The sequence below is a fragment of the Pistacia vera genome, unplaced genomic scaffold, assembly GCF_008641045.1.
Source record: "Pistacia vera cultivar Batoury unplaced genomic scaffold, PisVer_v2 Contig430, whole genome shotgun sequence".
Taxonomy (NCBI): domain Eukaryota; kingdom Viridiplantae; phylum Streptophyta; class Magnoliopsida; order Sapindales; family Anacardiaceae; genus Pistacia; species Pistacia vera.
In genome coordinates, this window is record NW_022196258.1 from 2,531,871 (window position 1) to 2,672,826 (window position 140,956).

A 140,956-nucleotide genomic window follows, 5' to 3' on the forward strand; every position below is an offset into this window, starting at 1 on the left:
GTATTTAGTGAAATTAATAACCTTATGGGGTTAAAATGTAATTAAAAAAAATAGGGTAATATTTTGAGAATATTGTACCAAACGCGATTTGAAAAATAGGATCCAGAATAGGGATAAAAATATTAAACCAAACGCATACTATATGACTTACTGAGTTAGGTACCGTATCGTGTTGTGGTTTAGACACAATTAAGTTTCATACTATCATATCAATACGTGATATTGTTTTACCAACTGAAACAAATATATATAGAGTTTTATGGGTTCTGTGAATAGTTTTCTTTTAAGTCTTAGAGACAGGCTTGCATCCAGATAGAAAATCAACAATGTCATACAACTTTGCCCATGTTGTCATGCTGGGTATATGTTTTTTTTTTTTTTTTGTGATCAAGGATGGCCGAGCCAGTTTTCGTGCACCTCAATTAATCCTTAGAGACTCTGAAGTTAATGATCGGATAAACCCTTAAGTGATTACCTCTATTAATAATCGAGAGATAATTGAACTCAAGACCTATTAAGTTATAGGTCCAAGAGTATCTATTGGCCCACCTAGCTACCCAAGGGTGTTTATGTTTTTCTATTTTGTGAAAGACTTTTGGGCTTCGTTTGGTTCACATATTGGGAAAACTTTTATAGTTTTCCCAAAAAAGTTAACTTTATTTCACCTATTTTGAAAATAGTTTTCTAAATTATTCAACTTCCGTTAATCGCCAATGTAGCATTTTCCGGTCAGATCCACATTGGATCTGGCAGGAAAAGGCCAGATCTATGGCCAAAGATTTGGCTGTCAACGGCCAGATCTTTGGCCTTAGACAATTGTCAACAACGGCCAAGATATGGTCGTCGTTGACCATCAATGACGGCCGTATCTTTGACCATCGTTGACCACCAAATGCGGCCAGATCTGGCAGTTAATGGCCAGATCTAGTCGCAGATCTGGCTTTTTACGGCTAGATCCAAGGTGGATCTGGTCGGAAAAGGCCATATCAGCGTACGACCGGTAATATCGTGTCGGTTATAAGCCAATACGGCAACTCCAGCCATCCTCTGACGGTGGTGGTCGACTGTCTGTGTTCTTGGGGGTGGATTGTTAATTTTGAACATTTTATTTAGGGCTGTTTAGTAAATATATAAATATAGGGAATATTTAGATTAATTTTTAAAATTCTACATTATAATACCTATCAAATTTAACTTTTTTCAAAAGATTATTCTAAAACTACCCAAACCAAACGTAGCCTTGACCCTTCTACCATTGTATTTGCCTATAAATAAAGCGCAATCCTCCTCAGTTTCTGAGGAGGAAATTTGCCCAAAAGTAATAATAGCATTGGTCAATTTGGACGGTGGAGACAATGACGGTAATTGGACCGTTAGGATTAGGTCGGTGGAGAATCACAGAATTGGGCCAATTAACAGTGCCGGTTTGGATGAGCAACATTGATGGGCCTAGAATATTGGGCCCAGGCTAAAAAAAGAGCTGAAGGCTCCAAAGTTCGTAACAGGGTTCAGGCCTTCAGGGTTGGTCACAATTTTAAATCCACAGGAAGTACCTGGCGCGATTTTACACTCTTTCACTCTCTCAAACCGCTATTCAAAATCCCTAACTAACATCTGATCAATCACAAACCATTACGAGATTTTAATGAGGCGCGTAGTGTGCCCAGAAAATGAAGGGTTGGCGAGTTACATGTTTCAGAAGTGGCAAGAAATGGCGGAGAAGCCGAAAGGATTATCCGAGAATATGGATATGACTCTGTTTAAGGCGTATAACAATGTGTGCAATGCAAAGAATCACATCAAGACTCTTAAGGACTTGTCTCAACTCAAGTATGCGTTCTTTTGATTTTTTTTTTTTTTTTTTTTTTTTTTTAAATGTTCAACTGAAGCGTACTATTAGCTATGTTTTAGTTACAAGTAGCAATGCTCAATTGAAGGGGAAAATATAAAATGCTCAATTGAAGTCTCAAAGACTTGAATCAAGTACTTTTGCGTCCAAAATTGTTTCTGTTTGTGTTGGTTGATATACGTGAGAATGAAGATTGGGGAGATAAGACTATGCGGGTTAGGATTTACTGTAGAATGTTGTGATCTTGTTATTGTGTGGTAATGTATTATTCTGATTGGTTTCCTTAAAAGCGTGGGAAATGGAGAGATGCTGAAGTTGAGTTGAGTTTTGACTTGTTTATGTGTCGAAATAATCTGGAGTTTTTATATTAACTTCTGCTTGAATTATTTGTGGTATAGGGGTGTGGGAAAGTGGATTCTGAAGCTTGTGCAAGGATTCTTTGATGCTGGTTCTGTTAGTTCTGAACCAGAAGAGTTGACTGAAAAGGGTAAGCTACTATGTCTTTTGCTATAGTTATTCTTATGGAGTTTTACATGTTGATCTTCTTATTCAATTCTCATTTTGATCATTTAGGTAAAACAAGTAAAGCAACTAAGAATAAAGGAACCAAACGTTATGTGCCGCAAAGGAATTCTGTGGCATATGCATTGTTGATTACCTTACACAGGTGAACTGCATATCGTTTTCCTTTGTTGCACGCTTTTTGCCCAACTGGGATGAACTGTGTACTGAAATAATTTTTTTGTAAGGGGTACTGCAAATGGGAATGAATTTATGCGTAAACAGGATCTTATTGATGCAGCTGAAGCAAGTGGTCTTTCTCGGGTGCCAATTATGTATGTTAATTCATTTGATTTCTTAGTTTGATCCTCCATTGGTCAAAGTGGATATGGAGGTAAATTGATATTCGTGAAACTGCATTTATATGTACTTAGGCCAGAGAAGGGAAAGGGGATTCCTGGGCAATTTGGAAGTTCTCCGAGGGACTGGTATAGTGGATGGAGTTGCATGAAAACCTTGATAACCAAAGGACTAGTTGTGAAATCGAGTTGCCCAGCAAAGTAAGTCTTCTTCATCTTCACTGTGTCACTTTTATTGAGATTGTTAAACTTGAATTAGTAGAGTTTCAGTGTTTGGGTATTCAAAGAAAATAATGAAAGAATTCAGTCTTTATAGTGATTTTAGTAACAGATGACATCAGCCTTGGGTGTATTTGTTTGGGTTTGTTGTAATTCCTTTAAAGTGAGAAGAAATAACATGTTAATTGGGTTGATAGAGCAATTTGGTTAATGGAATTATTGATTGGCAATTGGATTTCAGAAAATCATTATAATTCTTTTTTGACTATATCCAACCAATTCAAATAACTCATTTTCTATTGTTTGAATGGGTTTCCTGCCGACCTTATTTATGATTGAATCTTAAGGTTACCATTTTGCATATTTTTGGTAATATGGAAATTACTTTCATGATAGTTTCCTGGCTGTTATCACTAGATGTGTGAGTCATTCTCTACTTACGTGAAGTTCAAATGTTTTTAAGCTAGAAAGTTGACGTTTAAATTTGATTATAGTCTTGAGTGTATTATAGTCTTGAGAGTGGAGTTGGTTTATTTGGTTAAAGTTGAATGCTTGAAAAATTGTAGTCGATGTCTTCCATATGAAAGAATGAGCCTCTGTGTTTCTTTAGGTACATGCTGACTCAGGAAGGGCATGATGCAGCACGTGAATGTCTCACGAGATCTGGTTTGACAGATTCCACGGATATCTTGCTAGTTGAACGGGATTCTCATCTGGATGCATGCAAGGCACCAGATCTGGAGTTTGCTCACTCAGATTCTTCTGAAGAGGTGACATTGCAATCTGTCAGTTTGAGTTGGCTGAACAAATCAGTAGATGTTCCACATGCATCTCTTGAGAGGGTTTGTTTCCAACTAGTTCTTATAATTATAACATGTTCTGCCAACCCATCTCTTGAGAGGGTTTTTTTCCAACTAGTTCTTATAATTATAACATGGTCTGCCAACCCACATTTTTTCAGTCTGGGCACCAACTTAGATTAGTTTGTTTTTCATTTGCAGCATCATAATTTTTGTTCACTGATGAAAAATTTATAGCTCATGATGCCTAGGTGTCATTTCTGTCCAATCTTGGTATTATGTTTCATGGATGTAACAGTTGTCCCCTTTTCTTCCTCTTTCTTATGTTGAAGTTTGTCTGATTTAGATTTCTCTCTGGGCAGTTTACACGCATGGGGTATTCCAAGGAACAAGTGCTTCATGCTTTTGATGAAGAACACAAAACTTCCCCACTCAAGGAAATCTCATCACTCTGGCCTGCAGTTTTATGTCGTCTGCGAGAAGATCAAGTGCATGGTTTGCATCCGAATCCTCAGAATTTAAGAGAAGATCGCCATGTAGCATCAACAACTTGTGCATTCACAAACAGTAATGGGCTTAATATGTTGAATGTTAATGAAATTGAAGTTATCCATTTGCTCTTGTTAGAAATCTGAACATTTTCCTCTAAATGAACTCTTTTTCATGCCAGGTCGAGAAGATGTTGTTAGAAGTCAAAGTACTCAGATTGATTCTGCTTGTGATGGTGGAAATATGCACAATTTATCTGCTGAATCTGCGCCAAAAATCTTTACCTTGAAAGCTTGCTCCTCTTTTGTATGTGTGCATATTGGTGACTTCAATGAGTACTACATTGTGCATTGTGAAAATCTTGCATATATGTCGCAGGAATATATGATGGTTATTTAAGCATTGTGATTGGACACATGGCATGGTATAATTAGAGGACGATCTTCTTTCATGAGCAATGTTTGCATGTATTCTTTTTGCAATATTGTTGATATTTTTTTTAAGAAATGGTCAAAATATTTTGAACTCCAAGCAGTTGGAATTGATGTTTTGTTGAGCTCAGTTGAGTCCAGGGAAATAGTTTGATCATTTGTTTGTATGAATAAATTTATGAATTATCTATAGCAGTGTTGATTATTCAACTGAATTTATTAGGATTATTGCGGGCAGAATTCTCAGATAGATGGTCTGCAAACAAATATGAACGTTTTAAGTATGCCACCTCTGAGTTTTGGGGAAAGATTTGAGGATGCATATGAAGTAATCTTAATCTTAGATGATCGAGAGCAATTTGCCACTCAAGGGTTAGTAACTTCTTACTTCAGCTCTTCCTACACAACTTTTTGAGAAGGCAGTGGAGGATATCTGCTGTGCTGTTGAATACAATTCTTGCTTTGCAAGAACTAATTACTTATTCTTGGGTTGCAAGAATTCATTTTTCTTTTATTAATAGTTTATTTTTTGTGATTATCTCTTAAGACTGGAATTGAGTATTTATCAATTTATTAATGGATAGATTGTAGAAATAATAAATTTGAAAAATCCTTTTCTTAATTATAACTCAAAGCTATTTTACATGATTTTATGTTCAAATAATAAAATAAGGAAGTTTAAGTAGTCAAAATTGATTACAGAAGTTTATGGAGGAGATGTTATCATGCTCCTGCAATATGTAGGAAATTGCACTTTTAGTTATTTCTTGCTGATGTTTGCCACAAATTACAATTTTGATCAATGAATATACTTTCTGGTTTATAGGTCTCGTTCCACAAGAATAATTGAAAATATTTGCTCTCAATTCAAGATCCGAATAGAGGTAAGGTCTTATGAGTCTTCTGTGTATTGTTTATCCTGAAAACTTTATTGCATCATGATGGATAATGTAGGGTGCATTCTTTTATAAACTTNTGGTCTGCCAACCCACATTTTTTCAGTCTGGGCACCAACTTAGATTAGTTTGTTTTTCATTTGCAGCATCATAATTTTTGTTCACTGATGAAAAATTTATAGCTCATGATGCCTAGGTGTCATTTCTGTCCAATCTTGGTACTATGTTTCATGGATGTAACAGTTGTCCCCTTTTCTTCCTCTTTCTTATGTTGAAGTTTGTCTGATTTAGATTTCTCTCTGGGCAGTTTACACGCATGGGGTATTCCAAGGAACAAGTGCTTCATGCTTTTGATGAAGAACACAAAACTTCCCCACTCAAGGAAATCTCATCACTATGGCCTGCAGTTTTATGTCGTCTGCGAGAAGATCAAGTGTATGGTTTGCATCCGAATCCTCAGAATTTAAGAGAAGATCGCCATGTAGCATCAACAACTTGTGCATTCACAAACAGTAATGGGCTTAATATGTTGAATGTTAATGAAATTGAAGTTATCCATTTGCTCTTGTTAGAAATCTGAACATTTTCCTCTAAATGAACTCTTTTTCATGCCAGGTCGAGAAGATGTTGTTAGAAGTCAAAGTACTCAGATTGATTCTGCTTGTGATGGTGGAAATATGCACAATTTATCTGCTGAATCTGCGCCAAAAATGTTTACCTTGAAAGCTTGCTCCTCTTTTGTATGTGTGCATATTGGTGACTTCAATGAGTACTACATTGTGCATTGTGAAAATCTTGCATATATGTCACAGGAATATATGATGGTTATTTAAGCATTGTGATTGGACACATGGCATGGTATAATTAGAGGATGATCTTCTTTCATGAGCAATGTTTGCATGTATTCTTTTTGCAATATTGTTGATATTTTTTTTAAGAAATGGTCAAAATATTTTGAACTCCAAGCAGTTGGAATTGATGTTTTGTTGAGCTCAGTTGAGTCCAGGGAAATAGTTTGATCATTTGTTTGTATGAATAAATTTATGAATTATCTATAGCAGTGTTGATTATTCAACTGAATTTATTAGGATTATTGCGGGCAGAATTCTCAGATAGATGGTCTGCTAACAAATATGAACGTTTTAAGTATGCCACCTCTGAGTTTTGGGGAAAGATTTGAGGATGCATATGAAGTAATCTTAATCTTAGATGATCGAGAGCAATTTGCCACTCAAGGGTTAGTAACTTCTTACTTCAGCTCTTCCTACACAACTTTTTGAGAAGGCAGTGGAGGATATCTGCTGTGCTGTTGAATACAATTCTTGCTTTGCTAGAACTAATTACTTATTCTTGGGTTGCAAGAATTCATTTTTCTTTTATTAATAGTTTATTTTTTGTGATTATCTCTTAAGACTGGAATTGAGTATTTATCAATTTATTAATGGATAGATTGTAGAAATAATAAATTTGAAAAATCCTTTTCTTAATTTATAACTCAAAGCTATTTTACATGATTTTATGTTCAAATAATAAAATAAGGAAGTTTAAGTAGTGAAAATTGATTACAGAAGTTTATGGAGGAGATGTTATCATGCTCCTGCAATATGTAGGAAATTGCACTTTTAGTTATTTCTTGCTGATGTTTGCCACAAATTACAATTTTGATCAATGAATATACTTTCTGGTTTATAGGTCTCGTTCCACAAGAATAATTGAAAATATTTGCTCTCAATTCAAGATCCGAATAGAGGTAAGGTCTTATGAGTCTTCTGTGTATTGTTTATCCTGAAAACTTTATTGCATCATGATGGATAATGTAGGGTGCATTCTTTTATAAACTTTATGTTTATGTTTTTTGTATTTTTGAGAATATTGAAAATGATGGGAAAATGCGAAAAGTGAAAACGCGTTCGGTATGTCTGTTTGTATTTGAAAACGTGAAAAATAAAAACACGTTCTGCATGTTTGTCTGAAAACGCAAAAAAAGAAATGAAAAATATGAAAGTTATCACCTATACAACCGATTAAAACCCCTTCAAAGTACCACTTTATTCTGTTCGTCTCAAAGAGCTCGTCTCAAATATGTCAATCTTTTATTTCCATTTTGCAATTGCTTGATAAAAATATTGATTTGAAGCAAAGTTTTTCTTTTATGAGAGAGGCGAGAGAATATAAAAAGAATTTTTTATTACTTTATTTGGAAGAGATGCTTCCCATTCAATCTGCAACCCCTGTTTTCTCTCTTGTTTTCAATTTGAGGTTGTGGAAAATTGTAAATGATAAAAAATCTTACATTTTTCAAGGCATGAAAAATGAAAATAATTTGCATAGTTTATAAATGAACACTGCTGTACTTTTTGGAAGCTTAATGTCTAGAGATTGATTGGTTTGGGCCGCACTTTGGTACCAATGTCATTGTTGTATGTATTTGGCTTATTCTTATAGTAGGCCTCATTATATCATAGCCCGGTTTTTTCTTGATCTTTGTTTAATAATCAGTTAGGTGGAATTCTGAATGTTCTGTCATCTTCTGGTATCCACATGATATAATCAATGTTATTTTACATGATTACTATTCAGGTTAGGCGGCTACCAGTAGGTGACGGAATCTGGATTGCTCGTCATAAACAATTTGACACTGAGTATGTTCTGGATTTTATTGTTGAGAGGAAGAAAGTTGATGATTTGTGCTCTTCAATCAGGGATAATCGCTATAGGGATCAGAAACTGAGGCTCCTGGTACTGATTCTTATTCAAATAACTCAATCATTTCTTTCGTTGTTTCTAATTTCTGGAGTTATTATATGTCCTTTGTCATTTTAATCAGAGCATCAAGCCATATTGTCATCTTATAGGAATTATTAGCTAAATCTATACTAATGTTGCAATTATTTTGTCATAATTCATCTTCTACTTATTAATTCTTTGTACTGTATTATGTAATCATGATGTTTCATTTTTGTGTGTTAAATTGCATGTAAGAGATGTGGACTTAATAAGCTGATATACCTTGTGGAAGGTGACCCAAATTTTTCTGAAGCCTCTGAAAGCATCAAAACAGCGTAAGTTTCTTTTGATAATTTTTTTGTTGTTGTCTATAGTGAGTTGAAATATTACATTATGTGTGCAATTGTTGTTTATGGTATTTTTGATAGATTCCCCTGCAATACTTTTGGAAGGTGTAGTAACGCTATTGAATGTAATTTTTCTAGATGATAATGACCTACAGAAGCCTTTTGGAATCTTGTTTCTCTCCATCTTCCCTGCATGTAGATATCAGCTGATGTTAATTTGTTTAGTCGCTGGGATGCAACAAATATCAAGAAAAATGTATCGTATTTTATTTAAAGACAGCTTTCAATTTGCAATGCTTTTACATTGGCTTGCATCTTACTGAGCTACTAATAGTTCCAAAATCTGCAGTTATGTACTTTTTGGTTACTAGCTGGAAGTTGTTAATTGTGTACGCTTGTCTTTGATTGTTATGTTTAAGCTGTTGTCAATGCTTTTCAATCTAGAGTCTTGGGATTTTTTAAAGCCCATTTTTCAATATCACTGTTTATTTTGGCTGCCATATTTTTTAAATTGAACATCATCCAACTTTAATAGTATTCATATCATATGAGATGCAGTTGTTTTACGACAGAGATCTTGGAAGGATTTGATGTTCAGAGAACTAGTGGTTTAGCTGATACACTGAGGAAGTATGGATATCTTACGCAATCAATAACTCAATTTTATAAATTAGAGCTACCTGATGACCAGCTTAAGTGCGCTGGGATCTGTCCTACTTTCAATGAATTTATCAAAAGATGCCAAGACCTGGATAAAATGACAGTCAGTGATGTATTTGCCACTCAGCTTATGCAGGTAATGACTGTTCTTGTAAGAAGGGTAGACTCATGCCTATTCTATTGCAGTGTTAAAACTTATGAAGTTGAATTAACCATTTGTTATGGCCCTCTTATTTAACAAAGGAGCTCGGACTTAATGAGAACTTTTGTCCTCATGCTTATAAAACAAGCATTGAGCTTGAATTGTCCACTTATGGCTGCATACAAGCAAGGGAAAAACTTTTTCACTTTTAACTCTAGAATTATTATTAATTGTTACTGTCCTTGCATTCTAATCTACTCTGAATTTGTTCTTTTCTTTGTTACCGGGCTTACTAGTATATTATTGGTTTCAAAAGTACAAGATTTGAATTTATTGGTGAATATGTCGTTTTACACCCTGGATGCAGACTTCGGTTGACGTATCCACGACCCTGGATTATTATAATCATGGTATTCTTTTGACAATTGGTACAAAAATTCGCATGCTAACTTTTGAAAATAATGAGTGTAGGTTCCACAAGTAACGGAGGATATTGCCATAGCTGCTCTGGATTTGTACCCAACTCTACTATCTCTCGCTCGTGCTTACTCTCTTCTTGTGAGTCCTTATTTCCTTATCAGAAACCACCTTTTTTTTCTCTGTCTTGATATTCTTATTCTTATATACATACTCCGGTCAATTATTTGCATCATCCCAAAAGGAAGGTGATGTTCGCGCACAAGAGGAGATGCTTATGCAGAAGAGTAACAATGTGGTCAGTGCAGCTGCCAGTAGGAATATTTTCCAGTTGGTTTGGGGCAATTGACTACTGTGGGTCTCCTACGGCCAAAAAACCAAGTTGCAGGTCATGAAGCTCGATTTTTGCAGGAGCAAAAGCCATCTGCATCTTTGTTATGGATGCTTGACGTTCAGTGGCAAGAAGATGGATAGCTTTGTATATGTACTTTTGCAGAGCATTTGACGTGGAGCAGCAATTTTTGTATGTATTCCACTAGTTCAAAACTGGCCATGTTTTACAAAAAATGTGCATATGGTAATTACAGCAATCGATATAACTTATTTTAACTGTATAATTGAGTTCAACCCTTTTACTTGGATTCGCGTCTTTAATATTGTATGTTGAGTGAACGACATTTTCCCACCTAAGGTTTGGCTGAATTACACTTTTCCATTCGAAAAGTTTCAAAATGATATTTTCCCACTCATCGTTAAGATCTGTTAGTAAAATCGGTTAACTGACATAGTATAAACACTTAAAGACAAAAATACCCTTCTCTATTCTTCTTCTCTTCCGACACCTCTCTGCTCCTCTTTTCTTCTTCTTCACTTTTCTTATTTCTTCTCCTCTCTTTTTCTCCTCCTCTTTCTCTCCTCCTCCAACACCAACGCCACCACTAATAACACCCAGATCTGATACGATTGGCTTGATATGGTTGGAATCGCACTCGGCCAGGTGCAATTCGGATCGGGTCGCACTTACACACTAAAATCTGCAGAGCCAGATGCCGCATTTAAAGCACATTATTATCCAGGCAACATCTCCACATTGTGCTTTTATGTCCTTCAAATGTACCAACCCAATCCCCAGTCTCCCCATTTCTCAACATTGGACTAGAATCTAATTTAAAAGAACATCATTATAAGTCAAAAACTAGTTACCAAACAATCTTACAAACTGCAAAAACCATTCATAATCCTCTATAGCATCATTTCTCATAAACAAATTCACTTAAGTAACAGCACAATCTTGAACCATCACTTATAAATTTCTAATTAAAAAAAAATTAAAAACAAACAAAAATTCAAAGCAAACCCAAATCAGAACAAGTCGAGACTAAACAATGACAATTCAAACGAGGTGGCGAAGGAGAAAGAAGAAAAGAGAAGAAGAGAGAAGCGTATTTTTATCTTTACACTATTTATACTATGTCAGTTAACAAATTTTATTAACAGATCTTAACGATAGGTGAAAAAGTGTCGTTTTTGAAACTTTTCAGTGTCGTTTGGCCAAACCTTGGATGGGAAATTGTCGTTTACTCTTGTATGTTATTACTAATTTTATATAATCATTTTATGGTACAGATATTTTGAATTTTGTAATGTGCGAATTAAAGGTTGGTGACTAGTAGTTGGTTCAACAAAATGCAAGAAGCAAACCCAGCGATTAGTCAGTAACCCTTTTTCCGTATGCTAAAAATTTTAGGATTCATAAATTTTTAATCCTCCAAGGTCTGACATAAAATTTGCATTATAATTTATTGAGTATTAACAGAGAGATTACATGATGTCTATGGATGGAGTTCCTGTAAATCCCATCTCTTCCACTTTTTATCTGTATATTCATCTATCTATTTAATTTATCTCTTAATAATTCGGAAACTATCTCCAACTTTTCTTGTTTCTGCATCTACAAACTGCAACAGTGAAGAAAATCAGTAGGGTGAAGTCAAATAAGAGGAAAATCTTAGAAATAACAGTTATCAGTACAGACCTCTAATTTCATCTCTTCCTTTGTAGCATGACCTCTTAGGTACCCGAATTTCGATATCCTTGACAAACTCCAGATCTCCTGTCAATGAACATATAAAATAACAAGATCACCTTTATCAATAAAAGGAGCTAAAATTTCATATATGATGAATGTATGGGAAATGGGAATGGGAGTGGGAAGAAAGAAATGTAATTACATTGTTTGTGAACTTGTCCAATTTGAAGCCTGCCATGCCAATTACAGCTTGTACTGGTGCTTTGTAATTACTATGATCGTATGTGTCTGTCCCGTTTGCATCTTTTGTAGGCATGGCGAGGCAAATACTTTGAAAAACTGAGCAGGTTCTCTCATAATTATGAACATGGCCGAAGAGCACCAGATCAACCTGTTTCATTTTACCAAATAATACTATCAGCAATCAAACAAAGCAAATATTTGATGAAAGTAAAATACTGCTGGATATAAAAAGCTGACCTTGCTTTGAAGAAGTAATGGTTCCACCTCATGAACAAAGAACTTATCCACATTCAGCAGTCCACCAGAAGAAGAATACATTGGCCTGTGCCTGCATTTTGCAAATGTTTCACTTAACTACTGTTCATTGAAAACTAAAATCAGCTGTGTAATGTAAAATCCGACCTACTTACCCTGTAAAAATTAACCAGGGGGTTTTTGATCGATCGACCGAAGCCATATCCTTTTTCATCCATTGATACTGAAGCAATATGGTGTTGCACTTCCATGAATGAGTGTAAAAACTCAATAATAATAGATGAGAGAAGTAGTGATTGTGTATATTAAATTTGAGTACCTGTTCAGAATTGAGTGACCAATCATGCTCAGTTGATATCACTGTGAAGTGAACAGGACCTTGTTCAATGGAATACCATGGCTTATCCTTTTCTGGAGTTGGCATTGGAAAATATGTCTCATAAGGAACTCCACATTCTCCGCCTGAATCAGGAGTAATGTACACTGATCCTGAGTCTATGTAATCCCTGAAAAATGTTTGGGACAACAAAGATCATAATTTAAGGAATTTGCAAATTGAATATTCTTCAGTAATAGAACAATTAAAGATACCTCTCATGGTTTCCAATTGCAGTCATGTAAGGAACTCTTGAAGCCACAGGGCTTATGAGATGGAGGAAATAGTCCCATTCCACCAAGAAGCCTGTTGCATAGCTTATGTCTCCAATGTGGAAGATCGAGTCTACATTGCCATTATCTATTTCTTCAGCCATGGCTTTTATCACTGAGAGAGATCCTGGCTATATGTGCATTTCATCTAATTAAAATTTCTCGGATAAAGACCTTAAGTCCGGACTGAAAATGCGGATTAACAGAACTTTTAACTACTGCCAACAACCAACTCTAAAACCAACTCTAAAACCAACCTGTATGTAGTGTTCAGTAGAAGCATCACGAGGAGCTTTTCCCATATCACCATATGCAAGAAACTTGAGTTCATTTGATCCTCCAGCAGGTGGAGTCCGGAACTTGATTTGCTTACTCCAACCAACTGATTTACTGCATCATCAACAAACGGATCATTGCTCCATTCATGAGCTCTAGAATTAATTAATAATATTCAGAATATGTATTACCTTCCATATCTGTAGGAGAAGGTAGATGAAGGCTGAAGCCCTGTCATGACTGCTGAATGAATAAATCCAGGATCATGCCACCCAAAATCCTTGGCTGGACTTGGCAAAACGGAGCCTATATATCAATTTCACAACAACCACATTCTCTTTAATTGGCAAAATGGATTGGTGGCTAGTAATGAGTTCATAAATAAAGAATGCATACATTTCTCTATGATGAGGCAGGCAAAACTTTGAATCAAGTTATGGAAAAATAGTAGAAAACAGTGGCAATATTATATGGCAAGACTAATCGAGGAACTCACTACACATATTATCTTGTGTAAATGTAGAAACTTGTGATGTCAGTGTTTTTCCATCTCCGTATTCTACTTGTTGAGGTTCTTTATCCCCACTAACCCATCTTAATTTTATCTGCAGATTTTGAAAACAGTCATCCATGATAGTACATAGCTTTTTCAGCATTTTCACTATAAATTGATAGATTGTATGTTAAATATATAAATCAGTACGTCCGCATGTGAGAAGTTTTTAAGAATATTAACACAAATACAGTATAAATGCGTGGCTGCTTACCGACGTTCCGGTGGAATCAATGGTGGAGAGATGTCCATGTAAAGGGGCTTTAGGATCAGCGAAACTGAGAGGAGAAGTTCTACTCAAAATGCAAGGTATATCGAAGCCACCGGCAAACAACACAAATTCAATGTCAGTTCTGATGTTAATGACATGAAATGTTATTGCACCACTGCAACCACTAATCTCACATGTCCCTTCATTGTTATATTTCATGCATTCCTTCTTCTTGCAACTTAGATAATCTGGATCATTGCTCATCCACTGTGCCTGCATATATCCAAACTCATATTAATTTTTTTACCACTTTTTCTATTCCTTTTAACTATAACATTCATGGAACATAGATATATCATATATATGAGGTGACATGTCGTTTCACCATTTTTGGATACTCCTCCTATTATGTAATATATTACTGATACGTTCAGCTAACATACATTCATAAACAGTAATAAACATGTGGAATGAAGGCTTGGTGGGCTAACAAAATTCCATCAATCAATCTGTTACATTTAACATGTTGTGTATACTCTAAATGAAACCTACATTTACACGTCAAATAAAACATAAAAGTAGACTAAAGATAATGTTCCTCCATAATATTCTACTAGCCAGCATAAATTTATGAATATTAGGCACAGCGTATGGGCAATGTCACTTCCATCTTAAATCATATATACATAGGACAGCGTCCTTGGAAATCATAAGCAGTTTGGGTTAATACCATGAATAACCACGGTAGAATTCTTCAAAGAATACAACTCCTAATAGAGTTTGAGTTAATACCATGAATAACCGCTGTAGAATTCTTTAAAGAATACAACTCCTAATAGAGTTTGGCTTAAGAATAGGAATCCTAGTAGTTTAAGGTTTCTCTTCATAGACTTAGTATATAAATAAATTCATTGTAATGAGAGAAGTGAAGAAACATTACAATAATATTGATTTTACAGGACACAGACGTAACCCCATCTGCGTCCGGTTTATAATTTATTTTCTTCCAAACTCTCTTTAGTTATTTCATTAAAGTCACCTAATTTCTCTTCCACAAAACGTTGCTCTCTTTCTGTCTAATCAATTTCTATGAACATTAACGTAATTTTCACATGCTTAAACTGTTTTAAATTAATTTCTTAATCAATATCATGCAATAAAGGAAATGTACTGCATGCAAAACAGTGAATGTGTTTCTTTAATGATATCAAGTTTAATTGCATTACCTTAACGGGATAATGGCATAGAAGAGGAAGATTGCTAAGATCACCAGTTTGTGCATAAAGAAAACCATTCAAGAGACATCCTGCAACACTGCAACAAATCAAACTAATGAAATTAGAAAAAAGCTTGTTTGATAGTTTGTATGTTCCTCTGTCCAATCACGTCGTTGTGTATCATCTTAATTGTTGCAGATTATATACCGAAAACTTTTCATAAAATACGATTCTTACTCAGAATGAGAAGGTGAGATCATGGCAACCCAGTGACCCTTGGACGGACGCAAAACGCCACTAACAGTTACTGTGACAAATTCTTCATCAGAAAGCATATTGGAACCTGAACTAACATTAATACGGAGAAAAGGGTTCTTGACAGGACAATCCAATAAAGCTCTTCTATTCACTACTCTAAACTTTGATATTGCTGTGTAATTCCGGTGTTGAATTGTTGAGTTGACGATCAAAGAATCCAGCGGCAGTGACCAAGAACAACCAAAAAAGAAAAAAATAAAAACAAACAAAAGGAAAGAGAATTTCAAAGGCTTCATTGGAGGGAAGAAGGAACAAAGGCTAATTCTTCCACACATGTCCAGGATACAGACAAAACAAAGTTGAGAGATTGGTGGGTCGTCGGTTTTGATTGTGTTGCGGCTTAAGATTTGTTTGGTTTATGTATAGAGATTAATGAGATTATGTTTGAGAAAATTTCGGCATTAAAGAAGTAAATAATTATAGCAATATCTTCTCCAAACCATGTGTTTTTGATTTCATATTTATGGCTTATCTCCATGCCCAAGTCCATTTCATTACGTGGGGGATTATGGTTTCTTGGCGTATTGCTAAAGAGTGGTTCCTAACTGAATAACTGTCTGCCACTTTCTTTTTCTTTACGTTTCCATTAAAGAAATATTATCCACTGTACATGATATAAAAAATTGAAATTTATATCTCTTTTGTTCTTTTCATAAACACTGCATATACAAGAGAGATTATGATTAATTCAGTCTGTCATTTTAAATATCTGTTTTGCTTCCTGGTGATGCGGAAGCTGTCTTCAACTTTACTGGTATCCGAATTCACAAACTGCAAAAAATCAAACATTAATAAGAATAACATACACATTAACATTGTTTATTATATTGTGCTATATTGAAAATAATTGTGAATTGAGTAGACTGTGTGCACCAGCCGACTGACCTCTAATTTCATTTCTTCCTTCGTTGCATGTCCTCTTAAGTACCCAAATTTGGAAATTCTTGACAGACTCCAGCTATCAGCCTGTTAATGGATAACAGAATGACAAAATCCATAAAGAAAAATAGCAAAATAAATATGTATATGGAAAAGTCTTTAATGGGTCAGATGCATATGTACTATCCAATGAATGAATTGAGTGTTAGAGTTGTGGACCATTTCAGCATTAATGGGTCACGCAGGTGCATTTAAAGGTCCTGTTAAATATGAATACTTGTAATATTAGATTTTAGTCTTTTAAACTTAGTATATAAATATATTTTTTTCTTGTAATAAGTGATAGTAAATAATAGAGCAAATTCATTCATTATAAACGAAAGAGGTGAGGCAGTATTGCAATAATATTGACTTAGTTGGATGTAACCTGTTAATTGGGTCAATCAGGGTAAATCGCATGTATTTCTTCTTTCTCTTTACTGTTTGTGATTTGTGTGTTTACTGTTATCTTGGTTTCGTATTAGTCTCTATTTCGTTCATAGGTTAGGTCTCGTTTTATCTAGGAATTTCTACTATGAATAGATATATGATATATTTAACACTTACAGTGTCAGGGAACTTGTCCAAGCTGAACCCAGCCATGCCAATAACAGCTTGAACTGGTGCACTGTAGTTGCTGTGATCGTATGTGTCTATCCCCTCATCTTTTGTAGGCATTGCCAGGCATTTACTTTGATAAACTGAGCAGGTTCTCTCATAGTTATGAACATGGCCAAACAGAACCAAATCGACCTAGTTCATATTCACATTTCCCTCATTAATTAATGCTAGTCATGGAATTTTTTAAGAGCAAGAAAACAGAGCCTTATTTGATCTCAGTATTCAAGCCACAGAGGCTCACCTTGTTATCCAGCAGTAATGGCTCCACAGCATCAAGAAAGTTCTTATCAACGCCAGATCCTGTAGAACTATACATTGGCCTGTGCCTGCATTTCACAAATTTGTACTTAACTGTATTCAGTAACACCTAAAGCAAATTGGCTGGTCTTTAAGCATTACTGGCATAAAGCTGTTAATGAAACTAATTGTTAAGTAGACCTCAGTTAACTTACCCAGTAAAAATTAACCAGGGGGTTTTCGATCGATCAACCGAAGCCATATCTTTTTTCATCCAATCATACTGGTTAAACCATTGTGAAATCAGCAAGGTTCTAGATTATAGAAAAACCTTCCATTGTAAATCAGAATAACAAATTAGATTACCTGTTCAGAATTTTGTGACCAATCATGCTCAGTAGATATTACTGTGAAGTGAACACTTGCTTGTTCTATGGAATACCATGGCTTGTCCTTGGCTGCGGTTGGCATCTGAAAATAAGTTTCATAAGGAATTCCACATTCTCCACCGGAGTCTGGAGTAACATACACTGACCCTGTCCCCGTGTAATCCCTGAACAAGAGAATCAAAATCATGCATAAAAACCTTTTTTGTTCATTTGTTGATACTGTGTAGCGAGAACAAGAAAATTACCTTTCATGGTTTCCAATTGCAGTCATGTAAGAAACCCGAGCAGCCAAGGGGCTTATAAGGTTGAGGAAGAAATCCCATTCAACTAAGAAGCCTGTTGCATAGCTTATATCACCAATGTGGAAGATGGAATCTACATTGCCATCCTCTACTTCACTGGCCATGGCTTTGATCACCGACAGTGATCCTGGCTATACTTGTCATAGAATTCAAATTACTGGGTTACCTCAAATAATCACTGAGTTTGAATTTAGTATAATCGAATTTATGGTACCTGAATGTAGTGTTCTACAGAAGCATCACGAGGAGCCTTTCCCATGTCACCAAATGCAAGAAATTTGAGTTCATCAGATCCTCCGGCAGGGGGAGTCTGGAATTGGATTCTATCACTCCAACCAACTGAATCACTGAATTAAATTGAAAACTTTGAGTAAAAAGCTTTCTAATCAACACGGGTGCATTTCTTGCAAACTCAGAGCAAGCCAACAGATTTACTAGTCAGAGAAAAGAAACTAACTATGATCAAATGTCGCAAGTTCTGCTACTTATTGTCAGGCTACTATACATTGTATGATTCACTATTTTAATTATCTAATTCTTCCATAGTTGAAATTGGGTCTCTTGGGTCCGAATTCATCTTTTGAGAAATGGAAGCATTTGGGCCATTAACATTCCCCAAAATTGTACATGGTCTTGGAGACACATCCTCAAAAATAGGGAAATGGCTAGAAAGAATATTAAGTATGTCATTGGCAATGGTAACACTACTTCTCTTTGGTTTGATAAATGGCACCTAAAGGGCTCCCTTGTTTGCACCTAAGGGGATAGGATTATTTATGATACAGGGATTACTAAGGATGCTAAGGTGAGTGTTGTGATTGATATGTGTAATTGGAAGTGGCCAATTAGAGGAAGAAAAGCAAATTCTTGGACGCTTATTGACATGAGAAACTCTGCGAATTTCACACCTTCTAGTGTTGAGGACAAGCTTTGTTGGCAACCTTTACCTTTGGGGGATTTCTCTAGCAAATCGGCTTGGGAGGAGATTAGAGGAAGAAGAGAAAAAGTTGATTGGTGAAACTTGGTGTGGTTCTCAAAGGCTATTCCAAGGTACTCTATGATATCATGGATGGCTATTAAGGAGAGATTACCTACAAAGGACAAGTTGATGAGGTATAGTGCTATTACTAATGCTCATTGTTGTTTTTGTAACTCGGATATGGAATCTCTTGACCACCTTTTTTTTGCATGCCCCTTTTCTAAATCTATTTGGAGTAAAATCCTTATGCTTGCTGACCTCGACTATGTGATTAGACCTTTGCATGATTACATCCCCCATTTGGCTAGGAAATGGAAAGGTAAGAGTCTAAAAGTCACCTTGGGTAGGCTTTGTCTAAGGGCTACGGTGTATTGGGTTTGGAGGGAGCGAAATTGTAGGATCTTTGGGGGAGAGTGCAAGGATTCTGGCACTATTATCGATACTATCAAAAGTGTGGTGAGAGACAAAGTCATGGAACTTAGCAATAATCTTCCTATAAAAATAGAAAGCTGGCTGATACATGGGGACTTCCTAGAACCATCTTCAAAAACACCCATTCCACTCCCACTGTTATTGGAGACCATGTGATCGGGTGAGATGTTGTTCTTTCGATGAGAGACTTACTAAGTTGCTCGTTGTTTTGTGAAGTTTTTTCTGCGGTGCATCCTCACTCTCTTTGTTTCTCTGCTTTGAGTCTTCTTTGTGTTTCATTGTATGTGTTTTGGAGCCAAACCCAGGGGATTGTCCTGAGGATGGTGTCTTGTTGTTGATTTCTTAGCTAGATTCTTTCTCTTGGGTCTTATCTCCCATGTTGGTTTAGATAGGCTCCCAAGAGAATTATGTAGTGTCAAGCTTAGGCTTTTATTTATTTTTGCACCCTACATGAGGGATGTCCCGATGTAGGTTGGCCACCTTTTTTGTAGGCCTTTGTAAATCCTTTTTCTTTTAATACAATTTACTTAGCAAAAAAAAAAAAATTGGAAGATTCATAGAGATGAAACATGAAATGCCATACCTTCCATAACTATAGGAAAAGGTTTTTGAAGGCTCAAGTCCTGTCATGACTGCTGTATGAATGTAACCAGGGTCATGCCACCCAAAGTCCTTGGCTGGGCTTACTAAAGTTGAACCTATCCAATTCACAGTCACACGATAGTAATAACTAGTAAGGTATGGAGCACCACAGAAAAAAGAAAAAGACTTCAGGTAAATCAATGAACCAAGCTCAACCCGAACAGATATTTTGAGACTCTATCTTTGATATTTATTTGTGGAAAGGATTGAAATTTAAATGGAACTCACTGCACATATCATCTTGTGAAAAGGTAGAAACTTGTGATGTCTCTGATTTTCCATCTCCATATTGAACTTTCTGAGGTTCCTTATCTCCACTTACCCAAGTTAATCTCATCTGCTCCAATATATATAAAATTTTCAGCATGAACTCAGGAAACTTGTAGAGATTCTTGGGTAATGAACCAAATTAATAAGTTAAACTTTTGGTTACCGACGTTCCAGTAGAGTCTGTGCTTGAGATATGTCCATATAAAGGCTTATTTGCATTCGCAAAATTGATAGGTTTCGATCGACTCAAAATGCAAGGTGTCTCAAATCCAGCAGCAAAGAACACGAATTCAATGTCAGTTCTGATGTTAATGACATGAAAAGTTATTGAACCACTACATGTAGTCACCACACATTCGCCATTGTTATATTTCTTGCATTCCTGCTTCTTGCAACTCAGATAATCTGGATCCTTGCTCATAAACTGTGCCTGCAATTTTAAAAGCTCTCATTTAAGACAGTCTTTTTAGTTCTTCACCAACTGAAAGTCGAAAAGAATCAGGATCTTATGACATATATTTATTAGACTAAATTTAATTTTTATTATTAATTTTCAATTTTATATTTGTATTTACTCAAGTAAAATTAAAATTCGATATATTAGAATTGGATTAGACACCCACCCATAGGTGGCTTGACGGTAAGGGTGAACCAAGGGGCCATTGCATAGTTTTAACCTATAGTCTCAGGTTCGATTATTCGTTAGGTGAAAATTTAATACTTTCTTCCATGATTTAGTTTTTTATATATAAATAAGGTTCACGTCCGATAATAACTTGACATTAAGTTAGTATTAATTTCTCATTCATCTTGCTTAAATTAAAGATAGACAACCTTATTCTATCTATTCGTATGATACAATATAATTTTCCCTTGGCTAGCTATGCCACAGCTGCATCTGCATGGTCACTGTCAGATGTGTTGAATCATTGTTGCTTCGTGGCTGAATTCATTACTTAGGGTGTGATTGGTTAGGGCTTTGGAAAGATAACTTTGGTAATCTATCTTTAATTCCGGACATTCCTTTGTTTGGTTGTTAAGTAATAAAAGATTTCGGTAATTTTTTAATACCAATAGTGATTACTTTGGGTTAAATATGGGATAATCAGATTACCTACAAAGGGGGTGGTTTTTAAAGATTATTGGGGTAATCTTAATTTTATACCATTTTGCCCTTAATTAAATATCATTCTAGACACAATTGCCCTTAAATGTCTACCAAATAACAATAAACCTAGATCCTCTACATTTTAGAATTTAGCTAAAACACTCCAGCCACAAAAAGTTTAAAAGTTAACAAAATAACCCCAACCACCAAAGACCACTGCTGGCCGCCAGCCACCACCGTCGGCCACCAGAAATAGTTGCCATATTGACGCACGATCGACGAGATCTGGCCAACCGTGCGCCAATCTGGTTGTTTATGACCAGATCAAAGGCCGAAAACGGTCAGATTGTCGTGGATTTGCTTGGAAACAGCCAGAATAAATCGACCATTTGTGGCCGTTTTCGACCAGATCCATGATGATCTGGTTGTTTTCAGCCTTCGATCTGATCGAAAAAAGCCAAATCAGCATGAATTTGGCTGGAAACAGCCAGATCCACTGTGATCTAGTTGTTTTTAGCCTTCAATTTGGTCGAAAACAGCCAAAATGGCGCAAGACTAACATGATCTCACCTGTCGTGCTTCGTTTTGGTGACTGACGCCGGTGGCCAGTGGTCAGCAGTGGTTTTGGGTGACTGAGGGTATTTTGTTAAAATTTAAACTTTATTGTTGGGGGTGTTTTGGTTAAATTCTCAAATATAGTGGGTTAAAGGAATTTATTTAAATAATTATTATTATTATTATTATTATTATTTTTTATAATGATATTAAAAAGAAAAGGCAATTCAGTAAAAGCCTCTGTCGATAATATTTTATTTTATACTCACTAATCTAACAAAACATATTGGTGTAACATTTTCCCGTAATCTTCAAGGTAATCTATCACTGAGATAATCCTATCTTTTGAGCAATAAAACATTCCCTAGACCAAATGCATATCTATATTCATGCTCATATTAAACTCCTCTTTTATATCCAAATTTGACAGAAAATTTTGTTACCTTCACAGGATAATGGCAGAGAAGAGGAAGGCTACTTATGTCACCAGTCTGCAAGTAGAAAGCCTCGCTTAAAGGACAACTTGACACACTGATAAAATCAGCAATTAATTTAGATTAATCCAAAAATAATTAACCAAACACAGGATATAATTTAATAATAATTAATATGTTAATTTCTTACTCAGCATTAGAAGGGGAGATCATGGCAACCCAATCACTTTCTGCAGGAAGCAAAACTCCACTGACCGTCACCGTCACAAACTCTTCATCAGAGAGGTCAGAGCTTTTGCTAACATTAACCTGGAGATAAGGGTTGGGATCAGGACACTCCGTCAAAACTCTTCTGTTCAGCACACGAAACGCAGATATGGCGGTGTGGTTACGGTGTTCATAAACCGAGTTGGCAACAAAAGGATGCAACAACGATGAACAAAAACCAGGAAAGAACAAAACCAAGAAGAAACACAACAGTTTCAGAAAAACCCTGTTGGAAGAAACAATGGAGGGTGCCATTGCATGCAGTGATTCGGAATCAAGAGACATAATTGTGACAAATTTATTTATACATATATATAATAAGAATAAGATTACAAAAACATTGTAACACACATCAGGGCGAATATTACGTGGTTGATTATAACTGTCACTTTTGTCTCCTGTGTATAAATGATTTGCATGATCATTGGTTAACAAATAATTAATTGAATTCCTTCCTTAATTAACTTGAAAAAAGATGAGTTCAGAGAGAGCTGTCATGGCTACGTATGCGGTGATCAGTTTTCTTCCTGTCAATTTCGTTTGATTTAACTGGTTTATTTCTTCCAAACATGATGAATAGAGGCAGAAAAGCAATCTTATTGTCGTATAGATATATACATGATGAGTCGTTTTAAGGAGTTAATTAGTGCCACTTTTGGTGATGATCTGCAGTGCCGTGTTTTAGAAGTCCAGAATACATGTCAAATAAGTGAAGTTTGAACGTACGTAACCTCGGCTTTTCTAGTTGCCGTTCCCATTTGGCAGCTCCTACAGGTTTAGTGTCAATAATTTCCCAATTAGTCAGTTCATATTATTTCTGAAAATCATGCAGTAATTTACACCAACCAGAGCTATGTGGGTAATCTAGACGGATCGACAATGAAGCACGGTTGAAAGAAGTGATATGTCTTTACAAGAGTTTTTAATACGGTTTCTATTACCTATTTTTGTCGTCCCCCAAAAATAGATTATAATAAAGTTTATATAGTGAAAATTACATAGCTGAGTTAGAGATAAACTCGAATTCAATGAAACAAGAAAGAGAATGATCTTTGGCTTTGAATGATGGAACCCATATGGCAAGGTATCTTCATACCAAAAAAGGATTTATCCATTCAGGATTTCCCACATAACAATATGCATACCCAATCGAATATTCTATAATCTATTCCATTTAAGTTTATGTTTAATTTATTTTTGTTGGCTAAAAGTTAAAAATGCAGCCTTACTAGCAAAGTTAACGCCCAGCTATTTTGAGAGTGACAATAAGAATAATACGTCCAACTGCTGATGAATAAAATAACTTCATAAGGCGTGGGCCATTTAGATAAGAGCCCTGGTCCAATTCAAGTGGTACAAGAATCAAGAATTTGGCCCACTAATCCCAAAGCAAAACAAAGATTTTGGCCCAAACCTTGGTTAAAAGTGATACTTCTACGTGTTCTTATCTTTTTTTAACATATTAGTTGTGTTTTTTTTTTGTTTTTTACGAGGTGTTCGAACTAGTTTATACACATCTTAACTAATACTCGAGACTCATTAAGCACTTTACAAGTCTAATATTTTAAGTAAGCCACAAATGTATGTGATATATGACCCTAAGATGGGTCGAAACTAGAAAGTCAATGAAAAGAACAAACTTTCTTGATGGTCAAACCGATCCTTGAGGTTAGAGGTGGACAAAGTTGGACCCAAGTAATCCTGGGCCCGAGCCCTCAAGGATTGGTCCCAAGCCCAAGCCTAGCTTATATAAGACTGTCCTATGCAAGCCTAGTAAATATCCATTTACCCTCCTAAATTATTATATATTTTGGGTAATAATAATTATGTAAGAGGGCTTCTGTAATTTATCAAAGGCTAATTTGTAATGTTTTAATACATTTCATATATTATAAGAGGTTTTAGTTATTTGGTAAGAGGGTTTTGGTTATTTGGTAAAGGGTATTCTGAAATTAACTAGGCCCGGTCCCAAGACGTGGGATCGGCCTGCGCCCGGTCACCCCTCCCCAGGGCCCGGGCTTTTTGCCCAGCTCTACGGCTGAGGTTTCAGTTGTGGCTTTTAATAGCAGTTAAGAGCCCATAAAAAGGGTTTGGGCAACAGTAAGCTTTATGACAAGTTAATGGGCATGCTGCAAATGGGAATTTGAGTGTGCAATTACTTGAAGACATTAAAATTAGTGCTCTAAATGGGCACCCACCTTCCTTAAACTTAGATCTTCTTGAATACTGAGTTTATAGAGTTTAAACTTGTGTCTCTGACACTTGCATGCCCGTGACTGAAGCCCCACCCACCATCAACCTGAGATTAAACAAACACTAGATCTTGTCTCTTTCATTAATTTCTCTTCTCTTGTCTAAACTAAAATTATTTCAGCTTGGAAGAAGTTACTAAATTTGCCAGTTTAATTAATCTCACATACATCCATATTAGTGGTCCTTTATCCCCTTTTGTTTTTTTACCTCATCTTCCAACACAATCTGCCAAAGTTTTTAGCTGAATTTTAGAGGAATTTTCCCACTTATCTTATTGAGTTTTGAGAATCACCATTTACAATGCCCCGCCCCACATACTTACAAAAACTTCCATCTCTTGAAAACTCCCCCCTTTAAACATTGTTAGAATCGATAGAACCGCTTTAAGACAATCTCATATAATATGCCAATTCATTTGTTTTGTCTTTCTAATAATATAGGTCACAATCTAGTCTAACCTAAACAAACCAAATGCAATCTATCCGTTCTTTTAAATTAAGCCCTTACCTAGGAAAAATCTACTATTTGCAGGTACATCTTCTTTGTACTTATTGAGCTTTTGTAGATTCCTTCTCAGCTACCTCCAAAGTCCAAACCACCCCACCTACAAAATCTTCTTCACTTTGAGGTTTGATTTAGAATTTATACTGATAAATCTCACATTTTCAGCAGCTGGCCTTAAAACTAGCTACTAGTTGGTGTGATTGGCATATTTTTGATCGCCCTATAAATGGAGACGAAATTTTACATGGATAACATCATATATATGAACAAGTGGGGTTCTGTATTTGCATGCTGGGGATGTTGATCAGCTAAAACAATGACAGATTCTTTGTGTTGTCCTATCATACTTGGCTTATATATACATTATTGTCGGACGCAACTGATGAGTCTCTGCAGGATGTTTTGCAGTAACAGGATGCATATTAGCCTTAGGGTTAGAATATGCCTTCTGCACCACCCAAATTTCATCTATTGTAGAGAATCTTCGATGTAACAGAGCATATGTATTCAACTAATCATGAAGTACTCGATATAAAAAAGCGATAACATGTTTATCTCAACCATTGAAATATTCTAGTTACATATTCTGCAAATTGGAAGGCAACATTTAGCCAAGGAATAGTATCTGTGATTGTGCATATCTTGAAAGGAGCCAATGTAGGAAAGTGCTGGCCACTGATACTACCACCACAACCAAAACTTTGAAAAAATTAAAGAAAGATAAAAAAGAAAGAGAGAGAAAAGCAGAAAGAAGGAAACAAACATATAGCTTAGTGGCATCATATATATTCCCACTAGCATTTAGCAGATTCAGCTTATCAAAATGGATGATGTGGTTTATCACTAATCCTAGATTTTGGCATGATCTTTTTGAAATGAAAATGGGATTATGATTTTATATTGTCAAAACAAAAAGCCATTGAAGTTTAGATACTCCCAAGTACTCCCAACCAGGACTCTCCACCCCTAAAGTTAAAATGTTCTATCTACTTTTGGCTTTTCCTAAAATCTTCTTGTTTTTTTGTCTTTAATATAAGAAGAAAGTACCTAGTGCATAGTCTTTGGGTTTTTGAAAAGAAAACATATAATGGATTTGGAGGCACCTGTAAAACGCTCCCTTGCAATCCCCACTATCACCCACTAGGCAACAAGAAAGGCTGTTGTTTTGTTTTGGTAGAGCATGTTTGGATTGGAGCATAACACCAAAGTTTGGCCAGCTCTTATTCCCATCCATGTCGCATAATGACAAAGAAAAATCAACAGAGAGAGAGAGAGAGAGAGAGAGAGAGGGAAACACGCTTCATTTTTTTAGAGGGAGAGAAAGTAACAAACGGAGAAAGAAAGTAAAAAGAGTAAGTGCACTCTTGTATTGTATTTCAAGAAATTCCATATTCGTCTGACCCCCCCAAAGGACAACAAAACAATGAAGACAAAAACAACCTCTTGTGTTGTCGCCAAAGCAGCCATGGAAAAGTCCTTCAAGACAAGAGCTTTAATTCCAATTCGCTCACTTTGCAACAAATCCCTAGCCCACAAACCCAACCTAATTCCTCTTAACCCACTTTGGTGGATTAAGAGAGTTTCCTCAACCTAACTTCAACTGTTTTTGAGGGTCTTTATGGGTTTTTGCTGAATTTTGTAACCCACCTGGGAGTTTTAACCTACTGCTCTGTTTCATAAGTAAATCTCAGGAGCAGCTACTGTGCTTTCTCTGGTGAGTTCTTGTGGCCGATTATTGATTTTGACTGCTTAATTTTGGGGAATTCTTGAAAATCTATGCATGCCCGCTTGAGCTTGCTCTCTGTTTTTAGTTAAGAAACATAAATTTGCTTTTGTTTCCGGTATACTGTATATTTTGGTTGCTGAAAAAATGTCTGTAAAGAGTAGTGATAACAATTCTGAAGCCAAAAATGCTGAATTTTTCACTTAACCGAGCCCCGTACAACTGTTTTTGGTTAGTCATGTTTAGTATTAATATGCTTTTGGAGATAGTACAAAAAGTAAACGTAAGAAACATGATCTTGTTTTCCATTTTCTCTATTGAAATTATGTTAGTATGTCGCAGTTAAATGGTTCGTTTAACAAGTCATCTTATATTCTACTGAAAATTCGAAGAGGGAACCAGCATCTTGTATTCTTAAAATAAGAATAATCACATGCTGAATAGTGTTATTTGCTCACTTAAAAGAGGACATGGACGATGAGGAGAAACCAACTATGTTTTGTTTCTACAAAAAGTTTTTTCATATAACAGATTTAAAATGTTTTTTTTCTTTCTAATCATCTTCAGATTTTTTTTGGCAACCTGATGATCTCATTCTGGCTATCTTTGGTCTCAGCTTCCATTTAAGGCACGGAGTTTGTTATTATTGTTAATGGCAGGAATGGTTCAAGAGGAGGGATCATCATCTGTAACTTCTTCACCCCTTCAGTTCTTCTCCTGGATGTCACTGTCTCCTGGGTTTGGATCACAGTATCCATGGCTTAGGGAGCTAAAATCTGAAGAGAGGGGTTTGTGCCTGATCCATCTCCTTGTTGCTTGTGCAAACCATGTTGCTGCAGGTAGTGTTGAGAATGCAAATATCAGTCTTGAGCATATTTCCCACCTTGCTTCTCCGGACGGCGATACCATGCAGCGAATTGCTGCATATTTCACTGAGGCACTAGCTGATCGAATGCTTAAAGCTTGGCCTGGTCTCCACAAAGCCCTCAATTCCACGAAGATATCATCAGTAACTGAAGAAATACTTGCCCAGAAGTTATTCTTTGATCTCTGCCCCTTCTTGAAACTTTCGTATGTGATCACAAATCAGGCAATTATAGAAGCCATGGAAGGAGAGAAGATGGTGCATATTATTGATCTTCATTCTTTTGAGCCTGCCCAATGGATCAACCTTCTTCAGACGTTAAGTGCACGCCCAGAAGGCCCACCCCATTTGAGGATTACTGGTATACATGAGCGGAAAGAGGTACTGGAACAAATGGCTCTTCGGTTGACCGATGAGGCTGAAAAATTGGACATCCCGTTCCAATTTAACCCAATAGTAAGCAAATTGGAGAATCTTGATGTTGAAAGTTTACGTGTAAAGACTGGAGAAGCTCTTGCAGTCAGCTCTGTTCTTCAGTTGCACTCGCTTTTGGCCATGGATGATGAGATGCCCAAGAGGAACTCACCAACAGCATCAAAAACTCAAAACTCTAGTCACTTGCAAAGAGTCTTGCAGATGAACCAACGGACACTAGGAGAGTGGCTTGAGAAAGATTCTGTTCATTTGTACAGCCCAAGTCCTGATTCTGCATCAGTGTCAACCCCACTGTCTTTAGCTGCTTCCCCAAAGATGGGTAGCTTTTTGAATGCCCTTTGGGGTCTTTCACCAAAGTTGATGGTAGTAACCGAGCAGGAATCCAATCATAATGGTTCTACTTTAATGGAGAGGGTCATGGATGCATTGAACTTTTATGCGGCATTGTTTGATTGCTTGGAGTCCACCTTACCCAGAGGATCGATAGGGCGGCAGAAGGTGGAGAAGATGCTTTTTGGAGAAGAAATAAAGAACATCATAGCATGCGAGGGGACTGAGAGGAAGGAAAGGCATGAGAAGCTTGAGAAATGGATTCTGCGACTTGAATTAGCTGGGTTCGGGAGGGTGCCTTTAAGCTACCATGGTATTTTGCAGGCTAAGAGGTTGTTGCAGAACTATGGCTATGACGGGTATAGGATCAAAGAAGAGAATGGATGTCTGGTTATTTGCTGGCAAGATAGAACCCTCTTTTCTGTTTCTGCCTGGAGGTTTAGGAGGTATGACTGAAATCATTGACCATGCAGGAAATTTGTGTGTCTGTGTGTTTTATTTTTTCCCTTCTTTTTTTTTTTTTTTTTTTTCCTACTCTGTATAAAGGAACCTAAGTTTTACTTTATCTGAAATTGCATAGTGTTTCCACAAAAAGGTTTGAACAACTTCATCCTCTGATCCATTTTTTTTTTTGTGTTTTAGTTCTCTAAGGTTGCCTCTGACAAACTCCAGTAATATTTCTTTATGACTACTTACAGGAAGTAACTGTACGGTTTCTTTCTGGGACTTTAAGAACAGGAAATTTGCTTCAAGGTTTTCACTTACAATACCATCTGGAAACTAAAGAAGTTAATTACAAAACTTTTGATTAGCTGTATAGTAAATTAACCATTTATTGCATCTGTTTTCAAGACAGATTGAATTCGATACATCAACTGATATTTATGCATTTGAGAGGTGTATCCTCAATTGGCTGACTATAAGTTTTGAGGATATTGATTACACACATACCGTTTTCATCACATAAACTGTTATGATTGCTTACTTTAAATAAATGGAAATTTACTAAGATAATTCTCAAGCAGCTTTATAAAGATCTGCTAAGAAACTGATAAATTATCCCAGAAGGCTACAAGTAATCCACCAAATAAATAAAAATGAACAGCTGTTTATGCTAAGCCTAACATGAATTAGCTCACCTCATTAGTGGTTACATACACGTTGTACTCAACAGTGGCATCTCCAGTTTTGCTATCAAACCAAATTGTATGTGCCAGTGCATATCCAGAAGCGAACCTAAACAGTCCACTGCCTCCAACAATCGGCATCTCTCTCACATCGTTCAAAACAGGATTTCTCCCAAGAATGCTGATGCTACTTCCATTATATTCACCTTCCATGAAAGCAAAGTTCACTACCATGAGCAGTGAAACATCTTCCTGTGCAGCTATGGCATAAAGTCCTTGAGCTCTTCCTACAAGCTTCGAGGTACGTTCAGGTCCTTCCGTTAAGGCATCATCCATCATCAATGTACTGCCAAAGCCATAACCAGTACTGTTAAGTGGTCCTGCAATTTTCACAGCGGTTGGGTTCTTGCCACCAACAATGTCATGAAAGTAGAAATGGAGGTGGCTCGTTTTCTCTGTGCGTTTTATCGCTATGCCTTCTGTGAGTTCCTCATAGAAAAATCCATTGCTAGTAACGAAAAAGATCGATAAGAAGACAAAGAAATAGGCAGTGAAGACAGAGTAACTGATGGAAGAAACCATATTGGAAATTTTCTGAGGAACTGTTTCAAGTGTGTTATAATGGCTTACAGTAAGCAGAGTTAAAAGTGTGAATGAATTATCAAGTGTTGTTACTCAATTTAAAGACTGGACAAAGGGGAAAGTTTGATGCTTTGCAAAGTTTTAGTGTTTGATTATTCTTCCGCATGCAAAGGTGTGCTTATGCTTGACGATAAAGCTTTGGCTCCTTTTTGACAAAAGAATGATTATGCCTCCACTGTTGACGTACCCATGTTCTGTAATTGGACAATATCTAGCTTATTGCTTACTCTCTGTTTATTTTTTCTTTCTTGAAACAAAAGAATGAATTAAATCTAAAATTAATAATGTTGAAGATAAATTATCCCTTGTTAATTAATAAGTGCATTCATGAAGATCTGTAATGTTGTTGGCTGGCTACTTTACACTGTGTAATCAAATTTCTATGTATTATCTTCCCTTCTTAATTGATAAGAGCTGCATACAGAAGTTGATTCCAAGTGTCTGGAAGGCCAGCCACACACCAGTGGCTGCAGTCCATGCGGTTTAAGCCATTGTAAGAGCTAGGATGTGCATCTTTTCTTAGTTGTGAAAGTGTGGTTATGTTAAGCAGATGAACTGGTTTCTTGATTCTACTTAGCACATCTTGTAGCACGTATGATGCTGCTGGCAAACCACTTGGATAAGTTGTTCCCATTATTGGTTGCTTCTCCATTGAGCAGTTTTTTACTCCTGGTTCGTTCCAGTTCTTGCCACTGATCATCAAGCATACATCATGAAGTCAATAAAACATCTACGTTTGTTTTAGTATTTAAGATAGTATTTTTGATATTTTTAGAGTTGGGTGGAAATAACGAGGTAGGATTTAAAAATTAACAAAAATATCTTCTTAGGTTTGGTAATTTACTAAACACCCATGTAATAAAAACATTAAAAATTACAAAAACAACCTCACCCATTCATTAAATACCGACAGCAGACCACCGCCATCGGAGGGTGGTCAGAGTCACCGTATCAGCGTACAACCGGTTGCACGACAGGTTGGATCTAGCCTGTCATGCGCTGAGATGGCCTTTTTCAGCCAGATCCATTGTGGATTTGGCCAGAAAAGGCTAGATCTACGACTAGATCTACCCGTGTTTGGTCATCAGCGACGATCAAAGATATGGCTATCGTTGAAGACTAGCTATGGCAAAGATGGCCAGATCTTTGACCATAGATCTGACCTTTTTTGACCAGATCTACCGTGGATCTAGCCTGTAAATGATAGATCGACGCACTATTGGCCAAAGCCAGCTAGTAGTGCGTCATTATACCAGATTTCGACCACCTACCGGTGGTGGTGGCCGAAATCTGACAAATGTGGGTGGGTGGATGGGGTATTTTTGTTAATTTTTAAACTTTTTTTGAGAAAGTATTTAGTTAAATTAATAAACTTAGGGGGTTTAAAATAGTTAAATAAAATATAATAGTATTTTCACTTTTTCAAAATAGGAAACAAAAAGTATATTTTGGAAATAGTATTAATAGGATAGGAAAAAATATTAAACCAAACTCACAAAAATTAGAAAGAGAAACACAGTAAGGTGTCTAACCTGTAATGATTAGGCGAAATTCCTTGAAAAATGACTCTAGTTTTAGTGGTATCTACATCTGAATCAACCCATTTGGCCCAAGTAGTCAATGCTTCCCGAAAAGCAACCATATGATCCATGTCCTTGAGAATCTTGTTACCAGTTTGAATATAATCCCATCTGGGTTCAATAGGCACACATACCACAAACTCGTTGAAATTTTGGGTCACATATTTTTACTAATTAGCTTGAGTTAATAGAGCTCTTACGGTTGTTTAGCTACATTGCGAATCCACCAATGCCAGGAGTTAAAAACCAAAATATCAACATTCTTCCAGACATTGCCATTCTTTATAGAATCAAGTTTCAGAACTCGACCAATTTTCTCCACTTCTGTATCCACCAAGTATTCTGAATGAAACAGCATCACTGAAACATCATAGTCCTGCAAAATTAAATCACTTTTTAGTAACTTCAAATATATTTCCAGTTTACAGAAATATAGAATATAAATGGAACCTGGAAAATCACAGTGGAGATCGAGTCATTATTGTGTCTGATAATATTGGTATGTGGAACAGCGGTTTGAAGTAAGCATAACAGTGACTGCATTTGGTTGAGACTCAACGAGTCCCCTATGAACATAATTTTCTTGCCTTTAAATCTGTTTAGAAAATCTTCACCATCAAACCTGCAATGAGATTTTATGGTATAATTAATACATGTAAGACAAAGATATGTTGATTTATTTTCTCTATATATATATATATATACCTTGGCAAGGTGCAGTCATTGGGTTGCCATCTGTATTTAAGGTAGAGATGATCAGGTCGACCATACTTCTGGCAATCGAATTCCCTTCGGAGGTTTGGACACGCAGATGAATCATAGAGAGGATACGACTTGTCGTACACCCATCTCCCTTCATATACATTACACTTCTCTTTTCTTACACTTTTCTGTAACATATTCTCTGAACTTGACAAACTAAAACATGACAAAATAACAAAGATGGCAAGAGAACAATATCTCAAAATCCCAGAAGCCATTTTCTTTGAACCTTTTATTTTTATTTTTAAACTTTTTTCTAACAGGTTTATATACTTTCCATTCCATCCATTGTGTCTAATCAAGCTTTTCTTGCAACTGCAGTTGTGTATGAAACAATTAATATGATCCTTGTACTTAACAAAAAGTTAGCAACAAACGACGTGAGTTTTTGGCATGTAGGAAAGATCAAAGAGGTGTTGATCCTATAATGAATCTTGTAATTAATTATTATAAGTTTGTAATCAAGGAGAGATTTTGTGGCGGTGAATTTGAAGTGAAGTTAGGCAATGGTTTGAATCAAATCAAATAAAGTATAATATCTCAGATTTTCCAAACAAATTTATATAACGTAAATTTTTATTTTATTTTTTGGAAATAAAACAAGTTTCGAATAATTAAAGTAAGCCCTGGAAAGGGTTATGTTGTGAAAGATTGGTTATGTTTAGCAGATGAACTGGTTTCTTGATTCTACTTATCACATCTTGTACTACGAATGATGCTTCTGGCAAGCCGCCCTGATATGTTGTTCAAATTCTTGGTTGCTTCCCCATTGCGCAGTTTCTTACTCCTGTTTCAGTCCACTCCTTACCACTGATCAACAAAATCGTTAATGGAAGACTTAATTCTTGAGGGCAAGGTGACTTGACTTAAAACAAGAGGGAGAAACTCCTTGAAAAATGACTCTAGTTTTTGTGGAATCTACTTCTGAATCAACCCATTTGGCCCATGTTGTTAAATCTTTTCTAAAAGCAACTATACAATCCATGTCCTTGTGAATCTTGTTACCAGATGGAATATAGTTTAAGTTGTAGCTATTACTAATGTAATGTATTTCAGTTTACAGTAATCTGGATTATGAATAGAACCTGGAATATCACTGTGGAGATGGAGTCATTGTTCTGTCTGATAATACTGGGTGTGTGGCACAGCGGCTTGAAGTAAGCATAATAGTGACCGCATTTGGTTGCCATCTGTATTTAAGGTAGAGGTGATCAGGTCAACCATACTTCTGGCAATCTAATTCCCTGCGAAAAGTTTGGGCAGGATGATGAATTATAGAGAGGATACGACTTGTCTTACACCCAACTCCCTTCATATATTGTTTATGCGGAAAATTGCATTAACAAGAGGTACGTGATTGACAATACTAGAACAACATAGGATATACGTGTAATCCTAATAAATCAGTAATGGAATAATACGGTGATGAATGTATAGTAAGAGTCATAAAATAACAAAGAATCAAAAAAAACTTTTTAAAGTGGTTCGGCTGCTTGAGTGTACTACTGAACTGAGTTACAAAAAGTTATTCTGAATTATAAAGAGTTATCTCAGCAAGTTTCCCGTCTTGAGTTCCCGTTTTTCTAAGTCTCTATCTCAAATTATCATTGGGTTTATATAGTACTTGTTACAAGATTGAATTGGAAATAAACTCAAACAGGAAATAGCGAGATCTTCGACTTTGATCGTGGAGTCCATATTGCAAGATATTTTCTAACCAAAACAGGAATTATCCACTCCGGATTTCCCACACAACATATATGTTACACTTTTTGTTCTTCTGCTGTTTTCTCCCTTCACGGTCTGTAACATGTTCTCTGAATTCGCCAGACAAAAACATAACAAAATGACAAAGATGGCAAGACAGAAAGACCAAGATCTCGGAATCCCAGAAGCCATGTTCAGTATTTAATTCTTGATGGTTACTGAGGTAACTGCTTGTTTTAAGAAGCATGGTCCATGAAAGGATCATTTTGGAAGTCAATATACTGTGGTGAATTTCTCAAATTTTCAAATGCTAACACATGGCAAACAACTCACTTAAGGAAGATCTCTCAATTTCTTAATATTCTCATTCTTGCATTTGTGGATGAAACAATTAATTATTTATTTATTTATTTAAATATTGAATTAGTACAAAGCTGTCTTCTTGTGATTAACAAGAAGTTGAAGCAAGATGAAGGGACGTGCCGTCTGTCATATCATGAATCTTCTAATTAATAATTATAAGTTTGTAATCAAGGAAAGATTTGGTTCTTAAAAGAGAATCTTCAATGTTATTAACATTAAATACCTGTAATTTAAATTTTTGTTTTATGTTTGCTTGCAGCAAATCAAAACTCCATAGCTGTTTCTTTAATTTCTATTCATATTATATAATATATTGTACTACATAAAAACAGTATTAACCTTACACTATGCTCTTGACACGAAAGAATGGATTGGCTCTGACTGGCTAATTTATACTGTGTAATCAATTTTTTATGTATTATTATCCTCCCATTCTAATTGATGAGAGCTGTATACAGAAGTTGATTCCATGTGTCAGGAAGGCCAGCAATACACCAGTGAGTGCAGTCCATGCCCTTGAAGGCATTGTAAGAGCTAGGATGTGCATCTTTTCTTAGCTCTGAAAGAGTGGTTATATTAAGCAGATGAACTGGTTTCTTGATTCTACTTAGCACATCTTGTAGCACGTATGATGCTGCTGGCAAACCACTCGGATAAGTTGTTCCCATTATTGGTTGCTTCTCCATTGAGCAGTTTTTTACTCCTGGTTCGTTCCAGTTCTTGCCACTGATCATCAAGCAGACATCATGAAGTCAATAAAACATTTACGTTTGTTTTAGTATTTAGATAGTATTTTGGATATTTTTAGAGTTGGGTGGGAATAACGAGGTAGGATTTAAAAATTAATAAAAATACCCTCCTAAGTTTGGTAATTTACTAAACACCCCTATAATAAAAACATTAAAAATTACAAAAACAACTCCACCCACCCATTAAATACGGGCAGCCGACCATCGCCGCCAGAGGGTGGCCGAAGTCATCGTATCAGCGCATGACCGGTTGGATCTAGCCTGTCATGCGCTGAGATGACATTTTTTAGCCAGATCTATTGTGGATTTGGTCAGAAAATGCTAGATCTACGCCTATATCTGGCCATGTTTGGTCATCAGCGACGACCAAAGATATGGTTGTCGTTGAAGACCAGCTACGGCAAAGATGGCCAGATCTTTGGCTATAGATCTGACATTTTTCGGTCAGACCCACCATGGATCTAACCGGTAAATGATAGATCGGTACACTATTGGCCAAAGCCAGCTAGTAGTGCGCCATTATACCATATTTCGACCATCTACCGATGATGGTGGTCGAAATCTGGCAAATGTGGATGGGTGGGTGAGGTGTTTTTATTAATTTTTAAATTTTGTTTGGGAGAGTGTTTAGTTAAATTAATAAACTTAGGGGGTTTAAAATAGTTAAATAAAATATAATAGTATTTTCACTTTTTCATAATAGAAAACAAACATATATTTTGAAAATAGTATTAATAGCATAGGAAAAAATATTAAACCAAACGCACAAAAATTAGAAAAAGAAACACAGTAAGGTGTCTAACCTGTAATGATTAGGCGAAATTCCTTGAAAAATGACTCTAGTTTTAGTGGTATCTACATCTGAATCAACCCATTTGGCCCAAGTTGTCAGTGCTTCCCGAAAAGCAACCATGTGATCCATGTCCTTGAGAATCTTGTTACCAGTTTGAATATAATCCCATCTGGGTTCAATAGGCACACATACCACAAACTCGTTGAAATTTTGGGTCACATATTTTTACTAATTCGATGAGTTAATAGAGCTCTTACGGTGTTTAGCTACATTGCGAATCACCAATGCCAGGGTTAAAAACCAAAATATCAACATTCTTCCAGACATTGCCATTCTTATAGAATCAAGTTTCAGAATCGACCAATTTTCTCCACTTCTGTATCCACCAAGTATTCTGATGAAACAGCATCACTGAACATCATAGCTCTGCAAAATTAAACACTTTTGTACTAAAATATATTCCAGTTTACAGAAATTAGAATATAAATGAACCTGGAAATCACAGTGGAGATCGAGTCATTATTGTGTCTGATAATATTGGTATGTGGAACAGCGGTTTGAAGTAAGCATAACAGTGACTGCATTTGGGAGACTCAACGAGTCCCCTATGAACATAATTTTCTGTGCCTTTAAATCTGTTTAGAAAATCTTCACCATCAAACCTGCAATGAGATTTTATGGTATAATTATACATGTAAGACAAAATATGTTTATTTTCTTTTATATATATACCTTGGCAAGTCGCAGTCATTGGGTTGCCATCTGTTAAGGTAGAGATGTCAGGTCGACCATACTTCTGGCAATCGAATTCCCTTCGAGGTTTGGACACGCAGATGAATCTAGAGAGGATACGACTTGTCGTACACCCATCTCCCTTCATATACATTACACTTTCTTTTCTTACACTTTTCTGTCAATTTCTCTGAACTTGACAAACAAAACATGACAAAATAACAAAGATGGCAAGAGAACAATCATCAAAATCCAGAAGCCATTTTCTTTGAATTTATTTTTATTTTATTACTTTTTTTTCTAACAGGTTATATACTTCCATCTCCATGTGTGTAATCAAGCTTTTCTTGCAACTGCAGTTGTGTATGAACAATTAATATGATCCTTGTACTAACAAAAAGTTAGCAACAAACGACGTGGTTTTTGGCATGTAGGAAAGATCAAAGAGGTGTGATCCTATAATGAATCTTGTAATTATTATAAGTTTGTAATCAAGGAGAGATTTTGTGGCGGTGAATTTGAAGTGAAGTTAGCATGGTTTGAATAAATCAAATAAAGTATAATATCTCAGATTTCCAAACAAATTTATATAACGTAAATTTTATTTTTTTTTGGAAATAAACAAGTTTCGAATAACTAAGTAAGCCCTGGAAAGGGTTATGTGTGAAGATGTATGTAGAGATGAACGGTTTCTTGATTCTACTTACACACTTGTACTAAGATGATGCTTCTGGCAAGCCCGATATGTGTTCAATTCTTGGTTGCTTCCCCATTGCGCAGTTTTTACTCCTGTTTCAGTCCATCCTTACCACTGATCAACAAAATCGTTAATGGAAGAATTAATTCTTGAGGGCAAGGTGACTGACTTAAAACAAGAGGAGAACTCCTTGAAAAATGACTCTAGTTTTTGTGGAATCTACTTCTGAATCACCATTTGGCCCATGTTGTTAAACTTTTCAAAAAGCAACATACAATCCATGTCCTGGAATCTTGTTACCAGATGGAATATAGTTTAAGTTGTAGCTATTACTAATGAATGTATTTCAGTTTACATAATCTGGATTGAATAGAACCTGGAATATCACTGTGGAGAGAGTCATTGTTCTGTCTATAATACTGGGGGTGTGGCACAGCGGCTTGAAGTAAGATATAATAGTGACCCGCATTGGTTTGCCATCTGATTTAAGGTAGAGGTGATCAGGTCCAACCATACTTCTGGCAATCTAATTCCCTGCGAAAGTTTGGGCAGGTGATGAATTAAGAGAGGATACGACTTGTCTTACACCCAACTCCCTTCAATATTGTTTATGCGGAAAATTGCATTAACGAGAGATACGTGATTGAATACTAGAACAACATAGATATACGTGTAATCCTAATGAATCAGTAAGAATAATACTGATGAACTGTATAGTAAGCATAAAATAACAAAGAACAAAAAAACTTTTTAAAGTGTGGTGTAGTATACGATGAGTTACAAAGTTATTCTGAATTAAAAGAGTTATTAGCAAGTTTCCGTCTTAGATTCCCTTTTTCTAGTCTCTTCTAGATTATATTGGGTTTATATGTACTTGTACAAGATTGAATTGGAAAAAACTCAAACAGGAAATAGCGAGATCTTCGACTTGATCGGGGTCATATTGCAAGATATTTTAGCCAAAACAGGAATTATCCCTCGGATTTCCCACAACATATTTACACTTTTTCTCTGCTGTTTCTCCCTTCACGTCTGTAAACATGTTCTCTGAATTCGCCAGACAAAAACATAACAAAATGACAAAGATGGCAAGACAGAAAGACAAGATCTCGGAATCAGAAGCCCTGTTCATATTTAATTCTTGATGGTTACTGAGGTAATGCTTGTTTTAGAAGATGGTCCATGAAAGGTCATTTTGGAAGTCAATATACGTGTGAATTTCTCAAATTTTCAAAGCTAACACATGGCAAACAACTCACTTAAGGAAGATCTCTCAATTTCTTAATATCTCATCTTGCATTTGGGATGAAACAATTAATTATTTATTTATTTAAATATTGAATTAGTACAAAGCTGTCTTCTTTGATTAACAAGAAGTTGAAGCCAGATGAGGGAAGTGCCGTCTGTATATCATGAATCTTCTAATTAATAATTATAAGTTTGTAATCAAGGAAAGATTTGGTTCTAAAAGAGAATCTTCAATGTTATTAACATTAAATAGCTGTAATTAATTTTGCTTTATGTTTGCTTGCAGCAAATCAAAACTCCATAGCGTTTCTTAATTTCTATTCATATTATATAATATATTGTACTCATAAACAGTATTAACCTTACACTATGCTCTGTACGAAAGAATGGATTGGCTCTGACTGGCTATTTAATATGTGTAATCATTTTTTAGTATTATTATCCTCCCATTCTAATTGATGAGAGCTGTTAACAGAAGTTGATTCCATGTGCGGAAGGCCAGCATACACCAGTGGTGCAGTCCATGCCCTTGAAGGCATTGTAGAGCTAGGATGTGCATCTTTTCTAGCTCTGAAAGAGTGGTTATATTAAGCAGATGACTGGTTTCGATACTCTTAACACTCTGTACATATGATGCGCTGGCAAACCACTGGATAAGTTGTTCCCATTATTGGTTGCGTCTCCATTGAGCAGTTTTCACTCGTTTCATTCCAGTCCTCGCCGCTGATCAAGCAGGAGATGTAGTCAATAAAATATTCAATAACTTGAAAATTCTATGGTGCGGATTTAAATAAAACAAAGCAAGGTGATAACTTGTAATGAGAAGGAGAAATTCTTGAAAATGACTCTGGTTTGTGGGGATCTACTTCTGAATCAACCCATTTGGCCCATGTTGTTAAAGCTTTCCAAAGCAACCTACGATCCATGTCCTTGAGAATTTGTACACAGATGAATATAATCCCATCTGGGTGGTTCAAGAGGCACAACACCATTAGCTCATGTTAAAGTCAGGTCTTATATTTATCTAATTAGCTTGAGTTAATAAAGCTCTTACGGTTGTTTAGCTCCACTGCGGTACCACCAAAGCATGTGTTGAAAACCAAAGCATCAACATTCTTCCATACACTGCCATTCTTAATGGAGTCAAGTTCAGAACTCGACCGATTTTCTCCACTTCGTGTCCACCAAGTAGCTGAATGAAACAGCATCACTGAAACATCATAGTCCTGCAAAATTATACAAGTAATTCGACTTGTTACTTGTAGTTATTTTAATAAATTCCCAGTTTACAGTAGTCTAGATATAAATAGAACCGGAAAAACACGTGAGATTGAGTCATTGGTCTGACTGGTGATATTGGCATGTGGAACAGAGGTTTGGAGTAAGCATAAAGTGACTGCATTTGGTTGAGGCTTACTGAGTCCCTACGAAATAATTTCTTCCCTTTAAATCTGTTCAGAAAATCTTCAGCATCAAACCTGCAATGTGATTTTACAGTATGTTAAATACATGCAAGCTAATAGTTTAGGAGTCGGCATGGAGTATCTAAAAGCTTAGGCCATATTTTGAAGCAAAATACAGCAAGGGGAAGTAGAAACGACAAGTCACTTGCATTTTAAAGCAAAACTTGACAGGTCAATTTTTTTGTGTTGGAGATGTAGGAAAACGCCAAGTCATTTAAAAAATGTATACGACTTATCATTTGGTTGTTACAGAGTTGAACGACGACAAATCGCTTTTGTCTTCTATAAACTAGAAAGTGACTAGTCGGTTAGATTAAACATAAAGGAGAGAAAGAGAACCGTAAAATTACCGGATAATTAAATGACAAGTCGGTTTTTCCTTTTACTAGAAAGTGACAAGTCGGTTACATTTCATATAAATTGTGACTACTCGTATTATACAACTACCTTCTGTCAGCTTTCTGTGCTTTTGTAAAGACCAAAAAAAGTTCTGTACTGTGCAAAATACAAGCATAATTTACACAAAACACAGCAATTGCAAACTGGCACTTAGCCAGGCTGCTGCTATGGTGAAATAATTCCAGGGACTGATGCTAAAGAAAGATATACATCTTGAAGATGATGCATATTTCAAATCCCAAATGCAATCACTTTTGTTCCTTTTATATTCATCATCATGTGCCAGCCTTGCTTTTATATTTCTATATATTGCTGAGCCTCTGTTTGGTGGGCTCTAAAGAATTTGTTTAATTCAAGATGTTCAGACGAGAGAATGATAATATGTAAGCGGAAAAGGAGGAATACATGAAGGTTTTTATACCTTGGCAAGTCACAGTCATTGGGCTGCCATCTGTATTTAAGGTAGAGATGATCGGGGCGACCGTACTTCTGGCAATCGAATTCCCGGCGGATGTGTGGGCAGGCTGATGAATTATAAAGCGGATACGACTCGTCGTACACCCATCTCCCTTCATATACATTACAACTCTCCTGCTGTCTTCTTCTCCATTTCCCAGTCTGCAACATGTTGTTCTCCGAATTGGCCAGACAAAAACATGAGAAAACAACGAAGATGGCAACACAGAAAGAAGAAGATTTCCGAATCCCGGAAGCCATTTTCATTGTTTAATTCTGGAGACAGAGAGAGATTAAAAGAGAGAGGGGCAACAGACAGGGTAGGAGGGAGAGAGTTTGATTTGAAGCTTTTCTAGTAAAACTGTGACTATACAGTTATATATATATATAAAGGCATATAGCCATCAATTATACGTAATTAATTGTATTGTTTTATTGGGAACAACTTTTACATACCCAAAGTTTGCTGGATAGATAAAATGGTACTCAAAAGGTTTGAAAATGACAAACACCTACTTTCTGTCATGTTTTGTTAGGAATTTCTATCTGTTAAAAGACAAAAATGATAAAAAGACTGAAATACCCACCAATCTCCATTCCCAATGCGCGCCAATAAGGGTCAGTGCCACTGTTTATCACAAAACTTCACAGAAAAATACTAAATCCGATCAAAAAATCGATCAATGACGTAAGAGGGTTGTGTAAACGGGCTTGGGGTGAGAATAAATATAGAGAAAAAGATTTAAAATTTAAAAATTTTGTGACTGTATGAAATTACTATACTGTCTTTTAGCAGACAGAAATCTCTAAGAGAATATGACATAAAGTATTTATTTGTTATTTTCAAAACCTTTTGAGTATCAACCTATCTTTATGCCTAACTTTGGGTATGCCTAACTTTGGGTATGTGGAAGCCGTTAGCCTTTTTTTTTTTTTTTTCTTTTTTTGGTGTGTAAACCAGATTCTGATTTAATAATATTTTCCAAATTCTGTAATAAATTAAAGAGATTTGAACTTACAAATTCGGCATTAAATTCAAGACATACCTTTTCTTTTACTTTTTGGACAGCTGCATTTCCTCAAGCATTCCATGAGAAATATATTGTTATTAATTAATATTAAAGACTCTATTGAGAGGATATTGGTACAGAAATTTAATGTGTACACGTCACATTTATATTCCATCTAATGAATATTTGTAGATAAATAAAACATTGACTTATGGGCATGATACATTTTAGTTTTTTTCTTGGTTAAAATAAGTTATTTTTTCAAAAATAAAAAAAAAATAAAAAAATTAGTGTATAGTGGGTTGTTGGTTCAATAATAATTCCATCATGTGGACAATGAAAAAAACAAAATGAAGTGACTAAAATGGACTAGATAAATATTCAAGTGATGAATGGAATCATTAACCAACACCCTTTGATTACGTAAGTATATAATGTGGGTGACATGATAAATATGTCACACCTCAACTTATTTTTAGATAAATTGGATAATATCTTACCTTTTTTTTTTAAGAAACAGGGTATCCAATGATCAATGGCGGATCCAAGATTTTGATCAAAGGAGGCCTCCACAGCTCCATCATTGTTTACTAAAGTAAACAATTAGTAAAAACTTTAAAAAATATCAAACCTTAAAGCAAATAAAATAATACAATATCAAAAACTTGAAAGCAAAAAAAGCAATAATGCAATATTTTCCTACTTAAATAAAAGTGTTAAGTTAAACCTTGAGCAAAACTTACTTGTAATTTTAGTTTTTTTTTTTTTTTTCCAAAGATTATAATATTAATTTAATGACTTTAACCAAACCTAACTTAAGTTATGGTTAACCAAAACTTAAATCAAGTTAACATTGTATTGACTTTAATATGAATTAATAAAAAAAAAAAATTGATATAAACATAGATAGTAACTCAAATTTCTTTAATTATTTTGAGTAGCAAAACGGTGACGTTTGAAATGTAGGAAAGCGGTTGGTGAAGGGTGAAGAATAACGTCCTTTAAAATATAGTTAAGGTTTTAATTTGGGAAAACAAGTTCATTTTTAGACACAAAACACAAAATAAACTCATAAGATTTATATATTTTTCCCTCAAATTAAAATAAAAAACCTCCACCAAAAAAAAAAAAAAAAATGATTCAACCATAAAATAAACTAAATTGAAATGAATAATACACATACCTAAAACTACTAAAACAGAAAACAAAGTTAATTGTGACATCTTGAATAATGAAAGCTTCAACAATTTCAATCTTCAAAAGTTTTAAAATCGAATAGCACGAGGAAGAGAAAAAGAGAATGAGAGAGTAAAGAATTTTGAGGATAAAATCGTAGAAAATAGGTGAAGCCATGGAGAAGAAAAGTGGAGCGAGTATTAAACTTTAATATAATGTGAACTTGAAATATCTATATTAATAGCAAGTTTTTTGTGGGCCTAGATATATGTATAATAATTCTCATTTTTAAAAAATCAGAGGGTAAGCATGAATATATATTAATAGCAATTTTTGTGGTTACCCACCCAAAAGGGGTTGGATCTGCCCCTACCGATGATGATCTGCTTAAATTTTGAAATCCAACCAAAGAGGTTCATACGTGAGATTCTGAACCTTAACCACACATCCTAACACTCGTCTTACCATTTAAACTGTCTATAGATGAATCTCTTAAAAATATCCACCTCTTATATACTAAATAAATCACATAAATAAAATTAGAAATGTGAAATATAATAAGTATCCAATTATATGAACATTCTTATGATTATTTTTATTGTATAGTTTTTTCTTTTTTCTTTTTTCTTCATCATCAATAACCAATTAAAATTATGATGACTAAGATGACCTTTTCTTGCAGGAAAACTATAGTCCATGAATCGACATATTGAAAAGGTTGGTGACAATAAGATAAGGTAAGATTGGTTTAACAAAATTAAAATAATATGGAGATGGGAAAGTACTTGAAGATCTGGCGGTGCATATTGCTCTAATTTTCACATGCCAAACAACTCACTTAATCAACATTTTCTCAAATTCTTAATGCCCTCAATCTTCTATTTTTCTATGGCTGTCTTCTTATAATTAACATAAAGTTTAATCAATTTTTTATGCATGGAAGTGGGGTTGGCCCTATAATGAATTTACTAATTAATTAACTTACTAATTATATGTTTGTTCTCAATTAATGCTGGGATGGATTAATTTAACAACTCAATAATGTTGAAATATTATCATCCGTAAGTAATCCAGATGGTTAAGGTGAATTGGGAATAATGTGGATATGTGTACGGTCTTAAGTTTGATTCTCCATCTGAACATCTTCGAAGATTAGTCTGGACACCTTAGTTTTAAAAAAAAAAAAATGTTGAAAATAATTCTTCAAATATTAAATGGTATTATCCAAAATTTCTAAGTATTTTTTTTTTTATTGATATTAGGAAAGTATGGGATTGAAAAAAGAAATTGATTTCAATATATATAAATATATAAAATATCATTTTAATTCAATAATTTAGTTATAGAATCCTAGCGTTTGCCCTTTACTTGAGGGCTATGAAGCAAATGGGTTAGGGCTTTAATTCTGAGCTGAACCAGCTATGGGTTGAAGTCTATTTTGGAACCCTGGAATTTCAGAGCCCAGGCCCATTAAAGCTTCCTTCGAATTGTTTCGGTGTTTCTTTCAGTAATGAAGGAGGCACCGCTCCCTCGCACGTCCTTGCAATCTTGAAGGTGATCACACTGCTTCATTTTTCATATTAATTTTCTTGAAGAAAATTTACAATCAGCTTTGTGGATCACAAAACTCTTTGAAAGTATTATTATTATTATTATTATTATTTTTTTTTTATCATTTCTTCCTACAAATTCTGCTTTTCTGGTAACCCAAATCTCTCTCTCTCTCTCTCTTTTCATGTATACCGAATTGAAGCAAACCCTTCATTTTTTTCTTAGTTTCAACGAACCCAGTTGGTTATTTTGGTTATACTCTTCTGTATGTGTGTATTATTGGGAACTATTAAGATTTTGTTTTTTGTTTTTTTTGCTTTTTGGTTGCATAGATGGAGGGCAGTTTTGCTGAGGAGCTCTACTCTGAAAGTTTGAAGTTATCAAAGTTAGAATTGGATCCTACTTCAATTTCAAATGGCAAGTATCATATGATGTAAATTGTGTATTATTATTATTTGTTTTTTAATTTGTTTGTTCTTACGATGTTAAGGTGTTTGGTGGCTTGATGTCATGAATTTTTTTCATTTCTGTTGAAGGAAAGTAGTACAAACGACGTCTTGCACAAATAATCAGTAAGATATTGAATCTTATATAAATTATTAGTAATCGATTACAACCTTAGAGAGAGTTCTCAATGCAGATATGTCGTTTTAGAGTCTTTTAGATAAGGAATTAACAAACTTTGAGCTTTGAATTGTGGTGTCTTAATATATGGTTTTTGGAGTCCGTTAAGCTTCTGTTTTATTGCCTGCTGCAGTCAATTTTGGCATAAAAAGCAGATGTTATATTGTTGGGCAACCAAGTCATCCTTTATGAAGCAAGGCACTTGATATGTTGTCTGGTTTCAGGTTGTGATGAAGGTGACTTGCAGGATGGGGATGGATCTTTGTGGGGTGGTTCTGATGAGGAATTTGATAAATCATCTGATTTGGACAGAGAATGGCAGAAGAGGCGTGATCAATTCCACACTGTATGAGTACATGAAGTTGATTGTCTTTTCATTTTAAAAATCTTTTTAATTTCTCATTCCATCCGATATATGACAATGCCACTATCATACTTGATAAATTTCAGATTGGATACCGTGATGGCCTTATAGCAGGGAAAGAAGCTTCTTCACAAGAGGGATTTAATATTGGCTTTAAGCAATCTTTTTTCTCTGGATACAATTGGGGTCTTGTTAGAGGTGTAACCAGGTAAAAAACAAAAACAAAAAAAGATGAATAAGAAATATCTATTTATTAACCATCTGAATTTCTTGACTTAAAGGCAGACATTTCTTTCCTTTTTTATTTCTGTTAAATGAAAAAAGAATAAGATTGATTTAATTGTTTGTTCTATATTTTTTTGTTTTCTCTACCCTTATGTAGTGCATTTGCTGCCCTTCCCAATGAGTTGAAAGAGGTGTTGGTTGAAACACAAGAAAACAGAAACAAGTTTCAGGGTTTGTACGAATCAGTGCATTCTCTTTCTACAACTGATGCGCTTAAATTGTATCATGATGATTTAGTGGCAAGCAAAGCAGTGGTACATAGTGATAATGCCGAAGTTAGCTCCAATGTAGCAGGCTTACAAGAGCAAAGTTCAGGGTGCAGCCCTCTGGAAAATCGCTTTGTAGAGCTTCAATCACTTCTTCTTGAAACTCCTGTGGTGCAAGTACATTTAGCCGCTGTACGCAAATAGTTGGTGTCCATACTTTTCTGTATAACTCATTTGTGAAATAATACTTTTAATGGAAAATAATATGTAGTGGAAGTAATCTGCCTATAATTATGGCAGCGAATTTTGTAGTACTAGAATCGTATCATTTCAAAGAAAGATATATTTAATATGGTCTGATGATCTTATCAGTAATTCTTTCATAGTTATTTTCTACTGTATTAGTCGAAATATAATAGCACATTCTTTTTTTGCATGAACTATTCAGACTCAGAGATAGAAATCATGGGATATACTGATTTTATGTGATGAATATAAAACCTTTAACTTACAGATGCATTTTATTGCAGTTTTATCAATTTCCAAGCATTTGCATATATCCTTGCTTACAGTAGAATCATTTTACTATATTTTCGCCTTTTGCTACTGCAGTGTTGGCACTCTTATTGTTTATGCTTGGAATGATTATATTCTCATTGATTATGCTTGGAGCTGGCTGTTAGTATTATGTGGTACTAATTAAGCAGAAGACATGGTTAGTCTCTTATGTTGCAGAATCACTGAAATTTCTTTTATTCACTTTACAATATGCATAGTTTTTTCATCAGAGGTGCTAATAATGATAAGTTAAGACATAAAATGAGTTATGATCATTGGTACATAATTTAGACAGACATTAATAAATTATCAAAGTTTGGAGGTCAAGTGCCCCCAGCTGTTACAAAGGATAACCTGGGCATCCAGTTGAAAAAACTGAACACCATAACTGTTTAACTTATAATGTTATTACACATATTATTAAACTAGACACTCTTCACTTTCACTTCATCACCCACCTAGCTTAATTCATTCTCCATTCAAACATCCCTCCATTAAGCTACTACTTTGTCCGCACTCAACTGTGGCTCTGAAGCAGCTGACTTGTAAAACAAGGGGTGTCGCTAGCTGTCATAATACTCTCTACTTCACAGATTCAGCAGTATAATCTGCCTCCATTGCTTGCTCTTGAGCATCACCTGCACACCAAATAAAAAGAGAGTAACTAATATTAAACATTGAGTTATAAAGGTTTTAGCAATGTTTAAAAAGAGGACTTAGAAGTGAGTTACCTTATTTACGTTAAGAACCAACATCATCTGCAAGCTTGAATTGGTCTTGCAGGAGCAAAGGCAGTTGAAGAATGCCTGCGATGTGTTTTCCACTGAGGGGTTGGGCTGACTGTTTCAAAAGCTTCAACTAGTAGTGCCACCTTTTTCTTCCTAGCAGGAGCAAGTTTGGTGACGGCCTGTCTGAGTGCATAATCGACCATCCATTCTTCAGAGTTTTTCCTTTCATCCTCTTCCTGATGCCTGAGATCAACCTTTTCTGCATCAGGGTCAGGAACCAGAGGCAGGTAATTTGGTTCTCGTGGGTTGAATCCCCTCAATTCCTCCTCATCAGTGATAGTTCTCTTGGATCCAATCGTCCATTTCTGATTGCTACAGGCACTTGGTGGTTCTGGGTTGGACTTGGACTTGCTCTCTGAAAGGAACGGTGTGCTTTCCAATTCGGCATTGGTCTTATTTTCTGTCAAGGGGATTGTTTCTTCTATACCTGCTTGGATGCTATCTTGCACTTCCATTTTCTCAGTTTCTACTGAACTGCTTTCGGCCAAACTGATTTTAGGCATCTTTGAATCACTTTGCTCATCAGAAGCCGTGGAACTTGGGATTTTGAACTTCTCAACTTCATCTTCATCTTTCTCCGCAAAGTTCTGGTTGTCAGCAACATTCATGCTATCACTCTCACCCTCACCCTCACCCTCACCCTCTGACAGTTGCTCTTCGCTTTTCTTTGGAAGGATTTCATCAACCATATCTTGAGTTGAAACACTGTCTTCAGTAAGGTCTTCAAGCTGGCAAAAGTCAGTATCCACCTTAGCATCAACTTCATTTGCTTCATAAAGATCATCAGGAGCTTGGACTCCAATTGATACTTTGGTGACAGCAACCGGATATATATCAACTTGGATTCCAATTGATCTCTTAGTGACAGCAACTTGTTCTTTCTCGTCTGTTTGATTTCCAGCTTCACTTTTGGGTCGTTCTTTCTCCAGATCAAGTATTAGTTTTTTTGTTTTTTTTGCTTTTTGGTTGCATAGATGGAGGGCAGTTTTGCTGAGGAGCTCTACTCTGAAAGTTTGAAGTTATCAAAGTTAGAATTGGATCCTACTTCAATTTCAAATGGCAAGTATCATATGATGTAAATTGTGTATTATTATTATTTGTTTTTTAATTTGTTTGTTCTTACGATGTTAAGGTGTTTGGTGGCTTGATGTCATGAATTTTTTTCATTTCTGTTGAAGGAAAGTAGTACAAACGACGTCTTGCACAAATAATCAGTAAGATATTGAATCTTATATAAATTATTAGTAATCGATTACAACCTTAGAGAGAGTTCTCAATGCAGATATGTCGTTTTAGAGTCTTTTAGATAAGGAATTAACAAACTTTGAGCTTTGAATTGTGGTGTCTTAATATATGGTTTTTGGAGTCCGTTAAGCTTCTGTTTTATTGCCTGCTGCAGTCAATTTTGGCATAAAAAGCAGATGTTATATTGTTGGGCAACCAAGTCATCCTTTATGAAGCAAGGCACTTGATATGTTGTCTGGTTTCAGGTTGTGATGAAGGTGACTTGCAGGATGGGGATGGATCTTTGTGGGGTGGTTCTGATGAGGAATTTGATAAATCATCTGATTTGGACAGAGAATGGCAGAAGAGGCGTGATCAATTCCACACTGTATGAGTACATGAAGTTGATTGTCTTTTCATTTTAAAAATCTTTTTAATTTCTCATTCCATCCGATATATGACAATGCCACTATCATACTTGATATATTTCAGATTGGATACCGGGATGGCCTTATAGCAGGGAAAGAAGCTTCTTCACAAGAGGGATTTAATATTGGCTTTAAGCAATCTTTTTTCTCTGGATACAATTGGGGTCTTGTTAGAGGTGTAACCAGGTAAAAAACAAAAACAAAAAAAGATGAATAAGAAATATCTATTTATTAACCATCTGAATTTCTTGACTTAAAGGCAGACATTTCTTTCCTTTTTTATTTCTGTTAAATGAAAAAAGAATAAGATTGATTTAATTGTTTGTTCTATATTTTTTTGTTTTCTCTACCCTTATGTAGTGCATTTGCTGCCCTTCCCAATGAGTTGAAAGAGGTGTTGGTTGAAACACAAGAAAACAGAAACAAGTTTCAGGGTTTGTACGAATCAGTGCATTCTCTTTCTACAACTGATGCGCTTAAATTGTATCATGATGATTTAGTGGCAAGCAAAGCAGTGGTACATAGTGATAATGCCGAGGTTAGCTCCAATGTAGCAGGCTTACAAGAGCAAAGTTCAGGGTGCAGCCCTCTGGAAAATCGCTTTGTAGAGCTTCAATCACTTCTTCTTGAAACTCCTGTTGTGCAAGTACATTTAGCCGCTGTACGCAAATAGTTGGTGTCTATACTTTTGTGTATAACTCATTTGTGAAATAATACTTGTAATGGAAAATAATATGTAGTGGAAGTAATCTGCCTATAATTATGGCAGCGAATTTTGTAGTACTAGAATCTTATCATTTCAAAGAAAGATATATTTAATATGGTCTGATGATCTTATCAGTAATTCTTTCATAGTTATTTTCTACTGTATTAGTCGAAATATAATAGCACATTCTTTTTTTGCATGAACTATTCAGACTCAGAGATAGAAATCATGGGATATACTGATTTTATGTGATGAATATAAAACCTTTAACTTACAGATGCATTTTATTGCAGTTTTATCAATTTCCAAGCATTTGCATATATCCTTGCTTACAGTAGAATCATTTTACTATATTTTCGCCTTTTGCTACTGCAGTGTTGGCACTCTTATTGTTTATGCTTGGAATGATTATATTCTCATTGATTATGCTTGGAGCTGGCTGTTAGTATTATGTGGTACTAATTAAGCAGAAGACATGGTTAGTCTCTTATGTTGCAGAATCACTGAAATTTCTTTTATTCACTTTACAATATGCATAGTCTTTTCATCAGAGGTGCTAATAATGATAAGTTAAGAGATAAAATGAGTTATGATCATTGGTACATAATTTAGACAGACATTAATAAATTATCAAAGTTTGGAGGTCAAGTGCCCCCAGCTGTTACAAAGGATAACCTGGGCATCCAGTTGAAAAAACTGAACACCATAACTGTTTAACTTATAATGTTATTACACATATTATTAAACTAGACGCTCTTCACTTTCACTTCATCACCCACCTAGCTTAATTCATTCTCCATTCAAACATCCCTCCATTAAGCTACTACTTTGTCCGCACTCAACTGTGGCTCTGAAGCAGCTTACTTGTAAAACAAGGGTGTCGCTAGCTGTCATAATACTCTCTACTTCACAGATGCAGCAGTATAATCTGCCTCCATTGCTTGCTCTTGAGCATCACCTGCACACCAAATAAAAAGAGAGTAACTAATATTAAACATTGAGTTATAAAGGTCTTAGCAATGTTTAAAAAGAGGACTTAGAAGTGAGTTACCTTATTTACGTTAAGAACCAACATCATCTGCAAGCTTGAATTGGTCTTGCAGGAGCAAAGGCAGTTGAAGAATGCCTGCGATGTGTTTTCCACTGAGGGGTTGGGCTGACTGTTTCAAAAGCTTCAACTAGTAGTGCCACCTTTTTCTTCCTAGCAGGAGCAAGTTTGGTGACGGCCTGTCTGAGTGCATAATCGACCATCCATTCTTCAGAGTTTTTCCTTTCATCCTCTTCCTGATGCCTGAGATCAACCTTTTCTGCATCAGGGTCAGGAACCAGAGGCAGGTAATTTGGTTCTCGTGGGTTGAATCCCCTCAATTCCTCCTCATCAGTGATAGTTCTCTTGGATCCAATCGTCCATTTCTGATTGCTACAGGCACTTGGTGGTTCTGGGTTGGACTTGGACTTGCTCTCTGAAAGGAACGGTGTGCTTTCCAATTCGGCATTGGTCTTATTTTCTGTCAAGGGGATTGTTTCTTCTATACCTGCTTGGATGCTATCTTGCACTTCCATTTTCTCAGTTTCTACTGAACTGCTTTCGGCCAAACTGATTTTAGGCATCTTTGAATCACTTTGCTCATCAGAAGCCGTGGAACTTGGGATTTTGAACTTCTCAACTTCATCTTCATCTTTCTCCGCAAAGTTCTGGTTGTCAGCAACATTCATGCTATCACTCTCACCCTCACCCTCACCCTCACCCTCTGACAGTTGCTCTTCGCTTTTCTTTGGAAGGATTTCATCAACCATATCTTGAGTTGAAACACTGTCTTCAGTAAGGTCTTCAAGCTGGCAAAAGTCAGTATCCACCTTAGCATCAACTTCATTTGCTTCATAAAGATCATCAGGAGCTTGGACTCCAATTGATACTTTGGTGACAGCAACCGGATATATATCGACTTGGATTCCAATTGATCTCTTAGTGACAGCAACTTGTTCTTTCTCGTCTGTTTGATTTCCAGCTTCACTTTTGGGTCGTTCTTTCTCCAGATCAAGTACATTGACCACAGCATTTTGATCTATTTCCGAATCCTTGGGCTCAGCTTTATCTGTTGCAAACTGATATGTCACCTCTTCATCTAGAAGAGATTTCTTCTCTTGTTGATCATTCAAAGTTTCATCCTCTGCTTCAGGAACTTCCTTCTCCTCAGTAGAAGCTGCTGGTTCCACAATTGGCACGTCTGGCCCAGCTGAAGTGACCATCACTCCTATAAAATCTGTCTCAGCTTCCTCCATGATCACTAGGCTAGATTCAACAATCCCGAAATTTTGATCTGTGTCCTCCATTTCAGCATCACTGTCATTGTGCTGTGAGTCAAAGCAGGCACTTTGTTCTTCGAATACTTCATCAGCTGCAATCTCCTCTCTACAATCAACAACACTGTTGTCTGATTTGATGATAGGTTCATCATGAAAATCATGATTCTTGATTTCTGACAAATTCCCATCATCTAGATCGGATTCCATACAGTTTTTTGTTGAACAGTTGGCTTCCGCACCAGGATCTGTGGCAGAAAATCGGCCCTCCTCCCACTCCATGTCAGAAGCTTCAGAAATACTGTCATCCCCTTGGGTGCTGGCACTGCATTCCTTTTCGAAGTTACTTCCATTGTAATAACTTTCAGGTGCAACTTCACTGTCAGCTGCAATTGGCGAGTAGTCTTTTTCTGGATCTTCCACTTTCTGTTCTTTAGGAAAACACTGTGTAATATCAACTGCTATTGGAATGACATGACTATCTTGTTCAAGGTTTTCCTCAAAATCTATCTCTGAGCGTGGTGATCCATCAGAGAGGCTCTCAGCAACTTGTTTGTCATTGTTGTGCTCTACTTTTGCTCCATCACAACCTCCAAAAGGAGACTCATCATTGCCTTTTTTATTTTTAGCATAGATTTCAATGAAAAAATCCATGCTTCCTTCTTTTATCAGAGGAGAGCTGGGTGAGCAATCCAAATCTCCTTCCTTACGTGCAGAATTGTCATTAAACATCAACTTCCCTGCATCAATTCCTTCTGATCCTTCACCAATTGGCTTCACTCTACGCAGGGATAGAGCTTCCAGCTTCATGCTCTTCTGTGTTTTCAACAATCGCCTCCTTGCCGACAAGAAGCACTTCAATGGTGGCGAAGGTGTGTGGTGATGACCATTAAGAGAGCAATAAGTGTATGGACACACCTTCACAGCTGAAGTTCCTTCAGCCTCAGTTGCCCCAGGACTAAGCATAAGATAATCAGGAAAATCTGAGTCCTTCAGAGTTGAAGAACAGGTAGCTCTCTGTGCATCCACATCTGTACAGAGAACAACTCTAGAACATTTTCTCGCAGAACCTCTCCCATTCTTAAAACTGGGGGCCTTTGTTAAAGTCCTTACCAGCTTCAAACTAGATGACTTTGTCAAAGCTCTAGCTGGTTTAGCACCAGAACCAGAGCTAACTTTTGAACTACTTGAGTTTCTTCTACGCTGATTCTTAATATCTGAACCAGTTTGAGAATACCGGGAACTCACCTGAGAACTCTCCTTCCTTGCCTCTGAACTGCTGGTGGACTTCATGTAATTTGGTGAACCATAAGTTGATTTGACAGGAGACTGCTTCTGAGGAGTAGTTGCAACGCTTGGAACATTTTCAGGAGGAGGCTTTCCAGGCTGTGAGATAGTCTGATTCAAATTTGATGACGATCTCAAGCTCTCAAAATCAGAAAGCTTGATTGATCTCGACATCTTCATTTTCTTCTTCATGTCAGGCCCTCTATTCTTGCCATCCTGGTGCTGATAAGAAGATGATTTCATGTTCACCAACCGCTTCTCTGATTTAACATGATCAGCCTGGAATCCAAGCTGGTTGGATACCTTCCTTTGCACCATCTTCAAAGAAAAACCAAAACCTGAGACATATCAAAGAACAAAGGATGAGACTTGAGGTTGGTTTTCCAAAATTTCCTTTCCTTCCCTTGTGGAAGAAAAGTAGTTTTCTTGGGGATTGTTTGAGGAATTCCTGAAAAGAGACAAAACCAATATGAAGAAGAAGATCCTTCCTGGTTTGGTTTATTTGATTCCAAGTCTTTAGTAGGTGGCCCTTTTGTTTATTATTTGAACAAAAGGGTTGAATTTTGGGTCCCTGTTAGCAATTTTCTGAATTGAATCATGACATTTGCATCCATGGGAATCTACATTTGCCACTCACTGTTTACTTATTTCTTAAGCTTTTTTTATTTTAAATGAAAAAATCTACGTTCGATTAGATGTTCTAACCCCATACTGAAATTACAGAAATACCCCTCATTTTGTGGATAAGCATCTCTGTGATTGTGTTTGTTGATGATACATATGGCTGTAATGTAAAACTTTGGCAGTATTGACACTTACCCCATCATGATTTTGTCCATTTTAAATACCATTTTTTTAAAGTCAAGTTTGAAAATGAAATGAATTAATAAATGGCATTTACAATTACATCGCCCTATATCTATTTGTCACTTGTGTTTTGTTTTACTTTCACATGCTTCAGGTAAAAGATTTGGAAAATGCTTGAGGGTATTATTGTAATTTCATTTTCTATAAGCACATTGTTTGTTAATAGAAAATGTCTTGAAGGAGAGAGAGTGGGCGGTAGGATAGGACTTTTATAAAAATACAAAGCAAAACGGTCGGCGGAAATGGGCCGCCCGTGGGACCTGAAAAGGTCCATTTACGCATACGCTCCTCTTTCTCCTTCTCCTTCCCCGATAAAAAAAGAAAGCATCATACCGTTACCCCCCCACCATCGCCACCCAAAAGTATGCATAAAAGTCAGATTAAAAAGAAAAAGAAAAGAAAACCCTTTTTAATTGTAAATTAATGGTTCTTAATTGCCTGGTTAAAGATTGTGTTTAAAAGAAGTTAGGATCTAGGTATGGTTCTTAATTACAATTAATATCATATAATGTTTACCAAACTTAATAATAAAGTCTAACGGAACCACTACTGGATAACCTGATGGTAAAAAGACAACAAAAAAAAAAAATCTAATATGGTCTTTTAAGTTCGAGTCTCCTAAATAGTAAAAAAGTAAAAGATAGATCTAATATGGTTTTCCAAGTTCGAATCCCCACAATTGCTACTAAGGATAGTCAATGAACCTTTTATCTGGCCGATGGTTTTAGAGTCGTGAAGGATTAATTAAGATATATACAACCTGACCTGGACATCTTCAATCATAAAAGACTCATTTTAGACAAGGAATTGGGCAGTTTGAATATTGTCGACCTAACCTAACCATTAATTTGACTTTAATTAAGGCATAACACCATTCAAATTAATCATATAATATATATAAATCATTTAACCATCTACATATTGACATGAATAACCCATTTGTTATCTTCCCTAATGGACAAGGAACCTTGAATTTCTCAGCTGATTATAGAACATAAGGTCCCATATGACATGTCACCTTTTTTTCATATTAAAAGTATTATATGTTAATTGCTATTTTCTGTACTCATCAAACTCCTTTTCATTCTTTAAGCAATTANAATTGGGCAGTTTGAATATTGTCGACCTAACCTAACCATTAATTTGACTTTAATTAAGGCATAACACCATTCAAATTAATCATATAATATATATAAATCATTTAACCATCTACATATTGACATGAATAACCCATTTGTTATCTTCCCTAATGGACAAGGAACCTTGAATTTCTCAGCTGATTATAGAACATAAGGTCCCATATGACATGTCACCTTTTTTTCATATTAAAAGTATTATATGTTAATTGCTATTTTCTGTACTCATCAAACTCCTTTTCATACTTAAGCAATTATAAACCCATTTCTTATTTTTCCTAATGGTCAAGGAACCTTCAAGATGATAATAACCCATCTTGCTGTTTGAACAAAACCGAGCTGCTCTTTTTGAACTTTGAAATCTAGTCTCATCTAGAAGGGTCACATTTTTATTTGACCAATTTACTTGGCCTTGTACATGTTAAGATATGATCAACAAAATACTTTTGCCTCCCAAGAGGGTCAAGCTCATACTTTTTAACAGCTCTTGAATTTAATAATTTTAAGTTTTGGAATTGGGATTTACTGTAAAAATATTGATGGGATTATTCATGAATATGGTTTATTGCCAGCATTGAAGCAGCAAAATTATTTGAAAACAAGGCAAAACGCCATGCTTCTTACAATCCTGACAAGGGAGGAGCGTGGAGTGGACACCCATTGGGACATTATTTCTGACAAAACTCTCACCATATATATGAGAAAGAGATCAGAAATTTAAAGACCAAAGTTGTGTCACCAAGCTAAAGAACAAAAACACTCCATGTTTGAGGCTAAGATGTGAACCAGTTTGAGCCTTTCTTTTACAGGAGTTGGCTTGAAATATTAGTATAAGTTATGATGACTCCACCACGTGGTTTGCATATAGAAGACAGCTCCATCTCCTTTTCATCATGTATAACTTTGGACATTTTATTACTGCCAAATTCTCCCACCAAATACCCCATCTCATCTTGTTCCCCTTTGACCGATTCTGAGATTATGTTAACAAGCTTCAAATGATCTGTAATCAAATAAGCTTACAAACCCACCAAGATTTTGTCAAAATTTTGCCAAATATGTATGTACATACATGAGAACTAAGCTACGCTCCCTCAAATGACGATTCTCAGATGTGGATATTGTACAAGTAAATAAAGAAAAACTATGTTGATTATCTATTAAAAGTATGTTATATTTGTCCAGGATACAGAGCTCCTTGAAAGTGTTCATGCTGCTAGTCAGAATCATACCTAACCACTATCAGATTGTCTGGGATGATTATAAACATGATTATGGACACATTAAACAAATAAATGAAGGTGATTACAGTGAGATTAGATGCTTCAAAGCAACTTTATGGCAAAGAAAAAGGTGAGTGGTGGATACTCTCTAAGATTCAGAACCATCTTTAGGAACAGTTCATATTCTTAATTCTTAAATAACAAGTTTCAGTTACTTTTAAGGAGGAGGATCTTATTGCAAATCTAAGAACAGTGAAATGACTAGTAAACTTATTCTAACTAATCAATGTTTATAAAAGCATTCATTTTCTTCGGATATTGTGGAGTGAGGACCCCCAAATGATAACATACTCCCGAAAAGTAAAGAATATTTAAATAGATAAAACCCCATTATGAATAATGGTGATAAATAATAGAGCCAAGAAGGGTATCAAACCAAAACTATGATCTGCTAAACTAGATTAGTGAAATACTTAATACCTAATGTTGGAATGAGGCATTATATATAAATATGATGCAATTCAATCAACTGAACTCTTTTTCTGCTGACTTGTATTACATAACTAAACCTCAAAACAGAGACTCCATTATTTCATCTTGAGTTCAATATGCACTGTATTTTTTAATATCAATATTTCCCTTGCATAATATGACCTCTCTGTGCCGCGAGCATGGCCGTGCCAAGAAAAATGTGCAGGAAAAAAACAAGGATTAGTTAGGTGTCACATAGATGTATGATTAAAGTGAGACATGCTTATTTATTCTAGACTTCCCTATGAATTATTTGCAACAAATAAACATGATAAACTAAATCACATGGACGCGTTGGATAACTCACAAAAAGATGGCTAATCATCAATCAGTTTCATACTAATTAGAGACAATGTGAATGAATGAAACATGAAAGCTGTCTCAAGAACATTTTACTCATTTTGTGGAGGCTGTGAACCAACTTTTCACTGAAAAAGAGAGCAGTATAAGTAACTGTAGAGCACCCTTGCCTATAGAATCAACTTTGAATCCCAGATCCCCCAAAACAAGGATGTTACTTTTATCATAAATAATATAGAGAGGACTTTACAATAATTCAAGATTTTCCTGTAGTGCTTTTATATTAATCAAGCATATGCAATAATCTAATTAACCACCCCAACCCAAATAATTGGCAGAAAAAAATCAAAAAACCATTAACCAAAGATCATAATCATCAGATAACCTATACTTAACTGTCAATTGAAGCTCATAAACAACTAGCATTATTTCAAGATGGTGACTAAATGCTTGCACAGTAATTAAATCATAACTAAATTGACAAGTTGGAGCAGGTGTCCAACAAATCAGCACTGATTGATAAATCATGAAATGAAGTTCAACTCTTAGAGAAATATGCTTTTTAATTTGCTTACGTTGGAGTTGGTGGGTTTACAAGGCGAATCAAAAAAAGATAATACATACTAAGGAACTTAAAAAATGAACATATTGTTGACTTTTGAAAGCAACAGCAAAATCAGGAACAATTAAGTCAATAACTAAAAATTCAACTTCCATGGCATCATCAGCAGCATCAGTACCATATGCCAATTATTTAAAAGTTTACAATCATATCTAGTCTGCAGCTAAGACTTTTATATCAAGTTCCAATTTCACCTCATCTCATACACAATAACTGAACATAAATTTATCTTGTATATGGCTACTATACTAGTCATCCCTACAAATACATCTCTTCTTCAACAGCCCATTTCCTCTTCATGACTAGTAGGTTCACTTTTTCTCCCAAGTACAATGTTTAGAAAGGAATTATCATGAAACAAGTGGGACTGGTTTAGATGGAGGTTTGTCTTAGTTCAACAGAAACTGTTCCATTCTTGTGGGGTCAGCTCCTCATTCCTATCTTTGACGGCAGCTCTAGTGAGTCATTATCAAGACTATATGCCCTATTGTAATGTAACTATCTAGAATGCAGTAACTTTTGCACAAGACATATAGCAGCTCTTATTTTACTATTTTTTTAAAGAAATTTTTTAAACATGGATTTAACTCTTTTGATACAATTGAATAACCTTGATACTATACATTTTGAGATACAAAACTGGTTAATTACATCCTAGTTGGATATTCTAAATTTCTAATTTATGCTCCCTTTCTGTACAGCAATAAAGAGTACTATTAAAATGGGAGAAACAAGAAAAATCATATATGGGAGGGCTTGACTCAGTGCACCTTCCTCCATGCCAGCCTCTTGGAGAAGGTAATTGGTTTTACCTTCAATAAAAGCCTCAAAATAGTTCTGGTACCCTGTGTTTTGAGGGAGATTTGAGCTTGTGACCTTCATCATTTCCATGGCCTATAATAATGATTTAAACCATTAACAAGTATTAAAGAAATGTAAGAATAGAAGAATGTGGAAGATCATGCTTCTCATGAGGAAATGATGAATTTCAAAACCAAAAACGCCCTTAAGAAACATTAAAACAATGTTCCTACTTTACTTTTCAACAGCCAAAAAAAGTAACTTGAACTACAGTCTCCTAATCTGACACTTTTTGCTACAGCAGACGGTAAAACATGCAAATATAATTTTTAGAAATCTGACAACAGTAACAATGGTACTTTTTAAGCTGGTTTGTTCAGAAGTCTCCAAGTTGGACATCAGAAAAAAGAGTCCTTGTTAGATAAGTTAACGTTTCCCAGAAGTTGAGTTTGTTCCCACACACACAAAATCATTACAGCATTTTATCAATACCTGAAAGCTGAACACAAATTGCTGGGCCCTCTTGCTCACCATGGCATTTGGGTGAGACTGAAGCTTCTCATACATAATTCGAGCCTCTTTTTGCCTGCGAGATTGCAACAGATTAGTATTTTCCCAACTCATGAGCTAAAGAAATATCTTATTAGGAGATAAAGGCAACGTATACATATACATATATGAATTCTCAGGTGCGGGCATCTACTTTTTCTTTTTCAGAATCCATACCTCAACTCTCGGCATTGTAAGTTAACTCTTGGAGGCATAAGTAGGCGAAAATGCAATGGTCTCTTCTTTTTATCAATATTTATACTAGGTGAAACACAATTACTAGATTGGGTTTTCATAGGATGCCAAACTCCTTTTAGGGTTCAATAATTAACAATAGCATATATATACCTACGAAGAGAATCCTGACAAATAGACCACTGCAAAGCAGCTAATCCATGAAGTTCACTCTGCACAAACAAAATATTATTTTCAATTAAATAAAATATAGGATCAAAAGATTATGAATCATGAAGCCAAGATGATGTTATGGTTTCACTAAATGATGTCACAAGTTGGCCACAGGTTGGGCAAATTAAATTAAATCAGACCAATTGCTAACTCACATTTAAGAAGTCCAGATAAATGAATCATTTCATCAAATCTCAAAGAACCATCGATTTGATTTTTTTTTTTTTAACAACAGTAAAAATCATTTTATGTTTGAAATAACAGGGTATGTGCGTGTATATAACTTTCTAAAAATTCAGACATGTTAAACAGTTGTCTACTCCCTAGTTTTCTTTCATTATTTACACAGAGGAAGGGAGGGAGAAGAGAACTCCTAAAGAGATTCTGACAATAATACTACAGCTCACAATTTGCAAATAATTATGTGGTTCCCATTTTTATTAGGCTTACCTTGAATGTCATTTTACTCATAACCTTTTCATAGTAAGGCAAAGCTTCCTTAAGCTTCCCAGAATCCATCAAGGAGTCACCATCCTTCAATGCCTATATTTACAAAGAATTAGAATTAGAGAAAAAATTATAAGATATTTCCTTTTCTCCAGGAATTAGAAGTTTAAAATTACATCTCTGTTTGAAGAATACCTTCTCACACTCAGATTTTAGCTTCGGATCTACATTTAAGCCAACCTTTTTCTTGTAGGCAGCAAGGAGTTCTCTAGTGCGCTTGTCTTTAGCAGCTCTATCTTCTGCTGTTTCAAGAACATCTCCAGGGCGAATAGTTCTTCCACCCCCAAACTTAACAAAAAAAGGAAGAAGGTTTATTATAAGATAAGATTCCCTACAGAGATTCAAAGGTGGCATCAAATCCACAACCATAGATATAGAAAGTTTGTGCTTATTCAACTACCAAGTGTGGCATATTCGTCTATCAAGTAGGTGCTTCACATGCTTTACTTTCTGCATGCTGAAAGAACTTTAAAAAACTTAAACACGCTAATGCCTTAAGACTAAACCTAACTGCTCATTATATCTGTCTTTGAAGAATATCACACATAAAAAGTTGCTACTTTTTAGGAATGAAATCCAAAAGTTCATCCCAAGCTATCAGCTAGCATCCTGGATATCCGTTACATATAATGATGCATTGTAGTTAACAAGAAAATTCATGCCTTTTAGCTACATGCATATATGTTTAAGCAAATTGTGAAGTCCATAAAGCACATACCGTCTTAGAAATATTGCCAGGCCTAGGAAAAACTCCCCATGTAGAAACCCTCGGCTTGTAAAGATCAGAATTGTCTTCTTGAATTGGCTCAGGCTTCGACACTGTTGTTTCCTCAAACTTGCTGGTGTCGCCAACAATTATCTCCACCTCAGGAATGTCACCTTCTGGAAAAGGATCAGACACTGGAACCAATCCAGCAGGCAGTGCCCTACCCTCCTTCTTATTGGCTAAGTTCAGACCCATAAAATCAATGTTTGAGACCCTCAGTTCTTCCTTCTTACCAACCCTCTTCTCCACAATTTCATTTGGCACGTTGCCCTTAACTTCTCCCTTCAAGCCTAAAATTAACCAATTCAAGATTTAGCAACCCTTTTTGCATTACAATATGTGTAGCTTTCGGTCCATCAATTTAACAAACCAAATTATATACTCCTTTCATCACCATAACTTGTAATATTGAAAGCAATAATTGTCAAAATTCGAATTTTCACATAAAAACATATCACAAGTTGGAGTAATAACTATAATACCTGAACTTGTTCCATTCTCAACATTCCCTTTGTTCCCCTTATACTCCTTTGCTTTCTCCATTGCAGCCTTAACTGAAGCTGGAATTTTTTTATCACCATCACCCTTCAGGGCCGAATCTATATCCGGGTTTTGCTCGGTTTTAGAATCTGGGACCGACTGTATAGTCTTCTTATAGGCCTTGGCTTTTTCAAAAGCGAGCTTTACAGGTTCTAGTGGGGGTTCTGGCGAGTCGTCTGAAGTGGCTCGTGAAGAAGATTGTTCAGCATTGTTGGACGATGAATTGACTGAGAAGGAGAGTTTGAAAGAAGTGAACTTTGGCTTGGTGGAGGAGATTGTTTTGATGGTGTTGAAAGAAGATAGCCATGGTGGTTGCAGACAAGTCATGGTCCTGGTAAAGGTGAGTGTGAAGTGAGTGGCCATGAGANGAATTTTTTTTTTTTAACAACAGTAAAAATCATTTTATGTTTGAAATAACAGGGTATGTGCGTGTATATAACTTTCTAAAAATTTAGACATGTTAAACAGTTGTCTACTCCCTAGTTTTCTTTCATTATTTACACATAGGAAGGGAGGGAGAAGAGAACTCCTAAAGAGATTCTGACAATAATACTACAGCTCACAATTTGCAAATAATTATGTGGTTCCCATTTTTATTAGGCTTACCTTGAATGTCATTTTACTCATAACCTTTTCATAGTAAGGCAAAGCTTCCTTAAGCTTCCCAGAATCCATCAAGGAGTCACCATCCTTCAATGCCTATATTTACAAAGAATTAGAATTAGAGAAAAAATTATAAGATATTTCCTTTTCTCCAGGAATTAGAAGTTTAAAATTACATCTCTGTTTGAAGAATACCTTCTCACACTCAGATTTTAGCTTCGGATCTACATTTAAGCCAACCTTTTTCTTGTAGGCAGCAAGGAGTTCTCTAGTGCGCTTGTCTTTAGCAGCTCTATCTTCTGCTGTTTCAAGAACATCTCCAGGGCGAATAGTTCTTCCACCCCCAAACTTAACAAAAAAAGGAAGAAGGTTTATTATAAGATAAGATTCCCTACAGAGATTCAAAGGTGGCATCAAATCCACAACCATAGATATAGAAAGTTTGTGCTTATTCAACTACCAAGTGTGGCATATTCGTCTATCAAGTAGGTGCTTCACATGCTTTACTTTCTGCATGCTGAAAGAACTTTAAAAAACTTAAACACGCTAATGCCTTAAGACTAAACCTAACTGCTCATTATATCTGTCTTTGAAGAATATCACACATAAAAAGTTGCTACTTTTTAGGAATGAAATCCAAAAGTTCATCCCAAGCTATCAGCTAGCATCCTGGATATCCGTTACATATAATGATGCATTGTAGTTAACAAGAAAATTCATGCCTTTTAGCTACATGCATATATGTTTAAGCAAATTGTGAAGTCCATAAAGCACATACCGTCTTAGAAATATTGCCAGGCCTAGGAAAAACTCCCCATGTAGAAACCCTCGGCTTGTAAAGATCAGAATTGTCTTCTTGAATTGGCTCAGGCTTCGACACTGTTGTTTCCTCAAACTTGCTGGTGTCGCCAACAATTATCTCCACCTCAGGAATGTCACCTTCTGGAAAAGGATCAGACACTGGAACCAATCCAGCAGGCAGTGCCCTACCCTCCTTCTTATTGGCTAAGTTCAGACCCATAAAATCAATGTTTGAGACCCTCAGTTCTTCCTTCTTACCAACCCTCTTCTCCACAATTTCATTTGGCACGTTGCCCTTAACTTCTCCCTTCAAGCCTAAAATTAACCAATTCAAGATTTAGCAACCCTTTTTGCATTAAAATATGTGTAGCTTTCGGTCCATCAATTTAACAAACCAAATTATATACTCCTTTCATCACCATAACTTGTAATATTGAAAGTAATAATTGTCAAAATACGAATTTTCACATAAAAACATATTTCAAGTTGGAGTAATAACTATAATACCTGAACTTGTTCCATTCTCAACATTCCCTTTGTTCCCCTTATACTCCTTTGCTTTCTCCATTGCAGCCTTAACTGAAGCTGGAATTTTTTTATCACCATCACCATTCAAGGCCGAATCTATATCCGGGTTTTGCTCGGTTTTAGAATCTGGGACCGACTGTATAGTCTTCTTATAGGCCTTGGCTTTTTCAAAAGCGAGCTTTACAGGGTCTAGTGGAGGTTCTGGTGAGTCGTCTGAAGTGGCTCGTGAAGAAGATTGTTCAGCATTGTTGGACGATGAATTGACTGAGAATGAGAGTTTGAAAGAAGTGAACTTTGGCTTGGTGGAGGAGATGGTTTTGATGGTGTTCAAAGAAGATAGCCATGGTGGTTGCAGACAAGTCATGGTCCTGGTAAAGGTGAGTGTGAAGTGAGTGGCCATGAGATGTACATTCCTAAAATATTTCAAGTACATGTCAAAATAATAATTGTCTATGTATATCTTGAAATTCGGATTTATTTATTAAAAAAAATAAGAACCTGTAAGTAATTACCAGAATATATTAAATTTGATTTCTTTTCATCAAAGATATTTGACACTTCGAGAGGCTAATAGCAACCCACCGCCATAGAAATAGGAATCGACCTGAGACTATACACTCATCCACACAACAGCCGAACAATACAGGCTACCTACTACGGATTCTCAGAAAGGATTAAAAAATAAAAATCATGACCAAATAAATTAAGATGATCTTATTATTTGTTAAAGGGATTCCCAAGTGATTAAATACAAATCAATGTCTTTTCTGCAATTAACTTGGAAATTACACTTTATGCAACCTGCTAATCAACAGCAATATCAATAATATATAGCCAATCAATTCGGTTCCAGCTAGAAGAAATACAAGTACAAACTACAAAGTGAAGCATTGTTTCTTCATTTTTTTTTTTTTTTTTTTTTTTCACAATGAGCAGTCTCCATCAAAATGTCCAACGGCAGTTAAATCCAAAGGCAGAGATCAAATTCTCTTACCATCCTGTATTTTTATTATTAGCATAGAATACAATTATTCAATGATTGCCCGAGTTTGACCTTACTAAGTTGCCATTGTAATACCAAGCAGGGCACCTACCCTCCTTGAATAGCTCATGTGAACAGGAATTTTTTATCATCTAAAGACCCTAAAGATGTGGTTCACACTTGTGAAACCTCCATCAACCATGAGATTAGCTCCACTTATGTACCTAGCTTCATCGCTTGCTAGGAAGAGCACGGCATTAGCCACATCTTCAGGCATCAATTCCACTCCCTGCAAGTTAGCATTTCGCCCAGTAAAATCACGGAAACCAGCCAGGGCATCCTCTGTCCTCTCCTCCTCAGGCAAGTGAGCCAAAGCCAAGCCTGTTGCAACTGCATAAGGAGAAACACAGTTCACACGTATCCCATATTTTCCCAGTTCAGCTGCAACATTCTTGTTGAGCCCCAAAACAGCATGCTTCGACCCTGTATATGCATGAGGGCCAATACCCCCAATGGCACTTGCGACACTGCATATGGAAATGATACTGCCCTTATTTTGCGGGATCATGATCCGAGCTGCATGTTTCATTCCGTGGAAAACTCCCTTCACATTTATGTCAAATACCTTCTCAAACTCTGATAAGTCCACATTCCGGATGTCAGGACAAGGTGAACCTGAAATCCCAGCATTGTTGACCATGATATCAAGTGTGCCAAATTTATCAACTGCAAAGTCAACAGCAGAGTGCACATCCTCCTCCTTTGTGACGTCACAATGGAAAAAACAAGCCTTTGGATCACCATTAAGGGAATCAGACACCAGCTGACCAAGATTGTCCTGCACATCTACTATGCATACTTTGGCACCGTGCTTGTGAAACTGTCGCACAATGCTCTCTCCAATCCCTGTTGCTCCACCTGTGACCAATGCTACTTTCCCCTCTAATCTGAGGACAAAAAAGAGGAAGAACATAGAAAGTTAATACAATCAAAAAGTTGCGGTAGGACAGCAATTTGCCTCTTAGACTGTTTAGGAGTTTGCAAATTTTGCAGAAAGACACCTTCGTCCTGAAGACTTCTTCCAGTGACAACTTCTGGTATATTTTAGATTTGAGTTTAGATGCTAAATGCAAAGGTGAAGTTGATATCACAAGATTTGAAACCCATGTAATTTTTAGCAGACAACATCAACATCAACATCCCAGAGCTGATGCTATTATACAACAAAAAGCAACCTAATGTTTCATTAGAGTAAGGCATTGTGTTATCATCAAAGTTACCTAACAACAAAGGTTCCATCTCCACTTAGAATCCCACCTTAACCCAAAATTCTGATTTAAGTGATCCACTGGGCAAGAGCAAAGTTATCTTTTACCATAGTATGACACACATAATTCCACTGGTTCGAGAACTACTTCAGAGGTGCCACTAATGGATTTAAACATGATATGAGCAGAAAGGCATATATAAGAGCTGACAACATGGCTGGAATGTCCTACAATTTTAAGCTTAAAAATGCTCTTACTAACCAGTTCTCACCTTCCAGATAGCCTTAAAAGTTTACTTTAATTCTACTTAAGAGTCATCATTTTCAGATCAAGTGTACTTGGCTATTAGTTTGAATAAGCAAACCCAAAAGTACAAGTTCTGTGATGCAGGTTGAGTACTTCTGTTCAAAGTAATAAGACAATCAAAACTCATAGGCGCACGTCAATCTTTCTTGTTTATCCATCTCAGTCTTTCTAGTTTGAATAATACTACACCAACAACCCTCTTTCAAAAATTTTCTCTTATAACACTGAAGTGGGAGCTTGTAATTGGTCAGTCCACAACGGGTCTCACATAGATCTCGCATGAATCCCACTATTTAATTGCAAGTTGCCACGCCAGGGTTATGAAAGAAAGTTTGTGAAAGAGGGTTGTTAGTGTAACATTACTCTTTTAGTTTATTGTTTGCAAATATTATCTTTCTAGTACCAATCCCCGAGAGACACTAGCGTATTATCTTATCTATCTAAGAAAATGACCGCAATAATTCAAAGGAATTCTGAGCCCTACATCGGTTATTTCAATCTCCAATGGTAGATAACCCTAACTTATCCTTTCATATGGTTTCCTAACAAGTTGTGAAACACTACTATAATGGAATAGTCAACATCATTATGTTTTTACCTTCAGCAACTAATTTAAAGATGCCTTGCAAAATATACACTAAAAAGGAAATTCCCAGCCTGACTCGAGTTAAAATTTGAACCAGATAAATTAGTTTGCAATGAGAAAAACAACCACAGAATAGAAAATAATCCAAACACTGGATATAAGGTTGGAGATCCTTATCTATTTTTATCAATTTTGCCAGTACTTATGGAAAATAACTGGAAATTTTGGGATATCAAAATAATCAAACCAAATAATTCAGAAGACTTAAAAGATGATATTAAAATTCTTCTATGAAATATGAAACTGGAAAGAAAAGAAAACTTTTAATTCTTTTTTGGCATGATGGAGCAAAAATAGTAACAACGAAGAAACAAAATCAAAGTGCGGGACATTGATTGATATAAAACTAGCCCATTTGGTGAAAAAGATTGGTGAGTTTACTTACAACCCAGACAGAGAAGAAGCAACTAATGTAACCCGGAATCTGAACCAACCCAGATAATCTCAGAGTCAAAAATAGAAAATTAAATGACTGGAATGGGACAAGAGTTAACTTGAGCTCAGTAAGTTACAAGCTTTGATCTGATACTATAATCACAACAAAAAACCCACCAAAAACTCAGACTATTCTCTAGGAAAAAAACACGAATCTCGTGAATTAAATGAAGTATAAAATGAGAAAGTTTACTACCTTTGAGCATGAGCAGACGAGTGAGCCGAGTTGGAGTTGGTGGAGGACATGGCTGGTGGAGAGTTTTGCACAGTTGTGTCTGAGAAATGAGAATCTCAAGACGAAAGCACAAACAGGCTAGCTTTGACTAGCTTTCTGTGCTGTGCTCACAACAGTTAAACCAAAATATTATCCAATTGCAACTGTTGCTGTGATATTGCGAGGCGCTTTCTTATTTGTGATTGTGACATGCAAAAACACGTAAATTATAATTAAGAATTAAAATATCAATCCTATTAATCACATGAGTGATCTCATGATTAATTAAAACTCTTAGATATATTATTCAATAAATCTCAAGTTTGATTCATCTGAGTTACTAATCAGAATAGCTATTGAAGAAGTTTACCCGACTATCAACTTTAGGACATTGAGAAATTAGTTAAGGTGCACGTAAGTTGGTTGAAGCACCCTCGATCATATAAAGAAAAAAAGAATCCTAATAGAAATAAAATGTTTTATATATACGGGAGAAAACTAATTTAAGGTTATGAATCTTATTAATCACCTAAATGACCCAACGGTTAATTAGGATTCTTGGGTATATTACTCAAGAAGTTATGAGTTTGATTCACCTGAGTTACTAATAAGGGTGGGCACTGAGGCGGTCTATCTGGCTGTTAACTTTAGGACCCTAAAAGATTAGTTAAAGTACGCGTAAGCTGGTTTGAACACCCTCAATCATTAAAAAAAAAAAGAATCCTATTAGAAATAAAAAGTTTCATATATACTGGTGAAAACTAATTTAAGGTTATAGAAGAATATGATAATACAAAATGTTTGATTTAAGGGTCATATACCGCGTTTATGGAGTTAAATGCATTTTCTATGTTATTTTTCGTTACGCAATTTCCTAAATTGACCTTCCTCTATATGTATATGTTAAGAATTTCACTTCAAGAGATGATGATGAGTAAAAGGCTCCCCCTCTTACTCAGATTCTTTCTTTGATTATCTTCTCCATTTCTTGATCATATAGTAATATTATACTCACAAATTCTTCTCACTAACTTTCTCTCACAAATGCGGTATATAATCTTATAATTAGTCAACTCATAATAGGTCTTATCTGTCTAATAATGAGTCCTGTCTGCCTAAAGGTGAGCTGATATATCAGCGTTTGTGAAACGTCTCTGAAAAATGTTTGTTAACTTATATTTTATTGTAAAAATATCTAGGGGTGCGTTTGGTTTATTATTTTGGATAGGATTTTGGGGATAGTATTGGATAATTGAATATGTGAGTATTACGAGGTAAAATTTAAAAATTTATAAAAAAAACCCCCTAAGTTTGCTAATTTAATAAATACCCCAACATGTAAAATGACAAAAATACCCCCACCACCTACAGTGCCAGATTCCGGCCACCACTGTCAGAATCTGGCCGAAAAATTGCGTTACGACACAGACCGGTCGAATCTGTGTCGTAACGCGTCTTTATAGCCTTTTCCGGCCAGATCCACCACGGATCTGATCAGAAACGTCCAGATCTATGGCGTGTCGTGGCCGTCGACGGCCGAAAAAGGCCAAAACGACTTCCATCTTTGGCCGTCATTTTCGGTCAACGATGGCCAAGATTTGGCCGTCGTTCACGGCCAGATCGGTGAACTATTGGCCATTTATGGTCTGCAGGTAGGCCGTTGTACAGACTCCGGCTACCACCAATGGTGGTTGCCGGAATCTGGCAAGTGTGGGTCACGGGGGTATTTTTGATAATTTTTAAACTTTTTTTCAGGGTGTATTTGATGAAATTAATAACCTTATAGGGTCTAAAAGTAATTAAAAAAATAGGGTAATATTTCTGGAATAATGTGCCAAATATTATTTGGAGAATAGGATTGAGAATAAGGATAAAAATAATAAGCCAAACATGGCCTAGATTGTGACAAAGTTCCATCAACAGAGTCAGAGAAGCATAAGGAACTCAAACCACTTATATATGGTTTGGGCTGGTAGTGTGTAGCCCAAATTGAGGCTATAATCGGCCTAAGCTAAGCATCTAAATCTAGAAATTGGCCCAGCCCAAGGATACAAATATGCGCCTTACATTAACTAAAGAAAGAGCAGCAAATTTCAGTGTTCATCACTGGTTCTTACTGAACCAATCTAAAACCCTAATCAATAAATTTTCATTCAAAACCCTCAAATTCTCGTTCTCTTCATTTCTTTACTATACCTTGACGATGACCAAGGTTTACGGTACTGGTGCCTATGATTTCAAGCGGCATCGGGTCGCGGAGTACCCGGTGGAGTTGCCGAACCAGCTCGGCGACAAACCGGTGGAGTCAAAGGCCGGTTCGACGCTGCCAAGTTCTATTACTCTCTCGGAAATTCAACGCGATAGGTTGACGAAAATAGCTTCAGAGAATTGGCTTAAAGCGGAGAAGGCGTTCGATGCGGAGCTGGTGAAGGACATTTATACGACTGAGTTAACGGTCAAGGAGGGGAGGAAAACAGTGCCTTTACATAGAGTGATGATTTTGGAAGTGAGTCAGTATTTGGAGAATTATCTGTGGCCGAATTTTGAAGCGGAGACGGCATCGTTTGAGCACGTGATGTCTATGATGCTCATGATTAATGAGAAGGTAAATGTTTTTTTTTTTTTTAACTGAATATATTGTTTATGGGACAGTGTATTTTGTTTTTATGAATTTAATTTTTGATATATTTGCAGTTTCGGGAGAATGTGGCAGCTTGGATGTGCTTTTACGATAGGAAGGATTTATTCAGGGGATTTCTCGAGAGGGTTCTTCGTCTCAAGGAGGTTTGTGATACACCATTTTTCTTTTTAAATTGGAATTGATAATTTAAGCTTTTCTGTTTGGATGGGGAGAAATGATGTGAAGTTGAGAATGAAGATTAATTTTAAATTTTTTTATTGTTTTGAGGTGAGTGGTGAAAAGAACAAAATTAGTATGAGTAACTTGTGGAGAGATTTTTGAGGGAACTGAATAAAAACTCTAATGAAAATATAACACAATTAAAATTTGAATATTGAGCTCTTTGTTTATATGTGTCTGAATTGCACCACTGTTTAAGAAGCATGTTGCTTTATTTTATATATTTTCTGTTGGCATGTGTAAATTTGTTAAGACAGTCTGATCTTTTTTAGACTGATTTATTGAATCTATATATGGTTGTAGGGAAGAGACCTAACTATAGCTGAGAAGACGAATTATCTGGTTTTCATGATAAACGCCTTTCAGGTATGTTAGTTTCCTAACTTTGCCTTTATTAGATACATTAAATATATACTCCTACTTGTTGGATTTTCTCTCTGCCCTTTGGTTGAGGTTAGTTTTAAGGATCTCTTACGGCAAGGGAATAATTAATATCTTAAAGAAAAAAAGATGTTTTGTTTTCTGTTGTTTATTTTGCTGCATAGTGGATAAAGTTCTTTTATCTATTTTTCCCTAGAGCTAGCTTGATGTTTTCATACCAGTTTCAATTACCATTAAACTGCACAATTTTTTTTAATTTGATTTTTTTTTTATTGATGAAGTATTGTTTATGAAATTTCAAATGTTTATTGGCTTTTCTTTATTTTGTCAAATCATTTTATTCACAGAGTTTGGAAGATGAAATTGTCAGCGATACTGTCCTGAAGCTAGCTAGTTTAGAGTGCTGGCATAGTTTGTCTTATGGTCGTTTTCAGGTAAGAAATGCTCTCTGTTATCTTTGTTTCATGCTAGATGTAAAGTAGAGTTCTTTTTTATGCATGATTTGCTTCTGTCTCTGTAGATGGAGCTTTGCCTTAATCCAGATTTGATCAAGAAATGGAAGAGGATGATAAAGAGAGAATCTAAAGAGGCTGCGAAACGAGGAGAGCCTTTTGACCCCTCATCATCGCTTGAAGTGAAATTCTTGAGGAATCTTATTGAAGAGTTTCTTGAGGTACTGTTTTACTAAATTAATATATAGTTGTATCTTTATAGTGTTTTAATTTCCAATGCCCCACAATTTTAAAACTAACATTTTACAACTTCTTAATGTTTACCAGGTGCTAGACCACAAGGTTTTTCCACAAAAGCACTCTGTCAATGGTGGTGATGATATTGCTGATGCTTATGGTTTTGAGCGAGTTGATGACGCTTGTGTCTTGTACTGTGAGAGGTTTATGGAATTTCTTATTGATCTATTGAGCCAACTGCCTACAAGAAGGTTTGATTGCTACTAGAGTCAGTCTTTTTTTATTTTGTTAAATTTCCTTTGGTGAACTTATTTCTGGTCATCACTTGGAACATTTAGGCTGCCGAACAGTTGAGAGCTTTTGAGCTTTTGCTATATCTTAAGTCTTTCAGCTGGTCTTGTTTGATGGACTTTAACCTGAGATTAGCCTATTAAAAAGAAAAAAAAAATGTTTCCTGTTCTTTTAGATTATAGAAATTACTTTCTAAGATTTGTTATTAGTTGGCATTTATATGCTTCTTATACTGGTGAAAGGTGAGATTTTCTTGTACATCTGATTATATCATGATATGTTGCGTCATTCTTATATTGTATATGCTATTTCTCATTTTTGGTTCGGTTTTGCCGGTACAGGTACCTTAGGCCTCTTGTTGCTGATGTAGCAGTTGTTGCTAAATGTCATTTGAGTGCTCTTTATAGACATGAAAAGGGAAAACTCTTTGCGCAATTGGTTGACTTACTACAGTTTTATGAAAATTTTGAGATCAATGATCATGTTGGCACACAACTGACTGATGATGAGGTTTTACAATCTCATTATGATCGTTTCCAATCTTTCCAATTGCTTGCATTTAAGAAAATCCCCAAGGTGTGTCATAGATAATCTCGTTTAGTTTGTATATTGTTTCACTTTTAAAAATCAGCTGCTAAGAAATTTGGGACCAGTTACTCGTTATGGTTGTTCTTTGCAGTATCTAAATTTTTCCTGTATGGTGCTTGCAGTTACGAGAACTGGCACTGTCCAACATTGGCTCAATCAACAAGCGAGCTGATCTATCAAAGAAATTGTCAGTACTCTCTCCTCAAGAGCTACAGGATCTTGTTTGTTGTAAGGTTTGTAGATGGCTAATTTATACGTTTCTAGAAGTATCTTTCTGAATACTCTACTAATTTAGAATACTGTGTGAATCTTTGATCTCCTGACATTTACTACCTTGTGCAGCTCAAACTGCTTTCAAAGGAAGATCCTTGGTCTGAAAGGGTTGATTTTCTAATTGAAGTCATGGTCTCCTTTTTTGAGAAACAGAAGTCACAAAAAGAAGCCATAAATGCTCTTCCACTCTACCCGAATGAACAGATTATGTGGGATGAAAGTGTTGTGCCGAGCATTAATTACTCTGGGGAAGGATGTCTTGCTCTTCCAAAGCTTAACCTACAATTCTTAACTCTCCATGATTATCTCCTCAGAAATTTCAATCTCTTCCGTTTGGAATCAACATATGAGATTCGTGAGGATATTCAGGAAGCTGTGCCTCACCTCCTTGCTCACATTAATAATGAGGGAGAAACTGCTTTCCGTGGCTGGTCAAGAATGGCTGTGCCAATTAAGGGCTTTAAAATCAGTGAGTTAAAGCAGCCCAACATTGGAGAAGTCAAGCCAGCATCCGTGACAGCAGAAGTTACTTTTAGCATTTCAAGTTATAAAGCACAGATAAGATCAGAATGGAATGCACTTAAAGAGCATGATGTCTTATTTTTACTTTCTATTCGTCCTTCATTTGAGCCTCTAAGTTCAGAGGAAGCTGCAAAGGCTAGTGTGCCACAGAGGCTTGGCCTTCAATATGTACGAGGATGTGAAATTATTGAGATACGTGATGAGGAAGGAACTCTTATGAATGATTTCTCCGGAAGAATTAAACGTGATGAGTGGAAGCCACCAAAAGGTGACATGAGAACTGTGACTGTTGCTTTAGATACAGCACAATACCATATGGATGTCACAGACATTGCAGAAAAAGGTACAGAAGATGTTTATGGGACATTTAATGTGTTGATGAGGAGGAAACCGAAGGAAAATAATTTCAAGGCAATCTTAGAATCTATAAGAGATCTGATGAATGAATACTGTATTGTTCCTGACTGGTTGCACAATATATTCCTGGGCTATGGGAATCCTTCTGCTGCGCAGTGGAGTAATATGCCTGATCTTCTGGAAACAGTGGATTTCAAAGATACTTTTCTTGATGCAGATCACTTGAGAACTTGTTTTTCAGATTATCAGGTTGGTTTTTTTTTTTTTTTTTTTTTCAGATTATCAGGTTGGTTTTTTTTTTTTTTCTTTGCCTCTGATTATGGGAAACTGCCATGTTCTTATATTTTAAGAATGATGTGACTTAGAAACTTGTTTTTGTTATTGTTTTTTTCTTTTTTCTCTTGAATCTATAGGTTAGTTTTATAAATTCAGATGGTACTGAGAACTTGGAACCAAGGCCTCCATTCCGAATTAGGCTTCCCAGGACACTGAAAGGCAACACTCATGCTCTTCCTGGGAATAAGAAATTAATTGCTGATTCTATTAATGATGCTAACATGGTGGATTCCTGTGGTGAAAAAGATCAACTTATCGTTGAAGCGTACATCCCTCCAGACCCTGGTCCTTATCCCCAAGATCAACCGAAACAGAATTCTGTGAGATTCACACCCACTCAGGTACTAAGTAACTCTTTTTTGTGCTCACTTCTTTTTCCTGTATTCCATCTTAAATTAAAACTTTTTAATCTTTAGATGATGTCGCAACTGGTTTTTTGGGTAGTTCTTCTTGAAGAAGTTGAAGTCTTTTATGGCACATCCCTGCACTTTTAATTGTTTTATGGAAAAATTTATAGTAATGTTCACGCTATCTTATCAGGAAAAAAAATGGTGACTTTCTGTCTGATTTTTTTTTTTTTTCCTTTCCTGCAATTAATTTGCTAATACACTCTTTCATGGAATCTGGTGATGTACACTACATCCCATTGTTCTGAATCTAATTTTTTTCTATCCTTGGACTTCCTAGTCTTTATTTACTCAAGGAAATGATAGTGTTTTTTGATTATTCTTCTTGTTATCTTGAGACATGTATTGTCTAATTTTTTATGCTTATTTTGAAATGGAGGGTGCGTCAAAGTGATGCCTTGCTGATTTATCTTTACAAGTAAAGACATTTGTCTAGATTGAACCTGTTTTCTTTGCAAAAGTCAAGGTTTGAAACATCAGAAGTTTTTCAATGGAGTTTCATGGCTGTAGACTTTTGACTCTACTTTATTAGAGCAAGGAGTGATGTTTTTGGTTTCTTCTCAACACTGATTTTGGTTAATTATCTGTGGCTCGGATATCTTTGTTGAGAGGGATTTGATGTTGATCTATATTGAAAGTTACAGCTTATTAATAAAAATAAAGGCTGCTGTCTGTGTTATTTCTCTGTGACTGGACACTTCTTTTTCTTTTTGTTCAGATTGGGGCAATAACATCTGGCATTCAACCTGGACTAACAATGGTTGTGGGTCCACCTGGTACGGGAAAGACTGATACAGCTGTGCAAATCTTGAATGTTCTCTATCACAATTGTCCTTCTCAAAGAACATTAATAATCACTCATTCAAATCAGGCTTTAAATGACCTTTTTGAGAAGATAATGGAGGTACTTTTGATCTACTTTTAAGATTTAAACACATAGAAAGGACTCACTCTTAGTCCTGCCTTCTGTATTGTGGAAGTGACCGTGGGACACTTAATTCCTCGAGTAAGTTGCTAATGCATGTTGTGTTTTGCTTTGTCAGAGGGATGTACCTGCTCGCTATCTTCTACGTTTAGGTCAAGGTGAACAAGAGCTAGCAACTGATCTTGACTTCAGCCGGCAAGGCCGAGTTAATGCGATGCTTGTTAGACGGTTGGAGTTGTTGAGTGAGGTTGAGAGGCTTGCAAGATCTCTTCAATTGCCGGAGGATGTGGGGTATACTTGTGAAACTGCAGGATATTTTTGGTTGCTTCATGTGTACTCACGCTGGGAGCAATTCCTGGCTGCTTGTGCAGATAATGAAGGCAAACCAACATTTGTACAAGAACGCTTCCCCTTCAAGGAGTTCTTCTCCAACACCCCTCAGCCAGTTTTTACAGGTCAGTCATTTGGGAGAGACATGCGGGCGGCTAAGGGGTGTTTTCGTCATCTTAAGACTATTTTCCAAGAGCTTGAAGAGTGCAGGGCATTTGAACTGCTCAAGTCAACTGCTGATCGAGCAAATTATCTAATGATAAAGCAGGCAAAGATTGTTGCGATGACTTGCACTCATGCAGCTCTTAAGAGGAAGGATTTTCTTCAATTAGGTTTTAAGTATGACAATCTTTTGATGGAAGAAAGTGCCCAAATTTTGGAGATTGAAACTTTCATCCCAATGTTGCTCCAGAGACAGGAGGATGGTTATGCACGTCTTAAACGCTGCATACTGATTGGTGATCATCATCAACTGCCTCCTGTTGTTAAGAATATGGCTTTCCAAAAGTATAGTCACATGGATCAGAGCTTATTCACAAGGTTTGTTCGTCTTGGTATTCCTTATATAGAGCTCAATGCTCAGGGTAGAGCTAGACCGAGCATAGCCAAACTATACAACTGGAGGTACAGAGATCTGGGAGACCTTCCTTATGTGAAGGAGGATGCAATCTTCCATAAAGCAAATGCTGGATTCTCCTATGATTATCAATTGGTGGATGTTCCTGATTATCATGGGAGAGGTGAGAGTGCCCCTTCTCCTTGGTTCTATCAAAATGAGGGAGAGGCTGAATATGTTGTCAGTGTTTATATATATATGCGGCTTTTAGGTTATCCTGCAAATAAGATATCCATCTTGACAACTTACAATGGCCAGAAGCTTCTGATTCGTGATGTTATCAACAGGCGATGTGTTCCATATCCCTTTATTGGTCCGCCCAGTAAGGTAATTTTTTAAGTATATTCCTTTTCACATTAGAATTAGTTTGACATTAATTTCTAAGGAAGCAGTTCAATAGTTTGAATGTCATGTATTTATTGTTAGCCAGTGGAGGCCTTATGAGATCTCCTCTGTGCACATAAAATTTTGTTTGATGACCATATTTTTGAACAATTAGAATGAGCTGTTGGTTGTTCTCTTGGTATGGATGTGAGGTTCTTTTATTTCCTCTGATCCAGTTATAAAAGCTGGATCCTTCATATGGTTTCTTAATGACTTAGGGCTTTGTTTCATTTGTCATGGCAATGTGCAATCATTTTTTTATACTCATTCCTCTAGTTTTAGTAGATTGATGCTTTATAGTTGTGCTTATATATAACTGCTTCCCTTCATGTTTTGGCTCAGGTCACAACGGTTGATAAGTTTCAAGGTCAGCAAAATGATTTTGTATTGTTGTCTCTCGTGCGTACTCGCTTTGTGGGTCACCTTCGTGATGCTAGAAGATTGGTTGTTGCGATGTCTCGTGCTCGGCTTGGTCTGTATGTGTTTTGTCGACGTTCTCTGTTTGAGCAATGCTATGAACTGCAGCCTACATTTCAGCTTCTGCTTCAGAGACCTGATAGACTTTCACTCAATGTGAAGGAGACTACATCATATACTGAACGTAATGTTGAAGACATTGGAGATCCTTATCTAGTTAGTGGCATTGAGCATATGGGTGATATTGTCAATCAATTATATCAGGTAGCTCTCTTCTTGATATGATTTATATATTTGTGGTATTCTGCATGGTTGATGCTTGATTTTGAAGCATTGCATTGCTTTTTGCTTGCTTTCGAGTTGGAAATACTCGAGCCTTAAATAATTGTTAGTATTGCATGGTAATCATGCTTTTTCTAGGTCCAGTAAATGCATTACAGCTTTGAGTCTGCTAATGTTGGTTAATACAAAATATGAAGCTGCTTTTAGATATTTGCTTTTCACTGTTGGACTTTCACATTGATGAACTCAGACACTGATCAAATGCATACCATTATTAATTGATTGTTACATTCTAGTTTCTCTACAGAATTATGGTTCTAGAATTTTTGAACTTCAGTGATTTATTTTCATAATTTGTGTTGGATTAACAAACTTGAAGTAACAGAATAATAAGTAGCTTCATAGGAGACTTTGATTTTAGATGTATTGTTATAAAGTTCTCTAAACAAGATTCTCTGCCACAGTACCTCCAATCCTTGGGAGGTTGGTAGGGCCTCAATCTAAGGTCCACTTGGCATGGATGGATGGGCTGACGACTTCAGACATTCTCTTTCTCTATCCATAACTCCAAATAGGATTTAGTTACCCTAAAGGAGGCAGATATATTTCTGCTTTCATATGTTATCTTAGTGTATCTACAAGTTCTCCAGTTGTCTCTAGTTACTTATGAACGTTGAGAACTACTGAGATATTTGAAATGTGAATCTGTTGTTGGTTACAAGAATTTAAGTTACTCAAAGTTTCCATCCATGATTCTAAGTTTCTTGTTGACAGGCAACCGTTGCTAGCTATGAATATCATCAGCACATGGCTTATTCTGGATCAATGGATACGTCAGGTGAGCAGAGTAACCAGCCAAATTCAGTGGCAATGGACGATGACATGGATACTGATATTCCAGCATCTGCAAATGGTTCTATGGATGGTACGCCACCTGTTAGCCAGTCGGAGGGCCCTACTGACATAAATGGCCTTGAAAATGGAGAGACGTCTCATGATAACCAGTTAGATAGCAAAACAGATACTCAAGTTCCATCCACTGATGGGAATAGCAAGCCACTTGAAAGTGATGTAAAGGAGGATACTAAGTCGGAGTAGTCTAAATTAACAGCGTGCCTGTTAGCATTTTAACTTTTCTGCAATTTTGCAGAAACTTCAGGTTCAACTGGACAGCCAGCAAAGCAAATTTGAACTGCGCAGTTATGGGAAAAGGAAACTTGGTATATTCGTGTAAAAAAACCTTTTAATCCATCTATTTTGGGTTCAAAAGCTTCAACAAACCATTCAAAGCTTGTCGACAACAACTGTGCAGTGCTTCAGCTGCAGCATATGCATTAGGAGAATGATGGGAGTCGTTATTTGCATGTACAGTTCGTAACTCTTGGAAATAACTTGATGGGAACTCAACTGAATGTGACCAGCTGTACTGATATTTAACTACGAGAGAAATTTTGCTGTAAATTGTATCATTAACTTCAGATATTGCCCCGTTGGATTGAGGGTTATCACTCCTAAAATGTCTTGATTGAGCCATTTCGTTTAATGTGCAAGAGTTCAATCTTTTGCAATTTATAGTCATCGTTTTCATTTTGCACACCCCTAATTCCTAATATGAGCTATCTTATACCAGTCTTCCCCTTGCCTCCTTTGAGGTTTTGATTTCAGCAAATCACAGTCGTTGATACTTGATATACAAAAGAGTCAAGGAGGAAGGCAGGCCCTCTTCAGGTAAGGACTGAAGCTTGTTACAGCGATTGATCTCCGAAGTCGTAAGAGATGCGAGGTACTGAATGCCCTTGTAATTGAGGAGTCTGAGAGTTGGAAGTCTGCTGATGCGTAATGAGTTCAGGTTACTAGGAAGCAACTCTTGCACGGGAAATGATTCCACATAGAACTAAATCGGAAATCTTCGCCATGGTATTCTGGAAACTAATTCACATATGGTTGATCGCAGCTTGAAACTCTGCACAACCGACCAGAGTTAGATTCCAGGATTGCGCTCGTTATTAGATTTCAGAGATAGTATCAGTGCTAAAACAATACCCAATTGGGCTCCAGTGGTAAAATAGGAAAATGATTGAGCTCTGAGCCTATCAGGTCTCCAAGCATCCCTTTTCCGTATCAGGGCTTGTAAAATATCCACGATCGAATCTACAAAAGTACCAATCAAGGAGAAAGCTTTGAACAGATCAACAAATAACAATCCCAATAGATAGATCTTTAATGTCAATTGATATTTCAATCACTCTCCTCTGATAGTTAATAAATAGATGATCTTTTCTTACCGAAAATGCAGGCTCACTTACTCATGAGAAAACTTCCTCATCAATTTGTATTTGGGGAATATGAGATATCCTGTACCAGTGTTTCCCTTTCTTATTCTGAAGTTTTAATTGCAGCAAAGGGCACTCTTTGATACACAGAAAAGTCAAGGAGGAAGGCAGACCCTCTTCAGGCAAAGACTGAAGCTTGCCACAGCAGTTGATCTCCAATGTTTCGAGACATGTCAAGTGTTGAAGGCCTTCATAGTCCAGGAACTTGAGATTCAAAAGTCTGCTAATCCGCAAAGACTTGAGGTTGCTGGGAAGCAGCTCCTGCTCTGGAAATGACTCCAAGGATCTACATACACCTTCAATCTCGAAACGAGTAAGATATTCAAGCCTTCTTAATCCCCATTCCTTACAGGGTGTGAGTTTGGGGCAAGAAATAATGCAAAGTGAACCTAAGTTATTAGGAAAACCTCCTTTAGGAATTGACATAAGTTCTGGACATTCATTTATAAATAGTGACTGAAGAGATATGAGGCTTTGCAGCTGCTCCGGAAGTTTCCTGAGACTCCTGGAATTAGAAAGCAGAATTGACTTCAGGTTGGGGCTCCGCAGTCCTTTTTCTGGGAAATATTCCAGGCTAGGACAGTCCCTGATTTCCAGGGCATCAAGCGACTTGTGATCCTCAGTTATTAGTATGGAATTCAAATTTGCACAATCCCAGACCACAAGACTTCTGAGCTTTGGAAAGGAGGATAATGGGAATTCTGTCAGAGAATCACAGCTGCTGCCAATGCACAAGTGTTCAAGGACTGGGTACTGGTGTATTGTCACTCCAGGGGAGATAAATTCTAATTTCCTACAGTCACGGATATAAATCGTTTTCAAGGCAGTGGGCCAATAGCCTCCATGAAAGAACTTGAGAGAACAACAATTGATTATATATAAATGTTGGAGATGAGGATTGCTGTGCATCAGTTCCCCAGGTATAATATTTAGTGCTTCACATCCTTCAATTTTGAGGCTACACAGATTTGGAGGTAATTTCCTTAATTGTGAGATTTCTGAAACTTTCAACCTTTCAGGACTATAGATGTCTTGCAAATTGTCTTGGACATGCTCTTTGTTCATCTTATCAACAGTTTCAGCTCTGAGAATCTGTGATGGACCTTCATGCTTAAAACTTGAAATATCCTCAATCAAAAGCTTAGAAGTTTCTTGGGGAGAGGCAGACAATGTGATTGAAACATCAGTCTTATGCTCGGCATGTTGCAAGGCAACTTCATGATCGCTTCTGAGTTGCCCCATGTTGCTGTCAACCTGAAGTCCTGGAAGTGTCACTACAAGCTCTGGACATTCTGAAATGTAAACTCTAGTTGAAGGAGGAAGGCACTTGGGTAAGCTTTTTTTCAACTTGGGGCACTTCCGAATATGAAGTTCCTGAAGACAAGGAAACTCTCCACCTTCAACTTCAGTAGAAATCCATTCTTCCCATTCCAACATTCCCTCAAAAATTAGAGTCTCCAAAGATGGAAATGGCCTGAGATCTGAAGAATTATTAGCCCCATAGAATTCTGGACCGACCCTTTTTACTTGTTTCATCTCTTTGATAATAAGCTCCTTAAGAGACGGTAGCTGCCCAAGAGGAGGCAATTGCAAGCAGTTATTACAGTTGCTAAGACGTAGGAGAACCATGTTTGAGAAAGACGAATCTCCCAGCCAGTCTGGAAGTTGCGTGCCATTGTAAAGCTTAATGCTGAGCTCTTTCAGATATTCATGAGGTTGCAGCTGTTCAAGCACCTCTCTTTCAATCTGTGGATCAACTGTGGTGTCACTCCATTCTAACTCTAGCACATCAAGTTCCTCCTTGTTTTTCAAACTGGCCAGGGATGCGTCTCCAGCAAAAACCACGTTCTGCAACTGTGAAATATGAAGGGTTCCACGAAGATTTAAAAGGGACCCCAAATCTTTAATTTTTGAGCCACCATATTTGCCTACAACAAAGTTAGACAACTTTTGAAGACTTGTTAATCTACCAATGTCTGCCGGCATCTCTGTTAAGTTAGTTCCAACTATATCGAGATGACACAAATTAACAAGGCTCCCCATGTTCCTTGGCAACTTAATGAGAGAATTACAATTTGACAAAATCAATGTCTGCAAATTGTAGAGAGAGTTTACAGATTCTGGCAACCTACTAATCGCAGTGTGAGAGAGATCAAGGTAACGCAAAAGTTCCAACTCATGACCAATTGAATCAGGCAACTCAATTATAGGATAATGAGACAATGAAAGCACCCGCAAGCAGTACAGGTTATCCAACAAAATCTCTAGTACCCCACTACTTATGTGACTTGATTCATTCTCTGGTGGCAATTCATATGGTAAGAAGGTCCTTAAGAACTCAGGTTTAGAAACTTCAACAATTTCAATAAAATTGCCTCCACAAAATGACAAATGCCGAACTTTGTTCAAAACAAATTCCAAATTCTTAACATCTACCAATCTGGAAAAGTAATCATGATTTACCAAGCTAGAAAGTTGACCATGATTTGGCAGTCTTGATATGTAATTTCCAGATAGGATTAGAGCTAAGTCATGAACAAGATCATGCATTGTATAGCGAGATCTAATGGTAGTTGATTGTTGAAAGAAAGACCTTGATGTCAACTCTTGAAAATACTGATGGCCTACCTCTTCCATTCTTTCATGTCTCGATTGTTCCAGAAAGCCTTCTGCCATCCATAAGAGGATTAACTTCTCCTCTTCATACTCATAATCCTTTGAAAAGATCGAGCAGTAAGCAAAGCATCGTTTTAGATGTGCAGGAAGATAATAATAGCTCAACATAAGAGCTTGGAGAATTCCATTCCTGTCTGATGACGAATCAAACATGTTGTTCTTCAACACAACGTCCCACTCTTCAACCGTTTGCATTAAACGCATTAAACAACCAAGCAGTTTTGTTGCTAAAGGCAAACCATTACACTTCTTCACAATTTCTTTGCCAATCACTTCTAGTTTGGGATATAAACTGGATTCCTTATTTTCAAATGCATATTTTGCAAAAAGCATCCAGCTATCTTCATATAGTAATGGCTTCAAACGGTAAGCAGGAAGAGTGCCAATAAATGCTGCAATATCTGAACTGCGTGCAGTCACAATAATCTTACTGCCTTTCTCCCCAGCATTAAGGAGAAACCGCAGAATTTCCCAGATAGAATACTCATTAGACCGAACATTATCTAAAATGAGTAGAATTTTTTTCTTGTTGAGACTCTCCTTCAACTTAACTTGGAGGGAATTTCGGTTTTCAACATCCGAAGTTTGATCAGTCAGTTGCCCCAGAATAGCTTTAGTCAATCTTTTCGCATCCAAAACCTCCGAAAGACAAACCCAAGCTTTGCAGTCAAAATATTTCTTCACCCTCTCATCGTTGTACACAAGCTCAGCCAGGGTGGTCTTACCAACTCCAGCTTCTCCCACAATGGCAATGACATCTGACTGGTAAACTGTTTCATGTTCACCTGAAAGCAACAGCTTCAATATAGTCTCTTTGTCTTCATCCCTACCAAATACAACTTGGGATTGATAATCATCTACCAAACTAGAGGATGGCAGCTGATTCGATTTCGTTACTGTAATACATTCTTCTTTTAATCCAAGTCTGTCTTTTTGCTCCCCAAGTTGTTCCAGCCTGACAATTAAAACATCCATCCGGTCTCCTATATCCTGTGAAAATGTAAATACCAAGTCCCATACTCGAGACTCAGCTTCCAACTTGCTCCGCAAAGCTTGGGTGGCAATCTGGTCAAGTAAATCTTCAATATCATAGCAAAAGTCCGTAATCTGAGCAAGCCAGTCGCTCACTTCAGGGTTTCTGAATTGTTTCTTCTCAGCATCATGGATCACAGCATTGATAGTTGACATTGTTTTCTTCAACTTCTTCAGCCATGCCTCGTCGAGTTTATGTTTACGGATGTAGTGAGTGAGTTCAGGAGGCTCCATCTTGTCAAGCAGCTGTTGCAAAAAACCGGAAGGAAATGATCCCGATCTTAGAAAAAACTCAGCAGCCATGCTCTCCTCCTTTCTATGAGAAGATACAAAAAGAAGGATATCTCAGGAGGAAATGATCTGCAATAAACACTTCCTGTAAGAGCTACAGTGGAGATGAACAAAGGTATGATTGTTATTTTGACTAATATGTAAAGGACAAAGGAGATACAACTTTGAGAATTCCGAAGTTTGGGCGGATAGATCAAGAACTAAAAACTATTTCTACAACAAATAAAAAAAGTTTTTTATTTCATTGAACGTAACTGAGTCTAATTGGCAGGAAACAAGAAAAGATAGAAACAATTTTAAACAATAGTTGACAAGTATTTTGTCTTATGTTGGCGGACAAGTTCCTTGTGCAAATTCTTGATTGATTGATGATCTATTATCTCTCATTTTTCTATATGATGAAAATTTTTGGTATATTTGTTGCTTGTTTATGTTGTTCGAGACACACTCTCCACAGGATGGACTATCTCACTACAGGCTTTTCCGATTTTCATTTTTCAATATTTAAGGTAATGACAATACAGGAACGTAAAACTTTAAATAAATTTCAACATATGGATTGAAATGAAGTACTTCAAAACAGAATTTTACAATGAACAGCTGTAAATATGTCATAATTTACAGTTTATTTTAGAAAGGAAAAGGGCCTGATACACATATAAATCACATTATTTAAAACATTTCAATATTGGGAATGTGATTAATCTTTTCCCAATAATCCCCTTTCTCTTGGCATTTTGGTTTCAACAAAGGACATTCATTGATGATCAAATTAGCAAGAGAGCTGGGTAAGGTCCCTTCTGACAAGTCTTTGAGGCTAGCGCAGCTGTTGATCTCCAGGGTTCTAAGAGAAGTGAGGAGCTGCAGCTCCCTGAGGTCCAAAGTTTCGAGCTTTGGAAACTTAGTCACTTGAAGAGAAATAAGAGAGGCAGGCAGTAGCCCCTTTTCTGGAAATGACTTCACATCACTAGATCCACCTGTAATTGTCAAAGAAGTGAGTGAATCCATTTCGTTCAGACCCCAATTCTTTTTCGGAGTGAGATGGTCACAACTCATGATGAAAAGTGATCTTAAATTTGGGGGTAATCTGTCATTTTGAAACGACTTAAGGTTTCTACAATCAGAGAGAGCCAAGGTTTCAAGAGAAGTGAGGACTGGCAATAACTCAAGGCTCCTGCATTTTGAGACTGAAAAAGATTTGAGGTTAGGAGCAAGCAACCCGCCTGTAAAGTGTTTCAGATTGGAGCAATCACTAACTTCCAAGTCTCCAAGAAATTTGAGCTCCTGGACCTGGTGAAGATCATTTGAAACTTCTATGTACCTGAGTTGGCTGCACTTCTGGATTTGAAGATAAGCAACCTTGTTGAAGAAGCCTAATGGGAAGCTCTCCAGAGAATCACAGCCTATGATGTGCAGAGTCTGGAGCTCCGTGTAACGTCTTGAATCATCTAGGAAATCTAAAATCTTACATTCTTCAATATGTAACAATGTCAAAGAAGGAAGGTACCTCGGTAGATTCTTGGCAAGCTTTCCACAATTCTGTATATGAAGCTCTTGGAGGGAAGGAAATTCTCCATCTTCAACAGCAGAAGGTAACCATTGCTCCCACTTTGGCATGTCCTCAAAATGCAAAATTTCAAGAGATTTGAAATGTCTGATAGAAGTACTGGAGCCATTACCATAGAATTCAGCACCAATTTTTGCTAAACTCTCCATTTTGGCAATGTGAAGTTTCTTGAGAGATGGTAGCTGTCCTAGTGAAGGCACAGAAGAGCAATTTTTGCAACCAGTAAGACGTAGGAACACCACATTGGTCAATATTGATGAATTTCCTAACCAATCTGGGAACTCCTTACCGCCATATCTATCAATTGTGAGTATCTCTATATTTTTATGTGGCTGCAACTTTTCCAAAACAGCAGATCCATTCTTCGCTGGATCATGAAGACTGTCAATATTCCAGCTGAAAACTAACTCCTCAATATTCTTCTTATCCTTCAACTTTGCAGCCTCAGCATCTGCAGCTTCGCTCACATTCTGCAGCTTGAAAATGGAAAGTTTACCCTGAAGATTTTGTAGGTCCCTCAATTCATGAATACTTGACCCATCACTCACAACAAAAGTTGGAAGTGTCTGAAGGTTCTTTAATTTACCTAAATCAGGAGGCATCTTTTTCAACTTGGTGCCACTCACATCAAGATGAGCTAATTTACTTAGGTTCCGCATGTTTTCTGGCAACTCAATAAGGTTAAAACAATTTGTCAACAACAATGTCTGTAAGTTGTACAAAAAACATGTTGATTGAGGTAATTTTTCTATTTTAGTGCGAGAAAGGTCTAAGTAACGTAATTGTTTCAATTTGTCAAAAGTATCAGGCAACTCACTGATCTCATAATGGCACAGAGACAACACCCTCAAGCACTTCATTGTCAGCAGAAGATGTTCAATTATCATCTTGTTTAAGGAAAGGGCTCCTCCAGGATTTGATGAAAAACTCAATGGCAGGAAGGTCCGCAAAAACTTCAACTCATGCAAGGTCTCAAATTTTTGAATGGAATCTATCTGATCCATTACATACGAAAAGTGGCGAACCCTCTCAGATATAACAAGTGGCATTCCCTCCTCAATCTTGAAGCAAAATTCACCAGAAGCAAATTGTGCTAATTCACTGATAAGGTCATGCATTATGAAGCGTGATTTATTGTCACCTAATTGTTGGAATAAAGACCTTGATAGCAATTCATTGAAATACTCGCGACCTACTTCTTCCATTCTTTTCTCACTTGTTGGCTGCTGCAAGAATCCTTGTGCCATCCATAAAAGAACTAACTTTTCTTTTTCAAATGCATAACCTTTTGGAAATATTGAACAGTAAGCAAAGCACTGTTTCAAATACGGAGGGAGATAGTAGTAGCTCAACATCAAAGAAGGAAGTATATCGCTCTCATTAATTGAAAGATCCCATATGTTACTCTTTAAAATTTTATTCCACTCACTGGTTTGATCGCCTTTAGTGCACAATAAACCCCCCAATGTTTTTGCAGCTAAAGGCAGACCTCTGCACTTCTTCACTATCTGTTCACCGATCTTCCGCAGGTTTTGTGGTGGCCTGATGTTTGCACTTCTAAATGCAAATTTTTCGAACACCAACAAGCAATCTTCATCAGATAATGGTTGAAGAGGATGAACATGAACGGAATGCATGATTGATGCAACACTTTGGCTACGAGTTGTCACAATAATTCGACTTCTGACGTCTCCGTCTCCAAAGGGTTTCTTTAGGACATCCCAATTCAGGAAATTTTCATTCCAGACATCATCTAAAATGAGCAGAAATCTTTTTCCTGCCAGTTTCTCCTTCAGCTTGACTTGGAGTACATTTAGATCAGTGATCTTACACTGCGAATGACAAGTCCCCGGCTCAAAAATGGTCTCGGTTATCTTAAACACATCAAAGTTCTCAGAAACATGAACCCATACTCCTGTGGAAAAATGCTCCTTTACGTCAGGGTCGTTGAACAGAAGTTGAGCAAGCGTTGTCTTGCCGACTCCACCCACCCCAACAATTGCTGTTACCGGAATCTCCCGTTCATTTGGATCAGTACAGTCCGATAACAAAAGTTTCTTAATCTTCTGTTTATCATCATGTCTACCGAACACTTTAGATTCATCTACCAAAGATGTGGATGGCCATCTTGGAAATGAATTTACACCAAGAGTGCTTTCTTTCAGACCAAGACCATCTTTGGTATTTGCCACATGTTCCAGCCTCGAAATTATGTCTTTAAGCCTGGAATTCCTGCTTTGGACCTGTTTGTTGATTCCTCGAGATTCGCTTTCCATTTGACGTTGTAAATTATTAGTAAACATCTCATCAAGAAAGTCCTCAGCACGGTAGACAGCATCTTTAAGCTCATTAACCCACCGTTTTACGATTGAGTTAGTGATTTGCTTCTCCTCTGCATCACTAAGTACAGCGAGAACTGAGAGCAGTACTGTCTCCAGCCTGTGCAAGAGAGTTTCATCGCATTCCCTACTCCGGAAGAATTCAAGAAGCTGATGAGAAGCTAGTCTGTCAAACAGCACTTGAAGGGAAGCTGACAGAAGCGCACCTATTGCTGTTTCAGGCAAAACCATGGTCTCTTCTTTGTGGGAAAGGAGACAAAATCAACCAGAAAATTTAGAAAGAAAATGGGTGACAAGGGTGAAGGTCAATCTCTGTGAAAGTCACTATACTGATGAATATTTGCTTGTAGCCTTTGATTAGACGAAGGTTTGAATAGCCCTATTTATCGTTACCATGTGTGACTGAGAAGGTATATTCTTTTTTATTTTTTTTGGTGGGAATCTGGGACGTCCAAATTAGTTTGCACGTATTTCAATTAATTTTTAGGATCCTGAAGTTAATAGTCAGATAAGTCTTTAGTAATTATCCCTTATTAATAGTTACGAGAATTCGAACTCAAGACCTCTTGAATAATATATTCAAGAGTTTCGAACGAACCGTCAAACTATCTAGAGGTTATTGAGAAGATATATTCGATGCGAGCATAAATAAATAAAGAAGTAGTTAAAAAAATTGGAAACAGGTTTCCAGTAATTTTCTGTTCGAAATTAGCGGATCCTGTCAAGTAACGAACTTTGTTTTAATCTCTGGGTTTACCGCTAATGGTGGTGCTCTATTGTCCAACTTTAATATGGATATATTTGTTTTACTTGAAAGTATCTTTTCCTTTTAAGGTATATTTCTTGTATATTCCCTTTTTTTAATTATATTTAAGTCTTCCATATATAAGTCGCGTCAAGGGATAATCAAATTCCCACTATATCATAGTGTGCTAAAGATACCTATTAGGAAACTTCAATATAATATTTGAAGATGATTGAATTTACTAGTATTAAATTGTCTTAAAATCATACTGCAAACTGCAAAGAGAATAATAACACAAACAAACAGCCAAAAAAGAAATTAATATAGCTATTTCGTATAAGAATTAGTCAAATTTTCTACTGATAATTCAAGAAACGCTTGTCTCACAACTTCAAACCTGATTTGGATTGGATTAGATTCTAGGAAATGTCTGGAATCAGGAATATTCTTATGCAATTACTAGGGAAGTTACCAATTTTATCAACGGTGTTACCAATTTTATTCACTACCGTTGATGCGTGATTTTGACACCGACGACTCGCATATGCAAAGTGTTAAGTTGTTCTTAGAAATTACACGTGATATGATTGATTCAAGAGTCAAGACAAGGCTAATCAGTATAATTGAATGCAAAGACTGAATAATAAATGAGAGAGATGATTTTTAAAGTAGTTCGGATGCTTAAAGCGATTCTTACGTTCACTGTTTTTTTTATATGTGAGAGTTTATAAGAGGTCGCGTATAACGAACAACGAGCAGAGGATCATTAACTGAGTATTTAGAGAGAATATCAAGTCAGTTTCTTTTTCGTAGGTTATCTTTGCTATGAAAATAGAGATTATAATCAGAATCAGAAATAAAAAATGAGAGAGGGAGTCCTCTATTGATAGTAACTGAATTTAAGATAATGATTACAAATCTACAAGTGGATAGGTGTCGTGCAAGTCTTTCCTTTCCTCCCATTGGTTGATAACTTAGGAAATATCATCAAATTATCTGGGGTTTGGACAGGTATGTAGTCCTCAGTCACTTATAGACAAAACCTGAATCCGCTAAGTTGATGACAACTGTATTCTTTTTGTCTTGGGGTGGCATGGCAACTCCTGGATGGCGCAAAGTCTTCCTGAACTCTGATTGGTACTTGTTGATGTAAACTTATGTTAGCTCTGATTTTTTAAGCATAACAACTACTTAGGGTATGTTTGGTTAAGAGAATATTGTATTAATGGAGTGTTTTACCTTGAAAGATTACTAGGAATGTTATATTAATGTGTTTGGTTGGGAGGTATAAATTGGTGGGTATGTTATTTAAATTACTGAATTGTCTTCTTTTTAAATATTATATTATTATTATTTAGATTATTAATTTATAATCCTCTACATTTAAAAATTTAGCTAAAACAGCCCCATAATAGAAGTTTAAAAATCAACAAAGACATCCCTACCCACCCAGCCACTACGGCCTCCACCGTCAGTCATCGATAACCAAACGGTGCACGGTTGGTCGGATTAGGCCGATCATGCGTCGATCTGGCTGAAAATGGCCAAAACAGATTTTTCACTATCTTGCCATTTTCGGCTAGAAATCTGGCCAGATCGACACCAACCATTGGTTGCCGATGAAAATGGTTGATGGTGGTAGTTTTGGTGGGCTGAAATTTGTTTTAAATACAAGGGCATTAATGTCCAAAAAGTTAATTAATTAGGGGTAAAATTGTAATGGTAGGCTCATGTAAATTAATTTTAAAAGAAGGGTATTTTTGTCCAAAATTTTTATTAATAAGGGGTAAAATTGTAGGAAAAATAAGATTTTTAAATAATCTTAAAATACCTAAGAAAATAGAAGTAATCAGATTACCTCTTATATTACCAACAATAATTATTATTGGTTTTGGAAGATTACCAGAATCTTATATTACTTGATAATTAAACATAATAATTAAGTAATATAATATAACATTATCTCAATAATCCCCTGCTACCCTCAACCAAACACACCCTTACAGTACAGAGTTATGAATTCATGCAATAGAAATTTGGGCCTATGGGAGATCAGCCCAATATACAGATTGAAACGAGCTTTTCCATGGCTGCAGTATAGGTGATTGAATCTTCTACTAATTGAGCAGTGATTTTACTCTGATGATAACTTGGCTTTCATAATTTTTTGAAACATAATATTGGCTATTATTAGTTAAACAATTAAGTGAAATATTGGCTTTGACATTGTAGCCAATCACAATTAACTGATACATAAACCAACTGTAATTTCCTTTCCTAAGGTTAATTCTTATACTAATAATGGAGTTCATTATTAACAAAAATTAGCAACTAGAAGTTACCTGGCTAATCAAAGACGTAGCCAGAATTCTGAGTCAGTGGGTTCAAAACATCAAAGTTGATAAATTTATAATAAAATATATATTGTTGTAATAAACATAAAAAATGTACTTTTAAAAGTTATATATACCGAATTATCAATTCTACAATTGTCCTCCATGATTTTTCATATTCTGAAAACGTTGCATAATTGCTTCATTGACAATTCCATCAATCTCTCTCTCAATATATGTAATAAGACAATCATTTAACAATTGATCTCCCATTCGATTCCATAATCGATTTTTCACAATCTTTATTGCAGAAAATGCTCTTTCAACACTTGCAATTGCAATATGTAATATCAATGCTAATTTCATGTCTAAAAAGATAACAACACAAACAAAAACACCCTCCTTTCTACACTATACTCCAACCAATTTGCATATTCTCTAAACCAAATGGGATTAAAACGACGCATTAAATTCTCAATTGCTCACTTTTTAAAATTATGATTGTGTGGTTGGTAGGGTCATTTTTGCAAGTATGCATTTCTCACTTTGTTTATATCATTAGAATGATATTCTAAAATTTTAATCCTCAATCCAGGATATGCAGGAAAACTACTCAAGTTAAGCCTAACATATGTTTGTCTTGAACTAGATTCCATAGGCTCATTGTGAACATTATCGTGACTCTTTATGTTTTGTTCAATTGATGGTTCAGTCAGAAGTGAAAATAAGTCTGGTTTCAATTGATTACCAGCTCTCTCGTGTGTATTGATATATATAGAAGTTTACAAGGTATTTGAAATACATCTACAGATAAGCTCAAGAACTCAAAAGTTTAAATAGCTAACTAATTATCTGAATAGAAGTTTAAATAAATAACAAACTAACAAATGAAAAACAAACTAAGTGACTAACAGATTAGATAACAGGAGTAGATCTGCATGAAGATTTGGCTGGATCTGGTGCAACAGAAACATTGGAACAGTTATCTCTAACATCCCCCTTCAAGTTGATGGGGAGGTCACGAAGCATCAACTTGTCACAAAGAAACAGAAACCGAGATGAAGTTAAACCTTTGGTGAAGATGTCAGATGGTTGGGCAGCAGTGGAAATATATCTAGCTTGGATATCTTTATTGAAGATCTTTTCCCGAATGAAGTGGTAATCTACTTCGATTTGTTTAGTACGAGCATGAAAGACTGGATTGGAAGAGAGAGCTAGAGCACCCACATTATCCACCCATAAGCAGGGAGCATTCAAGAGTGGCATGTGGAGTTCTTGTAAGAGCATTCAGATCCAGTAAAGTTCAGCCACTGTGAAAGCCATAGATCTATACTCTGCTTCAGTACTTGATCTGGCTACAACTGGTTGTTTCTTAGCTGACCAGGATATAAGACATGGTCCAAGATATATACAATAGCCGGAGGTGGACTTCCTATCGTCTGGAGAACCTGCCCAATCCGAGTCACAATAACCATTAAGATGAAGTGTAACCTTGCTGAAGTTGAGTCCAAAGTGTAAAGTACCCTTTATGTATCTCAAGACTCGTTTAGCTGCCACCAAATGGTCAGTGGTTGGACAATGGAGAAATTGACAAAGTTGATTCACACTATAGGAGAGATCAGGCCTGGTAAGTGTAAGATATTGTAAAGAACCCACCAATGTTCTATATTCAGCTGGATCAGTGAGAGGGTCCCTCGAAAATCTTAAGAGTTTAGTTCCAGAGGTGTACGGTGTAGAAGCTGGTTTTGCCCCAGCTATCTTGGTGCGATGTAATAAGTCAATGGCATATTTTCCTTGACTGAGATGGAGCCCTTTTGAGGTACTTGTGACCTGAATACCGAGAAAATAAGATAGAGGCCTAAGGTCCTTCACAGCAAAATCAGTACCAAGTTGATTGATGAGATGATCAATAGATGAGGAAGTATTGCTTGTAACTATGCTATCATCAACATAAATGAGTACAAAAATAGAGATGTTGTTATGGTGGAATGCGAAAAGTGATGAATCAATTTTTGAGCCATTGAACCCGAGAGCAAGTAAGGCTTGGGACAATCTCAAGAACCAAGCTCTAGGGGCTTGTTTCAGTCCATAGATGGACTTGTGTAACCTGCACACGTGATTAGGAAAATCAGGATCCTCAAACCCTTTAGGCTGCTCCATATACACCTCTTCTTCAAGAAAACCATGCAAAAAGCCATTAGAGATATCAAGTTGTCTAATAAACCAGTTGTGATGGATAGCTAGTGCCAACACTAATCTAATTGTGGCTGGTTTAATAACTGGACTAAATGTCTCAGTAAAATCCACCCCATCAATTTGATCAAAGCCTTTTGCCACTAGTCTGGCCTTGTAGCGATCAATACTCCCATCAGATTTCTGTTTCAACTTAAACACCCACTTATTTCGCACAACTTTCTTATGCAAAGGTCAAGGACATAAAGTCCAGGTTTGATTGGCTAGTAGGGCATGGTGTTCAGCTTGCATAGCATCAAACCATTGCTGGTTCTTCACTGCTTCTTTATAGGTCTTAGGTTCAGGAGGTAATGTAATGGCAGAAATGGCTTGTAGTGGATATTTGGTAGAGTGGTATAACTAGTAATTTGGGAACTGTTTTGGTTTGGAGGAGTTGGTCTTGGAACGGGTAATAATTTGATTTGAGGGGAGGGCAGGCATAGGTATGGTGGTAGATGGATTGGAAGGAGGAGATAGAGGTGGTGATTCACTAGGAAAGGGCTCAGATGGTGTATCAGGAATGGGTGTTTCAGTCAAGAGAAATGGGCTTGAGGGAGAGGTAGGAGGTTCAGATAATGGTGATGTTTGGGAAACTGAAGTGGATAAATCAAGAGGTGCACAATTAGTAAATGAAGGAACTGAAATAGATGGTAAGAAATTAGAAGGAGAACCTAGTGGTGAAGGACTGACAGAGGAGTGAAGATTTTCCTGCAAGGTTGAAGTAAGAGCAGCTTGATCTTTTGTAGCAGAAGCAGGGAAGCTCAATTCATCAAATATAACATGCCTGGAAATGTAAACCTTCTTTGTTTTTAAGTCCAAACAGCGGCACCCTTTTTTATTTGAGCTATATCCGAGAAAGACACATTTTGTGCTTCTAAAGATTAGTTTGTGGGAATTATATGGTCTAAGTAGTGGAAAACAGGTGCAACCAAAAGTTTTGAGGAATGAATAATCAGGTTGTTTGCTAAACAAAGTGAAGAAGGGAGATTGATTACTTAGGACTGGTGTGGGGAGTCTATTGATGACATAAACTGTTGTGAGGAAAGCATCAACCCAGTAACAAGATGGAAGCTGAGATTGAGCCAAAAGAGATAGACCTGTTTCAGTTATATGTCTGTGTTTTCTTTCTGAAATTCAATTTTGCTCAGATGTGTGAGGGCAAGTTAGCTTATGAAGGATGCCATGGGTTGATAGAAAGCTTTGGAAAACAGTAGAAAGGTATTCCCCACCATTGTCAGTGAGTAATTGTTTGATATTTCGAGAGAATTGATTTTCAACTAGTTGTTTAAATCTGATGAAACAAGGAAATACATTAGATTTATACTTTAAAGGAAACAACCATGTAAATCTCAAAAAATCATCAATAAATAAAACATAAAGTTTACAACCACTGACTGAAGAAACATGAGAGATCCAAACATCTGAGTGTATTAACTCAAGAGGATGTGTGGATCTGTTATTGGACTCAAGAAAAGAGAGTTCGTGACTTTTAGCAATTTGACACGACTCACAAACTTTATTGAGTTTTACAGGACCAGAAATAGGAAGAACAGCTTCCCTAACAACTCTAGAAACTATAGACTCAGAGGCATGAGCAAGTCTGGAATGCCATATGTGAGTAGGAGCTTGGACCCCTTGTAATGCAGTGAAGGATGAAATGTGAGCAGTTTTTGAGTTTGATGAGTTGAGCTTCATCTGCTTGAGATACATAGGATATAAGCCACCTTCACCCTGCCTTTGTAAAAGGATTTTCTTGGTCTGTAGGTCCTTGACAAAAAAATGAGAAGCTGTTAGAACAAAGTAGCAGCTATTATCACTACAAAATTTTTGGATGGACAGCAGATTAGAGGATGCATGAGGACAGTGTAAGATATTATGCAAAAGGAATTTGTTTTTAAAGTTGAGAAGAATAAAAGAACCAGTATTGGTGATGACCAAGCCTCCTCCATTCCCTACTGTGACCTTGTCATTGCCTTGGTAAGGCTGCTGTTGTAAAGTTAGATTCCCCAACTCAAACGTGATATGGTTGTTTGCTCCACTATCAAGGTACCATGGTTGTTTAGCTTCTTGTGTGACATGAGTATGTGCTACCATAGTTGCTAATTGAGCTAGTGGATGTCGACCTTGGTAAGTAAAATCCATTCTATGGTAGCAATCCAATGCCTGATGGCTGGGCTTACCACATATTTGACATGGTGGGAATTTATTGGAAGGGAAAAGAGTGTTAGATGATGGAGTTTTGGGAGAATTATGGTCAGAATTGGAGTTAATGGTGGGTCGAGAGTATGTGGAAGGCTTGGTTTGCTGATTGAAATATTTTGGTTTCTTGCCATATGGAACCTTTGGTTTGTTTGTGAAGAAGGCAAATTGGCTACCTTCGCTGGGAAGTGTTTTGGTCTGAGAGCCAAGCAATTGCTCATAGTTGAGTAATTTAGTTTGGAAATCATCAAATGAAATGGATTTATCTCTGGTTGCAAAATTGAGTGAGGTGATAAAGGGGTTATAGGTAGAGTTGAGACCACCAATAACATAGGAAACTAAATCTTCCTCATCAACAGGTTTGCCTGCTGCTGTAAGCTGGTCAGACCAGCTCTTGGCCAAGAGCAAATAGTCAAAACATGATCTAGTGCCCTGTTGCAAGGTTTGGAGTTGTCTTTTGAGATGAGAAATGCGAGATCTCGATTGAGGAGCAAATCTGGTGGCTAAAGTGTTCCAAACCATCTTAGAGGTTGTAAGTCCATAAACTGTGGACAGAATTTTCTCACTAAGGGTGGCGTTTAACCATGCCCAAATAAATTGATCTTTCTTCTTCTAAACCAAATAATCTGGATTGAGATCAGAAGTAGATTTCCTAGTGGAATCAACAAGATATTGATTGGGGCATATCTCAGACCCATCAACGATGCCTATCAAGTCATGTCTTCTAAGCATAGGAGTGAATTGGGTGATCCAATTCAGGTAATTTGTTCCATCAAGTTTGACAGAAACAAGTGAGGTAATATTTGGGATAACAAAAGAGGAAGCAGGAGTGGAGTTAGATAAGGCCATATGGATTGATTTGCGTGAGCAATGAATCGCTCTGATACCAAGTCAGAAGTGAAAATAAGTCTGGTTTCAATTGATTACGAGCTCTCTCGTGTGTATTGATATATATAGAAGTTTACAAGGTATTTGAAACACATCTACAAATAAGTTCAAGAATTCAAAAGTTTAAATAGCTAACTAATTATCTGAACAGAAGTTTAAATAAATAACAAACTAACAAATGAAAAACAAACTAAGTGACTAACAGATTAGATAACAAGAGTAGATCTACATGAAGATTTGGCTGGATCTGGTGCAATAGAAACATTGGAACAGTTATCTCTAACAGGTTCCTCGTTAGAAAACTTTCTTTTGATCAAAAACTTATCCATAACTAAAAAAAATAAAAGAATTTTTATTATCAGAAATATAATTTATTTGCAATTACAATTAAAAAACAACACAAATTTATCAAAATTCAACTCATAACTTAGTTTTTTTCAAACAATTTCAACTCATAAACCCATGAAAACTCATCAAATCTAACTCTAAATATCAAGCAACTAACCAATATATCGAAATTAAACCAAATCTCTAAATCTCTACAACTTAGGGTTTCGTCAATTCTTTAAACCATATTCAAAATTAACTTAATAACTAACCACAATTTATCAAACCCAACTTAAAACATCGATTAATTAACTCATACCTTAACATAAACAAGATTAAATCAAAACCCACATCAAAATCTAAGAATTATTTCAAACTCATTTATTAAACTCAATAAACACTCATAACTCATGATCTTTCATCAATTAAGAAAACTAAAAGAAAAGAATTAATTTTAAGTAAATAAAAATAAAATTAGTATCATCTTACCTTGTAATCCAAAGGAGTAGCCTTTCTTGAATATTCAATCAAATGAAAAATATAATATGAGAGCAAAAGAGAGGAAATAAAGAAAAGAGAAAAGTTTAAAAAGTATTAATTAATAATTTATTTTATGGGGTCAACTTGAAATTAAGTGAGGTTAAAATTGTAATATCTATAAACTATTAATACTTTTTTGAAATTTTTGAAAAGTTCAGTGGGTTCAATTGAACCCACAAGCCACTATGTGGCTACGTGCCAGTGGGTAATAATTTACTAATTTCGAAACTAATTCCTATAAACCAATCAGCGTTTTACTATAAAAATCCAACTGTATCCAGCTCTGAATATATTTGGAAAAATTATTTGTAAGAACTTACTGTGCATTTTATTTTACTTACTGTTTCTATAAATAGATTTGTCACTATCCTAACATCTCTTACACAACCCTAAGGGGGTGTTTGGTTGGAGGTAATAGAAGATTATTGGGGTTATGTCATATTATATTACTTGATTACCATTTTTGGTTGTCAAGTAATATGAGATTCCGGTAATCTTGCATTACTAATAGTTGTTACTGTTGGTAATATTGGAGGTAATCTGATTACCTATATTTTCTTAGGTATTGTAAGATTCCTAAGGTAATCTTATTTTTGTTATAATTCTATCCCTTATTAATAAAAAATTTGGACAATAATGCTCTTGTTTTAAAATAAATTTACATTAATATACTATTTCAATTTTACCATTGTTTAATTAAGTTTTTAGATAATAATGCCCTTATATTTAAAACAAATTATAGACCACCACCACCACCGCCACCCAACCACCACCATCGATAGTAGGCCAAACACCATGGACTGTCGTCGGAATTTCGCCGGAGTCCCTAAAAATGACCAAGATTTGTTGGCAGACTCTGGTAGGCTTCGATATGGCTGTTTTCGACCATATTGATGATTGAAAATGACCATATCAGGCCAGATATGGCTGTTAATAATCTAATATTCCTTGAACCGAATGCCCTCTGAAGAGTATATAACCATTGAATTGACAAGTATTCAAGTCCATTTCGTTTTACCTAATGTCCTTGAAAAAGAAAGTAAATTCATCTTCCATATGAATCATCGACTTTCACTCTACAAAACCTTTCTTGTCCTGGCTCTTGGTAACTCACCGAACTTTGGTATTTTGAGTGTTAACGGGAAATAAACTTTGGGTGCGAATGTGATATTTTGAAATTTTTTGGGTGCGAATGTGTCATTTTGAAATTCCTGATAGGGTTTTTCACCACGAACTTCACGGGAAGCAATCTTTTCAAGAAGCAGACTAAGAATAGCAGCATGAACTGATCTTTGTACCACAGACATGTTCTCAGTGAAACTAAAAATTACCAAGTTACAAATAGCTAGCAAGGAGGCAAAGAAGAAGAAAATTGAATAAGTTCTAATTTCTTTCATAAAGATATTCGTTCGATCTGATAGTTTTGCATGCAAACGAAAGAGAAAAAACAGAAAACGAAAGAGAAAACCAGGTCTGCAATAATGCTCTGTTTTTTATTCAAAAAACAGGGGTAAAAATATACACGCCAACGTCACTGTTTCAACTAATTACATTTCAAAATTCAAATTTAAATTAACTCCACCTGCTAAAACACGTACAAGCAAGTGAGAAACAACACTAAACCAAACCTAAAACAACCAATCATGTCAATGAATCAACCAACACAGTGACCAAAATAAAAACTGCTTCTGCATGAATTTACGGGAGATCAACAGACTTCAGCTGCAGTTCAAAAAATTGCCACCTTTCTACATTTCCAGCATGATATCACCTTTCAACACTCCTCCTTGATACATTTCTGGAAACACCAAGTCTGAACTGAAGATTCAAACTTGGCTTTGGACAACGGCTTAGTCAAATATCAGCGACCTGTTCTTCTCCCCGGCAGTGTATCAACTCAACTTCATATCTTGCACAACTTCCCTTACTGCATGGTACTTTATCTTGATATGCTTTGTACAGCCATATTAACTGATTTTTGGCCATAGAAACTGTAGACAGATTGTCACAGAAATTACAGTAGGCTGTCTCTGGGTTTGGTTAAGATCATCAAAATCTTCCTAAGCCAAATGGCTGGTTCACGGCAGCAGCAGCAGAATGTTTCAGCTTCTGCTGTTGATTGAGCTACCGTTGCTTGCCTTTGGACGCCAACACACAGCACCAGAATTTAAGAAAATACATACCCGGATGTACTCTTCATTTCATCTATTGATCCAGCCCATCACTGTCCGAATATCCCACAAGCTGAAAACTTTCAATTTCTGAACCACACACCAAGTCCAGGATTATCTTTATATATCTGCACCCTCTTGCTGCCCTGAAGTGATTTTCACTTGGATTAGTCATAAACCTGGAGAGAGACTTGTAGCATACATTAAGTCAGGCCTGGTTGCTGTTAATACAGCAAGCAACCTATTAAGCTTCTGTACAAACTCTCATCCACCCTGACAGCCCGTCTCTTTGCTCAATTTCTGAGTAGCACCGAGGTGTATTGACAGGCTTGCATTATCCATGCCAAACCGTTTAAGAACATCCACAGCATACCTCCTCTGATTGACAATATCCCACTTGAAGTTTGATTAATTTCCATACCCAGAAAAGACATTATCCCGAGATCTGTCATTTCAAACTCACAATTCATTGCTTCCTTAAATTCATCCACCTTACTGGACTGCTGCCGATGATGAGAAGGTCATCAACATACAGTGAAACATGATCAATTCGCCCTCCACGTTTCTTACATATATGTGTATGTTCATTGGGACTTCTCAAGTAACCCAAGCTACTCAAGTATTCATTGATCCTGCTGTACCAGGCTCTAGGAGCCTGTTTTAGGCCATACAAGGCCTTTCTTAAAAGATACACTTTATTCTCCTGGCCTTGAACTTGGTACCCATCCGGTTCGCAACATAGATCTCTTCATTGAGCCATCCATTTAAAACGCAGACTTGACTCCAGTTGGAATATTTTCCAACCTAATTGAGCCGCAGAGCAAGTAACAACCTAATTGTGTCAAGCCTTGCTACCGGTGCGAATGTATCATGAAAATCAATTCCATATCTTAGCAAACCCCTGACACCAACCTTGCTTTGTGCTTAGTACTGAACCATCGGACTATATTTCTTCTTGAAGATCCACTTGACTTGAATCACATTTCTATCCCTTGGTCTGTCCACAAGTTTCCAGGTCGATTTTTTTCTATCATTGCCAACTCCTCCTGCATAGCAACTCTCCAAGCTTCAGACTTTGCTGCTTCAGAGAAGTTAGTTGGTTCAAGTGTGGCAATTACACCTCTCATAACCTCACCATGAACGAGTCCCTCTAACCGGGAGCTCTTCTTCTTCAGCAGCTTCATCACCAACCCATCAATCTGCCGTGGACTTTCTTCTTTATCAACTTTGTTCTCTTCCCAATTCCAAACACTTTCTCATCAACCCTTTATCGCAGTGACATGTATCTTTTTGGTTTCTGGATTATACACTCTACAGCCTTGGAATTATTACTATATCAATGAAAATGCCTATAGTTCTTTGTCATCCAGCTTCTTCCTCTTGGCTGTTGGAACCAATACATAACAAGTGCGGCCAAAGACCCTTAAATGATCCACACAGGTTTGATCCCATACCAAGCTTCATAGGGAGTTTGGTTGATCAAGGATTTTGTGGGAGCCTATTCAGTAATAACCCGCAGTGTTTACAGCTTCTGCCCAAAACTTTTCGACAGTTTCTTCCAGCCAACATGCTCTTCCCATCTCCACAACGGTTCTATTCCTTCTCACACTTACCCATTCTGTTGTGGAGTATAAGGACTGCTGAATTGATGCTTGATTCCTGCCTCTATGCAGATTGTTTCAAACTCTTTTGATTTGTACTCACTCCATTGTCACTCCTCACCATTTTGATACTCAAACCATTTTGGTTTCAACCAACTGTTTAAACCTTCCAAAACTCCAGCAACTTCGTTTTTTTGCTTCAAGAATACACCCAACACATTCTAGTTTTATCATCAATGACAATACAAAATAACAACTCCCATTCAAGGAAGTGTTTGCAAGGGCCACATACGTCTGTGTGAATGAGTTGGAGTTTTTCTGGAGCTCTCCAACTTGGTTCACGGGAAAGGATGTCTACTTAGCTTGCCAAGATGACAGCATGACACATGGTGTTTACTTTATCATTTCGGGCAGTTTAGAACCATCTTTTGGTCTGAGCTTGCTTGAACCATGATAGTGATAATGGCCAAAACGCTGGTGCCATATTTCACTCATCTAGCTTAGCACTAGAGCCTGAATTCTGAATTTTTCTAGTCAATGGGAAAACTTTTTCCCATCATTCTAACTCTCATGAGTTCACTACCCTCACTTCTAATATCTTACAAGATTGATCCTGAAAATGTAGGACATATTTTCTTCTAACATTTGTCCTACACTAAGTAAACTTTGATTTAATTCGAACATAAAGCACATCAGAAATCAGCTTAGTACCTGATTGAGTTTGCACAGCCACATCACCTCTCCCTTTAACATCCACAATTCTCCATTCCCTATCTTGACTTTGATTGAAAAGCCATGTCCAGGCTGGTGAAACTTTGCAAGTTTGGAGTCATATGACTTGTGCATCCACTATCAATCAACCAGGTTTCATTGCATGATGAGGTAAACCCGCAGGATGCCACAAATAACTGCTCACTTCCTGCCCTTGCTGCAAATCTTCAACCATCCGAGCTTGCTGCTGAGGGATTCCCCTTTATTTTTGCAAACCTCTCTATATGGCCGAATTGTTTGCAGGCTCTACACTGAATTCCTGTCTGAACCAACACCGTTTTTCTGAGTGTCCCTTCTTCTTGCAGTGGGAACACGGTGGATACTCTTTTACCCCACCATGTTTATTCCACTAAGCATTAACTTTCTCTTTCCCTTTCTTATCTCCTGCATTTCTTTTGTTCCAGCATGCACACAACTTTCCCTTATGTGTTGCAACCATAGCACCTTCACCTGCGTCTTCCCCCTTAAAAGCCTTATTTGTTCTTGGCTTGTAAAGAATGACCAGCTCAGTTAGAGTTATTTGAGTCAAGTCTTTAGAATCCTCAAGAGAGGAGATTTTAGCCTCAAACCTTTCAGGTAGCTTCCTAACACTTTCTCCACAATTCTTCTATCCGTCAATTCACCCCAAGCAATCAATTTTATTACTACACTCATTAATCTATCAACGTACTCCCTTACCTCCTCAGTTTCTTGCATTTCAGCAACTCAAATTCTCTTCTTAGATTCAACACCTGCATGCCCCTTGTTGTATCACTACCGTATACTCTTCTCTCAACTTATCCCATGCTTCCTTTGGTGTTTCATACGCCTGATCTTGTGAATACAAGGTCAGTCATTGCTGCATGAATATGAGAGAGAGCTCTCGGTGCTTTGGCAGCCTCTTCTTCATGCATCCTGATTTGATTCAGGTGGGATTGGTCCCAAGGGAGGCAGTTGACGGTTCTCTTCCACGTACTGCCACAGACCCTGTCCACGAAGATGCCTTCATCTTGACTGCCACATGTGGTATTGATCGCCTAAAGACTGGTGTGAGAGAGACTGGAGGTTGTGCCATTGAAACTGAAAAAAAAATTTTGAGTTTTTTTTTTTTACGAAGAGAGTGACGAAACTGGGTTGAAAGTAAGAAGAAAGAAGATTAATTATCAGGCTCTCTAAGATCAATTAAAGCTCTGATACCATTTGATAGTTTTGCATGCAAACGAAACAGAAAAAACAAAACGAAAGAGAAACCAGTCTGCAATAATGCTCTGTTTTTTATTCAAAAAACAGGGGTAAAAATATCACGCCCAACGTCACTGTTTCAACTAATTACATTTCAAAATTCAAATTTAAATTAACTCCACCTGCTAAAACACGTACAAGCAAGTGAGAAACAACACTAAACCAAACCTAAAACAACCAATCATGTCAATGAATCAACCAACACAGTGACCAAAATAAAAACTGCTTCTGCATGAATTTACGGGAGATCAACAGACTTCAGCTGCAGTTCAAAAAAAAATTGCCACCTTTCTGCATTTCCAGCATGATATCACCTTTCAACACGATCTAATGAAGATATTCCTTGAGCTTGTCAAGGAAGGTTCTACAGTAAGCTACTATTGTTTCAACTCAGTTATAGATAATATGACCATGTAATCATGAATATTAGCTACATACATTAGGGTGTGAGCAACAAATTTTTTATAAATTATGTTAAACCCAACACCTCAAAGTACTCAGGAAATAAAGTTCAACAACCAAAATACAGTCAAGACAAACAACTTTTGAAATATGCTGCTACAAACCAACCTGAAAGAAACATAGTCAGACTGATTAGAGAAAGTGATAATGCGTTTAGTTAACTGGCTTTGGCACTGGAAATAAATGCTTTAGAATGTTCGCTGTTCTTTCACCTAGCTGACAATGTTTACATAGATCCATAGATGCAATATCAGTTCAATATGTCAATAAAGATTGTCAAATTTACACAATAACACGAAATGAAACGAAATTCCTGAATGACATAACAATCAAGTATTAGTAAAATCCTTCTCACAAGTTACAATTATTTTTCCTACATATAATCAGTCATTCCTAGATGATTTCCAGAAAAAGAATAGGAAAAACTTGCTGTAATGCCAATACAGTATTTTCACAGTACTTCTTTGAGAGGAGTAAATCATTATTATTAACACGTTGCATGCTATTACACGTAAAGTGATACCAATAAGAAAGTGCAAAAAGTGGTAACAATGTGAACACAACCATAATATGCACACAATCCAGTTGATTTTCCAGCAAACACTTTATTTCCCCAACTGGGAAAGGATACTTGCCACGTTGAGTAATCCAAAGTAGGCAGTTGGGCCAAAAGGTAGATGACTTATAATTAAACCATCTGGCAAACCACGATGTTCATGAGCCAACACAACATCAGTAAAATCATGCGCGCGGCAAGTTTCAATAATTTCAGATATAACCTGCAAGGAAAAAAATTGAGAAATTTTCTCATATTTATATTTGTTTGCAGCCTAGCTTAAAGCTGAATGTTCAGATGCTAATTTATAAAAAGCTCAGAAAAGGAGGACAATCATAGGATTTAAACTTTAAGATGCCCCTTACCTTGCATGACCAAAATTAATGGACTTGTCACATGGATACAAAAAATATGCACAGACAAACTCATAATCAAATTAATGATATGAAGGGATTATGAGGATGGATTCTTGACTATATTGGCTGTGATGTCACATTGTGAAACTATTAATCCACAAAGCTTAAAAGCTCATAGGAAAGAGCTCCACAGTAGTATTTTAATTCTCCCACATAGAAGGAAGATTTGCTTCAATATTCTCATAAACATAAATGAATATATACAAGGTCTACATTCGATGTGTATGACTGAAAATTATAATTAACCATGACTCAAATCAATAGGAACCAAAACAAAAAGATGAAGACTTCGAATCTACTATGCACATGTCAAAGAAGGGAAGAGTGGACAAGCATAAATTAAAGACCAACCTGGGAACCACGATTCATTCGCTGTGCATTAGGGAACACAAACTTCAATTCCTGCAGGAATAGTGGCAATTAAGAACACAGCCGATGATCAAGACAAACTTACATTCTCAATACGAACAAAAAGCATAGCTAGACTCGGCATATATATTAATCAAAGATACAACACCACAAGGCTAACCTTTACAAATTGTGCAAGAGGAGCACTTGGATTCAGGGACGTAGTCAGCAAAAATTTTGGATCTCTTTCCGTTGCATTTGCATATTCATCATCAATATGACTCTTCGGCACTGAGTTTCAGCAATAAGAAAGAGAAACATATTATCATTTATGCCCTATTAAGAATCTGACAACAATGCAACCAATTGCTCTGATACCATGTTAAGAATCTGAATCTTCTCTGATACTATGTTGAAAATCGGAGGAGTAAAACATAAAAATAAAGAACAACAATAACAACATAAAAAAAGGCACACAATATTTTACGTGGTTCGGCATAACTCGCTTACATCTACGGATGAGAGAGTTTTCACTATAATAATATGAATATGATACAAGTGTTTCATCACACCATCAACCCCTTTACTTAGGCGGACATCCCATTCCTATGGTGTTTAATACCCCTTGGTATTTACTCGATACCCGTAGTACCCTTACATCAAAACCCCTTGTATCCTCACATTCTCTCTTTCTCTTATTCCTCTCTCATTACCTTGAATTGGTTCTAACTCCCTTATTTATAGGTAAAATAAGACATTCTTATTCTACTAGGATTCATATTCCTATTCTTAATAGAACTCTTCTAATTTAAATCATTCTCCTATTTTAACTTAAATAAAGTCCTAAAGCAATTCTTCTTTCTTAGTAAAACTCAAAGTAAAAGGAAAACAAATATTCTTCAATTACAAATTCCTAAACTAGAAATTTGCCTAAAACTTAAATTCCTTTTCTTCTTGTTTGCCTTTTCTTCTTACTTGCCTTTCCTTCTTGATTGCCTTTTCTTCATCAATTACCAAAAAGTGTTCATATTCCAACAGTCCTCCTTGAACCTTTTTGGTAATTCATCTTTTCAGCTTGTTCTTCATTCTCTTACTCCTCGTTTCTTCTACAACTTTAGCCTTCCACCCTTAGTGTTGGCTTCTTTTTCTTCAGCCTACCACCCTTAGTGCTGGCTTCTTATCTCCAACCTGTGTTAGAGTCTTTCCTTTTCTTCCTCAAGTTCATCTTCTCAAGAACCTTCTTCCTGCCCGATGTGAGAATTTTGGAATTGACCACCCTGCCTACCTTCTTCTGCTTCGGGCGCTCGGTGTGACACTCTCTCCCACCCAAATTCGATGACACCTTTGTCGTCATGGTCATCCTGTCTACCTCTCCCTTGAGGCGCTTGGCATGAGTCGGGTCGAGGATAGTTTGGCTCTGATAGGCCCCAAGTTTCATCTCCACCTTTGGTTGGAGTCTCGATGGCTTTCTCTCGTCAATCCTGTCGCCGACATTCTTGCAGACCATCACCCTGTAATTTTTGCTTCATCTTCCTTAGGCCCTTTCTCCTGTAGGTCCCTTAAGAAAATAAGCTCCGATACCATGTTAAGAATCTGACAGCAATGCAACCAATTGCTCTGATACCATGGTAAGAATCTGAATCTGAATCTGCTCTGATACCATGTTAAAATCAGAGGAGTAAAACATAAAAAATAAGTAATAGCAATAACAACACATATAAAGGCACATGGTATTTTACATGATTCGGTATAACTTGCCTACATCCACGGATGAGAGGGTTTTCACTATAATAATATGCATACGATACAAGTATTTCATCACACCATCAACCTAGTACCTTTACTTAGGCGGACATCCCGTTCCTATGATGTTTAATACCCCTTGGTATTTACTCGATACCCGTAGTACCCTTACATCAAAACTCCTTGTATCCTCACATTTTCTCTTTCTCTTATTCCTCTCTCATTACCTTGAATTGGTTCTAACTCCCTTATTTATAGGTAAAATAAGACATTCTTATTCTACTAGGATTCATATTCCTATTCCTAATAGAACTCTTCTAATTTAAATCATTCTCCTATTTTAACTTAAATAAAGTCCTAAAGCAATTCTTCTTTCTTAGTAAAACTCAAAGTAAAAGGAAAACAAATATTCTTCAATTACAAATTCCTAAACTAGAAATTTGCCTAAAACTTAAATTCCTTTTCTTCTTGTTTGCCTTTTCTTCTTACTTGCCTTTCCTTCTTGATTGCCTTTTCTTCATCAATTACCGAAAAGTGTTCATATTCCAACATGCCCAACCATGAAAACATCTCTGTAGCCAGGAAAAAAAAATTGTTTATTCTACTCCATTCACCAAAAAGATTAAATGTAAACAAAAGTGTTCCTACATTTCTTCGAATTTGTTAAATTTCTTTTTAAAAGCTCCAAGTTATCTGAAGCTTATAAACACCAGGGATTGCATCAAGCTGAATATCTCCCCAAAGCAAAAACTAAAGAGCACAACGCAAAGTTACAAGCTAAACTTCAACAAAACCACATAAAATTGCAATGACCATCTCCTCGGAACCAAAAAAGACGTAATCTGAAGTTTAGTTTTTATATTTAATTTAAACAAAAAAGAGTAAACTTACCAGCAAGGTTTAGGGGTGATACTTATCGGATATTTTGGAAATAGTTATGGAAATGTGGTAACATTAATCCATGTGTAAACTATATCATATCAAAATTATTATAAATTATGTTAAATCCAACACCTCAAAGTACTCAGGAAACATAATCCTGCACAAAGAATAAAGCCTGAAACGATTCTCTGATTATCAATCCCCAAGGAACCTCCTCTTCTTGGTTGTGTTCATGTATGGTCTGATCACCCATTCAATCTAAGCTTCACTCAGATCAACTGTTCCCAACTTTATCTGCAACATATGCAAAGAAAAATGAGGACCAAATAGAATAGTCAATTATACAAAACTACACCATAAAAATACACCACTTCTGCATGATGGCAACAAATTAGATACCCTATCATCAATGTAAACAGATAATAAATGAACCATTGAATCTATTAGGCCAACTTCTCAACAAAACCTGTTTCTCTATTCATACAAGCAACTAGCAAGTATACACAGGAATATCCAGTAAAAGAGTAGAAAATAAGAGAAAAGGGAAAAAGAATTTCTTAAGCCATTGCATGGACTAGAAATGCAGAAAAATTTAACTTCACCAACAACAGTTGATAACTATAAACCAGCAAACTAAGTTATTAATTGTACTCTCAGAATTTAAAATGAACTATATACCTGAATAGAAAACGGGTTCCTTTCTCTGCCTCCATCCATTATCTTCCGTCTTGAAAAGTACATAGCATTACTTATTTGCAGATTTCTATGTTGCAGACATGACATATCTAGGGCCAATCTTCTCCTTGCTCCTTTTGGCAATGCGCTGTCAGCAAAGAACATTCACACATGTGCAGAAAAGAAAGGGAGCTTGACAGCCTCCCATGTGACAAGCAGAGAAGGCTAACACAGCTGTTGATCTCCAGGTTTTCAAGATATGGGAGGAACAGAGGGACACTGAGATCCAAGACTTCATGCACTGCAAACTAACTGAATCAAAAAGATATGAGAGAGGCAGGCATCCAGCATCCCTCCTCTTTCTGGGGACTGAGATGGTCACAATTTTTTTATTGAGATTGTAAGTTGGGGGCCAAAACACCATTTAGAAATAACCGAAGCTTTGGACAGCGAGATATACGCAGTGCTGGAAGAGAAACACCATCTGGCATTGACATGAGATTCCTGCAATTCGAGACTGAAAATTTTGTCTCGTTGGGAGTGAGCAACCCTGTCCCAGGAAAGGATACCAGATTATCACAATGACTAACTTCCACTTCTTGAAGAAATCTGAATTCTGGGACAAGAAGATCCTCTGAAACTTCCATAAATTTGAGATACCTGCAATCCTGTATATGAAGAGATTTAAGCTTGTTGAAAAAGCCCATTGGGAAATTTGTGAGAGAATCACAGCTACACCTTATGATTAGTTCCTGAAGCTCAGTGTAAAATATGGTATCCTCAAATACCAAATCTAATTCCCTACAGTCATCAATTCTCAGTAATTTCAATAAAGGAAGGTTCTTGGGCAGGTCCCTCGTCAGTTTTTGACAGCTCCTTATGTGAAGCTCCTGGAGTGAAGGAAATTCTCCACCATCTACCTCAAAAGATGACCAGTGCATCCAATTTGGCATGCCCTCAAACCACAAACTACACAAAGATTTGAATGGGTTTATAGAAGATGGACCAACTCCATAGAATTCAGAGCCAACACCTACCAACCTCTCCATATTTGTAATACGGAGTTTTTTGAGAGATGATAGCTGCCCCAGTGATGGTAAAGAAGAACAATTTTTGCAATCATTAAGATGTAGGAACACCATGTTAGAGAATGATACATCCCCCAACCAAAGTGGAAACTTTCCACCGTTGTACTTGTCAAGGGTAAGTTTCTCTATATTTTTGTGAGGACATAACTTCTCAAGGACATCTGTTTCTGCTTGTAGATCATGAATGTTAGAGTCCCACCTGAAAACGAGCTCTTTAATATTCTTCTTATCCTTCAGTTTTGCATTCTCAGCAGCTGTAGCATTCCTAACATTTTGCAGTTGTAAAATGGAAAGCTTTCCATGGAGATTCAAGAGCCCACTCAACTCGCTAATGCTAGAACCACTCTTGTTGCCCACAACAAAAGTGTTTGAAGACAATCTAATCTACCAAATTCAGGTGGCATCTCTCTCAACCTGGTTTCAGACACATCAAGATAACATAATTTAGACAAGTGTCGCATATCTGCTGGCAACTGTGTGAGATTAGAACATCTTGACAAAATCAATGTCTGCAAATTGTGCAAATAACATACTGATTTTGGCAATGTTAGAAATAAATTGCGAGATAAGTCCAAGTAGCGTAAATGTTGCAGTTTGCAAAAAATATCAGGCAAACTAGTGATGCTATAATCAGACAGGGACACCACACGCAAACATCTCATTGTTGGCAACAGCGCTTCAATAACCATTTTATTTAAGTTACAGTATCTGCCATGATTTGATGGTAAGCTCAATGGTAGGAAGGTTCTCAGAAACTTTACTTCATGCAAGGCTTCAAACTTCTCAGGAGCATCAAGCTGGTCCCTACCATATGAAAAGTGGCGAGCTCGTTCAGGAATGTAATGTGGCTCATCTCTCTCGAGCTTGAAGCAAAATTCACCTGCTGCAAATTGAGCTAATTCATTGACAAGATCATGCATAATGAAATGTCCTTCATTACCACCTTGAGCTAATTCATTAACAAGATCATGCATAATGAAATGTCCTTCATTACCACTTGATTGTTGAAAAAATGACCTTGATAATAGTTCATCAAAGTACTCATGCCCTTCCTCTGTCTGCCGCAAAAAGCCTTCTGCCATCCATAACAAAATTAACTTCTCCTTTTCAAATACATAACCTTTGGGAAACATTGAACAATAAGAAAAGCATCGTTTTAGAGACGAAGGGAGATAGAAGTAACTCAATCTCAAAGAAGGAAGTATGTTGCTCTTATCAATTGGTAGATCCCATATTTTGTTGTTTAAAATTTTGTACCATTCATGGGGTTCTGTCTTAAAGTGCAATAAACTCCCTAATGTTTTTGCAGCCAAAGGCAAGCCTTTGCACTTTTTTGCTATCTCTTCACCAATTAGCTTCAAGTTTGAACGTAAGTGGGTTTCCTCATTTTTAAACTGTCTTGCAAACACTGACCAGCAATCTTTGTCAGATAATTGTAGAAGACGATGAGTAAAAACGGCCTGCATTGTAAATGCAACTCCTTGGTTACGAGTTGTCACAATAATTCGACTCCCCTTGGCGGCAGCTTTGAAGCAAGTTTGGAGAACATCCCAGTTGATAAAATTCTCGTTCCATACATCATCTAAAACAAGAAGAAATCTTTTTCTAGTCAATCTCTCCTTTAATCTGACCTGAATTACATTTAGATCAGTAATGTTGCAATGTCGTGAAGTCACCGAATCTAAAATGGCTTTAGACACCTTGAACACATCAAAATCTTCAGAAACATATGTCCATATTCTTGGACTAAAATGTTTCTTCACCCTTAAATCATTGTACAAAAGCTGAGCGAGGGTTGTCTTTCCAACCCCACCAATCCCAATTATTGCAATTACAGGGATATCCTTCACATTGTCCTCCCTATTAACACAACTTGAAAGCAATTTACTGGTAATCAGCTCTTTGTCATCATCTCTACCAAATATTTCAGATTCATCCACCAGAGACGTTGTTGGCAGTTTTGGAGAGTGCTTTGCCGCAAGATTTTGATTCATTTCTTTTAGACCGAGAACATCTTTCTGCTTTGCTAAATGTTCTAGCCTTGAAGTCATCTTCTCAAGTCTACATCCCAACTCTTTAGTAAGTGCATTGAGATTAGAGATGTTGCTCCGTACCTGATCACTGTTGCAAGCTTGAAGTTGAGCACCCTGTTTACAATCTGAAGCGACCGTATCTATGTCATCCAGCAAATCCTCAGCCTGGTATGCAGCATCTTTAAGTTCATCAACCCATTCTTTCACAAATGAGTTTGTAATTTGTTTCTCCTCTGCGTCACTGAGCACCGCGTTAATTGTTAACAATGTTATCTTCAGCCTCTGTAGGAGAGTCTCATCAAATTTACGTCTCTGGAAAAGGTCTATGAACTGACGAGAAGCTAATCTGTCAAACAGCACTTGAAGAAAAGCTGAAAGAACTGCTCCTCCGACAGTTTCGAAGATCATGGTGTCTAATTATGCAGAAATGGAGAAGAAATATTAGTACCCTAATAAAATGAAGGAAATAGAAATACCGAAATAGAACCAAATTTGGTTTCGATTTGAACAGGAGATTCTACACCGCAAATGAGTCAACTGTAGTAGCAGCCTAGCTTGTGAACGGGAAAAATAGAAGTAGAAAAGTATAAAAAGCGACATTAGATAAGGTATACACTTTTTGGAAACTTTCCATCTCGTTTTATAAAGTAAAGTACAAAATAATATTCTAAAATTCTATATAAATGAATACGGAATTTTAATCGATTAATTACATGGTAATGTTAAAATAAGTGTAGAATTCTTATACTTTTTACGATAAAAGATTGGTTCACAATCCAATTTAGAAACTTTCTTTTACAAACCCAATTGACAGTTTACAATTAAATAAGTAAGATTTATTGTCGAAGTTGTGAGAAAAAGTTTATAAGATTAAATTATAAGTGTAATATTATTCTATTTTTTATAAATTAAAAAAAAAAAAAAGATAAAACATAATATTCCTTTAGTCTCCCCTTGTTTTTCTTTAATCCATTTATTATGCCGCCCTGTGTCTCTGGCCTATTGAATTGTCCTTTGTGTTGTCTTTTTCTTAAGACCGGGCAAAATTGGTGTTGCATCCGTGGATCCATTCGTATGTAGGGCTGCAAACGAACCGAATAGTTCGCGAACGTTCGTTGTTCGTTCGATTACTGTTCGATAATGTTCGCGAACATTTGTTTGCGAACAGTTCGATAGTTGTTCGATAATATGTTCGATCGAGTTCGAACAGGGGTTGTTCGTTCGATTATGTTCGCGAACACTATACGTTCGACTAATCCATCCATTCGATTGTTCGTTCGTTTATGTTCGAAAAATATGTTATGCATTATTATAATTAAATTTTTTTTTTTCATTTTTATATTATGTTTGATTTAGTTTAGATGAATTTTTTTTAATGGTAATCAATAATAAAATATTATGATGCTTTTGTTTTTCTTATATATATAATATGTTTGAATTTTTTTTTCCAAATGTCATCAATAATAAAATATATAAGTATATAGAATTTTAATTAAAAAGTAATAAATTATTATGATACATAGCATGACAAATTTAATAACATAATCAAGTGTATAATCAAGTGATATATAATATAGTAAATCCAATAACATAATAGTTTCATATTTTTCTAAATGTAATCAATAATTAAATATTATAAGATAGTATTTCAATTAATAAATAATAAATATAGTATGGTAAATTGATAAACATAACATATTGTATAATCAAGTGATGTATAACATACCAAATTTAATAATATAATAGTTTAATTAAACCTAAATTAATCACACATTTGTAATAATCATTTATTACAATAAACTCTCATATCACTATGAATTTATAGGTGTTGGTACAGAATAAATATGTAGACAGTAATGATAATATATATATATATATAGATATATTATTATTATAATTAATCACACATATATTTGATCATATATTACAAGATTTTCATTCCACTATAAATTTATGGGTGTTGATATAAAATATATGAAACATTTAAAATATTTATGATAATTCATGTAATGATAATAATATATGATAACCTATAATTTTGGTAATTTCATAACCTATTTAACTTATGATTAATATATGATGATAAATTTTGTATATACACAATTAACAATTATATATACAATTAATCACACATATGTATTGATCAATATTATAATAGGCCATCATTTCACTATGAATTTATGGGTGTTATACAAAATATATATATCAACAAATTAATCACACATATGTATTGATCATATATTACAATAACTTTTATTCCACTATAAATTTATGATGTTGATACAAATATATATGTAAATATTTAAAATATTTAGGATAATTATATAATGATAATAAATATATATATGTAAACAAATTCCTTTTGTTTGTGTCATGTTTGATATGGAACTAAATTGTTTTGAACGATTTATTGTTCTGTTTAATTTGTTTTGAAGTTTTATTATTTATGATATTATTTATTTTAATTTAGTGAGTTTTATTGATTTGTTTAATATATAAATATATAAAGAGTTGGTTTATTTTCAAATATTGAATTAATGGTATGAATTATAAATTGTTGCATATTTGTTTTTTAGAGCATGAATTGGAAAGTTAGTGTACATTTTTTATTCGAACAAGTTATTCGAACATGTATTTCAAGTTATTGAACGAGTTATTCGAACAGGTATTTACAAATTATCGAACAAGTTAGTCTAACAGGTATTTCAAATTATCATGCATTATCGAACGAGTTAGTCGAACAGGTATTACAAATTATCGAACGAGTTAGTCGAACGAACAAGTTAGTCGAAAGTTAGTCGAACAAGTTAGTCGAACAGTTAGTCGAACAAGTTAGTCGAACGAACACGAACGAGTTACGAACGAACACGAACGAGCTTTGTTATCGAACGAACACGAACACACATCATGTGTTCGTTCGAACACGAACCGAACAACATGCTTATCGAACGATTTTCGAACGGGCCTGTTCGTTCATGTTCGTTCGATTGCGGCCTATTCGTGATTTTAACAGATATGGGTTAATATATTTAAGGGTCGTTTCGTAGTATTTTTAGTCGGAAACAATTCTCTGAGTAATAAAACAAGAAAGAAGGAAAAGTATGCAAAAAAAAAAAAAAAAAAAAAAAAAAATTACAGATGGTAAGCCATACAAACAAAACATCTTTCCCAAACCTTACATATATATACTCATCTTTCCCAAACCCTATATGAATGGATGGATGTATTTTGGGGGCGTTTGGTTGGAGGTAATAGAAGATTAATAGGGTTATGTTATCTTATATTACTTGATTGTCAAGTAATATAAGATTTCGGTAATCTTGTATTACCAATAGTTGTTACTGTTTGTAATATTGGAGGTAATCTGATTATCTCCATTTTCTTAAGTATTGTAAGATTACCTTAGTAATCTTATTTTTGTTACAATTATATCTCTTATTAATAAAAAAAAAAAAAAAAAAAAAAAATTGGACAATAATGCCCCTATTTTAAAATAAACTTACATTAATATTCCATTTCAATTTTACCCTTGTTTAATTAAGTTTTTGGACAATAATACTCTTATATTTAAAACAAATTACAAACAACCACCGTCACCCAGCCACCACCGCCAACAATAGGCCAACCACTATGGATTGCCGCCAGAAAGTTGCCAGAGTCCCTAAAAATGACCGAGATCCGTTGGGAGGCTTCAATATGGCCATTTCCAGCCATATTGATGGCCGAAAACAACCACATCAGGCCAGATCTGGTCGTTAGGGTGGAATAGTTCTGGCCGCTAATAGCTAAATCTAGGCGAGATCTAGCCGTTTTCGGCCATCAATATGGCCAGAAACGGCATACCGGAGCCTCGTGGTCACGGTGAGCTACTCACGGCAACTTTCAGAGACTTTCGACTGTGGTTTGCGGTGGCGGCAGGGGGTGGGGTGATTTTGTCATAAATTAAAGTTTACATAAGCTGGATGTTTTAGCTAAATCTGAAATATTGGGGGTTAAAAGAATTATTCAAAAATTAATAATAATAATAATAATAATAATATATTAATATTTAAAAAGAGGGTAATTTAGTAATTTAAATAACATACACACCAATTTATTCCCCCTAACCAAATATATTAATATAACATACTCACCAACTATCAAACACATTTTTCTAAAGATTCCCAATAATTTTCAAGATAATATAAGATTCTAGTAATCTAATATTCTCAGTAATTCAACATTTCCTGAACCAAACGCACCCTTTGTGAAAAGTTATTTATATATTTGGTGAGTATTAAAAAATAAATTAATATTTAAAAATTGTTTCTAGAATTAAAAATATAAAAAAATGAAATTTATTAACATTTAAAAATCACATTATAAAAATAGGCGAGCTTGAGTCGGGCCTGAGACTACAAAAAATCATTCGAACCGGGCTTAGGCTTTACCTGTCATACCCGTGACCAGCTTGTACCGAGCTTGAGCCTTTGTCATGAAATCAGACTTGGGCCTGGGCCAAGGGATACCCGATCCCCGTTCGGCCTATTGCCATCACTGTCTCTGAGTACTAAAACAAGAAAGAAGCAAAAGAATTTAAGAAACTCTCAGTTTCTATCAGCCATTGAACTTTCCAAGAATTTAAGCCAGAAACTTGAAGAGAAAAATTTCAGCTTTGAAACATCGACAATATTTATTCTTCCAAGCAAGAAACCACCTATTCAACAAGAAGAAAAAGATTAAAGCATCGCCAAATCTCAACAAATTCACCTTTACCAAAGAATTCCACATTCATTTGATCCATTTCTCGAACATCAAATCCACACCCTCCAAACTCAAAACCAAGAAAGTATCAGTCATTTTCACTTAGTCAAAACAGAATTGAGACCTGCCAAAATATAAGCCACAAGGATGTTTGTGTATGTGAAGTTGGTTTCTGTTTAAGAAAGAGATGAAATAAGGACAAGGGTGGGCCTTCACGTCCCAGAAAAAAGTTGTCTTCTTCTTTCCTCTGAATTTGAACTGATTTAAAAAAAAGAGTACTTATGTCTGCATCAGGTTCAGAAATAACCCATTTGCATAAGAATCTTCAAAATGTTGATACGTGATTTTGACACCAGCCAAACACACGTGTGAAATGTTGAGCTGGCCCAGAAGACACACATGGATGAGAGAATGAGAGAAAAAGTAATGGAGAACAGCGTTTAAAGTGGTTCGGATGCTCAAGGAAGCAAATCCTACGTCCACTGATTCTTGTATTAATAATAGTGGTCAGGTCGCGTTCAGCGGACTGACTTACAAGTGATTACACAAGAGAGAGAATGTTATTTTTCTTTAGAGAGATTAGCTAACCCCCCAAATGAGAGAGGAGCTCTCAATTTATAGTGGGATGGATTAATGTTATGATTACTAAATCTGTGAGGTGGGATTATCCGTACAAATCCTTCTTTATGTCCCATTGCCCACCTTCTAGAGCGATATACGCTATTTGGTGCAGGGATTAGACACGTGGAATCGCTATAGCTCCTAGCTGATCTGACGCTCACCCATTGCCCTGACAGGAGCATGCCGTCCCTATCATTATGTGACATGGCTTCCTCTGACTGGTTGCGGGCCTACCTAAGCTCTAACTTTTTATGCTGACTGGGTCTTGCGTTAGCCCTACTTTTTCAGGCATAACAGTAGTCCCCTAGTTTTTAAGGTTTGAGGATCGAACCTTGGAAACTATAATTCATGCCGTGACAAGACACCTTCGAGAAAATTCTGGTGATTCTAACCTATTTGAAAAGAGGTCAAGACTGCGCTTTTGTGCGCGCGACCTGATATAGTCTGCTTAAGGATGAACGACCTGATCTTAGACCATACCAATGCTTCGATTTCGATTTTCCGAAGTTCACAACTTGATCTTACTTGTAATTCTCCTCTGGACAAGGGATTGGGCTGTTTCGAAACTGAATACTCGCGAGAGTCATGTCGCTTCGCGACCAATGGGGTAGAGTCGAGGAGTCACGTTGCTTCGTGACTAGCCAGACGAAGAGTGTTCTACGTAACGATCTCCTCAGACGTTACCTGTTGCATTTTCGTAATGGATACATTTAATGAAATGCCTTCTATTCTGACAGACGTGTCCTGGGCACAATAAATGCCAACCATGCGTATTAAATGCATGACATGCTGAAACGATATCCCATATCAGAGCATTAAAATGCAAATTGGGGCGCATTTAATGCAGCAGGAGAATCGTGTCGTCGCTTGAGTTTTTCAATGGAGAAGGACGACGATTTGGTTTTCTTGGAGCGTGACGGTCACCCTTCCCCGCGGATCTGCGACACGTGGTCGCGATCAACGATGAGATACATTTTTTCCGCTCAAACGTCGTTTGATTTTGGAAAAACCAAGCGCCAGTTCTTTTGCTATAAACCCAAGTTCATTTCAGGCAATGTCACCATACTCATCTTTTCAGAGAGAGCAAGAGACTTTTGCAAACTTGGATTCTTTGCCTTCCAAACCAGCGTGTACCTGATATTCGAAGCGGAAGGATTCATCTTCATACTTCGAGAGGTAAGGATCGCTTTTTGTTTTTATTTCTTACTCCCAGTAGTTGATAAATGATATCAGTCTACTGGTAGTTGATCGGAGACGAAATGTCTTTGTTGGGTTCGAGCCATGAATGGCGGCTCGAAACATTCTGTTAGGGTTTTTTTTGGGATTTAGGAAGGGAAGTGTTTGCTTTCCTCCACGTCATCGTACGAAATAGTGTACGAGGGCTATATGACCCCCTGCTTGTCGCTTTTATAGACTGTAGTAGAATGGACCCCTCAACGACTAGATCCGAGGAATGGACCAGTTCGTCTACACAGGATGCTCTTGCGAGCCCCATTCGAAAGATCTACTCGGTACTTACTGAGGATGAGCTCGAAAGGGTGATAGAACAATACGGTATCCGCGCGGATGTCTTCCACGATAGGACACGTACAGCTCGGTATCCACCACGTGGGTTGGCCACGATCTCCGAGGATATCTTCAAGGGTGGGGGGTTGATTCCTTTCCACCCTTTTGTCAAGTCGATCCTAGATCATTTCGGGATCGCGCCGATGCAACTCATGCCGAACGCGTACATGATTGCCGTTGCCATGTACATCGCATGTCGTGAGAACGGGTAAGGCGAGCTAACTGCGGTAGAGCTCGGTTGCTCGTATATCCTAAAAAAAAGCAAGGACAAGGATTTCTACTACTTGTCCAGGCGACCAACTATAGCAGCAGAGATACATAGTTACCCTAGTAATGCGGGGGTCTACGAGACGAAGTTTTTCTTCTTTTGTTACGACGGCCTTTGTCGCTTCCAGGAGCCGAGTAGGTTCTTTTCCCTTAACGAATTTATTGACTTTGTTTGTCATTTGCTAACGAACAATTTATTTTTTTGGTAGTTAACAAAACGACCAGTTTAGAGCTGCTCACGGACCCGGACAGAATCATAGCTTTCAGTTTCCTGTATGAAGCGAGTCGCGACGCAAGGCTAGTCGTGACAACCGCAAACCTGCGGAGATATGATTTCTTCAACATAGACGCGACCTTAAAGCCCCCATCGAGTAAGTTGCGTTAACTGGGTTTTTCAATTGCGCAATGAACTATTTTTACTAACGACGTTTATGTGCAGCAACCATGCCTTCGAAGGTGCCAAGGTCACCACGACAAAGACAGATTACCTTCCCTTGAGCAAGGACCGCTAGGATGACCGAAGCTGCTCCCAGTGGTCCCCCGGTCGAAGGGGCAACATCGGGGGCTTCGACGCGTCCCACTGAGACTTCCCAACCTTCAGTGGGCGCTTCCCAGCCTTCGACTGCTCACCCGAAGCAAAAGACAACGGCTCAGCAACCCAAGAAGAAGCGATAAATTCGAACCGAAGAATCAGAGTCTGAACCAGAGGATCTGGGCGTTCAGCCTGGGAGGTCGCAGCCAGGCATTCCCACTGCTTCGGGAGCATCTCGAGCAGGGCAAAGAGAGATCGCAGGTACTGGAAAGAGGTCGGGTAAGGAACCGGTGGGTGACACCCTTGCCGGGGGCGCTGGCAAAGACACTCCAGTGCTGGACTCGATGGGACAACTGTCGGATCATTTGCAGCCAGTGGTTTTCACCTTACTAGAGCGCGGACTCGCGGAAGTATTTGAATAGTTTGTGGGTTCCAACCATGTGGACCTAATGTCCAAATCAATCCAGCACATAAGCAAGGTAAAACGAACTGTCCTCAGCGAGAACTTTGCCTTTTCGTTCTTGGTAAGAAACTGACATTCTTCTTGTTTGCAGGCTCTACTCTCCATGCAACTATCCCTGCAAAAGGTCCAATTGGGAGCTGCTGCGGGAGAGGTCGCACTGAAGAAAGAGAATGCGAAGCTCAAGCGGGATCTGGAAGCCGCCGAAGCAGAAAAGGAGCTATCCACTGAATTGGTGAACCAGTACCTGAACGAAAGGGATGCGGCTCTTCGCATGGTGGATTTTCAAAAGACCGAGCTCGAGAAGCACGGGGAGGAGATAAAGGAACTCCAGAGGACTATAGCCAGGCTCTCCAGTGAGGTCGGCGAGAAAGACCAGGAGCTCAAAACGACCTCTCAGTAGGCCTTACGAGCAGAGCAGGAGACGGAGGCCTCCGAGAAGCAAAGGCGGGCTCTCGAAGCCGAACTCCAAGCAAGTCAGGGAAGAGTTACTTCACTGACCGAAGATATGCAGAGCCAAGCAGCGGAGATCGAGGCAAAGGCTGCTGAATGGGCAATTGAGTCCATCTATGCCTTGCAGCTGAAGAATCCGCAGATTGATATGTCCGACCTCCCGGAGGATTGGCAAAAAACTCTCATATCCATGGCGCGGCTCGACGATGAAGAAGCCGCCCGAGGATTTGGTTAGGGAGATGCTTCGGGATACGCCCCGGAGAAGTCCACAGCCGACCAGGCAGATGGCGACCAACCCTGAGATTGCGAGGTTGGGCCTTCAGGAGTTGGGGATCAGGGCCAATAATTGTAATTTATTTTTGAGATCTTGTTCGTTGTACTTATTAATGAAATGCATCTTTCTTAATCTCTCGAGCACTTACAATTTCTGTACCCCATGTTATATATGAGATCGCATTCTAACCGTTTATAACATTAGAACAAGTCTATGCGAACATGATTACAACACGTCTGTGCGAGCAGAATTACATTGGAAAGATTATTACAACAGAATAATACATTTGTTATTTACAAAGATTGCGAGAAATAAAATCTTTACAAGGAAAGACTGAGCTCGGAATTACTGATAATATGGTCGGAGATGTTCAACATTCCAAGCTCGCGGTACTTTTGAACCATTTAGCTTTTTGAGATGATAAGTCACCAGTCTTATCACTTCGGCAATGCGGTAGGGGCCTTCCCAGTTCGGTCCTAAGACTCCCGCACTTGGTTCTCTAGTACTGAGAAGAACTTCCCTCAAAACAAGGTCGCCGACCTAAAAGTTTCTTCTCTTGACCTTAGAGTCGAAGAACCTCTTTACGCGTTGTTGATAGGTTGCTATCTTTAGCTAAGCCTTGCTGCGATGTTCTTCAACTAGGTTCAGACTTGTGCGCATAAGTGCTTCCTTGTCGGTTTCGTTATACAGGTCCCTCCGAAGTGAACCGGTTCCTATCTCTACAGGGATCATCGCTTCGCAGCCATATGCTAACGAAAAAGGGGTTTCTAAGGTAGAGGTTCTCGCAATTGTCCTATATGCCCATAGGACTTCGGAAAGGTCGTCGGCCCAATTCCCCTTGGCTGCGCCAAGTTTTGCCTTCAGAGTGTGCTTGATGGTTTTGTTGACGGCTTCAACTTGACCATTTGCTTGCGGCCTTGCGACTGAGGCAAATTTTTTATGAATACCTAGTTCGTCGCAAAACTGCTTGAATTCCTCATTGTCGAATTGTTTACCATTGTCTGAGATAAGAGTATAAGGAATCCCATAGCGGTACACAATGTTCTTGAAGACGAAGTCCTTGAGCTTTCTGGTAGTGATCGCAGCTAACGGTTCTGCTTCGACCCACTTGGTGAAATAATCCACCACGACCACGACATACTTTACTCCCCCTTTACCAACTGGCATGAGACCGATGAGATCGATTCCCCACATAGAGAATGGCTAGGGGCTGGTCATGGTTATCAGCTGGTGGGAAGGAGCTCGCGGTATGTTCGCGAACCGCTGGCACTTGTCACACCTTTTAACAAAGTTGTAGGTGTCTTCTTGGATTAGGGGCCAATAGTACCCTTGACAACAACTTTGTTGGTGAGAGATCGTCTGGCAGTGTGATTACCGCAGATCCCTTCATGTATCTCCCTCATGATGTAATCTACTTCTTCGTTGGTCACACATCGGAGGAGAGGGGCGCTGAACCCTCGCCTATATAACTGGTCTCCGATGAGGGTGTAACGAGCAGATCTTGTTCGTAGAACCCTTGCCTCGACCTTGTCGTCAGGCAAGGTCCCGTCTTTGAGATACTGAATGATCGGGGTCATCCAGGAATCTGATTCTGTTACATTCACATCCTGTTCGATCTGGCTAATGCTAGGGGTCTCGATGAATCAAACAGGAATGCTCTCCGGTGCATCTGAGTCCAATGACGAGGCTATCCTTGCCAAGGCATCTGCTACAGAGTTGCTATCTCTAGGAATTTACGTGATCATGAAGTGCTTGAACGGCTCAAGTGCAGCCTTAGCTTCCTTCAGATAGCTGATCATATTTTCTTCCTTGGCTTGGTATTCTCCCAAAATCTTGTTAACGACCAGCATTGAGTTGCTGTGGATACTGATCACGGATGCACCCATTTCTTTGGCCAACCACAGTCCAGCGAGCAGAGGTTCATACTCAGCCTCATTATTGGTTGCCTTAAAATCGAACCGGAGAATGCCATGAATGTGAGCCCTTTCGGGACTCAAAATGAGAAAACCTGCCTCAACCCTCTTTCTGTTCGATGATCCATCGACATAGAGGTTCCAGGTCGATAGGTTTTGAGCAGTTTCCTGAATGACTTCGCTGGGCTATTGCTCCGACTCATTCGTCGGATGATATGAGAATTTTGATATGAAGTCGGCAACAGCCTGCCCTTTAATAGTTGCTTTCGGTCTGTACTTTAGATCAAACTCACTTAACTCCATGGCCCATTTAAGCAATTTACCCGATGCCTCCGGCTTCTAGAGGACCTGTCTGAGCGGGTAATTAGTAATTACATGGATCGTGTGAGTGTGGAAATAAGGTCGCAACTTTCTGGAAGCGATCAGCAGGGCATAAGCTAATCGTTCTATTTCTGGATACCGCATCTCGGCATCTAATAGACGCTTGCTCGGGTAATACACTGGCCATTGGACCCTGTCCTCTTCCCGAACTAAGGCTGCACTAACCGAGAACTGAGAAACGGACAAATACAGGAGGAGGATCTCTTGTGGGAGAGGCTTGGACAGAAGAGGTGGCTTCCTAAGGTGCACTTTAATACTCTAGAATGCTTTTTCGCACTCGGGAGTCCACTCAAACTTTTTATTAGCCCTTAAAACATTGAAGAATGTCAAGCAGCGATCTGTTGCTCTTGATATGAAGCGATTGAGTGTCGCTATTCGCCCATTAAGGCTCATAACCTGCTTTTTGTTGGTCGGACTCTTCATATCGAGGAGAGCTTGGATTTTCTCGGGGTTAATCTCTATTCCCCGTTGGTTAACCATGTATCCTAGGAATTATCCCGATGATACTCCGAATGAGCACTTGAAGGGGTTTAGCTTCATTCTGTATTGTCGGAGGATGTCGAACATCTCAGCGAGATACGCTATGTGATCTGACGCGACATGCGACTTGACCAGCATGTCATCTACATAGACCTCCATCGATTTTCTGATCTGTTCGAAGAACATTCGGTTAACCAACCGTTGGTACGTTGCGCCAACGTTCTTGAGGCCGAAGGGCATAACTTTGTAGCAGTACAGCCCCCAATCTATAACAAAGGATGTATGCTCTTCGTCCAGCGCGTACATCAGAATTTGATTGTATCCCGAGTACACGTACATAAAACTTAGCAGCTCATGTCCGGAGATGGCATCCACGAGCTGGTCAATTCTGGGTAGGGGAAAGCTATCTTTTGGGCATGCCTTGTTGAGGTCGGTGAAGTCGACGCAGGTCCGTTATTTACAGGTAGGCTTCTTTACTAGAACCGGGTTGGCAACCCAGGTCGGATAGAGCGCTTCTCGGATGGATCCATTTCGAAGAAGATTATCTACCTCAAGTTTTAAGGCGGTGTATCGTTCCGGATCCATCGCTCTTCTCTTTTGGCGAACCAGCTTAGCTTCACTGTCGATGTTCAATGCATGGCAAATAATGTCCGGGCTGATCCCGACCATATCTGCATGCGACCATGCAAACACATCGATATTCTCCCTGAGGAAGCTTGTCAGTTCGGTGGCGAGTTGGGGTTTGAGATTGCTCCCAATCCTTAGCACTCTGCTCGGTTCACTTTGGTCGACCAATACTTTAGACAGATCCTCAACTGGCCCACTGGAAGGGCATTCCTGAATACGAGGATCCATGGGTGCGTTTGGTTCATTATTTTGGATAGGATTTTGGGAATAATATTGGGTAGTTGAATAGGGGAGTATTATGAGGTAAAATTTAAAAATTTATAAAAAAACCCCTAGGTTTGCTAATTTAATTAAACACCCATATATATAAAATAACAAAAACACCCCTATATATAAAATGACAAAAGCACCCCCACCACCTGCAATGCCAGATTCCGGCCACCACCGCTAGATCTGGTCGAAAAATTGAGTTACGACACAGAATGGTCAGATCTGTGTCATAACGCGTCGATATGGCCTTTTCCAGCCAGATCCGTGGTGGATCTGGCTAGAAAAGGCCAGATCTACGGCCGAATGTGGCCGTCGACGGCCGTAAAGGTCCATCTTTGGCCGTCAACGATGGCCAAAGATGTGGCCATCGTTTTTGGTCAACGATGGCCAAGATTTGGTCGTCGTTGACCATCAACGACAGCCATTTCTTTGTGACGGCTAGATCTGGCCTTTTCCGACCAAATCCACTGTGGATCTGGTTGGAAAAGGCTAGATCGGTGAATAACCGGCCAGTTCTGATTGTGATGTAAGCCGTTGTCTCAAATTTCAGTTACCACCAGCAGTGGTTGCCAGAATCTAGCAAGTATGGTGGGTGGGGGGTGTTTTTGCTAATTTTTAAACTTTTTTCTAGGGGTATTTAGTGAAATTAATAAACTTAAGGGGTCTAAAAGTAATTAAAAAATACACTAATATTTTTGGAATAATGTGCCAAACAATATTTGGGGAATAGGATTGGGAATATGGGTAGAAATATTGAACCAAACGCACCCATATTATCCTCGGTTGTGCCAGGCTGTGGTTCGATCTGGCTGATCGCCATTGCTTGTCGGGGAATGCCACGCGAGATACCTTTTCCTTTGCATGCCATCTACACTGCTTTTACATAACAGTCGCAAGATGCGCGCTGAGATCCACTAACTTCCTCTATTCCCGTCGGGGTGGAGAACTTCATCTTTAGATGGAATATTGAAGTGACTGCCTTGAAGTTTCTCAACAAAGGTCACCCCAAGATACCATTAAAAGCAGATGGGCAATCCACTACCAAGGATTCAGTTACCTTTGTCACTTCGTCATAGTCACCCAGTGTGATTGGGAGCAAGATCGTTCCTTTGGGGATCAGGTGGTCCCCTGTAAAACCATATAGGGGGATCGAGGCGGACTTCAGGTCGGCCCCGTCTAAGTTCATTCTTTCAAAAGCTGTCTGGAACAGGATGTTCACAGCACTTCCGTTGTCCACCAACATTCTGTGGACGTTATGGTACCCTATTAGGGGCATGATCATAAGAGCGTCATCGTGCGGATGATGCAATCGAACTGCATCCTTTTTGGAGAAGGTAATTTCCTCCTCCCTGCGAACCTTTTGTGGTCGCCGCGTCATGCTCATCACACTGATAGGGTCGTGATGGGCTGCGCAAGCATATCTCTCTTAGGCACCTCGCGAGTTCCCCGCGAGGTGCGGTCCCCCGAAGATCATATTGACGCTGCATACACCTTTGCGATCACGACGCTTCTTTCCTGGTTCCCCTTGATCTTTCTCTTATGCTGGAGTGGAGTCATCAATATATTCCTTGAAATACCCCTGCTTGATAAGGTCTTCGATTGCGTGTTTGAGAGCTCGACACTCATCGATGTGATGCCCATTATCCCGATGAAAGCATAATATTGTTTACTATTTCTGGCTGATGGGGGATTTTTCATAGGCTCAGGCTCTCCGAGCATGCTGGCTTCTTCCGACTTGTCAAGAATAGCCGATACAAACGCATTCAAAAACGTATCCTAATTTCTATCGTGATAGCAACGAGGAACTGGAGCATAAGACTTTTTGGGCTCATAGCGCGGTTTCTTTCCTTTTTGTTGATCTTCAGTAGCTCATCTGTGATCAACTCTCCTACTTTCCCCTCGACCAGGCGCACTACCTGAAGCGCCGGGGTCGCGACAGTGGAGCGCCGCCACGGAACTTTCAATATGGAGGTACTTCTCTGCAAGGTTATAAAAGCGGATGAGGGAAACGTCATCCTTAGCCTGTAACTCTTTCCACAGGTCAGCCTGTGGGCGAACTCCCACTATGATGAGAGTCCGAACAGACTCTTCGGGAGTGTGAGCTACCTTATTAAGTTCTCTGTGGAATCGATCGATGTACGATTGGAGGGATTCATCCCTCTCTTGCCTTATATTGCTGAGATAGCTCAAAGGCATTGAGAACTTTCGATTCGCTTGGAAATGCCTCAGGAATGTCGCGCTTATTTGAGGCCACGAGCTGATCGATCCCACTGGGAGCGACCTAAACCATCGTTTGGCATGAGAGGTCAGAGTAACTGCCAAACAACGGCACTTTGCCAAATCTGAAACCTGGTGAAGCTCCATCAGGTCGTTGAATTCATACAAGTGATCCTGCGGATCAGAATTTCCATCGAACGCCCGCATATCGGGCATTCTAAATCTCGATGGGAGAGGGGCGGCTAACACTACCGGGGAAAAGGGAGACGCTGCTGCGACCTGCTCTTGCTCGTTTTGCTGAGCTTTCAGCTGATCTAGAGCTCGCTGTAGCTCCTCAATCTAAGGCAACAGAGCTATTTGGGGATTGTTTTCACCCATGCAAGTTCGACTCTCACGATTACGATTGAGGAAAGTCCGGAGGTCGGATTCCACTTCGCCTCGGCCGGCAGTTTCGGCTACTCTCGACACACGCTGGCTTGAGCCGTGTGATAGCGATGAATGGTGCGGGGAATTTTCACGACCTCCGTGGTGGTACGAACCGCCCCGCAGAGTGTGGAAACCTCCTGCACTACTATGATCAGGATTGTTTCTCTGGCGGTGATGAGAATCGCCCCGCCCAACACTTTTATAGGGGTGCGCATGCGATGTGGCGTGGGACGGCTCGAGCTGCAACCTTTCACCGAGTCTTAGCACCACGGGTATTCTACTTGGGATGTGGTCAGTGTTCGCCGGCCCTTTGGAGCTCTTAGACCCGTTTTTCGCCACTTGCTTACCCTTCCTTCGGCGCACTTTCGTGTGACCTGCTGGCGTTTTTTGCGGTTGCACTGACCTAGCTGATTCGGGTGGCACGCCCTGGTCCAAACGGTCCAACCTTTGTTTGACCGTTTGGAGAGTATTGTTGAACCTCTCCAAGTAGCTCATGATGGCAAGGTCAAGTTGTGAACTTGACAGGATATCCCCCGCGACATTTTGTGGAACCAAAGGTACCTCGGGAGACGTGTCCTCTTGTACTTGGGGGATCTCCTCAGCACCCTGATTGGTCCGCTCAGGTTCAAGTCGGCGAGCCATTTGCTATTGTAGGACCAGTAAGTTAGAGATTCTCTTGATGAAGGACGAATACTAAATCAGGCCCTCCTTCTAGCGTCAAACTGTTGATGCGTGATTTTGACACCAACCAAACACACATGTGAAATGCTAAGTTGGCTCAAAAGATACACGTGGATGGGAGAATGAGAGAAAAAGTAATGGAGAACAGCGTTTAAAGTGGTTCGGATGCTCAAGGAAGCAAATCTTACTTCCACTGATTCTTGTATTAATAATAGTGGTCAGGTCACGTTCAGCGGACTGACTTGCAAATGATTACACGAGAGAAAGAATGCTATTTTTCTTTAGAGAGCTTAGCTAATCCCCTAAATGAGAGAGGAACTCTTAATTTATAGTGGGATGGATTAATGTTATGATTACTAAATCTGTGAATTGGTGGGATTATCCGTGCAAATCCTTCTTTATGTCCCATTGCTCACCTTCTAGAGCGATTTACGCGATTTGGTGCAAGAATTAGACACGTGGAATCGCTATAGCTCCTGGTTGATCTAACACGCACCCATTGCCTTGACAGGAGCATGTCGTCCCTGTCATTGTGTGACGTGGCTTCCTCTGACTGGTTGCAGGTCTACCTAAGCTCTGACTTTTTATGCTGATTGGGTATTAAGTCAGCCTTACTTTTTCAAGCATAACAGGATGCATATAATGACTGCCTAAGTGTCATATTTCATGCGCAAGCTTCAATGACTATTAATCATCACCATTAATGCAATATCGAGCACGGCCCCAGCGGTTAAGCGGAATTTTCTCAAACAATAATAATCCATATGAAAAATCAAGAATCAATAAAAGCTAGAATCATCAACCATTAATTTCTATCATTCCATCCAAAACTATAAAGGATCTTGAAAAATATACAAAAATAAAAAGCTATAAAGATTGAATTCCTTGACTAGCTTTGACATGAACCAACCATAACATCTTCATTAACCTTGTAAAAATAAAATAAAACTTTTGCTGTAAAGATTAAACCTCAACTAGCCTTGACATGAACCAACCATTAAATTTTTTTTTATCATTTCACGAAGAAGCTTAAGGGGTTACGAAAAATCATCACCGACAATAATCCAAACAATCTAAAACACCAAAAAAAAAAAAAAAAAAAAGTTAAGCTTCAACTCATCTCTTGCATGAACCAACCATTATTTTTTATCATTCCCTGCAAAAGCTTAAAGGGGGTCACGAAACATCTTCATTAACAATGGACCAAACAACGAAAAAACAAACACAAAAGAAAGAAAAAAATTCTTTTGCTGTAAAGATTAAACCTCACTAGCTTTGACATGAACCAACCATTCATCTTTATCATGAAGCTTGAAGGGTTATGGAAATTCAGCACCAAGAACAAACCAAACAATCACAAAACCAAAAAAAATTAAACTTTCTTGTGCATGAAGCAATTATACTGTTACAAACAGAGAACTAATTGTAATTTTCTTATGTATTGCATTGACAAATTATACATCAATATATAGGAAAATAAAGAACTAATCTAGGAAATAAATAATCTAATCTAGGAAATAAAAAATCTAACTTCCTATTTTACAGATTTGTTCCTATTATGTATTGATTACAATTCTAATATCCTATTATAGATTTATTCACTTACTTATGCAATATCTGTAAGATTTTGCATGATTATCTACAACAATCTACAACACTCCCCCTCAAGATGGAGCATAGATGTTAATCATGCCCAGCTTGTTACAAATATAATCAATCCGAACCCCATTCAAAGCTTTAGTGAAAACATCTCCTAGTTGCTCTCCAGTCTTCACATATCCTGTAGAAATTAAACCTTGCTGTATTTTCTCACGAATGAAATGACAGTCAATTTCAATGTGCTTAGTTCGTTCATGAAATACGGGATTAGAAGCAATATGCAGAGCGGCTTGGTNTCACGAATGAAATGACAGTCAATTTCAATGTGCTTAGTTCGTTTATGAAATATGGGATTAGAAGCAATATGAAGAGCGGGTTGGTTATCACACCACAATTTCGCTGGCAAAGAGGCCATAAGACCAACTTCAGCCAAAAACTGATATATCCATATTACTTCACACACAGACTAGACCATAGCCCTATATTCGGATTCTACACTAGACCGGGACACAACAGTTTGCTTCTTACTTTTCCATGAGACCAAATTTCCACCAAAAAAAACACAGTAGCCCGTAGTGGATCTCCTATCTATCTTGGAACCCGTCTAATCTGCATCAGAGAAGCAGTCAATATTATTATGTCCATGATTTTCGAACAAAATACCACGTCCTAGAGCTCCTTTCAGATAACACAGAATCTGCTCTAACGCTACCCAATGGTAAACCGTAGGAGAAGACATGAATTGACTTACTACACTGACAGAGTACGTAATATCAGGACGAGTGACTGTTAGATAGTTCAACTTTTCCAAACAGTCTTCTATACCTCTCAAGATCTTCAAACAGGTCACCATCTTTGGTAAGTTGCGAATTAGGAAACATTGGCGTACTGCATGGGTTAGCTCCCAATTTTCCTGTCTCGGTTAATAAGTCAAGTACATATTTCCTTTGAGAAAGGAAGATGTCTTTCTTGCTCCTTGTTTTTTTCATTAAATAAAGTCAAGTTACACGAGAGTTGTCATCAACAAAGGTAACAAAATATTTAAATCCAGGTTTAGACATAATAGAACACAGACCCCAAACATCTGAATGAACTAATTCAAAAGGGACACTATCCCGTTTATTGACTCTTGGACTTGAAGGAAGACGGTGGTGTTTGGCAAATTGACGTGACTCACAATCTAACAGAGATAAATTATTAAACTGAGGACATAGTTTCTTTAACAATGGTAAAGAAGAATGTCCTAACCGACAATGCACCTCAAAAGGGGTCGAAATACTGGAACATGTAATGATTCTAGGCACCTGTGTGTCAAGGATGTAGAGCCCTTCAGATTCATGTCCTTTACCAATAATCTGCCTCATCGTAAGATCCTAAAACAGGTAATGATCAGGGAAAAATGAGACGCAACATTTAAGAGCACGAGTGAGTTTACTCACATAAATTAAATTAAAAGCAAACTGTGGTAGACTCAATACAAAGGATAGGGAAATTAACGGAGTAGGGTTAACAGAGACAGACCCAAGAACACAAGAAGTTGACCCATCAGCTAAAGTAACATTAGACAAGTAATTATGTGACTGATATGTTGAAAAAGACCAGGATTACCTATTATATGATCTGTGGCACCAGAATCAATGACCCATTTAGAGGATAAGGAAATAAGACATGTATTTGGTTTACTTGACTTGGCAAGAGCAGTGATGGAAGTAGATGAGGACTTCAATGATTTTTGATACTAAGAAAACTTGGCAAACTCATCAACTGAAATCATAACCGTCTTCTCAGAAGTATCAATAGCGGCAACATGAGTTGACTGAGTTTTCTGGGCTTTATTTTGCAACTTTCTACATGTGCATTTTGTATGACCAGGTTCATGACAATAGTAGCACACAATCCCTCTTGACTCTTGACTCCAATTATCACGATTATTCGAACCCCCTCCTCTATTATTGCTCCTGTTATATGAATGTCCGGTGTCATTATTCTGACTTACAAGAACACTACTCAACTGAACAGATTGAGTGCTTTCTGTACGAAGAACCCTAGTGAATACGTCTTGGAGGGAGGTGATCTTAGAACTAGTGAGAACCTAAGATTTAGCCGATTCAAACTCAGAAATGAGTCCAGCTAGGAAACTTATAACCGCCATTTTCTCTCGTTGAGCTTGTTGGACTTTCACATCAGCACTCACTGGTAAAAGGACGTTAAGTTCTTCATATATCCTTTTAAAGTCCATAAAATAGGTCATAAGAGACCTATCTTCTTTCTCAGCTTGATAAAAGGCTTCGCATACGTCAAAAATACGAGAAACATTCCCTTTCCCAGAATACAAAAAATCTAGATAGTCCATCAACTCTTTCACATATTCACAATGATTAATTAAACCAAGTACGTCACTATTGATAGAGTTCCGTATCTGCAAGAACAGCCGGGCATCCTCTCTCAACCATGTTTGCTTTGAATCGTTTTCAGACGGATCTTTTGTGAGCTGATCATCTTTACCAATGCTTCGCAGGTAGAGACGAATTGTCTTACTCCAATCAAAATAGTTATCAGACCCATTAAGCTTATGTTCCATAATTTTTGACATTACAAGAACCATATTAGTTATAGGCTTATCAGCCATGGTAAGAAGACGAAAAAATTGATCTCAACACAAATAGCCAACACAACTTACAGACGAAAATCAACAAACCGACCTCAACATAAATAGCCAACAAAACTCTTCAAAGAACAAAATCTGATACCAACAGAAATCAACAAAATTGATCTGACCTGGCTGAGATACTGAGGAATTGATCACACAGACTTGCCGAAAATATCAAGACGAAGCCGGGAAGGGTGATCAGAGCATTGTCCTTTGTCACACGTGCCCCCATGCGCCAACGCATGAAGACTACCGTAGATGAAAAAGGTGGCGTGTGAGACTCACGCACTGCTCCTCTGGTGACAGGACTTCAGGGAATGGTCGATCGACAAGAGGGGCTTCTTCCTAGGCAGATGGTGAGGAAAAAAAGGCCACTCTCCAAGGTGACACATAAATAATGCTCACTTGGGCAAAGAAAAAGAAAACGAATTTGAGAAACAACCTAGAATTGCTCTGATACCATGTGAAAAACAGAGAACTGATTGTTATTATTATTATTGAAAAATTATACATCAGTATATAGGAAAATAAAGAACTAATTTAGGAAACAAATAATCTAATCTAGGAAATGAATAATCTAACTTCCTATTTTACAAATTTGTTTTTAATATATATTGATTACAATCCTAATATCCTATTATAGATTTATACACTTAATCATGCAATATCTATAAGATTTTGCATGATTATCTACAACAACTACAAAGCATGTGATGAGGAGGGCAACAAAGGGTCTCTCTCTAGGGGTGAACACGGGTAACGGGTAGAACCGAAACTGGAACCTACACAGAATCGACACTGCGCGGGTAGGTTCCGGTTTCATTTTTTCAGAACCGACACTGTGTGGTTCTGGTTCTGGTTCTGATTCCTACATGTGAAGGAATCGGAACCAGAATCTAAAAAAAAAGAACCTGCAGCGGGTACCCTATTTTAGAATCTAGACTGAAATAAATATATGTAAAGAATAGGGGGTCTATTGTAATTTTACATATAAAAAATTAAAATGGAAAAAGTTAAATTTTTACAATAACCTAATTAAATAAATATACAATTATACTTATTACTTATAAACTATACCATATAAAAACTTTAATATATTATAATATATTAATATTAAAGTTTTGATTAATTAAGTGTATAATTAGAATTAAAACAAATTAAAAGTATTTTAATGTTATTAAAAGAATTATTTTTTAATATAATAGTATATTTGATTGAATAATAATATAATATTTAGTTATTTACTTCAATTATCAAGTTCTAAGTATATATGTAATAAATTAGTAATTAATTAATTATATAAAATAAATTAATAAACATTAATACATTACTAGTTAAATGATTACTTAATCAACTATAACATTACATTATAGTTAAATGATTATTTAATTAATTATAAGTTTATAACATTACATTAGTAATTTAGTATATTACTTAATTAAATAATTAGAAATTTATTAATTATGACATTACATTATAGATTTAGAGTTTAATTACTTAATTAATTATAACATTACATTATAAACAAATGGTTACTTAATTAAATGATTACTTAATTAATTATAACATTCTATTATAAACATTAGTACAATACTTAATTAAACGATAAAAAATTTAATTAATTATAATATTACATTAAAGATTTATAGTATGATTACCTAATTCATTATAACATTACATTATAGTATGATCACATAATTAATTATAACATTAAATAATGAAATGATTACTTAACTAATTATGACATTATATTATAAACATTAGTAATTTACTACATTAGTACAATATTTAATTAAATAATTAGAAACTTAATTAATTATAATACTACATTATAAAAAAATGATTACTTAATTAATTATAACATTCTATTATAAACATTAGTACAATACTTAATTAAATGATTAGAATTTTCATTAATTATAATATTATATTAAAGATTTATAATATGATTATTTAATTTATTATAATATTACATTATAGTATGATCACATAATTAATTATAACATTACATAATGAAATGATTACTTAATTAATTATGACATTATATTATAAACATTAGTAATTTATTATATTAGCACAATACCTAATTAAATGATTAGAAAATTAATTAATTATAGCATTACATCATAAATTTATAGTATGAATACTTAATTAAATGATTAGAAATTTAATTAATTAAAACCATTTACATCTCTAATAATAAACTTAATTGATAATAAATGCATTATATTATAATCACTTAATAATTATAACATTACATAGTTAATATGATTACTTAATTAATTATAAATTTAAACATTATATTAAATTAGTAATTTACTACAATAGTATATTACTAATTAATGATTAAAATTTACTACATAACATTACATTATAAATTATGGTATATAATTAATAATTATAATATTCAACTATAAACATGTACAATACTTAATAAATTATTAGAAATTTAATTAATTAACTATTAATTATAGATTTATAGTATGATTGTTTAATTAATTGTTTGTGTTTTGGTTTTGTGAGGAATTTAGTGAAGTTGTAATGAACTGATTGAATCAAGTGTTGTTGGAGATTATAGGATTTATGAGTCATTGGACAAAATGAATAAGTAATCAAAATTTGTTAGGAGTGTATTGTTATAAACTTTAAGTATTTTTGTTATTTTTAAACTAATTGGGGGTAATTATTTTTGTAGGTTAATCGGGAAAGGAACTAGATCTGCCTTTTAGGTCCAGTTCCTTGAATTTAAGAACATGCAATATGGGTTTTGATTCATTCTTTTTTTGGGACCTGCACTGTGCGGTTCAGTTTTTGATCCCTTAAAAATGAAGGGTTTCTGGAGCAGCTCAACCTATCTCTCTCTCTATCATGTCTTTGTGAATTAATTTGATTAATTTTTAATCATTTTTCAATTAAACAAACCTTATAAGATATACCCAAATCAGATCTCTTTCTCTTAGTTTAATTAGATGAACATGCTTTGCCATCTACAAGCAGATGCTTAATCACATGCAACCTTTGGATTCTTTTGGGTCATTATCCATTTGAATTGAATATTTCATTGATTCACAACTTGAGCTTGAGCTTGCCATTACTTGAAGATTTTTTTAATAATTTGAAATAGAAGTTGTGCATTGCTACTATTTAGCACGACAACATTACAACTCAATCAACCAATAAAATTAAGTGTATACAATAGAGATTTAAAAGGGTATTTGACAATTAATGACAATATTTTTGCTACGAACAAAATTGAGTGAATCTTGAAAATCATATTTTAATGTTTATAAAGAGAATGAGTCACGTTACTTAATATTTTAGTAGTCGTTTTTTAAAGATTGTTGAGTTAAAAACAAGGACAATGATAATATTATATGTCTTTATTAAAGGCTCAAGATTGATCATTACCAAATAAGTTGAAAACAAAAAATAAAGGAATAGAGTTAAAATAAACAATAAAAACAAAGATAACTATCATTCACAAACTTGTAATTACTCGAGATCAAGATATCAGTCGAAAGTCGAAACTCTAAACCTCTTAAGAGTAAACCTAAAAATATGATGCATATGACCTTGAGTCCACATATTAATTTACTCTTCAACTAATGCTTAGGGTGGCTATGATAGGCATTTAGGCATTTTGGAAGCTTATATAACGTTAGTTTAATTAGGTCTTCTTGAGCCCATTCTACCCCCAACTTATTAGGAAATTTTAGACAAGCCAATGCAACTTCCCATTTGCAATATTGGTTCCATCCTCAATTTTCTAATAAAAGTTGTAGTGCAAACAAGTATACATAAACACAAACATATTTGGAGGACTTGTCTTCATCTTCTTGTTAGCTTATAATCCAACATTTCATGTTTTGTTAAATTAATTAATATGTGCTACAAAAAGCTTATTTAAAGAGTAGGTCCAAATGAATGATACTTGCTTGAACCCACAATTCATTTCATTACTATATGATCACATGCATATTTTTGTTATTTTTGTGTTTTGATAATGAGCGTTCCAACAATTTTTAGAAAGAAAATTAATTAATCTATTGGGTCAATAACAAGTATGATGTTTCACTTTTGGTATATTAATCATCTTATGAGAAAATGGTATATCAAAATTAACGACGAAAACATGATAAATTTTTAATTTACCATATAATTAGGTGGTGCATTAAATCATTTATCTCACCTTTCTTTTTCTTTTTTGTGCTAATGATTATGCAATGTTTTGGAATGACTTTTTGGGTTGATGGTGTTTTAATCTTTTACATAAATTTAGCAATAGATTGAGGAGAGTCAAAGAGGGTTGATCATAATACCTTATTATAAGACCACATGAATGCTTTGTACTTTCAATAGTAGATGTCTAGTTGAATTCTTTTAAGAGCTTTCCCATTGACCCAATTTGGGGGCTCTAAAAGGGCTCCATTGTCCCCACAAGAACCTAAAGCCTTCTTGGCCCTATTGAGAAACTAACAAATGTACCACCTTACATTTTAATTGCACCTTTATTTTAGGTTATATATTTGGATTTCAAATTTATTTCTCATTTTTTAAACATATAAAAGAATTATATATAAGCATACAATATTCTCTCCTAGAAATATTCTATTTAAAAAAAAAATGTAAATACATTGTAATATATATGTATATTACTTGTTTTAATATATATGTCAAGTTATTGGACGAGATATTGCTCAATCTTATTGAGATTTTTTCAATTCTCTTATTAAGTGAATCTAGTATACGTTTTTTTTGGGGGAAAAAATTTGTGGAATGCATTTGCTACCCTATATCATTAAACAATATACATACGCTTATCTCACCCAATTCTTTCTAATTTTATATATTGTGATGAATATAAAGGGGATTAGACAAAATCTCTTTCACTTCCTTAAATGTGAACTAGCAAACAAAATAGTACTAACACTGACTAAGCATGCCGCTTTGGGTACTCTAGCAACCAAATTAACTAACCTAACCAACTCAAACAGCTTCATCCCACCTTGTTCAAATTTCTCTCCACCACCAAAGCTACTATGCCTCGCTCCTCCTTACCCACTGTACGGCCTCAACGCGCCACCCTCCTACGCCCGCCCTATCTTCAATTTCACACCAAACCCCAATGTCTACCTCTTCACTTGTATGCTCAAGTACTACTCCCAATGGGTGCCATGATGAGGTTTTGTCCCTCTTTCAAAGCATGTTGTCTCACAATATAAAGCCTGATGCTTTTGTGTACCCAGTTGTGATAATCGTTTGGTGATAAGGTTTCTGTTCCATGCCCTTGTTTTGAAACTGGGTTATGGTGAGGATCGATATATACCAATGTGATTATGGATTGTTATGGGAAGTATGGGCCAATTGAGCTGTGCAGAAAAGTGTTTGATGAAATGACTGGAGAAGTGTCGCGGATTGGAATTCGATGATTTCTGGGTATTGGAAGTGGGGTTTGGGGGGAAGTGTGTAGGTTGTTTAGTATGATGAGTGAGAGGAATGTTGTGACTTGGACGGCTATGGTTTCGGGGTATGTTAGTGAAGGATTTGGTCAGTGCAAGGAGGTATTTGATGAAATGCTGAGAAAACGTGGTTTCTTGGAATGCAATGCTTTCAGGTATGCTCAAAATGGGTTTACAGAAGAGGCGTTGAGGTTGTTTGGTGATATGTCACTGCTGGGGTTAAGCCGGATGAAACTACATGGGTACAGTCATTTCATCATGCTCATCTCGGTGATCCTTACCTTGCAGATTCACTGGTGAATGCTTGACCAGAGCAGATCCGTTTGAATTGTTTTTTGAAGACTGCATTGCTTGATATGTATGCAAAGTGTGGGAGTCTTGAGACTGCACAAAGAATCTTTGTGATTTGGGGATATATAGGAATGTTGTTACTGGAATGCCTGATTCTGCGTACATGAGGTAGGTGATTTGAGTTCAGCTAGAGAGCTCTTCGATAAGATGCTGCAAAGGAATGTGGTATCATGGAACTCAATGATTGCTGGATATGCTCAAAATGGGCAGTCCGCTATGGCAATTAACCTTTTTAAAGAAATGACTAAGACTAAAGAAGCAAAACCAGATGAAGTCACTATGGTGAGTGTTTCTCGGCTTGTGGGCATCTTGGGGCTTTAGAATTGGTAATTGGGCGTTAATTTTCCACCAAGAACCATATCAACCTGAGCGTTTCAGGATATAATTCTTTGATTTTCATGTACTCAAAATGTGGAAGCATAAAGGACTCTGAGAGAATTTTTCAAGAATGAGTACAAAATGTGGTTTCCTACAATACTTTGATAGCGGGGTTCGCAGCTCATGGCCATGGAAAGGAGCCATGGAACAAATGTCAAAGATGTGAAGAAGGTATTGAGGGACCGTGTGACATATATTGGTGTTTTGACAGCCTGTAGTCATGCAGGATTATTAATGAAGGATGGAAGGTTTTTACCTCAATCAAAAATCCAACTGTGGATCACTATGCATGCATGGTTGATTGCTAGTCGAGGAGCCAACTAGATGAACTAAAAGATTATTGATAGCATGCCAATGAAGCCACATGCAGGAGTTTATGGCTCACTTCTGAATGCTAGTCGAATCACAAAAGAGTTGAACTTGGGGAGCTTGCTGCAAATAGTTATTTGACCTTGAACCAAATAATTCAGGAAATATATTTTTGCTTTCCAATATATATGCTCTGCAGGGAGGTGGGAAGATGTCGATAGAATTAGAGAATCAATGAGAAAAGTGGGAGTGAAGAAGACAACTGCATGGAGTTTGGTGGAATATAAAGGTAAAATGCACAAGTTCATAGTTGGCGACAGATCACATAAAGATCAGAAGATATCTATAGCTATTGGCAGAATTGGGTAGCAAGATGAAAGCTTGGGTATGAGCTGACAGAGCTGTGTGCTAAGAGATGTTAAGACGAAGAGAAAGAGAGATGGTTGGAAACACTAGTGAGAAACTGGCCATTTGTTTTGCCCTTCTTGTCAGTGAATAGGGGACGTGATTAGGGTGGTGAAGAACCTCAGGTGTGTGGGATTGCCACCCTCATAAAGATATTTCTAAGTTGAGGGCAGGGAGATCATGTGAGAGATAACAATAGATTTCACTGTTTCAGTGATGGTTTTTGCTCTTGCAAGGACTATTGGTAATGGAAGAAAAAAATTCGCCTTAATCTTGCAATGGATGGCCTGTGTCTGTGATCACTGACCATTATAAAACCATTTGCTTAGTTATGGAATGCTGCTGAGACGTGGATGCAGAAGATCATTAATGGTCAAGAAATGGCCACTCTGGCATGAGACTTCAAGTGAGAAAGTGCTCACAGGCTGCTTGTGAAGTAGAACTATATTTGCCCATGCACTGAACCATCTCTTCTTCATTCTTGTCATCCAACCTGGACATTGAATGCTAGCATCATCTTCCAAGTCCATATGTGTGTCATCAGGCTAGTGATTGCAAATGGCCAGATGATGGAGGAGACTGGCACTTCTAAAATTCTTCCACTTTGAGAACCACCAAGAATAAATCAAAAATTGGTAATGGTTGATAGTTAGGCAAACATTCTTTAACAGTGAAGCATAGATGCTATTAGCTTCACTTAGCCGCCATTTGCCATGTTCTATTTTGTTGTCATAGATAAATAATAGACCATAACCATTTTTTAACTTCATTATTGAGGCTATGTTTTTGAGTACTTTGCTAAAGGTTTGGTAATGGTATTGTCTCTTATATGCAAGTTACATGTGTGATTAGAGAAGTACTTTTATAAGGTGACATTTTGAGTGAAGAACATACTATGCCCTTAAAATCTCTGGTTGAAGTGTTTCTGTACCTTTGCATTGCCTCACACCTATTTTTTTAGTTATCTTAAAATATCACTATTACTTATGAAATAAATGTTTTATACTTCATTTGTCAGCTTATTATATTCATAGGGTTGATATTAACTTGGCATCATCCTTTTAAGTGTATGGTGAAAGGCTGCTTGAGAAGTACTATGGCAATGGATGGGGAAAGGAGTGATCAAAGAATACCACTCATCTCCAAGGAACATTCTTTTCCCAAAACCAGATGGAGTATTATGACTTCAATTATGGTTGACTTTGATAGCTGCTGCAACACCAAATGAACTTCCATCATTCCCTCCTGAGATTTAGTTAACATAGACTGCCAAATAAGTAACACCACTCTTTCAAAATGATGTCAATGATGCAGATATTCAGCAATATGCATTTAAATCAAACCGAAAACTGCATCAACATTTATATTATAAAGCCAGCAACTATTTGAAAACACAATTCCACAGAAATTAAACAGAACAGGAACCAAAGGTTGAAAATTCATTACTAGAAACAGGTAATCTGTTTACTTTCAAACTGTAATGAAAAAAAAGTTCTAACCTCGTCCACTAATTTAATTAGTGTTGCACTCCCACCTTCAGATCTACTTTAAACTCTAGCCCTCTTGCTACTGCACCTGGGGCACTTGTACTGCTTAATATGCTCGGCCTTTGCAGGTGTAATCTTTACACATTTACCATGAAACCTATTTCTCGCACACATCACACGCAAATCCAGAATTCATCAGTGCCATAGTTATCCCCGCATGCCCCACAAGTGGCACCCTGCTCATCATCTTCTTCCTCTTCCTCCCCACTATCATCTTCGTCCTTCGTGGTGGAGACATCTTCACTGCTTGGTCTGGTGCTCAGGTTGACGAACTGCTGAAATGAATCATCCAAAGTTGTGAATGAAAAGAATTTGATGCAGATATAAAATAAAGCAACTGTCTAGTTTAAAAGCTCACCACCTTCCCGCTCGATTTGCTTTTGCCACTATGTGAGTAGCAGCAGATTGGTCTTTTGGTTGCTTAACATTTCCTGTCCAACTTCAAAGATGGTTGGGAGTTCATTTATCATCTGGAAGAGTTTCTTCCTGTAAAATCCAGTTCCAATCAAAGTTAAAACCAAACTCTTAATAGGGTTTTGTGCTCTCAACCTGCTGGTTAAACACAGGTCACCACAGGCTTCCTATATATCCATAACTTGAACAATATTCCCACAATATAAAATTCACTTTGTCCTATTATTGCCATCTGTTTAACAAATCTAAGTCAAATGGTAAATTTTAAGTCATTAAAAGTTCGATAGAAACAATCAGAGAACGATATTGAAATAGGCTAGGACTGTAACCAGTAAACTTCCTTTTACTGGGGACAGCTCAAATGCATGTTGTCAAACATTATTTCTCATTCAGCAGATGATGTAACCTGTTATATGAAGAGATGAGCATGAAACATAAGAAAGAGGTTGGGCTAAAAGTGTAAATCAAAACCATGTCAATTGTTATAACGACACACACAGTCTTAATAAACATAAAAACAAATATCAAGACAGTGATATTTGATTCATTCAATCAATGCTAAATTAAGATCATAACCAATTATTAGGAGAGGAGAAATCGAGGAACAGAAGAAGAAGAGGGAGGAGGAGGGGGTAGATAGTTTTGAGAGTGAGGGCAGGACAGACAGACAGGCCTCTATTAATTGTTGAAGAA

General features: G+C 36.8%; 16 protein-coding genes, 1 long non-coding RNA gene and 3 pseudogenes across 21 annotated transcripts; 5 read left to right on the forward strand and 15 right to left on the reverse strand.

Annotated features, from left to right (window-relative positions):
* The first annotated feature begins 1,546 nt into the window (after positions 1-1,546).
* LOC116143551 (crossover junction endonuclease MUS81) lies at positions 1,547-10,465 on the forward strand. Of its 2 annotated transcripts, XM_031429001.1 has the most exons (14): positions 1,548-1,830; positions 2,248-2,336; positions 2,423-2,516; positions 2,599-2,685; positions 2,785-2,910; positions 3,539-3,770; positions 4,091-4,295; positions 4,399-4,523; positions 4,896-5,020; positions 5,475-5,532; positions 8,125-8,283; positions 8,527-8,606; positions 9,177-9,978; positions 10,082-10,465. In XM_031429001.1, exons 1-13 carry the CDS (start codon positions 1,646-1,648, stop codon positions 9,514-9,516), a joined length of 1,905 nt encoding a protein of 634 aa, XP_031284861.1. In that variant the 5' UTR covers positions 1,548-1,645; the 3' UTR covers positions 9,517-9,978; positions 10,082-10,465. The 2 variants fall into 2 exon arrangements, with proteins under 2 accessions (XP_031284862.1, XP_031284861.1); XM_031429002.1 differs by lacking the exons at positions 9,177-9,978; positions 10,082-10,465 and adding an exon at positions 8,757-8,836 and having other exon boundaries at positions 1,547-1,830.
* Positions 10,466-11,619: 1,154 nt separating this feature from the next.
* LOC116143513 (probable inactive purple acid phosphatase 27) lies at positions 11,620-15,862 on the reverse strand. Its single transcript, XM_031428957.1, has 13 exons — positions 15,507-15,862; positions 15,279-15,366; positions 14,056-14,325; positions 13,785-13,893; positions 13,480-13,594; positions 13,270-13,402; positions 12,956-13,143; positions 12,684-12,870; positions 12,520-12,587; positions 12,347-12,437; positions 12,069-12,257; positions 11,873-11,950; positions 11,620-11,795 (listed from the first exon to the last, which is right to left on the reverse strand). The coding sequence occupies exons 1-13, from the start codon at positions 15,860-15,862 to the stop codon at positions 11,739-11,741; spliced, it is 1,929 nt and encodes a 642-aa protein (XP_031284817.1). The 3' UTR covers positions 11,620-11,738.
* Positions 15,863-16,283: 421 nt separating this feature from the next.
* LOC116143514 (probable inactive purple acid phosphatase 27) lies at positions 16,284-22,999 on the reverse strand. The gene is made up of 13 exons (XM_031428958.1): positions 22,665-22,999; positions 22,484-22,571; positions 20,541-20,807; positions 20,336-20,444; positions 20,049-20,163; positions 18,269-18,401; positions 17,998-18,185; positions 17,730-17,916; positions 17,579-17,646; positions 17,368-17,452; positions 17,073-17,258; positions 16,473-16,553; positions 16,284-16,358 (listed from the first exon to the last, which is right to left on the reverse strand). The coding sequence occupies exons 1-13, from the start codon at positions 22,994-22,996 to the stop codon at positions 16,284-16,286; spliced, it is 1,914 nt and encodes a 637-aa protein (XP_031284818.1). The 5' UTR covers positions 22,997-22,999.
* Positions 23,000-26,577: 3,578 nt separating this feature from the next.
* Positions 26,578-29,340, forward strand: LOC116143629 (scarecrow-like protein 3). The gene is made up of 2 exons (XM_031429090.1): positions 26,578-27,212; positions 27,838-29,340. Exon 2 carries the CDS (start codon positions 27,874-27,876, stop codon positions 29,305-29,307), a length of 1,434 nt encoding a protein of 477 aa, XP_031284950.1. The 5' UTR covers positions 26,578-27,212; positions 27,838-27,873; the 3' UTR covers positions 29,308-29,340.
* A 492-nt stretch (positions 29,341-29,832) lies between these two features.
* Positions 29,833-30,662, reverse strand: LOC116143569 (dirigent protein 22-like). The gene has a single exon (XM_031429025.1). The coding sequence runs from the start codon at positions 30,558-30,560 to the stop codon at positions 29,982-29,984; it is 579 nt and encodes a 192-aa protein (XP_031284885.1). The 5' UTR covers positions 30,561-30,662; the 3' UTR covers positions 29,833-29,981.
* A 358-nt stretch (positions 30,663-31,020) lies between these two features.
* Positions 31,021-33,180, reverse strand: LOC116143515 (protein trichome birefringence-like 38). Its single transcript, XM_031428960.1, has 5 exons — positions 32,906-33,180; positions 32,651-32,822; positions 32,401-32,576; positions 32,153-32,311; positions 31,021-31,312 (listed from the first exon to the last, which is right to left on the reverse strand). The coding sequence occupies exons 1-5, from the start codon at positions 33,178-33,180 to the stop codon at positions 31,021-31,023; spliced, it is 1,074 nt and encodes a 357-aa protein (XP_031284820.1).
* Positions 33,181-35,421: 2,241 nt separating this feature from the next.
* Positions 35,422-40,474, reverse strand: LOC116143624 (annotated as a pseudogene).
* A 47-nt stretch (positions 40,475-40,521) lies between these two features.
* Positions 40,522-41,902, reverse strand: LOC116143516 (protein trichome birefringence-like 37). Its single transcript, XM_031428961.1, has 2 exons — positions 41,535-41,902; positions 40,522-40,729 (listed from the first exon to the last, which is right to left on the reverse strand). The coding sequence occupies exons 1-2, from the start codon at positions 41,834-41,836 to the stop codon at positions 40,522-40,524; spliced, it is 510 nt and encodes a 169-aa protein (XP_031284821.1). The 5' UTR covers positions 41,837-41,902.
* Positions 41,903-45,940: 4,038 nt separating this feature from the next.
* Positions 45,941-47,140, forward strand: LOC116143517. Its single transcript, XM_031428962.1, has 4 exons — positions 45,941-45,950; positions 46,083-46,276; positions 46,381-46,502; positions 46,677-47,140. Exons 1-4 carry the CDS (start codon positions 45,941-45,943, stop codon positions 46,987-46,989), a joined length of 639 nt encoding a protein of 212 aa, XP_031284822.1. The 3' UTR covers positions 46,990-47,140.
* Positions 47,141-47,618: 478 nt separating this feature from the next.
* LOC116143518 (probable GPI-anchored adhesin-like protein PGA55) lies at positions 47,619-54,690 on the reverse strand. The gene is made up of 4 exons (XM_031428963.1): positions 51,572-54,690; positions 51,396-51,447; positions 48,075-49,136; positions 47,619-47,981 (listed from the first exon to the last, which is right to left on the reverse strand). The coding sequence occupies exons 1-3, from the start codon at positions 54,396-54,398 to the stop codon at positions 48,098-48,100; spliced, it is 3,918 nt and encodes a 1,305-aa protein (XP_031284823.1). The 5' UTR covers positions 54,399-54,690; the 3' UTR covers positions 47,619-47,981; positions 48,075-48,097.
* Positions 49,239-50,338, forward strand: LOC116143609. 2 transcript variants are annotated; one of them, XR_004130143.1, is made up of 4 exons: positions 49,239-49,345; positions 49,531-49,743; positions 49,848-49,969; positions 50,144-50,338. It is a non-coding gene; the product is annotated as an uncharacterized LOC116143609 (long non-coding RNA). The 2 variants fall into 2 exon arrangements; XR_004130144.1 differs by having other exon boundaries at positions 49,262-49,345; positions 49,622-49,743; positions 50,144-50,337.
* Positions 51,031-52,223, reverse strand: LOC116143608 (calmodulin binding protein PICBP-like). The gene is made up of 2 exons (XM_031429070.1): positions 51,541-52,223; positions 51,031-51,447 (listed from the first exon to the last, which is right to left on the reverse strand). Exon 1 carries the CDS (start codon positions 52,203-52,205, stop codon positions 51,564-51,566), a length of 642 nt encoding a protein of 213 aa, XP_031284930.1. The 5' UTR covers positions 52,206-52,223; the 3' UTR covers positions 51,031-51,447; positions 51,541-51,563.
* Positions 54,691-58,816: 4,126 nt separating the features above from the next.
* LOC116143605 lies at positions 58,817-64,863 on the reverse strand. 3 transcript variants are annotated; one of them, XM_031429067.1, is made up of 8 exons: positions 64,775-64,863; positions 64,242-64,630; positions 63,712-64,049; positions 63,129-63,281; positions 62,937-63,029; positions 60,458-60,516; positions 60,053-60,146; positions 58,817-59,653 (listed from the first exon to the last, which is right to left on the reverse strand). In XM_031429067.1, exons 2-8 carry the CDS (start codon positions 64,624-64,626, stop codon positions 59,435-59,437), a joined length of 1,341 nt encoding a protein of 446 aa, XP_031284927.1. In that variant the 5' UTR covers positions 64,627-64,630; positions 64,775-64,863; the 3' UTR covers positions 58,817-59,434. The 3 variants fall into 3 exon arrangements, with proteins under 3 accessions (XP_031284927.1, XP_031284925.1, XP_031284926.1); XM_031429065.1 differs by lacking the exon at positions 64,775-64,863 and having other exon boundaries at positions 64,242-64,689; XM_031429066.1 differs by lacking the exons at positions 62,937-63,029; positions 63,129-63,281; positions 63,712-64,049; positions 64,242-64,630; positions 64,775-64,863 and adding exons at positions 60,968-61,060; positions 61,160-61,312; positions 61,743-62,080; positions 62,273-62,691 and having other exon boundaries at positions 58,821-59,653.
* A 300-nt stretch (positions 64,864-65,163) lies between these two features.
* LOC116143607 (xanthoxin dehydrogenase) lies at positions 65,164-68,266 on the reverse strand. Its single transcript, XM_031429068.1, has 2 exons — positions 68,096-68,266; positions 65,164-66,191 (listed from the first exon to the last, which is right to left on the reverse strand). The coding sequence occupies exons 1-2, from the start codon at positions 68,143-68,145 to the stop codon at positions 65,393-65,395; spliced, it is 849 nt and encodes a 282-aa protein (XP_031284928.1). The 5' UTR covers positions 68,146-68,266; the 3' UTR covers positions 65,164-65,392.
* A 1,951-nt stretch (positions 68,267-70,217) lies between these two features.
* Positions 70,218-79,343, forward strand: LOC116143604 (RNA helicase aquarius-like). Its single transcript, XM_031429064.1, has 14 exons — positions 70,218-70,718; positions 70,808-70,897; positions 71,277-71,339; positions 71,702-71,788; positions 71,875-72,027; positions 72,134-72,294; positions 72,676-72,910; positions 73,045-73,155; positions 73,265-74,323; positions 74,488-74,751; positions 75,536-75,721; positions 75,861-77,015; positions 77,415-77,753; positions 78,546-79,343. The coding sequence occupies exons 1-14, from the start codon at positions 70,317-70,319 to the stop codon at positions 78,867-78,869; spliced, it is 4,629 nt and encodes a 1,542-aa protein (XP_031284924.1). The 5' UTR covers positions 70,218-70,316; the 3' UTR covers positions 78,870-79,343.
* A 734-nt stretch (positions 79,344-80,077) lies between these two features.
* Positions 80,078-84,115, reverse strand: LOC116143554 (putative disease resistance RPP13-like protein 1). Its single transcript, XM_031429006.1, has one exon. It carries the CDS (start codon positions 84,113-84,115, stop codon positions 80,078-80,080), a length of 4,038 nt encoding a protein of 1,345 aa, XP_031284866.1.
* A 660-nt stretch (positions 84,116-84,775) lies between these two features.
* LOC116143555 (putative disease resistance RPP13-like protein 1) lies at positions 84,776-88,240 on the reverse strand. The gene has a single exon (XM_031429007.1). It carries the CDS (start codon positions 88,238-88,240, stop codon positions 84,776-84,778), a length of 3,465 nt encoding a protein of 1,154 aa, XP_031284867.1.
* A 12,181-nt stretch (positions 88,241-100,421) lies between these two features.
* LOC116143556 lies at positions 100,422-106,326 on the reverse strand (annotated as a pseudogene).
* A 1,376-nt stretch (positions 106,327-107,702) lies between these two features.
* LOC116143557 (putative disease resistance RPP13-like protein 1) lies at positions 107,703-111,648 on the reverse strand. The gene is made up of 4 exons (XM_031429008.1): positions 109,741-111,648; positions 108,555-109,591; positions 108,123-108,267; positions 107,703-107,738 (listed from the first exon to the last, which is right to left on the reverse strand). Exons 1-4 carry the CDS (start codon positions 111,646-111,648, stop codon positions 107,703-107,705), a joined length of 3,126 nt encoding a protein of 1,041 aa, XP_031284868.1.
* A 28,201-nt stretch (positions 111,649-139,849) lies between these two features.
* The window catches only part of LOC116143583, a 3,595-nt pseudogene continuing 2,488 nt past the window's right edge, over positions 139,850-140,956 (reverse strand).

Excerpts from the sequence above, each read along its gene's own strand:
- LOC116143555 (XM_031429007.1), bottom strand. The coding sequence starts at position 88,240 with ATGGTTTTGCCTGAAACAGCAATAGGTGCGCTTCTGTCAGCTTCCCTT.
- LOC116143554 (XM_031429006.1), bottom strand. The coding sequence starts at position 84,115 with ATGGCTGCTGAGTTTTTTCTAAGATCGGGATCATTTCCTTCCGGTTTT.
- LOC116143513 (XM_031428957.1), bottom strand. The coding sequence starts at position 15,862 with ATGTGTGGAAGAATTAGCCTTTGTTCCTTCTTCCCTCCAATGAAGCCT. Across the intron at positions 12,438-12,519 it reads CCCTGGTTAATTTTTACAGG|GCACAGGCCAATGTATTCTT; the intron begins GTAAGTAGGTCG and ends TGCAAAATGCAG. Across the intron at positions 11,951-12,068 it reads TGGACAAGTTCACAAACAAT|GAGATCTGGAGTTTGTCAAG; the intron begins GTAATTACATTT and ends GTTCATTGACAG.
- LOC116143517 (XM_031428962.1), top strand. Across the intron at positions 46,277-46,380 it reads GGCGTGATCAATTCCACACT|ATTGGATACCGTGATGGCCT; the intron begins GTATGAGTACAT and ends GATAAATTTCAG. Across the intron at positions 46,503-46,676 it reads CTTGTTAGAGGTGTAACCAG|TGCATTTGCTGCCCTTCCCA; the intron begins GTAAAAAACAAA and ends ACCCTTATGTAG.
- LOC116143569 (XM_031429025.1), bottom strand. The coding sequence starts at position 30,560 with ATGGTTTCTTCCATCAGTTACTCTGTCTTCACTGCCTATTTCTTTGTC.
- LOC116143557 (XM_031429008.1), bottom strand. The coding sequence starts at position 111,648 with ATGATCTTCGAAACTGTCGGAGGAGCAGTTCTTTCAGCTTTTCTTCAA. Across the intron at positions 109,592-109,740 it reads TTCTAACATTGCCAAAATCA|ATTAGATTGTCTTCAAACAC; the intron begins GTATGTTATTTG and ends TGAATTTGGTAG. Across the intron at positions 107,739-108,122 it reads GGAACCCGTTTTCTATTCAG|ATAAAGTTGGGAACAGTTGA; the intron begins GTATATAGTTCA and ends CATATGTTGCAG.
- LOC116143516 (XM_031428961.1), bottom strand. The coding sequence starts at position 41,836 with ATGAAAATGGCTTCCGGGATTCGGAAATCTTCTTCTTTCTGTGTTGCC. Across the intron at positions 40,730-41,534 it reads AATGACTGTGACTTGCCAAG|GTTTGATGCTGAAGATTTTC; the intron begins GTATAAAAACCT and ends ATCACATTGCAG.
- LOC116143608 (XM_031429070.1), bottom strand. The coding sequence starts at position 52,205 with ATGAATGTTGCTGACAACCAGAACTTTGCGGAGAAAGATGAAGATGAA.
- LOC116143514 (XM_031428958.1), bottom strand. The coding sequence starts at position 22,996 with ATGGCACCCTCCATTGTTTCTTCCAACAGGGTTTTTCTGAAACTGTTG. Across the intron at positions 18,186-18,268 it reads CTGTAGAACACTACATTCAG|CCAGGATCACTGTCGGTGAT; the intron begins GTACCATAAATT and ends TGACAAGTATAG. Across the intron at positions 17,453-17,578 it reads CCCTGGTTAATTTTTACTGG|GCACAGGCCAATGTATAGTT; the intron begins GTAAGTTAACTG and ends TGTGAAATGCAG.
- LOC116143515 (XM_031428960.1), bottom strand. The coding sequence starts at position 33,180 with ATGGCTTCTGGGATTTTGAGATATTGTTCTCTTGCCATCTTTGTTATT. Across the intron at positions 32,312-32,400 it reads CGCAATGTAGCTAAACAACC|ATGGGATTATATTCAAACTG; the intron begins GTAAGAGCTCTA and ends TATTGAACCCAG. Across the intron at positions 31,313-32,152 it reads ATTTCGCCTAATCATTACAG|TGGCAAGAACTGGAACGAAC; the intron begins GTTAGACACCTT and ends CTTGATGATCAG.
- LOC116143518 (XM_031428963.1), bottom strand. The coding sequence starts at position 54,398 with ATGGTGCAAAGGAAGGTATCCAACCAGCTTGGATTCCAGGCTGATCAT. Across the intron at positions 51,448-51,571 it reads TGCAAGACCAATTCAAGCTT|GTGATGCTCAAGAGCAAGCA; the intron begins GCAGATGATGTT and ends TTTGGTGTGCAG. Across the intron at positions 49,137-51,395 it reads TATACTGCTGCATCTGTGAA|AGTAGAGCTCCTCAGCAAAA; the intron begins GTAGAGAGTATT and ends TCAAACTTTCAG.
- LOC116143629 (XM_031429090.1), top strand. The coding sequence starts at position 27,874 with ATGGCAGGAATGGTTCAAGAGGAGGGATCATCATCTGTAACTTCTTCA.
- LOC116143604 (XM_031429064.1), top strand. The coding sequence starts at position 70,317 with ATGACCAAGGTTTACGGTACTGGTGCCTATGATTTCAAGCGGCATCGG. Across the intron at positions 71,340-71,701 it reads TCATGATAAACGCCTTTCAG|AGTTTGGAAGATGAAATTGT; the intron begins GTATGTTAGTTT and ends TTTTATTCACAG. Across the intron at positions 72,295-72,675 it reads AGCCAACTGCCTACAAGAAG|GTACCTTAGGCCTCTTGTTG; the intron begins GTTTGATTGCTA and ends TTGCCGGTACAG.
- LOC116143605 (XM_031429065.1), bottom strand. The coding sequence starts at position 64,662 with ATGGCCACTCACTTCACACTCACCTTTACCAGGACCATGACTTGTCTG. Across the intron at positions 64,050-64,241 it reads TGAGAATGGAACAAGTTCAG|GCTTGAAGGGAGAAGTTAAG; the intron begins GTATTATAGTTA and ends GGTTAATTTTAG. Across the intron at positions 60,517-62,936 it reads TGAGTAAAATGACATTCAAG|AGTGAACTTCATGGATTAGC; the intron begins GTAAGCCTAATA and ends TTGTTTGTGCAG.
- LOC116143607 (XM_031429068.1), bottom strand. The coding sequence starts at position 68,145 with ATGTCCTCCACCAACTCCAACTCGGCTCACTCGTCTGCTCATGCTCAA. Across the intron at positions 66,192-68,095 it reads TCGTCTGCTCATGCTCAAAG|ATTAGAGGGGAAAGTAGCAT; the intron begins GTAGTAAACTTT and ends TTTTGTCCTCAG.
- LOC116143551 (XM_031429001.1), top strand. The coding sequence starts at position 1,646 with ATGAGGCGCGTAGTGTGCCCAGAAAATGAAGGGTTGGCGAGTTACATG. Across the intron at positions 4,524-4,895 it reads TGAAAGCTTGCTCCTCTTTT|ATAGATGGTCTGCAAACAAA; the intron begins GTATGTGTGCAT and ends CAGAATTCTCAG. Across the intron at positions 5,021-5,474 it reads GAGCAATTTGCCACTCAAGG|GTCTCGTTCCACAAGAATAA; the intron begins GTTAGTAACTTC and ends TCTGGTTTATAG.